Source organism: Mytilus californianus, unplaced genomic scaffold (assembly GCF_021869535.1).
Source record: "Mytilus californianus isolate M0D057914Y unplaced genomic scaffold, xbMytCali1.0.p SCAF_10, whole genome shotgun sequence".
Lineage (NCBI taxonomy): Eukaryota > Metazoa > Mollusca > Bivalvia > Mytilida > Mytilidae > Mytilus > Mytilus californianus.
This window is the reverse complement of record NW_026262582.1, coordinates 50,366,695-50,510,873: the sequence shown is the minus strand read 5'-3', so window position 1 is coordinate 50,510,873 and position 144,179 is coordinate 50,366,695. Positions and strand designations below refer to the sequence as shown.

Genomic DNA, 144,179 nt, shown 5'->3' with positions numbered 1-144,179 from the left:
AGCTATCCATATCAATTGCCCTTTTGTGGCATTTCTAACAGGGGCCACATTTTAGAAAATCCAAGTTATCAACTTGGGAACAGTCACATTCACGGGGATTATGGCATCTGGACATATCGTCCGCATTGCCATGTTTTATACCGGGACGATACTCTACCGAAAAATTAAATAGTGAAAGTATCTCTAACCATCTGGCAACTCTGCCTTTTGGTTCTTTTAAACTAAATAGCCAAATTAAGGCTTGGTGGTCTGTTCTGACACAGAATTTCCGTCCCTATAAATATTGTCGATAGTATTAAACAAAATGTCGGACAGCTTACAGCTCCTTGTCCGTTACGCAGTAATTTTTCTCTGCTTTATTGATGGTACGACTCCCATAAGAGATAAGTTTTAATTGACCGTCTTGCATTTGGCTTAAAACAGCACCGATTGCTATGTCAGATGCATCAGTGTCAAGATAAAATTCACCCTCATCTTTTGGAAATGCCATTATTTCTGTACTTGTAAATACACTTTTTAATTTGTCAAAGGCAACTTTGGAGTCTTGTGTCTAATTGAACCCTTTGATTTTCTTGGTTAGTTCTGTAAGTGGTTTTACTAGGGATGAGAAATCTTTTACAAATCTCCTATAATAACTTCCCATGCCTAAAACTTGCCTTACTTCAGTGACAGTTTTGGGAGTAGGCCAAGTTAAAATTTGATAGACATTGTCAGGATTTGGTTGAATTCCTTTATTTGAAATAACGTGGCCAAGAAAAGTAACTTCAGATTAACATTAGTCACATTTTTCTTGTTTTAACTTTAAACCAGCTTTAGAAATTCTATTTAAAATATTATCTAGCCTCTCCATATGTTCTTCAAAGTTTTTACCAAATACAATAATATCATCTAAGTATATGAGACATATTTGCCATTGGAGACCATTTAAAACTAGCTCCATGAGCCTTTGACATGTGGCAGGGCCATTACAAACACCAAATGGCATAGTTTTGAAGTCATAGAGTCCATACTTTGTTGTAAAAGCTGTTTTGGGTCTATCTTCAAGTTTAACAGGAATTTGATGGAATCCACTTATAAGGTTGAAAACGGAGAATAAGTTGGCGCCTGACACAGCATCAAGACAATCTTGTATCCGTGGTAAAGGGTAGGCATCACAAACAGTCTTAGAATCAATTTTTCGGTAATCAATCGCTGGTCGTATTTTATCGTTTTTCTTCCTTATAAGAAGTAAAGGGCTGGCCCATAGCGAACTGGAATTTTCTATAACCCCCTGGTCAAGCATTTGGGTAACAATTTTCCTTTCTTCCTCTGCAAAGGCCAGAGGTACTCGCCTGGGTGCTTGTTTTATAGGTCTGACATCTCCAGTATCAATGGAGTGCTCAGTTAAATAGGTCAGTCCTAAATCTGTCTCATGAGCAGAAAAAGCTGTTGCATATTTATGTAAAAGATTGGCAATGGCTTACTGTTCTTTTTCAGAGCGACCTTCAGAAGCCTCAGTAAATAAATTTATTAAATGTGGAGGAACAACTCCACTTTTCCCCCCGTCCGTAGTACCTTTTTTGTGATATTACGGATTATGCCTTCATTGGCTTGCCAAGTTACTGGATTTGACTCAAATTGGATACGTCTTACACTATCAATATTTATTGAGTCTTTAGTGTTTTCTGATGAAAACAAAAGAATGGGTTGTTCTTCAACCTTTTCGGCTAATCCAACTACAGTATCTTGATTAATTTGAACCTCTTGATCAAAAGGGTTGATTAATCGGACTTTGTTTATTACATCATGGCATAAATCAACGAGACTAGATGCCATCATCACAGGATTATTTTCAATAAATTGGGAACTGGGTTCTATCAAATAATCTTGGGGTGGGGATATTGGATCATTTTCTGTTTTATCTACAAAAACATCAATGAGTATTTCACTCTGAGGGGGAATAGTAAAATTGTCAGCAGCTCTGACTTTTCTAACAGGTTCAGGTTGTCCTATCCGAATACATGGAATAGTTACTCCATTTAGCAATATAACTCCTTCAGTTAATTTAAGATCTGCAGGTCCCATCGCATCCTTCATTAAAATATCTAATCCCAACAAAACCTCATCTTCTATTTCAGCTACTACTAATTCTTTTGCTAGGGACAAATTTCCCAATTCAAGATTAAAAACAGCTTTTCCCTTTTCAACTAAGGGTTGGCCATTGACACTAGCCAAGGTACTTGACTTTTCCAGTTAAGGTCTATCAGATTGAAGATTGAAGATTGTAACGAGTAGAAATTACAGTTCGAGCAGCACCTGTGTCTGCTGTAAAAGTCACTTTGACTCCTTGAATACTGCCTTCTATATATACACCGTCGCAACGTACGACTTGTCGACCAATGTCCAATTTGTTTGATTGAGGAGTTTCATCTTTAACTTTAGATGAAACTTCCATTTCCTAATCAATTTCAGGTACAAGAGACTTTTCATTAGTAACATCTAATGATTTTTCTTCCTCCTGACTACATTTTTTTTAACTAAGGACCTATCATCTGTCACATCAGATGAATCATTGCCCCTTTTAAATTTAACTTCATCATTAACTACTTTAGGAGTTCTATTGTCAATAGGAATACTTTCCTCTACCAAATTTTGACCTTTTAATTCAACCTTTGAGGTCTTCTCCCGGTCACCAGAGTCGACCCTACCTAGTTTAGTCTTGTGCTGGGGGACCATTATAAGAATAAGCCCCTCTCTGATCATAGTTGGGTCTGTTTTGAGCCCAAGAAGAATTAAATGGTGGTGGTTTCATTTCCATTTTGTCTTTTGTTTTGGGGTTACCAGTACAATTTCTGGCCATGTGGCCAGGCTGACCACAACGGAAACATATACGTGAACTCCTGGGGCCATTATTATGGTTATTATAACCAGGATGTGGAATTTGACTAGGGTTTGGCTTTGGAAGTTGTTTATTTGGTAATTCAGACTGTTTAGATTCAAACATTTTATCAAATAAGGATATCAGTTCATCTTCTTTTATAGTCAAAGTTTTTGACTTTTGTTCAGTAACTTCTGTATTACTTGAATTTGGAATAGGATTTTGTTTGCAATCATCAGTGGTCAGTTTACCATTTAGTTGTCCAAAATTTTTCTTAACTTGCCTAACTGTCTTTTTATTATTTTCATCTGGATTTGGGTTTTTCAATGTTTCGGAATAGATTATAACCTCATGAACAGCCTATTCTATTGTCTGGGGGTCTTTGTTCAATTCAATGTGTATACGGGCTTTGTAGTCTTGCAAGCCCAAAAAGAAACCTTTGAAGCAGGTCCTATTTTTGTAAGCCTTGTCATAGAGGTGCTTTAGTTCAGATGCAAACTTTTCAGGTGTCTCGCCTGAAAATTACCTGCGTCTACTGAATTGTAATTTGTAGGTTCTGCTGGATTCAATGACCCCAAATCTGTTTCTTAATTCCTTAATTAATTTTGTGTATTTGTCTAAAGTTTTACTAGGCAGTTGATCAAAGGCAAAATCACCTGCCTCGCCCTGTAATCTTGGAATAAGCTCACGAAGCTTTTCATTATCAGTCATTGAGTCTAGCAACAGCCTGAAACCTATTTAGCCAAACTTCCCATTTCTCTTTGCCTGTAAAGGCAGGAAGTTTAAAGTTTTGTCCTGACTTTGGCCTAGACCTTGACTTAAAAATTTGACTGGTGGCTATACTGCCAGTGTCTGAGAGTGAGGACTCACTGTCAGAGTTTTCAATAGATTGGTCAGTATCTGGGGTTATGTATCTTCTTATTTTGGACCGTCTAGATTTTATCTGACGATTTTGTATTTTAGGGGTCATATCTGTGGGAGTTTTGGCCTTATGACTTGCATTCCCCTTGAGAGCAGTCAGAACAGCTGAAACTATCTGTGTGGTCATGTCTACAAAAGCATGGTTGTTTAATTCACCCAATTCTATTGAATCACCTTGATTCATTTGCTGACCAGGCATGTCAGTTTCATGAGCTTTATTTAGTTGCCTTTTTTGGAGTAAGCGTAAGCTCTTTCTTTGAGTTTGTTGGACTGGTTTAGAGGTCTTTACAGCAGTACTTGTGGTAGGTTTTGGTCTTAAGATGACAGTTTCATCTTCATGTTCATAATCTGATTGACCTGATGTGACATCATATTCTGTGTCACATTGCTCAGTTATAAATTCTTCAAATTCATCAGAATATTCAGTGTCAGTGGCAGGAGCCTGAGTTTTTCTCCGTACCATATTTCCTTTTAGTCAAGAGTACGTATCACTGGATTCTCTAATTTAAATGAATCCCACCGTGGATGCCAAAATCTGTAGCGAGCCAGGGGTGACTAACCCAACAGAAAACAAAATTCAAATCTCTGTATTCCAACCACTTGGAAAAGTATAAACTCTAGACTTACTGACATGACTGAATATTCTACTAAATAAATGATAAGTTGTTCTCTTGCTTTAATAAAAAACCGGACAATCAGATTATGAATTCAGCTAATGTATATTCAGCTAATGTATATATCCTGGTGAAAAGAACACCAAACAAGTTATTGAAGTTTCCATTTTTTTTATTATGTATGTAGTTCACATACTAGTACATCAAATATGTATTTCACAGTTTGTACAGCAATAATATTATACCGAAAATTTTTAGCACCTCTCTTATCCTCTCTTAACCAGTTCCGGAGTTCCAAAAAAAAAAATGTAGGAACTCTATCCTTTGAAAATATGTCACAGTTTCAAAATTGGTACTCAAAATACATTATTAATTGTCTTAAAATTCATGGAAAATAGGAGGTTGTAATCTCAGTCCCATATAATACTCGATGTAGTACTATATAAGGAAATGTACTGATATATATACGAACTTTTACACGTTTGAGTCTTGCTATATGATTTACTAATTTAAACTAACATTTCTATATATATATATAAAGTTTTAATAATTTCTATAGAAGGTAATCAGAAACCTTTTCTGATTAAGATAATTTAAGTTTAGAAAACTGATTCCTTATCAGTTCAAAATATGTAGTTTTAATTACTGTCAGGCCCTTCCTGATACAGTTAAAAATGTTTTTTTAAAGAAATACTGTCAGGTCCTTCCTTACACAGTATTCCAAAAAAATATCAAGGCAACTGCCAGGTCCTTCCTGAAACAGTACCTATTTTAGATATCAGTAAGATCCTTTCTAACTGATATCGAGTTTAGATATGGTTTCCACACCTTATGGAAACCATAATACCTATTTTCAAATATTTCCTATTTATTCCTATTTAAATTTATGTGTGTTTAAAATACAAACATCAACTAAATAACTATTTAACAGATTTAACTTCAAGAAAACTAGAACTATTACAACTATCTATAAAAATTAACTGAATACGGTTTGAAAATTTTTGCTACAGTTTCCTCAATTTAACTTAACATGACTGATATGAACAAAAGATCAAAATCTTAAGAGCCCGGCTCCTAAAAGTCCGCTAAATAAAAGTTCTACTTTTAAAACTAAGAAAACATAGTTTTTACGTTTCTAATAATTTCTCGTACTAATAAAATTTAGTTTAAAGTAAAGAAAATTTCGTAATTTGCCTAAAAAATTTACGTAAGCCAAAATTTCTGCCCTAACTGGCCAAGGTTTTAAGCAAGACTAACGTTTCAGCGTTGTTTTTACGTCACTCGTTGGAATTTGTGGGATGTTGGGTTGTTGGATTGTTGGATGTTGGAACGTTAGAAATTCCCGTGGAAGTTTAAAGAAAAATAATTATTTATAAAAATAATTCGTTAATTCAAATAAAAGATATTTTTCATCTTATTTTTATATTAGAACTTCTACTATGTTATTTAATTCAATTCTCCATAGCAACAATAAATAAAGTTACAACTGCGCCACAGGAAATAGCGGCTAGTTTTGGGAGAACAAAACATGTGTGTGTTAGCGGCTGACAAAAATCACAAAATCGTCGCTAAAACAACTTGACAACTTATAAAAACTATATGAATACTTTATATTCAACTCATGGATCTACGAAATGCCTGTGAGTACGACTGTGAAAGCGTTATATTAAAAATCGAACTTATAATCATCAACGATTAGCTTGACATGTTATAACTACTGCGCATGAGCAGGAATTTACACATTTATTCATAAAGATCAACACTCAGAACAGGTGCTCGTAATTTACATTTCATAGTTTACAATTGAAAACTTCATATAACAACGATTCAATCAAGTGGACTGATATCAGGAATAATATTTCTTCATACAACAAACACAGTTTATTTACAACACGCAAAAAAATAGCGTATTTCTTACAGTTACACTATATGGATTGACACCAGCACATGTTTAAAAATGCAAACTGAGTTTGGAACGAGGCAGCAAACGACACTTTAGCCTTATGGAACAAGATGAAGATGGACAAAAGTTTCAACAATTTCAAATGAATTAACATAGAGCTATATGGTTACACAAGAGTTTGTGATATATAACAGATGTTCTGGGAAGTATGTCATCCCCATTTTATTTAAGCTATGAAAAGTTTAAAAGATTTAAACTGTGAAAAATGAAAACTTTATGTGCAATTAATATTTCAAAAATGATAATATTACAGTGATGAAATTTCTAGTCAATAATAAAATTGAATAAAATATGTTCTATTTCTGTTATGTCACTGTTTGTGTTTTAAAATGAACAATAAAAATATGACTGAAAATACTTAAAGATGCTTGTCAAAACAACACATTTCATATGGTGAACATTCAAAAAATAAATTACATCATAAATCTATGCACAATTCAAACACTGTACTTGTCATATAACACACACACAATAATTTCAACAACAAAATTCTTATACATGTATGAGTAGGGGCTTGTACCTTACAGTATATTGGATAGGGACAGAAATTTTGCTTTGTAACAGGAAACCAGGGCCTCCCATCATAATGGAGCTACATATGTGATAAATGCATATACTTTTTACAAACATCATTTCAAACGTTGGCTAATTAGGCCCCCTTTTTCAAAAATCCTGGATCCGCACCTGAAAAAATGTACCGTTATTTAAGCCCCTTGATGAAGTCAAATATACAGACATATACTATTAATAATCACAATTAAAGCAGTTATCACAGAGTCAACAAGTGATTTCAGCATATTGTCAATTTATTTAGAGAATTACAATGTGTCAAAATCAGGTCTTACTAATTAGTTTTTCGATTTAAAAAAACATATTTCTCAGTTTCACCCTATAGATCAAACAAGTTAGCCTCTTGTTTTATGTTATATTTAGTTTTTCACAACATATTGTTTTCGTTTTGTTTTGTTTGGTTGATTTCATTTCGTTTTGTTCCGTTTTTATTCCGTTTTGCACTTTTAACAGGTACCCACTTTTGAGTCTTTTTCCCTTTTCTATATTTTAATCAAAAATAAAAAAGTGATAAAAACTGCACGTCATGTTTAATATTTATCAAATTTGAATAAATATCTAAACAATTAAATTTTAAAGCGAATTTTAGAAATTTAGAATTTCAATTATTTGGTGAAAATTACCAAAAAATTCAAAAATTTAGAATAGTGATATTTTAAAACTTTGTCCAAAAATTAAAAAAAAAATGAAAACTTTTAAAAATTTTGAATTGGTTGGTGTAACATGGATCGAAATATGTATTATAATCAGCAATAGTCCAATATTTTGATTTTTGACAGTGTATTTAAGACGATTTGTAGACACCATAGTAGACAAAAAGATATCGTTCTTTTTTTTAACCTTCTTTTAAATTGTAAAAATGTTGTTAAAAGATGCTTTCATATATCGACTATCAAAGACACGTGTTTGGTTTTCGAACTTGTAATATGGGTAAATGGTTATCACAACATATTCAGCAATATTTTGCTTATATTTATCCATTTCTAAAATGATGAATATATCCATGACTATAAGTGTTTTTGTCAAATTCTATTGTCCATACTATACGTCAAAGTGTTTGTACAAATCGTATGTGGAAATTTAGCACTTGAACGTGATGACATATATTAACGGAATTTCCTTATCGTGAATACGGAAATGAAATATGATAGCATTACAATTGTTTGGAGTGTATTAAACAAAGCAAATTTGTACTTTGATTCCGGAAAATAGTGAAACGTACAGGGAAGTTGAAAATAATAATATTTTCTGTTTTTCAATGTTCATGAATGGTTAATTTGAGTAGTGAGTCTTTTTACATATTACACAGAAAAAAGACAATGAGTTCCGTGCTCTTGACAATAATATTATCAATGTCATTTTTACGTAAGTATTTAGATTTTTCAAGTTGGTCATATTCTTTCATTGATTTTTGTATCAAAGATTTATTTTTTGGTGTCGACTAAAGTAATAAAAATATCTCTTGTCAAATCAGTGTTTATGATGAATACGTGTGTATACTCATATCAACGTACAAATGAAAAAGAAATAAAGAAATTGTCATATCTAATACTTAGACGAATTAAAGATATTTCATATTTAGGATCAACAGTAGAAATAAACCTGCAATTATTTGGAGATAGATTTGCAAATCCAAATGGCAGTATTCATCTTAACTGCTCATCCGATACTGTGCCCGTTGGAATGGCTGCCAACCTGCAGGTAAACGAAGAGTCGTACAGTACTACTAGACTGATAGAGGGCGAATGTTTTTCAAGCGTCTTCGGTAGGGAATGCTCACTCGATATATGCAGGTGTTCAAAGAACGGATTATGGTATAGTCATATTTATAAAACTGCGCAAGAGGAGGGTAGTATCATCACAATTTCTTGTTCGATGACGTTCAAACAGCGGTCATTGTCAGACAGTATTCAAGTGAAAATAGTTGGTAAGCATATAATTGTTTATTCTGACACTTTAAGGTGGGAAGGATACACGTGTAGTTAATGTACACACTTACCCTTGTTCATAAATTAGCTCACCTCTCATTATGTGTCAATTACCCTTCTGGTAACGTATTTTTATATTCATAATGAAAGTGCCCAATGTTTGTGTATGCCCTATAATTAAAAATTTTGTCCTACACAATTCTGATAGTGTCAGGAATATGCCAGTTGGTATCCTTTCGTTTGATGTGTTTGAGCTTTTGATTTCGCCATTTGATTAGTGACTTTCCGTTTTGAATTTTCTTCGGAGTTCGGTATTTTTGTTATCTTAATATTTTCTCATAGCCTACTATAGTATTTGACTCCTGTTAGCAAAAAACAAGTTTAACGGGCATTGATGTAGTTAGTTAGTTTATATCTACAAAATCAGAAAGTATTTATGAGACAATTCGATGTATAATCAATAACAAAAAACTCATTACCAGACCGTACCGATACTTGAAACTTACTTGATTTTAAATTGAAATGATGTATTATACATTTATATTTTTGAATTTAAAATTGAACAGTCAAACATATCTGTATGTGTACAAAAAAAAATACTGTCACTGGAAATATATATGTATAAAAAAGAGTACTTTACGAGTTATGTACGTCCGAGGCAAAAAATTGAAACTTTAAGATAACAAGTATATGCAATAAGCCTTTATGCATGATAAGCTGGATGAAAAAAAAAACCCAACCACATCGACGTTTTGATAACAGACTACAATATGTATATACTTCAATCATCATTATCATTGACCTCCTGTTATTTTTGACAAAACATTGCATATGGTTCTGCCGTTGGTAATTGATCTCAATATTAACTTAAGCAGACTTCGAAATAGAAAAGCGTTTATACAATAAATTTTAAATTAAGACTAAAACAAAGGCGATTGTTTTTTTTATTTTCTACTCCTCAAGATTAACAGAAGACAAATTTACAGTTTTGATTAACACCAATATAACATTAATAGGAATTTTACGCATTTCTTGGTTTTTTGTAAGAAAAAAATAGTCACAAGAAGTTTCCGTATTTGGTAGCGAAAATATCAATTGAATTTCGCTTATTGGTGTTGACAAGTCAAAATGAACTCTTGAAAGTTCCTAGTAAAAAGCATACATTTTGACAACAGAAAACATTTATACGGTTTGGAATATACGTATCTAGACTTTTACAGTCACAAATATCAGTTATGTTTGTGTCAAGACAATACCAGACAGCTTTTAGACTGTAAAAAATGGTATTGAAACAAAAATTCAGACGGGTTTAAAACTGTTTTGTAACGAGTTCAGACTGTTGTTATACATGTTATTCATTGAGATACATTCAGACATACTTGTCCAAGACGATAAAAAAAAAACAACACCAAAAACAACATGATGTCGATAATGTCGACACAACATCGATGATGACTTAAGAGAATCAAATCAAAATAAGACATATCTAGGTGATCGAATGAAGACCGAATAGAAAGATTTGTATAGGGTAGCTAATGGCTGAAATTTAATTAATCAATATTTCCCATTGTATTTAAATTACCACATCTACAATTACATTTGGTTATATAAAGTTGGCATGTTAAGTAACAACTAGGTAAAATATGGTTACATACAAAGACCGTAAAAATACAGACATGGCAACTATCATGTGACTGACCCTTCTCATGACATCTTTCATTGAATGATTGTTGATTGTTGTTGTCTGTCATACTTTTTTGTGTATCATGTATACATAAATCAGAATATTTGTTTTCCCATTGGAATTATTTGACATTTTGTTATGCCGGTAGCAGTGTTGCTCCTTGTTGTTAACATCCCAATCTTTTTTTGTGTCGGATGGTTTGTTGTTTCATTGGAAAAATCTTCTTTTCATGACGTTTAAATAAGGAATATCAAATAAACTAAATGAAATGAAAAGAGAAAAAAATATGAAGACAATATTTAAATATTGATATGAAATTTAAATTGCCGATACCGTCGAAATCGACATTTTAAACAGACGAATCAGGAGAAACTACATGTAAATTGTTTATATGTAACTATAACAGATAGACATTTGGAAAATACTTTTGTCAATATCGATCTTTTGTCTTCCTTTGTCTTCTATATCGTCGATATCGACAACCAATTGTATCGGGTGTTTCTAGTGTGAACTCATCGAAAGAACGAACCAGTTGTAGAAAATTTAACTGGAAATCGAACAACATATCACTATTTTTATATGGCTAAATTGCAAAATTTAATGAGGAACATACATGTAAACGAAAACTAAATGAAAAGAATAAAGATTATTATAGAGAAGTCTTTTAAATGTCAATTTGGAATCGGTTTGGTATCAGTATCGTCAATATTGTCATTCAAAACAGATTACACTACCTGCCTGCCTATCGTCCCTGATGGATTATAATCATAACAAGTTGCTTCCACTTCTCCCTATCCTTTTTTTGCTTTTGCTTTTTTGGCACGTACCCAGCCATGTATATTGTCATTGTTTCATCTCTGTTGTTATTTTGTTTGTTTTCCTGATTTTGAGTAGTTTTTCGTTGTAGTCTTTTCATACCAACATGTTTCATGTAGTCTTCTCAGACAGCTGTTTATGAAAGCATTAACCTTTTTGTAGCTCAGAAACTACAATTTTCTAGCAATCAGATTTTTAAAAGAAAAAGAATCTTGAAAAATTTCTTTATGGGCAACTGTATCAGTAAAACATTTGTTACATGAAAGTCAGACGAACGAAAAGCTGGCGATAGGAAATCAATGTCGACATTTATATTTGTTTTTAATGCACACAGCGTTGTCCACCGACATCGACAGCATAACTAGGTGATTTAGGCGAAGAGAAGATTGTCGATATCGACAACTTAAACAATGTATCAGAAAGAACCTTGCAAGATATAAGATTTGGGTTGCAACATCTAATCGATATCGACAGCCAATGTTGTGTTTGCTGCGACACACATAGCTAAACTTGCATCATAATAATATCGGCTCCAATATCGTCTTTGTCGTCTACTGTTTCAATTCAGACAATGTTAACACGTTTTAGAATATGTGGAGACATACTAAGACAGTTTTAAGACATATAGAAGATGAATTCTACATAATATGTACAAAATGATATATTCGCTATTCTGGTTATGTTTCGTTCGTTTATAAAGATCTTCTGGTGTGTACCTTTTTATCGGGTTTGGAATAACTTTTAGAAAACAAATGGATATGCACCAGATACGTATTTCAACAATGACTGTATCTTCAGTTATGCTCGAGGCTGAAATTTCGAACATCGTCAAACCCAATTAAAACGTCCGAAGAGATGATCAAATCAAAAATGATCAACAGAATAAAAAATCTGGACAAGTAGTCAGAGCTTTGCAGGAGATAGATATGTTCTTTAATTTAAAATAACAATTTTATAACAACAAATTTCAATCGACAACATCAGTATTTTCATGTCAGTTCCGACATAATGGCTACTAAGCTGGTAATACCACATATGACTTATAGTTCAACAGCACAGGTATTCTCCCAGTAGTAGTAATATCATTAACGGTATCTTATGGTATTGACCGTTCATATAAAAGTTTAAAATACAATTGGGCTTCGGACTCACCAAAATTATGAAGTGTTATTTCCGTATTCTACATAGCACATACTATTATGAAATTGGAAAAAAACGTTTCTAGTATGTCTTCAGAATCAGTGTTGAGGTTTTGAATTTAGTTTCACGGTCTATGTAGTTTTTGTCTCTATAAATTTTTGTTTACAGCAAAAACAGAATGGAATGAATGGACAAATTGGACTCTCTGTTCCGTACTTTGTGGAGGAGGGTCACAAAATCGGTCAAGGTTTTGCAAAAATCCTGTAACAGACTACGTTTGGGGCAATTGTGTTGGAGATGATATAGAAATCAATAATTGCAATACTAACCAATGTCAAAGTAAGTAATTTCCAAAAAATCGTATTGATATTGATAAATTCGATACAGTTGTAGATCGGAAAGGTTGACATATTTCGATTTAAAAGATTGTAAGAAAGGTCACACAGTCATGTTACACATGCGACTTTTCTCTATCGATCGCACAAAGATGCGAACTTCCAAAAGAGGTATAATTGTCTCTTTGAAATCGAAAGGTAAGGGAAAATAATAAGGGTAAGAGTTTTAACATAATATTTATTTCATAGGTTGTAAATTGGGCTAAAACATTGAAAGTTTTGACATTTAAGTAAATGTATTTGTTTGGCGTTTTAAAGTAATGAAATGAAAACTAAAATACTATGTTGATAATGACATAATAATAAAAACATGAAATCAAATGAATAAATCTTTTTTGAAAAAAAAGGTTTAATGTTTTGTAACAACGAAGGTTTAAATATTTGTCCATTTATGATGAAAATTTTGTTATCTCAAAGATAAAAGTTAAAGCTTTTTAATCATTTAAAGATCATGCAAAATAATATACGATACAAACGCAAAGACTGTAAATAAATTAATAAAATTGGCATTGGAGAGCTTTTAAACATATGCATGTAACGCATTTAAAATATCAAATACTGTCGATCCGTTTAGATGAAATAAAAAACAAATTAAGATATTTCAACAGTCTGATTTTTTCTGTCAAACTCATCCACACATACACATACATAAAATTGAGAATGAAAACGGAGAATGTGTTAAAGAGACAACAATCCGATGAATGAATGAGTGAAAAGGCCACCAATTGGTATTTAAGGCAGCAAGAAAATACCGCAACTGAAAGCGTGCATCAACTGGCCCTTAAACAAAAAGGTGAACTAGTTCAGTGATAATGGAGGCCATACTAAACTCCAAAACATATAAATGAACTACAATTAAAAATCAAACAAGACTAACAAAGGCAAGAGCCTCCTTACTTGGGACAGAAGCAAAAATACGGCGCGGTTAAACATGTTTTGTGAGATCTCAAACCTCCCCCCTATACCTCTAGCCAGTGTAGAAAAAAAAACAAACTCACAGTAATATGTAAAGTCAAACACAGTTAAAAGAAGTCCGAGTCCGATGTCAGAATGGGTAACAAAACTAAAGAAAAGAAAAAAACAATGACAAAAAATCCATACATTAACAAAGGACTACTAACAGTTACTGACATGCCAGATTCAGACCTCAATTAAACTGATTAAACTATTATGTCTTCATCATATGAACATTAAACGCAATCCCCCTGATATGAGTATCATACCATCATAAAATATATGAAAAGAACATAACCTGTATCATGTATGTCAATAAATGTTCATAAACTTCATATACGTATATATTTAATTTACATTCACTTATGGAAAGAAAGTTTTCAAACTGGACTTATCGTTACATAAACTTATTTTTGATGAAAATATGTCCTCATTCTGATTGGCTGAGTTTCTACTGTATTCAACCTGTCTATCTGTCCTTCTGTCCGTCCATCCCAACATGAAGTTTACTCCGGAACTACAAATCAAGGATCTTTTATATCTTGTAGCAATTTCTCTGTTAGTATTCCATACCGTAGATTTATATCCATCGGTTTTCATCAACTGCCTCTGTACCGAAAGATTACTTATTCCTATACATGATGGTCACAACAAAATCAAACAAACACAAACGACATCAATTTTTTTTAATATTACCTTTCAAGTCATATTCAACTGCAACAAAAGAACTCCAATAACAATGATATAACATAAACAGGCAATCTATATAACTAGAATTATCTTTCATTTGATATAAAATATTGTTTTCGATGAAGACATTTCCTTATTTGTTCCTTCTTTTTTGTATGTTATACTGTTATTTAGACCATATAAATCGTTATATATAATTTCGTACGGAAAAAGTAATTTTATATAAAGAATTTCAAATTGTTTTTTTCAATATTAAAAAAAAGGAAATGCCGTTAACATCAATTTTAAAATAACCTACGATAGTCGTTTTACCACCTTGCTAAGAAACTTTAGCTTTGTATGTCTTTATGTGGTTGCATAAACGATAAGAATGTATCATAAAAAGTAAAAATAACAAAAATACCGAACTAAATACCGTAATCAAATAGCAAAATCAAAACTCAAACGAATTGATAACAACTGTCATATTCCTGACTAGGTAGAGGCATTTTTTTATGTAGAAAAAAATGGTGGATTAAACCTGGTTTAATAGCTAGTAAGACCTTTCACTTGTATGACAATCGTATGAAAAATCCAATATATTGACAACGATGTGTGAACAAAACAGACAGACATAATAGGTGAAAATGTTAAAAATAGGATAATTCATATAGATATCATTTTTAAAGACTTGTCGTTTATACTCTTAAAAACAAAGCCCGTGATCAATCCCTAATACTGTCTTCTAACTTAGTAAGAAAACAAGACAATTGAATTTGTAGAGTAAAAATAATGATACAATGTACATGTACATTCATATCTATTTATTTACAGCCTCTGAAAGTAGGTATTGTTTATTCAAAATATTTATTAGATAGCAGAATGTGATTTTGTTTTACACATAAATGATGTCAATTAATATATGCAATGATTGAATAATCCATTGCTTAATTCTTTTATTTATCGGAAGTAAACGTGTATGTGTGTATGCGTAATGTGTTTTGAGTGTTAAAATGAAGAGAACAACTACAGTAAATGTATCATTCTTTCTAAGAAACTTTTAACAATCTTTCCGTAAGTATTTGATACCATGTGACTCGGTTTACATCAAAACGTTTTAATCAATTCATTTGTACCGACAAATTATTTATTGTTACACATGATGGTCATGAAAAAAAATAAACGTGGTAAAATTTGTCATATAACCTTTTCAAACCACAAACAACTGCAACAGAAGACCTTCAATAACTTGATATTACATGAACAGGCAAATTATCTAACAAAAAATATATTTTATTTATAAAATCATTGCTATTGATGAAGACATTTCCTTAATTGTTCCATCTTTGTTGTATATTATACTGTTATTAAGAGTACGGAAATCGTAATTGTAAATAAAGTATAATAAAATGTTATATCAATATATAAAAAAGGAAATGATGTCAACATCTGTTTTATAATAACCTATGATAGTCGTTTATCCACCCTGATCAATGCTGATAATACACATCAGCTTTCTACTTTATTTGTGCATTAAGATATATTCGTTCTCTGGTTGTATAAATGATTAGAAATGTATTGTAGTATATATCACGTTTCTATGGAATTGTTGATACAAAAACAAGGCCTCTGATCCGTATCTAATATATACATTTATCTATCCAAATAAGATAACTACACAATATGAAATGTAAGAGTACAATTATAGTTATACATTCAAAATGATTTATGCCACTGCTGGTGGACGTTTCGTCCCCGAGGGTATCACCAGCCCAGTAGTCAGCACTTCAGTGTTGACATGAATATTAATTATATTTTATTTTATTAAATTTCCTGTCGACAAAACATTAAATTTTTCGTAAAACAAGGGATTTTCTAATCCCAGGAATAGATTACCTTAGCCGTATTTTACACAACTTTTTGGAATTTTGGGTCCTCAATGCTCTTCAACTTTGTACTGGTTTGGTTTTATAACTATTTAGATACGATCGTCACTGATGAGTCTTAGGAAGACGAAGCGCGCGTCTGGCGTATTAAATTATAATCCTGGTACCTTTGATAACTAATTATGTGCAGCATCTGAAAGCAAGTATTAAGTATTCAAATTATTTAAGTATAGCAGAATGTGATATCGTTTTAGACTTAAACAATTTCACTAAATATATGTAATAATTATATAATTCTTTTCTTATTTCTCTTATATGTATATAAAAAAAATGTTTGTTTTATGCGTGGTCGTTTTATTGTCTTAATGTAGAAAGCAATTACAAAAAATGTATCCTTTATATCTAAGAAACTTTAAAATGAAAAAAAAAAATTGCAATCCGACATGTATTTTTTAATGAAGTATAGTATTAAGGAAAACGAGTAGATATAAAAGAAAAATGAAAAAAAATATCAACATAGTACATGCAGTAGACACATGGTGTATTCAGAATTGGTATATACTGTTACAATGTTATACCTTCGATCAAAATCGAAAATTGCAATGCAAGCATTGAGAAAAATAAACCCTACCAAAAACAAAGTCATCGTGAAAGAAATGTAATTTGTTCCATAAGAGCAACGACCTTTTGATAATAAACACATCATCTACTATAGGTTTGGATAAACTAAATAAAACTTTCCTAACATGATATTGAATTTATTATAAACTTAGTAGTAAAATCATATAAATTGTATGTGTAATACGGTCAACGTCAATCGTGCTGTATCAGGTATCTGTGATGATATCGACATCAGTCTTGATTGCAAAGCCTTTATCACACCTTTATACTGTATGACGTCACGTCATCGATTTCATTCACTGTTGTAAAGGGTTAATGAAAATCTCTTATCTATTTGACGTCATGTCACATTAAAATATATCTGCGTGAGTATATAATAAAGTGTATATGATATGGCATTTTCTATATCACACACCGTATCAACCCGAGACACCAATATAATGCTCAAAGATCAAATCGAGGGATTATATTGGTTGATGTGATATTGAAAAATCTATCTGATATTCTCAATTTAAACATCTCTGAATGTTACATTTTTTTGTTATATCTACTATACGGAACAAAACAGACTGTCATTATCATAGAAATAATACACACTCCCAAAACGTCTACACACACTATATTTATTTGTAAAATTAAGATTTAGCAACACGAGCCTAACCAACTACTTTGGGTGTTAACAATTTAACAGAAAGGTAGGTCGATCATATTTCAATTGTTGTCCTTATAATGTTCATAGCGAGTACACACGTGTTGATAAGTCTCTTAGTTTATGGCAAAAGTACGCGAATTTGGTTACGAAAATTAAAAGAAAAATATCAGTTGTCAAATTTTGAAGGGGTGACTACAACTTTGCTAGTTCGAACACTCGGAACAATAACATCTCTGTAATGGGCAGTACTCTATGCAAGAAATTATGATAGGAAACATAAGTTCTGGACTATTGTATACACTTGGAGATATATATACTCTATAAGCAGTCGTTGCAGAATTGTAGCTACATAAACAAGGACAATTCTAATTGTAAAAGCTTAAAAGTTTAAAGCATATCTATTGGCGTAAAGTTTGAACGCGTTAATGTTTAAATTGCACTCGACAATCATTGTCAATGTCTAGATGTAAGCCAAGATATGAGACAGAAATATATACTTATATGAAAGTTTCATAAATGTTCAATAGTAGCAATTCATTTATAATTAATTGACTTTATATATCAATTGATTTCAATAAAGACCACTGTTACCAGATACGAATTTGTAATAAAAACCTGAACAATTGTAGTCGTCGGGCCATTTGAGCACCCGCTTTCCAGCATTTATGTCTTTAAACCAGTTTGAGCCTTTCGGGTAAACTGACCTGAGAATGTGCTTTTGTTCTATCCAAGGATGCAAATATGTGACCCGCAAACATTGATCAAATACATACAATAAGAAGGTTCTACTGAACGTGTTGTTCCTAAGAAAAGTAGATCAAACATGTACTTAGATATTTTCCTTCAAGCTTCGATTAACAACAGCGAGATAGGGAAATACATTTGTATACTTAACAAAAAAAGTTCTACAAAGCGATCTTTACGAAAATAGAACCAACAATAATAATGATATTTTTGCCAGTCAAACAGTCTTCTCTGTATAATTCTAAAGAACTAATCTTACTTGGTCCATAACAAAAAATCCAATTTTAAAGCTGATCGTGTGTAAAAATGCAGACAAAATACCAGTCTAGGCTATGTATTTATATTTGAATGTTTGTTTTCTTTATATGAAAGATACTGTAATTAATATATTAATAAATCAGCAATGACGTCGAGGTACTTTTCATAATCATTGATTACTAATGCATTGCCATTGCTTCGTATTTCCCCCGGGAGATGCCCTTAATAAAATTTGTCCAGTAAATGTTTTATATGCAAAAATATAAATACGTTATTTTTATTTAGATCCGACTACTTCATTCGATATTCGGTCTTTAATCATCGGAATCACAGCTTTGGGGATTTTTATTTTGACAGCAGCCTGCTCTACAATCCTATCTAGAGGCAGACATTGCACAAGTAAGTAATAAATGCACCTTGATAACAATTATTATAATTATGAAATGAAATTTATAGTGAAACAAATATCAATTGGTATAGGTATAAACAGATTTGTATGGAAGTTTGCATTTTATCATTCTTTAAAAATTTCAAAACACATTAGTTAGCATTAAACATTACTCATTTGCTAGTTTACAAAATGTATTATTAATGTATTTCAAATGTAATCGTTATGATTTAACAATTTTACCAATATATCTGGAAAACCAACACCGAAAACGCCTTTACTTTATTGGAGAAGTTTAGGTGTTATGAGTACATCCCGTGAATGAAGTTTACATATGTGATCATGAGTGAGCGAAATATACGAATTGAGATACATGTACATATAAATTTTTCGCAAAACGCCGTGACAGAGGGTATGCTTCTCTGATAAGAGGGAAATTTTCAATAGGAATAATGAAAATCAAAATATTAAGCAGATCCTCTAGTTGTGGTTATAACCTTTATCTTAAATTCAATTGACATATGATATGCAAGCACTCATTCAAATGTAGGTTATAAAGTGACAGGACATCATCAATATATCTGAAAATTAATTAAAGAACATTGTAAAATGCCTATAACTATTGTGTTTGAAATGAAGTCTGTTTTATATGAGTGCAACATCAAGATTGCAAATTTTGCTGAAAAATAGTTATCACTGTGCAGTCGGGTATAAAAAATAATATAGGTGTTACTGTTAAAATATTAAGACAATATTGAATAATAAGTATGATGATTTTGATACGCAAGACTTATCCATCGTTACATTCACGACAGATGAATCAATTTCCCCTATCATACGTTTAAAATCAATTTTTCAGCTTACAATAACGTAACTTTTCAAAGGTTACTAAAAGGTTTATTCAAAGTTATTTTTTTTTGCAATCTCGCTTATTACAAGCCATAAGCATTGACTTTGAAGGAAATATGAATGATGAGTGTATATACGCCAGAGATGACGGCAAGTATTATATTCATTCTCCAAAACGCATTACATATTAAAACAACAAAATCCTGAAGGTCTAGATAATCTTTAGACCTTGCAATTTGCTATAATATGCAGCTGCTTTAATGGTTTGAATAACTTTATTTTGGATCATTTCGAATGTAGGTGATTTTTCAACACATAAAGAAGTATTTATGTGTATATGTTAGGTCATCAGAGTTGAATAATTCTTACAATTGTGAATGATGAATCCTTATTTACTCACTCTGTATATGTATGCCGCAGTTTTGTTTATCCCAAAAGTACAATTATATTGATTATAACATGCGGCAAACGTAAACTAGAACGAAACAGCAACTGTCTGTTTTGAATTTTCATCGGAGTCCAGTGTTTTTGTTATTTTTCTTTTTTCTAATGTACGAGCGGAATATTGGACGAAAAAAAAAACAGAAGTCAAATTATCGAACGGTTATTTTTAGTGTTTAATTTGCATGTTCGCATTATTTCATTACAACATCAACATAAACATACTTATTATACGTATGTTGTACCATAGTAACGGAAACCAATGAATTCAAAAGATAATATGTATTGGACATCTTTTGTCGATGATCTTACAGATGTTTCGTAACAAATTAAAAGCACCAAAACAAATGCGATAAAGGTTCATTGACTGTATACTTGTATTGCAGATACTATTCACATAATTGGTCCACATGAGCGATCACAGCGAATTCCCGTGTAAGTAGACAATATATTAAGGTAACCTAGACTGGATTGCACAAACGTCAACTGACGTTCATCTTTGTTTCAATTTAAATGATTTTAAAGAATAAATAAACATAACGAATTTTATTAATACGAAGAACTGACACGTAACTTTATGCTTATTAACTTTGTGCAAACCAGTTGAAAATTTAGACCTAATGATACAAAATGCATTGTAAAAAACGAAACAGAGACGCCAACGTATGTGATGAAGTAATATAGTACAAAAGATTTCAACAATTAGCATTTTAGAACCATCTAACCTTTTGCACATCGTGGAAACCATCAAATATACAATTGTCGAAAATGACAACTGTAATAAAAGCGCTGTTCCGTTGATGCATTGCTCTATTCAAACATTATACCACGAAGTTGATTCGTATTAACTTTCTCCGTTCCAAATTAAGTAATCATTTTGCCTTACGTTAAATCGCTGAAGCCTATGTTCTGCAAAGGTCTGCCCAAAATCTCGATTCCTAAATTCAATGGTTGTTTGCTGTCTGATATATATGTAATTCGTGAATGTGTTAGCAGAAGTTAAGCCGCAGCTATTCTCCTTTAATTGGTTCACATTTTAACTTAACTGTGGATTTTACATCTTTATAAACGATATAAGTTTATTAATTTTCTATGGCCCTGTGGCGACTTTATAAATGTTTGCATTCTGTTATTTTGCCTCCTTGTTTGTCCAACCTCATCTCTAAATTTTGAACTAAAACAATTATACACTTATTGCGTCCACAAAAAGTATAATTCATTAAAATAAACAGATCAAATATTGTATTGGTGCTTGCTTAACGTCAAGTATAGAACACACATATGCAAACGAATGCGAAACTCGTCTGATAATGCCTCACCTCACACAGCCGCCGAAACTAAAGCATGAAGTATTTGAATTGACATTTGTTTTAAATATGATCGTTTCTATCAACAATTAAACATTATATATATTCAAGACGTATACTGAGTTTAAACTAATACAAGAGGTGATATTTGTATACCGGTTGACATAGCTTAATATAAAATATTGTTTTATTGAAATTTACTATCGTAAACTTAAGAAACCAGAAATTCTAAACCACATAACCCTAAATACATAAATATATAAATGATACCAAAGGAACAGATCAAATATATATAAAAGGTCAAATAATACAAATAGCAAACTGCAAAGGAAATTCAAAAAAATACCCTTAACAAATAGCAAAATAAAAAGCTCTATGTGATGGAAAACAACTGTCATATTCCTGACATGGTATAGGCAATTGCTTATGTAGAACATGATTGATTAAACCTGGTTTTATAGCACCTTTGCTTGAGACTTTCGTTTTTTTCGATACGTAGACATACTTGACATATTTAGCTCATTTTGCTATCATATATTTTCTTGGTACACACAGTTTATCATATTTTTACACTTATAATAGTATTATGTAGAAAGTAATTGGGGTGCCGTTGTTTTTGTCCTATTACACATTTATATATCTTAGATACCATTCTGCGCCTACGTCGGGTACCATATACCACATTTACGACGATACGAATGCAGGATATTTAGAAGTTGTAGACGATGATTTGCAATTCGATAACTCAGACAAAGATAAAGACTACGATGACAACATTCAACACGAATATGAAGAGATGGATTATTTATCTTTAACTTGACTGTCCAGTAAAAGAATTGAAGAACATTATCAAAGACACTGAAAAAAACAAGCATGAAAAGTCAAGTTTACCAAGTTAAAACGATTAAAAATGCTTTAAAATGATTAATAGAAAGCATAATAAGTCAAGTTTCAAAGTTAAAACGATGAAAAATTCGAAACAAATTTACTGAAGGCTGAATGTTGCGTTATCATGCAAACTATGTGCTTTAAAAGTAAAGAATTACCAAAGAGTGAATCAACTGAATAAAATATTATTCACTAATTGCTTTCTGATTAGATAAAGTTGTGTGTTATTCATACCAGATTGAGTTACATTTTAACGATTTTAGCATTTGTTATTCAGTTATATTTTACACAAATAAATCGTATACATATTAAAAAGGGTTTGAGTTGTTGCACAAATGTAGCCTACAAACATTAATCGTTTGGACCGAGAGAATCCAAGGATACATTTTGTCCGTAACAAAGGAACATTCTTTTAACTTATTTATTTTCTTCGATTATTAGTAAGGTGACCGAGTAAGGAGAAGTCGCTTATTTAAAGAGTTAAGTTGTCATTCGGACTATTCGGCTATAAAGCACAGTATTGGTAGTTCAAAGGTTAAACTTAACATTGTGACTTGTCGTCAAAAAATCGTACGGTGCAATTTTTGTAAAATGAGCTTTGAAGCACATTAGTTTACTTGAAAGAAAAATCAACTTTGAAAAGTTTTGAGGTCTACATTGTAAAAGAATATCCGTGATATGATTTCTGTTATTATATACATTGTTGTTACACCTTATTTTAACGATTTTAAATAAAGTTTAGCAAAATTAATCCGTTATTAAAGAGTTTTTGTAAAAGTTTAACACTACGAATATCTTGCATTTAATAGAGTACGTTTCAATTCATTTGTTTTTACGCAAAATGTTAAATAATCAACATGTATATGATATTTCATACCTTTATTAATCAATAATAACAAAGTCATTTATCTCAAAAGCATAGTTTTAACAATTCAAGCCAGTCACAAGTCCGAACGCTCATATGAAGGATCAATTCAAAGCTCATATACAGCCTCTTATTGATACATATAAGCAATGGGGATGTGCTGTATCACTTACATTCAAATACTGGGATATGTTCTTTGAAGCAGTACACATTTTGCTGTCAAATGTTAGAGCAGAACAAGACAGAGAGACTCCTAGACATTTTAACGGTATATGGACCGACATGGCAACAGAAAAGATCGTTATAAAAGCCTCAATTAATTAAGAGGATAAAGTGGCACTGTAGGCATTACAAATCGAAAGTCTGCGCTTGTAAGATGGCCCTTACCATACATTTTTCTAGAATCCCTAAGTCGTGTAATGCATGCTGGAAAGGGCTGGAATTGCTGCAAATAATGGAAATTCACACGAGGAAACAAACCCAACAGCAATGAAAGGAGATGAAGAACATGTAATTGCCATTGTGAACCATCTGAATGAACAATGACTGACCCTTTGATGTGGAATCCCACCCTTCATGTCTTATCAATATCTCTTCTGGAATGCATGCAACAAGAGATATTCAAGATTCTTTGCCCACAGCTGTCGATGAGTGATTGATCATGTCTAGACATTTCATCACTAGTGTTCTTTCTTTAGGTCAGTCAAGGAGTTTTTATAGTCCAATATCAAAGTCAAAACTAAAAATGTTTGAAAACATGACCACAAAAAAAACCTTAAATTTTGATCGGGGGAAAAATTTTAAGGTCACATAAATTCAGAACCTGTATTTAGACGTGCACTGATTTTAGCAAACTGTAGAGATGATGTTACAATAGAAAATGTGCTGTCGCACCCTGTAGGTTTCATTCCAATTTCCCTTTTTCACGATGACGGCACCATGAGAAAATCATGCAAGTCTGATTTGGTGAAGCAATTAGAATTTGAAGAATCTTGTGCACTTTCCCTACCTTCCTTTGTACCATCACTCACAACTTACATTAGAGATGGTATGACATTGGTTCAATTTATTGATGTTATGAAAAGTAAAACATTCGGTGACCTTGCAGCTGACTATTAAAAATATGCCCCACTGCTTTTCTATAGCGCACACAGTAGAAGATGTTTTTGACCGCTACGACATGATCAACTCTATAAAGTCTGCTGAAAGGGAACGCCGCACAAAGACTACAGTTTCAATCAAAGTGTATCAGATTATTAAAGGAAGAAGTATTCCTGAATGGAAGAAGTTTCTTTCTGTTAAAGAAAACAAACAGGCTCTCCTTAATTTCTTTGGTAATTTTATTTTTCACAACTTTGACAAGTCCCCTATGATTCCACCTGATTGTGAGCTTTACTTAGCCGGAACGTTTGTAAATCCAGAAATTTTTATACCAACACTGTTAATGACTGTCGTTACTTGTTTAGCACTCAAAAGGAGGCCGATACTCGTATGATACTCAATGCCTTAAACTTTGACACGAAGTTTAGAGAAATGGGAAAGAGCGGAAGAACAATCATACGGACCTCAATCACGAAAGTGATTGTTCTGTGTGTTCCCTTCTACAAACATATGACACATACAAGTTGTGGGTGCATACGGGGAACATAATCAGTGTAAAGGATCGGCGAAGATTTTTCCTCATTCACCAACTATGTACCTGTCTTTCCCCAACAATTTGAAACTGGGACAGCATGTTTTACGTGCTTCGTTTCAAACTAAAATTTGGACCGCATTACACATTACTAAACCCCCTAATCCGTCACCCTTAGAATACAGTTGGCAAGAGTTAAATGATCCGTTACACCCCATGAATTTTAAAGGGCATATGTCAGGAGAATTCCTGCAGGGTCTTATGTTTTCATGTAAGGGAAAATCTCCATGTAAAAATTCATGTGTTTATATCCAACAAAACCTTACATGTTCGGAGCTTTGATCCTGTAAAGGGTCAGAATTATGTAGAAATTTCCAATCATGTTCCTTGACAGATGAACCTGAAGATACTCCTGGTTTAATTCTGTTGTGTGGATCTCTTTGATTGGATTTTTTAATTGTAACTGTTACCGAGGTATTGAAGTGGTTTTTATTTTTAATGAATTACATGAATGAGTTTTTGTAAAATACGCCTTCATGATAGTAGGCTTCAGGTAAAAATAATATTTATCAATTATTGCTAAGGTTGAATGGCAAGGTAACTACTGTTAATTTTTCAGAATATGTGTTGATCTTGTATAATAGAACAAGTGTTTGAAAAATGCCAATAAATCGACTTTCTTATTCCTTTTTTTTTTTTTTTTTTTACATTTTCGAGATTATTCATTGTTAATTGATTTGAAAAAATGTCTGTATCTGAAATTTAACCTAAATTGTTGTAGATGTCTTAAAATTTTGAAAATATGGAAGAAAAAAATATTAACAGAATTTGATCTTTGACCTTATTTTATGCAAAACTGTTAGCACATTCCTTTATGACGACATCAATATTTCAAATGTACTAATTTTTCCGAATCCAATGATATATAATATAGCCATATAGTATGTTTGACGATTAAATCTTAAAAAAATATGTTGTGTTGTCACCGTACTTTATGATATGTTTCATAAAGAGTAAAATGGATATTGCGTTATTTGAACTCGAGTTTCTAATATAATATAGATAATGATAAATGGATATACAAGCTTTTGACGAGTTGAAAATTATTATTGAAATTCAATAACGAATGTCAAGCGATAATTAGTTTGTTCGAGTTGGTAAATGTAGATTCTTAAATTGTACACGTGGATCACCGGATTTTACAAATCGACATAGATAAATTATGTACTTATTTAGGTCCAGTCACGTTGACGACTAAATGCTATAATTTGACAATTGAGACAAAAGTGATGATTCTAGCTTTGCAATTGTGATTTCACATTTCGATATAAAACCATTCAAGCAGATTTGCATATGGCGTCTATGTATCCCAGTTGAAATAATAGTGTTTGGCTTGAACTTACTATACAAATTTCTTTGATAGAGGATTGCTGCTTACAAGGAAGGTACACAAATTAGAATTACAAATGTTGAAGTAAAGATTTTTCATGAATTTTCGCACCCCATCACGAGTTGGTTGATCGTTGCGGAATATCTGTTTCATAGATGACGACGAAAATGTTCCAATCGTCGTAACCTCAATTCCGCACTCCTTTTCTCAAAAAGTGATCTACTGAATTAGGCTTGTCACCGTTCAAATTTACATGAGAATCAAGACGGATGTCACAGCTGTATAATAATATGGTGACATCTTAGTCGTCCGAAGACATCTTGATTCCTGAAAAAAATTTAGTATAAGTATAAGTATATTGTTTTCGATTAAATTGTTCCACAAGGTTCCATACTACAAAAAGGAAATAAACAAAAAAAACCAAACTCCGAGTAAAATTCCAAACAGAAATTCTCTAAGCAAATTGCACATTCAAAAGCGCAAACAGATCAAACGAATTAATAATAACTGTCATATTCCTGACTTGGTACAGACATTTTCTTATGTAGACAATGGTGCGTTAAACCTTGTTTTATATCTGGCTCAAAGAAAGTTTGTTATTGATTTTTGGGGTTATTGTCTTGACTGTCAAAAAACAACCATTGTTCCTGTTTCAGAACAATCATTTGTAAACAAGTGTATAAATCTCTATGAAATTGTACCATAACTTAACATACCAGAAAAAGAAGTTTAGGAATAATTTTTGGTTTATGGCCTTACCCGTTTGCAGATTAGAGGCCACACATATTTTACTTTTGTGCTTTCGTAGCTTTTCAGTTTTTCTCTGACTTACATGTATGATAAAGTATACATTGTAAATTTCTTGACCAATTTCAATAGGGTTTAATTCAAATTCTTGAATTCTTGGGGTTCTTTAATATGCCTAATCTAACGGTGTAAAAAGAATTTTTGATTGTGAACCCCGTATTTGATTAAGTCCGAAATTGAGGTCCAAAGGATCCAAAATTAATTTGTGTTTGATTTTTATTTTAATTATTGCGGTTTTTTTTTATGATTATGTCAAATCTAACCATATGTTTTAAGATATTTCATTTTTCTCGTTTTTCAATTGGTCCAAAGGGTCAAAATTTAATTTCGTTTAATTCAAATAAAAATGAAATAATCGGGTTTCTTTATTATGCTGAATATAACCATATATCTAGGTTTTGGATATTGAAACATCTCATAGTTAAATGTCAAATTTCAATTTTTTAACATATTAAAGCACATATATTATCAGTTAAAAAAAAGCTATGCTGTGTCAAATATTAAATCATAATCCTAATTCACAGCTCAATCAAGCTTGAATGGTGTGTCCTTACACTCCAACAGTAAGGGATAAAAAGTTTAGATTCAAAAGACATAATTTTTTCTCGCTTCGCTCCGCTCGCCTCAATTGTCCAGACCTAAATCCTACAATTCAAAATGTTCGGAAGCAGAGTATTTTTCATCTGAAAATAAAATTGAATGAACTTAAGGTAAATATCAACGACTTCATTACCGGCATATTAGAATTTAGTTACCTGAAGTAGCAGACAGCTTCCACACTTAAGATTCTAAATCCACTACTGACGCAATTCATACTTATGAAAGCAATATAAATTTAAAGCCATTTTTTTTGTTATTATAAAAGTGTGTATGTTGGAGAGAGGGGTGGTGTGGGTAGATGGGACTGGAGATAATTGTTTATTTTTGTTGAAAGAAGGGACTTAATTTATTTCCCTCTTTCGAAATTAGAATTTCTTCTTCCGGATATGGGAGTTGACTCATAGGTAAGGATGTAAAACGTGTGTGCTATGTGCATTATGACTTAATTTAGATATTAAATATAAGAAAAGGACAATCACTCATATTTAAGTATGACGTCTAATTTCGCTGAAGTAGTGCACTTTATTGTTTAGAGACCAGCTAAGCTCTCATCGTGGTGCGAGATTTTCTCGCTGTTTCAAAGACCCATTTGGTGACCATGTGCTGTTTTCTGTTCTTTGGTAGGTTTTTGTCTCGTTGACATGTTCTCCGTTTTCATTCCGAATATTATTTTTGTACGTAGATCTTGTCTAGCTGAACATTTTTACATCTAAAATATAATATATTTTAAGATATAAGGTAAAAATTGATGAAAAAAAATAAAACATTTGTAATAAAAGGGCAATAACTCCTATACGAGGTCGTTGACAGTTGACAGTTTTGACGTCATGTAGAGCTCAAAATTCCAAACATTCGTGTCTGTCAGATTTTCTCTATTGATACATGTTAGTACGGTTTTAACAATAATAGACAAAACTTGCAGTGTACCCCTTTGTTTTACATGTAGCCAGATCGGTCATCTTGGTTGGCAACTGGGGTCATCAGACATAATTTAAAAACTATATACCCTAATGTTGATTGTGGCTAAGTTTTGTTGAATTTTGTCTAGTAATTTTGAAGAGAGAATTTATGTAATAGTTAACGGACGACAAACAACGACAAAAGACGACGAAAAACAACAAAGGAAAAGTGATGCGACAAGCTAACTAGGTCCTATGGGTAAGGTGAGCTAATGAAATGTACAAATACTGTAGGAACAATTTTAATATAAAAAAAGATTTAAACAACTTAAATTCTCAAGCTTTAATGATTAAGGATAAATGTTGGTCTTGAAATGTACAGCAGTGGACAATTATATCTACAGCTATTGCCTTTAAATCTTTAGCGCTTGATCTTACTTTTTTTTATCTTACTTTTGCAGTGCTTGACATAAATCTCTGTCTGTATGCGACCAGCAGTCCTCAGTAAACAATAATGTTTTTTCATGTTCATTTAGACACCAATCTGAATAAAATACAAATATTGTGTGCCAAAGCTTTGCAAACAGGAATACGAAAACGCTCCAATCTATTTTCTGTTTTTATGACCACTTGTGATTCTCTAGTTTTGTCTGATTGATACACACCTTCAAACAATTATAGGCTGACATTTCATAAGCTGATGTAATATTTACCAGAACAGAATGTAAAACTGAATGGCGTCAGATCCTGCTAACAACGCTTAGACACAAGATCGGCATCTTAAGCAAAACAATTAAGCACCGATTACTCATCTTTTGTTGGCGGAAGCATATGTATTTTTTTTTGCGTTTAGAACAAATTTTTAATTTAAGAAAAAAAAAAGAAAAAAAACAACAATATAATCATTATTTTTAATTTCATAATTTATTTTTCCCCTCATTTTCTGATCCACTTCCCTTCTGCAAAGAAATAAAGTCTGTTAAGAAAATTTGCGAAAAAAAACATGCCTCCCCTAAAAAAAGACTTCTTTAACATAGCTCTATATACAAATCGATTCCCGGAGTACGGAAGTGTATATATGAACGGCTTCCATCGAAACTTTTTAGATTGCAAGTTATCCTCTAGTACTGTTGCAACTATATATTAAATACATGCACGGGAAGATAATGAAATACTGCGTGCAAATGTAATGATTCTAGTTGAAGTGTATCCATTATCTACTTCTATTCATGGTTTATTAGCCTTTCAACACTAAGATTGTGAGGAGTTCAAATCCCGCACATGGCAGGTAAGCTCGACTCCTTGCGAAGATGAACTGTTCTCTGCTGGTAATTCCGCTTCCAATATAAAATGACCTCCAGGAAGTAACACGATTGTGTTTAAAGTGGCGTCAATACCAATCAATTTGCCAATTAATCAATCAATTAATTAATTATCCATACGGTATAAGTATGCATGCATGAATAACTCTAAAGCTATTGTTTAAAATGACTGTGACATCCGATTAAGACATTTTATTGGGTGTTTTTGCAGTACAAAAATATTATATCATATTGTCGCTGCAGCAAGGAAATTCTTCAACAAGCTTTTGAAAAGTTGATTTAAATCTGCCTATGAAATGTTTAAAACGTTGATCATTGTTAAATTGCACTGTGTTTTTTCCCCCTACATGTATACAATGCACTTCCGGAAGTTTATACAAGGCTGTCGCTGCTAGTTTAGAAAGAGAACTGGCATTAAAAAAACAGAAGTTCCTCTGGTTTATCACGTACTTGAAGTCAAGGTGCTCAGTACACAGTCGACCACTCATAACTTAAAAGCTTTAACTGTTTGTTCATTATTGTAGACCCATCGATTGAACCTAAACTTTGTAATTCATATTTTGACAATTTTTCAACAATATGAGATTTGATTTTTCGTTTTAATACCGAGGTACCAACGTGACAATAGTTATCTCCATTTAACATATCAACCATTCTCAAAACAACGTCTAAAGATTTGAGTCGGGTTTATAGTAATTCCAGAGAAGCAATTCAGAATCAGTTATGACTTATAAATAATAATGGAAGCGTATTAGGGACAAAACAAATTGACAATGACCGATATTTGGCAAACATAAATGTTCCGTAGGAATTTATTGTACCACTGAATGTATTTTTTTTTTACTTTTCTGGCGATAGCCACGTGGTTAAATATTCTGCATTGCCCCTATCAGAGCTTTGAAAAGATCTATTCATATCAATATTTAAGTTCAGGAAAAAATTCAAAACATAATGTCACATTCAACTTTATCACTTACTGAATTCTCGATCGATTTATTTACTTGGGTCGACATAAGCGATTTCTAGGTATCTTTTTATTAGTGAAATAAGACACGGAATTTCAACCCTTCCATTTTTTACATTCAAATAATTGTAATACGATTTCCCTTACCTGTAGTCTGGACAAATCAAACATACAAACTATTAGTCCCATGCATACAATTTCCTTGTTTCTTGGCAGGGGAGTAGCTGCCGTTAGACACGTTAGGCACGTGTCTACACATTATTTTTTCAAAAATATTTTTTTTTATAAAAGAAATAATAAACAACGTTGTCTGAAGATGCACGCCAGCGAAGTAGTCGAAACTCTTTAATTATCAAATGTCATGTGTACACAAGTCTATCATCCTTAGTGAATGGAGTATTGGTTATAATTGAATGGCATCGTATTCCCCCTTTATATAGAAAATAGACTAGAACAACAAATACTAGAATAAACCTCAATTTAGACACATAATTTTTGTTAATTAGTTGTTGCTGGCTTTCAACTAGCTTCCGACTTGGTCTTCATTCTACCTACATAAAAACGTGCCAAAGTTTGACGTCCGTTTGGCTGTTTTGACATCATGTAATGAAATAGATAGAACGAACTTATATAATGTTACAAGCACATAATATAATGACACAATCACCTCGTATGAAGATAATATAATGGAAAATACACATTATATAAGGAAAATATACATGCTATAAGGAAAAATGCACATCATAAAAAGGATCTTTTCACATCATATTAGAATATTTGCACATCATATAAATATGGATTCATATCATATAAGGATATTTGCATATAATATCAAGGTTTTTGTACATCATAAAAGGGTAGATGCACATTATATAATGAAAATGGGCATAACAAGACAGTTTTGGCGTTCATATTAAACATTAAAAAATCATTTTGCACTCCAAACATGGTTTATTCTACTACTTTCGACTGTTTTGCGACAAGAATTAATTACAAGATTGTTGATAGTAGGTAAAGAACTCGTTAAAAGCAACGAAAGATTAGAAGTAGAACACCTAATAGAGTTCAAAATTAACGATACATTACGGTTGTTTTTTGTGTAATTTAGGGAACCACAGCATAGTGGAACCTTCAAATGTTCAGAGGAGGCCTTTTTACTGCGCTATATTAATGAAATGATTATTTACTATATAACTCTCTGTGGAGAGGACGATCTTGATTGTACAATCTAATTCTTAAGGTATTCCGTGTAGTACATGTATTTACGTCATATCATCACCATATTAGTGACAGCTCTGTCAGCCGGTACGAACTCAAAACGCTTGGCGAGTACTTGATTTTTTGTGTAATCCTATAAATGAATGTATGCCTTACTTTTTTACATGTTTTATTAATTTCTGAATTATTTCGGATGTGATATTCGAATATACACAATAATCAGATATTTATTCAATTAGAATCAAGTGATATTTTACCAAATTTCTCTTGCTTTTGCAATATGATGAAAAAACATCTCTTATACCCGTACGACAGTCTTCTTAATTTCATTTCGATGATGGACGATATTTTAGTCTTTTTTCAGAAGGTTTATAACCTTTAAGATTTGAACGATGTTGAATTTTCCTGTAGTTGCATAGCATATGGATCATATTTAACCATATTTGTTTCACCTAAAACTTGACCTTATTAAACTAAACACCATCTCTTCTTTGCCTTAAAATGTATCATCCAAAGTTTCCCAAAAACATGTAATTTCACCCAGCTTCTTTATAGTTTCTACATAAAATAAAAAAGAACTTTAAAAAGTATACAAATGGTATATGAATAAAAGCTTGCAAGTATTTGTACGTATGATGTTGTTAATCATCATTTTTTTTGTAAGAAAGAAGTGTGTCGGTTTCTAGTTTAAAAGATTCGACATTTTATCGTGTCTTAGTCTTTTATATATTTCTAAAGTAACAGTTATATTAACTGTTGAAGGACGTATGTATACTGGCACTTTTATTTGTTTCCATCTATTGCATTTCAGCTCTCATGAATAATTGTCTCACTGGCATGCATACAATATAACTCTATTTTTTTTTATCAAATTATACTGCCAAATTCCTGTTTTCTTGTAAGGTTGTTGAGTTGGTCTCTAATTTATATAATCTGCCTACTACTTGTTTTCTTATACCATTGATGGAACACCAGCCTTTCTCTGAAATTGTTTCTTTCAAAACTTTTGATTTTTTAACCCTGTATACCACAATTTTCCATGTAAAAAAAAAATCGTTTAAAAGAAATAATTCATTATAACCATGGTAGCATACTCTATAGATTTATTACTGTCGGATACCATTCGGCATATTTTTTTATAAAAGTGAACAAAATGGTTAAACATGCTACACAGAGGGACAAATGATCAGTATGCTGAAGTTTCTAATTGACAGCATATTTGGTGAATTTGAAAGTTTTGTTTTTCGGCATTCCTAGGAACGAACTGTGGGCCTCTCCTTGCTGACCTCTTTATTTTAAAAAAATCGGAGTTCCTTCAGACACTTATCACAAACAATAAGATCCAAGAAACAAGATCATTTGATTTCTCATTCAGATACAATGATGGTGTCCTTTCCATGATCAGTCGAAACTTTTCTGATTAGGTTCATAAATATATCATGCAGAACAAAAGGAAAGGAAACAAAGGACATCTTCATCTGCCTCAATTTTAGATATATACCTCGAATTTAAAATACGCAGTCATCTAAATACCAGAATCGATCACAAACGAATCAATTTTAATTTTTAAATTATCAATTTCCCCCACCATAGTAGGAATATATACCATCTTCACCTGCATACGGGATACACATTTCCGAACTTATTCAGCATTCTAGAGCTTACAGATACTACTCAGACTTTGTGAACGTCACCAGTATCTGAGCCGAAAGTTGATGAACCAGGGGTATGTCAAAGAACGTCTTGTCGTTTCTATGAAAAAAGTTCATTGGAAGGTAACAAGACCTTGTTGATAAAAATTCCGTTTCAACACATCATGCATTCATTCTACGTACTAACGTTGTTTATCATCTTAAAGGGGCACTAGCTGTCAAATTCATTTTTACCAATTTAACTCAAATTATCATATTAGATTTATAACGATCATTCAAATTATAAAAAGTCTAAAATAAACGATTTACAGGGCATGGGATCGATAAACTTTTCGTGTGTATTTTAGTCTAGACGCCATCTAATTAACTATCGAGATGACACCGACGGACACATAACACGATTTAAACATAATCATAATTTTAAATAGATACACATACCTCGTGCAAAACCACTGGAATGTTTGTAAAGACGTAATTAACAGTCAGACAAAAATGACATGGTTGTGGCCAAAATTATAGATATCGAAAGAATGTTGAACCTTTGTTTATTCTATGTCCATGTCAATATTATTTAGCTGAGTTTTAATTTATTGATAAGACAATCAATATTTTTACTAAAAAAAAACATTATTAAAGACCAAACAGCCTATTGTTGATGCGCATCAACTAACGCAACTTGGTAGTGACATAAAAGCTCTATGACGTTGTTTCTAGCCATGAAAAAAACGTCAAATTATAACGTCCTATTTCGCGTTTTTCACGGATTCCAACATGGTGTACGCTTAAAACTACGTCTTCCAAGAAAAGAGGAATTAAGCGTCGCACTGATACTTAGTGGAAATTAAACACAAATGGACACAAAAGATACTACACTATATATCTGTAACCTCCGTTCAAAAAAAAATAATAGTAAAAATATAAATTTTGAACTCGGCTTTTTGCATTTGCGCCGATCTGCATTTCACTTTTTTTCTTTCACTTACGCCGATTTTGTCTTTCATTTGCGCCGATTGTGTACAGGTATATTATAGGTGAACGTTATTTTTTTATTTATCATATAAACCTCTTCCGTTAGCCAGTTGTACATATGTTATGAATTGTCAATTATAACATGTATATAACTGTTGTCCCCTGCTCACAAAGGGGAGGTGGGAGTAGAATTTCGAGCAGGATAAGTCAATTTAAAAGATATTTGTGCACTCTGTTTACATCCACTAAAATCACGGAGTAAAATTCTATTTACAGCATTTCAAAGCACCACAATAAAATCCATAAAAATGTAATACTAGTACAATGAATTATTATCTTGCCGAGAATTTATATGCCACACATCTGATATATAATTCTTTCTTGTCATTTTATCTTTTCTATACTTGCCAATAACGAAATCCATCTTTTCTTTCTCGTGTCAAAACGAAGTTCTCGAACAGTATGACCAAAATTATCTTAAACATAAGGGAACACTATTTATATCCATATATTACCATGCAATATACATTCTAGGTTTACTACATGTACATGTATTTACTCGTATAGCAAATAAAGTATCGGGCTAGTGATAAAAAAATAAAATAGGCGCTAATGAAAGAATCAAATCGGCGCAAATTAAAGATCGAAATTTTTTTTAAATCGGCGCAAATCTCGTACGCCCGTGTAACTTTACACTGGTAGATTTATATGACTTACGCTTAGAATTTTAACTTAATATGTGATTTTCAAAACTGAGTTTTCAGAAGGTTAGGCCGATAAACAATACTTTCTAGAAGTTTCGATATACTGGCAACGTATGCATGATGAGATTAACTTATTTCTTTAAGATTCTCGTAAATTAATGGTGATCTTGCAATAAAGTTAAATTTTATCTATACTGCTTAATTGACAAAATCTTATAGTAAAAATAAAATGATAAAGGTACATTGTATTTTGTCTTTTGTTTCATTTCAAATTGTCTTAAGGAGAAATGATAAAAATATAAGAATTAATATACTAAGTGAATGTGAATTAAAATAAAAATTTACGGTTTTTAAAACTTAACTTGTTGTAAATTTAACTTATGACAAAAACAATTGCTTCAAGAAGGAGATCCAACATAAAATTTCTCACTTTCAAAAAGCTACAATGACCGGAAGGATTGAAAAAAAATTTCGATTTTCAATGCCGGCAATCCGGCTATACATACAATCTTGTCTTTGTTTTAATTTCCAAAGTGAGCTATTTAGATTCATAATATTTCATCCTGTTTTGAGAAATACTTTATATTTTTCAACGGAAAATTATTTCTTAGATTCTAAATCAATTTTTGAATTAAAAACTTATTTGTATTTTATATTTACTGTCTCGTTTATTCAAAACACGTGAGGTAGTAATAACGGGGATCGTATTTTATGATAGGTTAAATGGATGTAAAACGTTTTAGAATCAAAAACTTTAATTCATATATTATACCTATAATTTTAATTTTCTTATATTTTAAATATTTGAAGAAATAATGAATCCACAAACTAGATGGAATAATTTGTATACGCTCGTCTTAGTCGGGACACATAATGGTATAAAGAAGTCCGTCCGTGCTAATGTCTGTCCGTCTGTCAATAGTAGCGAAAGTGTGCGCTAGGGCGAAGTTCTGAAATTGACGCGACAAAAAAACCCACACATCTAGTCTAATATAGTCAAATAGTCTGTAAGTAATCATCTTTCATTTCTCTTTTTATTTTCAATGATTTTGCTAATGAGATGGAGAGGACAAAAACAGACTTTCCATTCTAAAGCGTCGTAAAAGGTTATTTCGAACAATTTTTCATTCCGACGGATGGTGTTTCTGAAGGTTAATTTTGTACGGCAACAACATCATGAGATCTGATACTGATACATACATGTGATCGCTTGTATTACCGGATAATAAAGTAGGTGAATATAGTTGTCATTCTTGATTCTTGAAAATTTAAATGTGGGTTTCAAACGTCCAATTTGCAATTTTTTTTCAAACCGTGCGACAACAAGGAAAACTTGTACTATGACGTCAGATTCAATGTTCTGAAGAACGACAACTCTTTTCTTCAAAACGAACGAGAAAAAAACATGAAAATTAATCATAACTTTTTTGAAAGGTCGGTGACATATACATTTTTTTGCTTTATTTTGAAGAGTACACATGGCACTTTCTTTCTTGAAATTTTTATGAAAAAATCACTGGTAGATATTTTTTAATACTTGAAACGTTTTTCATTCTTGCGTTTTATTTTTGGTGCGAATGAAATAAATCATATTTTTTAAGATCAAAACAATAAGAGTCTTAAAGTCTTGAACCTGTATTTGATAGACACAAATCTACTGTTTAACATGAAACAAGAATTATGCTTGTAGGTTTGATATAATGGTATTTTTTGAGAGTTTAAATAACAAGCAAATATCATGTTAATATTCGGGAAAACACGAAACTGAGGTTGCTATAGTGACAAAACTAAGTCGGTGACCCCCAATTTTTTTTATCATATTTTGTTCCTCAAAACATGAAATTCCTTCACATAAAATTTTAAGGAAAAATCACTGGTAGAACTGAATAGGCTGTTTGGTCTTTAAAAGATATTATTTCAATTCGGTAATCTTTTTTCGAGTAAGTTTTTTGTAGGATCGAAAACTACATCAGATTAAGTTTAAATTGAAAGTCTAAATAAACAACATCATTGCAAGATAAGCTCGTGCTTTTACACCGTCCAATCCTCACTAAAATTCACACTATCATAATTTTATATTAGGTACATAGGTTTTCAAAAGAATATTTTTAGGGCACAATTATTTCATAACATGTGATCAAATTATAGATATAATTTTGTATATAATCGCTCATGTAAACGATGTCTGACTATGCTTACCATAACAAATTAAAAGCATGTTCAGTTCTTAATATTGTCTAAAATTTATATGTTCAAACGATTTTTTTGTTTATTTTTTTTGCACAATCTGTTCCTTGAACTCTATTAATGTTACAAAGTTATTTCGTGCATACGACATGTAGTATCTATTGTTCTAGTAATATCATTGATCTTCCTAAAAAAAACCTAGTTCCTTCTATTACAAATCTTGATGTCCGAATTTCTGCTAGTAGATACTGTTGTCATGGTTATACTGGATTTTTATGTTTTCTTAAGGTATTCTTTATTCTTCTGAATATCAATTTATATTAGCACGAGGGTCATTGCCACTGGTATTGGAGTTTTTATTCCCGGAGGGTATCACCAGCCCAGAAGTCAGCACTTTTGTGTTGACATGAATTATCATTGATATGGTCATGATTATAAATTAACTGTTTACAACACTTTACATGATATACTAAGGCTTTTCTACATCAGGAATAGATTACCTAAGCTGTATTTGGCAAAACGTTCAGGAAGTGCTAATCTCAATGCTCTTCAACTTCGTACTTTTTTGGGCCTTTTTAACTTTTTTGTATTCAAGCGTCACTGATGAGTCTTTTGTAGTCAAAACGCGCTTCTGGCGCAAATACAAAATTTCAATCCTGGTATCTATGATGAGTTTATTTATGCACATTGTACATAGAAGCAAGAAACAAAACACAAGGTAAAGTTTCATCGGTTTATAAAAATGTTTTACAAAGATCTTACATTTTTCAGAAAAAGAATAACCACAGAATAAAACACTTGATCTGATAACAAATGCAAAATGATTACAAAGTCCATTTTACGACATACTTCATTTATTTGCAAGTGGAATGTACTCATTGAACATATATCAAATATCACAGAAACAACATCTAATATAGTCAATCATATATTAATGCATTACTGTTCTTAACAATTAACAACTAGATAAATTCCCTAACCGACGACTTTAGTGGTACATTTTCCTGCACAATTGTATTCAGACAGTCTTTATGCAATATAAGAATCTAGTAAGAAAGGAGAAATTGTAAGCAACAATTATGAAGAATCAGACGGCTGCAAAGATTATATTAGGCTCAATAGTTATCGAAGGTATCAGGCTTATTCATTTTTAAGCATTCCTTTATGTATTGAAGACTTATAGTCGATTCGAGAAAAAGAACAATGCGGGTTTCAGTTCACCTGGATTTACCATATTACGTCTATCTTTAGCAATCTTTTAAACCACTTCTGCCTCGGAACATTATTTCGACTACAATGACTATCCAACTCGACAATCTCAGGATGCCTTCGTTGACAGTTTCTGTGAAAAGAAAATATGATAAATAATACATGATCACTTTTAAGATGACTTACAATTGGTGTATGTAGCCTAAAGGGTGTCACGATAAAATCTGATATAACATTGGGGATTTTCTATCTGATTTTGTAAAACATTTACCATGATTGCCTTAAAACTACTTTCATATATATGCATTTGATGATATGCTTGTCTATCATGTATATGTGTGCATTTTTTTCTAATGCTACAAGAATGTTATTATTACAGCAGAACATATCCATACCTTATGTTTGTACATTTATAGTTTTAACAATATTCGTTAATAACTACGTATCTGGGATTTGACAAATTCCGCAATTCATTTTAGTTTAAGCATTACTTAAAACAAACGAAAAATATCACCTCATAAGCATAACTGCCTAAAACAATCTTATAGCCAAACCTGTAAACTCAGTGATAAAACACTGTTTGAGAAAATTATTTGTAAATGAACAATCCGAATATGTTATCATTAAGTCTGAAATAACCTCTTCTTAAAGCCCTTTCTCTTTTGCCCTGTCAGATTCTCTCTTTTTATAAAGGTTTTTAAGATAATAGACAAAACATGCATTTTTCCATTTAAATCTATTTTTAGCCATGTCGGTCATCTTGGTTGGGAGGCAGATTCAATTGCTTAACAAGATAACCCTATAATGATTGTGACCAAGTTTTTTAAAATGGGGTAGAATAGTTTCAGAGGAGAAGATGTTTGAAAAAGTTAACGGATGACGGATGACGAACACAAAGTGATGAAAAAAGCTCACTTGACCCTATGGGCTAAGTGAGCTAAAAATAGGAAGATATTCCATTATTTTAAATTTAACAACAAACTTGCTCTTCTTTGTGCTATCGACAATAAACAAAATCCAGATTGCGCAGTAATGTATGAAATATTCCGGACATGTAAACAACATTGTTCAATTTAAAACTACTCTATTCAAAAACCGGTAGTCCGAGTTGTGCTAAAACAATAAACAGCAATAGATATAAAGTGCACTTACCAGCAGCAAACTCTATTACAACTATATAACATTAGCAAATAGGACTGTTTCAAATCGTAACAGAGAGCGACTTTCACTTATGTTATGTATAATCATTTTCCATATATAATTTTTATAATTTTACCAAAGAAATGACCATGACAGATTTTCCCTAAAAAAAATCTAAGATATAATTTGATCCGTTCTAGCGAAGAACCATTTCTATGATGAATATATATACAGTTCTGGATGGAACTTAGAACTGATTGCACTTTTCAATTTAAACAGAATATATCAAAAATTAAGACAATATTTACTGCAGAAAACCTTATATAGATTTAGAAAAAATAATGAATACATTATCCAAGGTAATTGGTAAAGTTATATCTAGTGTGCTTAATAAATACCCCTTTTTCGACATCTGACATTTTCATATCTTGTTGTCCACCTTAGGAACTGCGGAGGTAACGTTATCATCTGGAAAAAAATAATACGAAAAAAAAAAACTTTTCTTATCATACTACGTTTAGAAGCTTACCATTTAAAACATTGTTGTATAATTTCTGATTGAAAATGATTGTTTTTCAATTAAAATATTATGTTTTAAACTGAAGAAACAATGATTTGGATATAAGAAACCGATGTCAAATTATATGATATAGGACCATTCAACAATTTCTTTTGAGTTTTTGAAATATTTGTTATGTTCATATTTTAGAAGAGGGACGAAAGATACCAGAGGGACATTCAAACTCATCGATCGAAAATAAACTGTCTTAAAAAGAAAACGACAAACAGACAAATAATAGTACACACGACACAACATATCAAACTAAAGACTAAGCAACACGAACCCCACCACAAACTGGGTGTGATCCGTAGGTGCTCCGGAAATGTAAGCAGATCCTGTTCCACATGTTCTTATTTTACTGTTGTTCACTTAAATGAAATACAGTTCTGTCATAAAAAAAAGTTAATTTATCGCTCAGAAAAAAACTTTAATCACAAAGTAGAGTAGACTAGCCCTTGGTCTACAATAAAGAAAACCAACGATTTATTGAGATATCCTTGCCAAGGGCTTCAATAGCTGAGTAGTGTTAGTAATGCATCCTTAAAGATCAATAACCTGACCAAAGGGCAAAGAAAAAAAAACCGAAGGCCACCAATGGGTCTTCAACACAGCGAGAAAATCCCGCACCCGGAGGCTGAATTAAGCTGTCCCCAAAGCAAAAAAAACAAAAAAACTGTACTTGTTCAGTGAAAATGGACGTCATACAAAACTGCAAAACATATGAATGAACTAAAATTGAAAAGCATACACGACTAACAAAAGCCAGAGGCTCCTGGTGTTGGACATGCGCATGTTTTATGCCATCTTAACACTCCCTTATACCTCTAGCCAATGAAAATTAAACATACACTAAGCAATACGCACAGTAAACGCAGATATCAGAATATAGTAATAAAAGAATCTACGCAAAATGACAATTATACATAGATTAACAAAGGACTACCAGCAGTTACTGACATGCCATCTCCAGACCTAAATTTTACTGATTTTTTCTTCACCATATGAAAATAAAGCACAATCCCTTCCGTAAGGGGTTCAGTATTATACCATAATATACAATATGAGTGAAATATAACCCGTATCAATGCGTGTTCAATTGATCAATGTAACCTGACTCTCAAATTCAGTAAAAATAAGTTCATATTTGATTCCGCTGAGAATACGGTTAGTACCAAAAGCCGAAAGATACTGTGAAACATGAATCGATTAAATGCTCATAATCTTTACAGTGGTAACTCGAACTTTGTGTTGCGGTTTTGTCTGTAAACAAGAACGTACTAGGTTCTTGAAACATCTATAAAATACTACCATTGCTATGTTTAACTTAATTATAACTTGATAATCATACATACCACGAAAAGAATTCCATATTAATGAAATACAGACTCCAAAAAAACCTCCCACGAATGAAAAGAGGATGTAATATCCCCAATCTGAAAGAAAAAAAATCCAGTCACCTTTCTTTTGGAAAAACTGATGTTTGTCAGCACGAATAATCTACTACTCTAAGTTTTTGAAGAACGAAATGTACAATAAAAGCGATAAGCAAACGGTTGTATTTAAATAGGAATGATTAAGTTTACCATGCAGGTCCACTTATACAGTGGAAGTTAATTTCGTTTTGAAAAAGGTAAACATTCTTCTTTTTTATGTTTAAATAAAAACTTCAATATTTTAAACAAAAGCTAAATTTCAAACCTTTGTGTCCCTCTATCTTTGCAAGTGGGTTTCGTGTTGGAAAAGACTGTGATAAGATGCATAACAAAGCATGGGTTTAGTGTATTATACATAACATGAATGAGTTGAATTTTCAAATATGTTGGCCTCGAGCATCACTGAAGAGAAATTTACTGTCAAATGTGCATCTGGTGCTGTAAAATTAGTACCGTTTATTTCATTATTTCATTCCTACTACTGGGTGGATACCTTTGTTAGTGGACTGTTAGTCCAAAAAGTATCACTAGCCAAGTAGCCATTGGTTTGGTTCTGGCATGCAAGTACGGATATTGTTCTGAATGAAATTATCTGTTCAGAAATTAGAAATCATTCTAAATTAGGGAATGTATCTCCTTCATGCAAAACTCTGATTTCTTGCCCGTTTTTTTGTGCTAAAATTAAAACCCTTTTGATTTATCAGCTCTTCAACGTTAGTAATAAGTTGGAATTTCAAATATTTTATAATTGTAGATATGCGCATCTAGTGCAGTTAAATTAGAAAGTTGATTTACAAAATATTTGTCATTTATGTATATGCCACCAATTTGTAACAGTCTTTTGATATTTGAATAGAGCAGCGAACATCCTTCTTGGTAGAAATTGTCATAACAAATACTTATGTTTATAATATATCAGTGTTCATTTTTGCATTGATATATAGCAATTCAAAATTGACAATTACGTATGTTCTATCCACAAAGGATGACCTAAAAACAAGGTACGAGTTAGGGCAGTATCAATATATATTTCAAACTATTTCGTATTTTTATAATCATTTGTTGAATGGTATGTACTGTAATAAAACAATGATGCTTTAGTGTATATATACTGTAAATTTAAAATTATTGCTGGGTTTTCATAGAAGCGACAAAAATGACAGGAAAGGGGGATGTAACGTAATAATAATACCATTCTAAGATCTGATGTATACACGTATAAATGTATGCAGATTTCTTGAAATTGCAATAACCAATCACACATGTTGTGTCTATTCCTCAAAATTAGCAATAATAAATGCATGCAATACATGTAAGTACCTAATTTGGATTTTTATACTACTATCGTAGCAAAGTTTAGCTATTGTTGATTGCAACAAAATGGCTTGACATGGATCATAATTGACAGACGATATCACAGAAGCCATCATAAGTTTAATTGAAAGTGGTCGACGAGCTAGCTTTATTTTTTCAAATCCACAATTACAAAGCGTCGGCAAAAGCGCGGTTTAGAAAATCTTCCTCAAAGCAGAAGAAAATAAACTGTTATCAAACGAGCAGACACTTGTCAAGGATTGATTAAACGTCTCGTCGTTGTAAATACAATTTATCACTCGTACAACTGCTCAAGCGTCCAGACGAGTTGTACAACGAAAATGTCATGCATCAGGATACACCAGACGATCTGTACGATACAAAATTGACATTATGGGTGTAAATCAAAAAAATTTGCTTTGTGCAGGAGTAAACTTTATTGGTCAGTAAGAAATGAGTGGAAAAAAAATATATTAATCGATGAAACCTGACGGTACAATTATGAACAAAGTCAAATGTAATTTTGAGACTGGGATTTTAAGGTTGTGTTTCATAGCGATCATCCACAAATCTTAAAATAATGATAGGGGATGTCTTAAATACTATGAAGTTAGTACATTACCTGTGAGAAATGGTATTTAAACTTTGACACGCATACAGAATAATAAGTGGTTTTAATACATTTTGGCAATGAACCTTGTCTATTCCTAGATTGTGATGCATCCTGTCATCGATCAAGGGTTTTTGAAGAAAGGAAAAGACAAAATTAAAAATCCCAACCATACTGGCCTGCTTTATCCACAGAGTTAAGCGCAATCGAGACTAGCTTGCTTCTAATAAAGAAATTAATTAAAATAGACTTTATCTAATTCGTAACGTTGAAGACCTTTAGTCTGACTTATTCTGTGTCTGGTTATTTTATATTCAAAGAATATATTTAAGCATCCTTCGTCGCTGCAGAACAGTTCTAGTTCAGGTTTGTTTTTACTTGGCGTCAGTTTAGTAAGTTAACTTTTGTATGGCACCAAATGCTCATATCTACGAATATTGTCTTGTGTACCTTAATGGATGTACGTGCTTAGCCATAGCATAGAGCCTAACATAGCTCATAATGATATTTAAACAGTTATGGACTTGTTTATCTATTCACTGTAAAAAGATGTAGACAATGTGTTGATTCAACGAACATACGTCTTCCTTTTTTTAAATCTGGCACATATATTGTTTATGATGTTTTTGTGATGACTTTACAGTCAAATTAAACCATTGTTGTATTGGTAACTATCAACATGATTAAACATTAATTTGATTTTAATAACACCAGGCAATGTTTTGTTTTTATGAATTTATGAGGTCAAATAAGTGCAAAACTATAACTTGTTTGACGAAATTAAAACAATAAAAAAAAAAAAATATTACACTTTTGGGTTTCAATGCTTTTCAAGTTTTTGTTCGGTTAAACTATCAAATTGTCGTGGTTTTAGGATCATCGTTGATTGTGTAGACTATAGCTACACGTGCTTTTTGCCTATCAAAACACCTTGTTTCTTTGATGATATTTTTAATTCCTTTGTGGACACACTTTCTTCATTTTCAAGTTTCAATGACTTGGTTAGAGATAATCCTAGAAATAGTCAAAGTCAGGTATAGAATATAAAAACACAAAAGAACTGCAATTTGCTTATTCTGTAATTTGATACACAATTTCACATTGACTCTCATTTTGAACATGTTCTAAACAATTTGTTTAATGTTTATGTGTTTGATTTGATTTGCAAACAGAAATGTTTCTCATGAAATTGTCATGTACAGTTTAGCCTTTGTTTTAAATACTTATAGTCTGACCCTTAAATTATATAATAAAGTCAAGTGTACATATATTTAAAAAATAAACATACCTTTATCAATGTCTTTTACATAAACATGAATCAACACTAACGCAATCACAAATAAAACAAATAGTGAAGTGCATATCAATAATCCTGATCCTGAAATAAAACAGTCATTTACGTTTGTATTTCGTTTCAGTCATCATCATCTTTCTAATTGTTTCATTTTATTGGTTATTTTTTTTCTAATCGTAAATATATCATGTATATCAAACGAAGGCTTTTGTTATTGGTGAATATATGCAGATATTGCAGGAGTTAGTTATCATTAATGTTTGATGGGTCGTCAGTTGATCATTGATTAATAATAGTATAGTAGCATTCTGCATAAGAGTTACAACTCATTTTACATGGAGCAACACTTCAATACATGTGTCTTTGTCTTAAAATACTAGTTAAACATTTGTTTTATCAACAAAACAAATAATTCGTTGTTACCATGGATTCATTTAGGTCAATCATCCTTGCATAAAAAGTGCATATTAATGTTTAGTTTTTATATTGAGAATATACGTTATGTTGTAATTTAAATGATTTGCAATTTTCGTACTATAGAATAATGTGTTCTTGACAGCGGATGCGTATACATAAAAGGCCCCAGAATGTATGTTATGCATCATCACCAAATACAAAATATATCAAACACAAGTGCTTCCACTTTAATTGTAGACACAAATCGTTTCAAATTAGCAGAAATGATAAAATTATGAAGATTTCAGTACTTGAAGATGCATTTCTGATGCTGATATCTGATTCCTATACAGTGTAATGAATATGAAAAGAGCTCAAATTGATGTAACGAAAGTATTCATATTTCCAATAAAAAGCTAAAAGTTTACATTTTAAACAAATTTATGAAATGCTCTTTTTTCGGTCAAAAAAGGGATTTTACCGGGCTTACACATTTTAATCATTTTTTGGACGTCATGATGATATCACTTAAGATTTGTTTTTGATTTTGTTTTCAAGTATCAATAAAATTAAAACGATAATTATGAAAGGTTTTCATTTTTTTTAAGTTCCCGGGCTCACAATTATTACTCCACCAACGGAACAACTTGAAAACAACTTCCATATTTCCGACTGTGTCTGTTTGTTTTGTTCACGCATCGATGTCAATATAATGGAATATGATGCAACTGTCATACAAGCTAGCTATAAAACCAGGTTAAATCGACCATTTTCTACATAAGTAAATGCCTGTACCAAGTCAGGAATATGACAGTTGTTACCCATTTGTTTGATGTGTTTGAGCTTTTGATTTGGCCATTTGATTAGGGACTTTCCGTTTTGAATTTTCCTCGGAGTTCACTATTTTTGTGATTTAACTTTTTTCATATAATGATGAAAATGATGAGTTACAGGACAACAACAGTTTTACAAAGCTTTTAAGTACAACGTGTCTCAAAATTGTAATTGATATTGCATTACAAGAAGTTGGTTTTGATTTTTAAATGAACGCTTGATAACTTTCGTGAGTTCGAATTAGTTCAAGCGTTTGTTTCGAGATAACCCTTTATACAGAACAATGAAGTCTTAACATTTAAAAGCCAGGGTGTTTATATGCTCAACGTTTCCTGAGGTAGTGAACAAATACGATTCGTAATAGTTTTATAATTTATGAATGATTAATTTTTTTTAAGTATTACCGAGCACCTACTACTGACCTGACGATTCCAGAGGCTTTTTGTTAAATACCACAAAAAAGGAAATTTAGTATAATTTAAAAAGATAATACTCAATGTTTAAACACATGTTTATATTTCCAAGCAGTGGCTCGATGGGCAAGTCTCCGATTGAGCTATCAGGTCAAGCATCAGAACAATCATGATCCATCATTTACGATACATTTTTTTTTATTTCCTTTTAAACAATGTTTAACTTGCTTATTATATGTGTTATCATTAAATGTTAACACATGACATGGGTAAAATATATCTGTTCCTACTGTGCTTTAATTTGGATAATGCACAGCAAAGGTGTGCATTAACTGCCTCAGATATACTGCACAGTTCAAAAGTAATCTCACCTTTAGGAAGCGGACCCTGGATTTTGAGAGGGGTGTTTTTCCATAAAAATGTTGACGATTTTATGCTAAAACATAATATGTTTTCCATTCAAAGGGTGGGACATAAAATATTCTATAACATTTTGTGTACATTGTAAATCTAAAATCGGTGTTTCACAGTCAAACCAGATAATAATTAACAAACTAAGGACATCTTGAAGGCAACATATAGTATATTTTTCAACAATAGATATGTGTCTACACAATATGTCAATTTCTAATTCGTCACTGATTTATATAAAAATTGTAAATAAAATTAATAACAACGACTAAAAAAATGTATCATTAAATCGCAATTCTCCAAATAATGTAACATTTTTTTTACAATTTAGGAAGTAGCCGAAATAAGAAAAAAGTTAATGATTTAATACTTACCAAGTTAAACTAAATAAAAGCGTAATTTTCCCCTTTCTTTATCCTGCAAGAAACTTTCCTAGGATCCGTAGATTGCGGAATATCGTCCGCATATTTCCAAAACGTTCACATAAATTGATGGCGTCATGTGTTAAAAAAGTTAAAGGCCAATCAAATCGGTACATCATTTAATCTGCACGGTCATGATGACCCTTTAACCCAAACTCCTACGTCGTTCGGATAAATTTGGGTCAACCGAGCCGTGCAGATTAAATTATATATACCGACTTGCTTGGCCAATAACTATAACATAACATTTGAATTACATTGAACGATAACACGTGTTTATATCCCCGTTTTTTTGTAAATAAAAGTCTAAGCTATTCCATAATACAACTTATAAAAAGTATGTGGAGTGTTTTTCTTCACATACTGTTATTTACATGTAATATAATATCATATCCGACACTTACCGATTGTCGCAGCTATACGGTGACGACACCCTAAAATGTAATTATTTAGAAAATTAAATTATTTTCAGTAGGGACTATGGGATTTTTTTTACAATAAAAAAAAACCCATCAACATCATATTCTAATTAAATTATATCTTGTGTAAATAGAAGTTATTGCTTGCTGAAGCTCGCATAAGACCTTAGTTTTGTCGAAAAATTCAAAGTTTTGTAAACAGGAAATTTATAAAAATTTGAAAATGAAAGAATACTAGATAGGGACATTTTATAGAAAAATAGAAAAGGCCACGAAAACATACAGCGCCTGGCTTCGACAAACTAACATTATCATGTTAAATACTACCAAACAGTTTAACCCTCGACGATTAATTAAATCAACCCAAATGATAATATATTAAAAGCTATAAACTTAGTAAAATTGATTTTTTTTATGAAAGCATAACAGTTTTATAATCTGTCTGACCCCAGGCCCCATACTATCATTATCTTGCATATACATAATAATTGGCTTCTTAATTTTTCGTGGTTATCTGAAATTATCTGTTACTCTTAAATCATGTTGAAGTCAATTTATTGTTCCGCGCGCAATATTACACCTGTATCGCTTCTCAACGTAGAAAAGTTAATGTCAAGATGAGTCGTTGTTTTGATAAGTTTTAATGTTGTGTTAAATAGATTGAATATCTAGATTTGACAATCCATTGCAGGTATAGAACCACTTATGCAGGCCCGGTCGGAAAGAACATACAAGAAAGTAGTACATATTTTAAATAAAATAGTTCCTACTCAAAGCTGAATCTTTGTCAATAGGGGGAATATATGGGTAGTTTTGGTATCAAATGAAAGCTTGGGGACTTGGGACCACTGTAGAAACCGTGTTCAAAGGTTTGTTTGAATAATAAAGAAGAATATGAAATTTTAAAAGGAGGGCACATTTGGCCTGTTTTTCAGATCAGAAGTTCCTGTTTTTGTACTATCAAACTTCCGGGAATCAGTACGCTCTAATATGCAATTAAAGGTATGTTGATTTTTTCAGCACAAGTCAGCATAAGGTATAGTTTTGTCATGAAATACCTGCCACTTTATTTGAACTTATAAAGACAAAGTAGCCATTAATGCTTGAAATTGCAGAATTTAACATAGAAAGCAATGGGACTATGAATTAGTGGTTTTATACCTGCAGCAAAAATTAAAATAACAAAATATTTCATTCAAAACATTTTCGTCGCACTTTGAACTGCTCACAGTATTAATATCTCATGGCATTCCATGTTCACAAAAACACCGAGGTAAAGACCATGTTTTTAAAATCAAAAACATTACACTTGTATCGACCAATTATCTCGCATTAGAACAGTCATAAACCATTGTTTTCTTATATTATAGCATATATAAATGTAAAAATAAATGTCAATCTTCAACAATGATTACGCTTTAATTGTTTTTTTAAGATATTTGTCTATGTTAAAGCCCTCCTACTTTTATTCTTGCCAGCTAATTATTTTCTAAGTTCTGTAACACAACAATTAACGTTTATTACATATGTAGTCTTTTCTATTATCTCAGAAATTTTGAATATCAAAATGAATGAACAGATGCAGAAAATAAAATGCGAAAATAACCCCTAATAAAACTTAAAATATAACATGACGGTTACATGAAGAACTCTCTAGAGTAAATAGGTAAATAAAATGACAAATCTTCACTAGGGCCGGACAAATTTAGTTGTGAGAGTACATAAATTTCATTTATTCCAATATTTCTAAGTATATATTTAGCCACAGTAGATTATCATACTTCCTCTGTTATTTGGTCTCTTATGGAGAGGTGTCTCATTGGAAATCATTCCACATCTACGGGTTTATACCTTTAAAATTTCACATAAAGATAATTGTTCATCTAAAACACATAGGATAACAGTTACTCATAATTGATTTTTTTTGGAAGAAAAAAAAAATTCAATAGACATTGGAATCACCAGGCTGAAAGTAATTTACTCAAAGTATGATGGCTCGTAATACATAGTTTACCTGTATTGTTACATTACAGTACAAAGAACTCTATTCGGGAATATATGCTAAAATTTTGAAAGGGGGCGAAAGAGATAAACTTGGGATAAAGAGCTCTTGCTTTTGTACTCAAGCGTTCATGCAAGTTTCTAAATGAATGGCAATTTCCAAGAAATACACAATACATGTAAATGTACCTTTCAACAATTTCGTATTATACATGCAATTCGAATAGTTCATGTGAAAATACACTGAAACTGTCATATGTATTCTTATAATATCATGATATGTATTATAAAAATGTTTCGTTCTTTCATCAAGTTTTCTACACTATACAAAGAGAAATTTATAATGAATTGTTGCACTTACCTTGTGTCGTATCCTCCGAACGATGATTGTTATGATTATTTCCATTTGTGTTATTGTTGGTATTGTTCCGAATTCCTAAATTATAAAAAAATGTGGTTTCGAATAGCCGTACATTTTGTTGCCATGTGGACAGGATATGTTTACATGACATGATTTTTATTTGTATTAAATAATTTGATCTGCAGTGGCGTAGCTTGCATGTATGCTCAGATGCTCAAGCATCCACATCATTTTGACAAAAAAAAATAAAATAAACAAAAAAAATATATAATTGCATATAATCGCATATGTTCGCAGCAGATACACACGTAGGTCTCCGAATGTTACAGGGGTAAGGATATGAGAACAACGCCAAATCACTTCCGAAGCATGTGTTCTTCATTTAGTTTATGTAACCAAGATGGAAAAGCAGAAAAGTGTTCTCGACCTTTTTCATAAAAAAGTATACGTCATCGGCTACTGCAAGCGCAGAGGATGATGATATGCAGACCCGCGGACAAGTTTCGTCTGAAATTGAGCCAAGCGGAGCAATGGCTTCAACATCTGACGAAACAACATTGTTACCACCTAATAAACCACCATATCCTGATGTCGCTTCCTGTGACATGAAAGACGAAATGATCAAAACTCAATATGTCACAGAGTGCGATAATTCCTGGGCTTATAACTACCTGTTTCCATATAGGTACAAATATTAATTTTATTTTCACATGTTTTGGCAATATCACCACTATAAAGGCTAAGTGATCATAAATCAAAAACTCTATGGGGAGGCTCAAATTCCGGCAAAAGGGGGTCACTGGTTCTTATATTCCAAAGTTCCTTAAACAGTAGTGCCACTGTAATAGGTACGTTTCTGAGCTGTCAAATATAAAAAAAGGGGGGGGGGGGGGGTCGACAATAAAATTATATTGGAAATATATGAATTGTTGGTTATATTGAAATTCAAATCTATACAGCCTCAGGTATGCCAAATATATATAAGTGACCCCATGCTTACTTAGGGGTCAGGGCTTAGGGGGAATGTGAGTATCATGTATTGAGCTTTGCTTTAAATTTCCAGTCTTGTTTATGTTTGTATTTAAACAAATGGAATATATAATGGCACAATCCATGATTTAAAGTTTTGGTTAAATTGTAGGGTTATCTATGGTCGGGAGTGAAACTGAATGCATTTTGGTTTAAAGAGAATCCATGGCTAAGACATTCGATGTTTACTGACGTACTCTATTTCGGAAGTTGTACTGTCTTCGCAGATAAAGGTGCCAAAGACAAACTGTTCATTAATCTGGTTACTGATGGGTTAATCTTTTTGATATGTTACTCGTCACGAAAAAGATGGACTGTAATTACAAATATTTTACATCTGTTAAGGGAAGAAAGCAGAACTTTTTGTTGTAAATAATCTGAATTGTTAATTTTGTAAATAAATTATCATTGGAACCATATTCAATATTTTCAAGGTACTTATTTATGGAATTGAAACAAAAATCCAACTAATGTCGGATCTGGGGGTAGTACACATGCATTCAGGGAAAATGTGGGAAAAATATAATTTTCTGCATAAAATGGTCCAAAAAATAATTTGGGATTCGCTTCGCTCGGCGACAGTTTGGCATCCACATCCATTCAGCCCTGGCTACCCATTGATCTGAATCAGATATTACACTGCTATATTCCTAATATGAACAGGAATCTTAACATACATTAATTCTCTATGCTTGAACACGAATTGGTTGAGAAAAAGGCGATTGGGCAGATGTAAATAAGAGTGACCACACATATTTTTCATATCAATGGTAATACTTGATAACAATAACGAACAGATAACCAATTCATTGAATTTGGTAATTTAAACACACAAATCAGTTATTGCGGTAAATACAATAATGATGATGTAAACAATGTGCAAGTGATTTTATTTTCATTACCTCCGTTACCTTTCTTTGTTCTTCGTATATTATTACAGCGCCATATGCAACTCGTTAATAACTGAAGAACAGTGAAGGAAGCAACTGCTACATATCCAGCTTTAAAACCGTCTTCTGTTGAAGAAAATTTCAAGATATCAATTAATTTGAAAATTAAGAAATATTTATCATGTTCACTCTTAATCATTTACTAGGTAACAACATTTCCAACTCAAAAGGATGTATTTTACCTGTCATTACACTGCAGTTCATTTGTAATATTTATTTCTGTTCTTTGTTTCTTAGTCGTGTTTGTTTTTCTTTTCCCCATGAAATGTAAAGTAGTTCTTTGGATTTAAAAAAAATGAGTATCCCTTTGGTATCTTTCGTTTCTGTTTTAAATCAAGAGACACATCTCCCTCAATGCTATGATTCCTTGTATGCATTTTGTAATATATAAAGTCTATGTTGGTTTAATGAGATTGTTAATGCCAGTGAACTGTAAGGAATATGAGACTTGCTTTTCGCTCATTACGGTGGTTGATAATTACGTTTGATTTTTAAACTAGATATCATAATGACGAGTGTGGCCTAGTTTGGTTAAATTTGACTCAGTAGTTTCAGAAATAAAGATTTTTCAAAGAGATAACAAAAATTTACGAAAAATTGTTAAACATTGATTTTAGAGGGCAATATAAACTCCTTAAAGGGTCAATTATCAACTTTTGTCGTGGTGATTTATTTGTAGATATTGCTTTGCTTCACAGCATTGCTGCTTACAGTTTATCTCTATATATAATAATATTCAAGACAGTAACCAAAACTGCTAAATTTCGACAAATTACTAATTCAGATGCAGCAACCCAACAACGGGTTGTCTGATTCGTCTGAAAATTTCTTAACCTGATAAACAATTTTACCTCTAGTCAGAATTGCTCGAAATGCTTTAGTTTCGGACTTTTGATAAATAGATCTCGCGCATTATTCATTTGTTATTGATGACACATCGGTGCATATATTCCATGAAAAAATGGTACCGTTTATGTTGATGTATAAAAGAATTTTACATTTGTATATAAAACATGCCGTTTGGAATATTGTTTGCCTAACCAATCTATATTTGAAATGATATGGAATACAGGATGGAAGCAAGGAATGTGTCAAAGAGACAACAACCTAATCAAAAAGTAAAAAACCTCAATACTACCAATTGATCTTCAGCGCAGTGTACAAATCCCACAAAAGGCGGCCTACAGCTGGCTGTCTAAAAGTAATGTATACGCAATCAGCAAAATCTAACCCACACTACAATCCGAAACATATAAATGAACCAAAATTCAAGCACACAGGACTGACAAAGGCAAGAGGTTCCTGACTTAGGACAGTAGCAAAAATGTGACGGGATTGAACATGTTTTGTGAAATCATCAAACATCCCCATATATTTCTAGCCAATTCGGAATAAATCAAACACACCAATACGCACAGTAAAATTCAGTTTAAAAACGTCCAAGTCTGATGCTAAAATAGTTACAGAAACTAAAGGTTCCAAGGAGCATGTGTCGTTCAACGGATTTACATTTGAAGCTTGTAATAATGCCACCATCTTACTTTTGCTTGTCGAGAAAAAATCAGTACAGTCGAGTACAGATATAGGCTATTTCAGACTTTTACTGGTTTGAAGTGATTCTTGAACTACTAATAATATTCTTTTTTACTCACAAGTTCACTTGGTACAGTAAATAAAATGGTAATAAATTGTATAATAAGGCATTGAAAAACAATGATATTAATTGCTTTTGTGTATCAAAATGCAATGGAAGTACTTAAAAAATAGCATGGTCATACTGCATTTATTTGTGATTTCGATATCTTTTTTTTTTAAATTCTCTACCATATATACAACTTTGCCTCAAAATCTCAATAATAATAAAATCATATTCCAAATAAAATTGACATTTTAAAGTCATAATGCAAATATATCTGTTCTAACTCTTATGGGTTTTATTTAGTATCAACACACGAAAAAACTATGTCAATTGGACCTACTTCGAAACGATAACCATGATAACTGCAGTTGAATCTTACTAGATAATATTTGTGTTTGCTATGGTCATTCCTTATATCGTCAATTTATCGGATATTCAATTGTGCCAAAGTATTGCGGACTTGTATTTCTATTGTAACGAGTTATAATTTTAGCTTAACACCAGCAAGGATCCTTTAAAACAAGATCTAATACAAAAGAGTGTTTACATTTTAATATATTTGGAGGATATACAGGCTTTCATTAAAGAAGACTTAGTGATGTCATAGATTTTAACGAACGTAATCAATGCATCACTGGTAAATTATTAAATCAAGGATTTCGTTACCATAAATTACATAAAACTTTTGCTAAGTTCTTTCATAGATACAAAGATTTGATTAGTAAATTTGGCTGTAGTTGTAGAAAACTGATTAAAACGGTATTTCACATCTTAAATTTTACGGTAATATTGTACTTAAAGCGCGGAAATCACTATTTGATCCGTGTAAACTCATCGAACCTTTAAACAAACTTATTAGTAAAGGTTATCTTACCAATGTTGTAGTTAGATCTTTGAATATAGTTTACATTGGCACTAATATCGATTTTGTCATCAGCAAATTAAAACATAACTAAATTTGTATTTTTTTCAAGCGGGATGTATAAAGACGCACCCACGTTCGTTTAGATCTATAAAGAGGTTAAACTCCTAACTATCCTACTGTCTGTCGATACATTTATTTTTGGCATTGCACTAGTCATGTCTTCTTCGACTGTCCATGACGTTAAAATACTAAATCCCTGGGATGTGTTTTAGTTGATTTTAGTCTCTGATGCATGATTTTTTATTATTAATTGTTTTGGCTTTTAACTATCTGTCAGTAACTGCGAGTACTCTCAAATTGTACGTTCTTGTTTATTTGACCTGTTGATACTAATTGTATTGCTTTTTTGTTATTTAATGTTATTCAGGTTTATATCTGGTCTATATACCAGCTTTGATAAGTGTTTGGTAAAACTATAAATTTTCACTTCGTACTATGAACATCAAAATTATTTATTTTGTAAAAATATTTCCTTTCTCTATTGGTACTGTACACGTATACCTAACAACAAAATTATTTTCATTTACCTCTGTTTAAAGTTATTGCAAATGGCTGATATTTTTGTTCGAGCATATTGTTTTTCTTTAATTGTTTAACATTTCTTACCGATATAACATGTTACTTTTATTATTCTTCCCTTATTTATTTTGTATTTACATTGTGTCATAGGTCAAATTTATTCGTTCAGTGTATGTTCAATGGTGTTAATATGTCCTTTGATTTAGTTAAGCTATTTCAGTTGATATTTTATAGTGTGTCTTTCTATGTTGTGATGTTACACTTTTGTTTCAGAAAAAGGGTGAAGGTTTGGTACCATTAAAACGTTTAACCCCGCTGCATTTGTTTGCACCTGTCCTAAGTCAGGAATCTGATGTTCAGTAGTTGTCGTTTGTTGATGTGGTTCATAAGTGTTTCTCGTTTCTCGTTTTTTATATAGATTAGACCGTTGGTTTTCCCGTTTGAATGGTTTTACACTAGTAATTTTTTTGGGGCCCTTTATAGCTTACTGTTCGGTGTGAGCCAAGGCTCCGTGTTGAAGACCGTACTGTGACCTATAATTGTTTATTTTTATAAATTTTGACTTGGATGGAGAGTTGTCTCATTGGCACTCATACCACATCTTCTTATATCTATTTAGTATGTAAACTAAAGAAAACTATCATGCTGAACTGGCTTTAAATTAAGTTATCACTAATAATGAACACTGCCCTTTCCTGGATCTTGATATGTATATATTTAACGGGAATATAATATAAATATCAGTATATTTAACCAGAAGCTTGTTGCAAAAAAAAAAAAATACGATAAAAGATATGATTTTTCATTTTCTATTGTTTATTATACATTTTAAGAAGGTACCATTTTCTTGCGATTTCAAATGTTTTGGCAATTCAACCATTTCCAGGATCATTTGTATAACACATCTTTTGGGAATTTTCGGTCCTCAATGCTCTTCAACTTTGTACTTGTTTGGCTTTATCACTATTTGATCTGAGCGTCACTGATGATTGGATTAGTTTTGATTACCATTGATCAACTCACTGGATTGTGTCAAATGTCCGAACAGGTGGTAATTAAATTAGCAAATTTAGGTATGTGGAATGCCCTCAACGGCGATTTTCGATCATCGACGATGACAAATTATTTGATAAGTATTACATAATTATACTCTTACATGTACATAGATACTCGTGTATTGTCGGATTTATCAAATTTCGATAAATGTACTTAAGTTTAACTTAACAATTTCAAAGTCCGCCCTTAAGGCTCGAGCTTTAAAATTCGATACTTTAAATATGTCGATTGCATATATCCGATAATGCACTAATACGATGTAAGAATCTTTAATTAACGAATGAATTGTCCGTCAAAAAATATTACACAGGGGTTTTTGGTATCACGGACGTCGTGGTAATAAATATTATATTCAACGTTCCAAACATGTCGTTATTCTCCTAATATCCGTACAAACCTTTAAACAGAAAGGATATACTTATGCTACTATTGTCCGGTCATTGAGGATTTTAGTTTTCATGATAAATATTGATTTACTTATTGAGGTCTCACAAATCCATTTTAACCTCGTCGGATTTATGTGTCGCAAATCCTGAACGTTGGCCCATTGTCAGTCTTGAATTTCTTTTTCTATTTTGATTCGTTTTTCATGCTTACATGTCTTTGAGTTAAGCGTTGCACCCATTTTTATTATTAGCCAGCTGAAGCATGCCTCCGGGTGCGGAATTTTCCTTTCTGTAAACATTTACAAGAAGAAAATTTGCCTAAATACTAAACAGAGAGACAAAAAAATACCAGACGGATATTCAAAAATCATAAGTCGAAATAAACTGACTATGCACTTATTATGTTACTTACCTTTCATTTTTAATGTCTTTGATTTAGCTAAGGAAAAACAAAATAAAAACGTAAGTAACGATAAACTTATCAGTATATAATAGTATATTAGTATCAGGTTCTGTATTGCGTCATGAAATAAAAAACGTAAAACTAATATTGCAGCTAGCAACCAACGACAATTACCAGATTAAATGCTCTTTGGCCGAAACTGGTTAACAGTACATGAGGTAAGGCATTTTTGCTAACTTTGGATAATCTAGTACCGGCACAAAGTAAACGTAAACAGTGAATTTGCAAATATAAATTGATACGGAATTAACTAATATAGTTGTACTAAGAGTACGCGCAATTAATGGTAGTTAGTTCAAAAGCCAACTGACACATAAACTATGTTTCATAAAACGAAAAATATCAAGTTGGCTTTGCATAATATCAAAGACCATTGTTTTGATTTTTAGTGATAGATAAAAGTCCTTGTTCATGGAAAATAGTCAGTTGTAGATATGTGTCCATCATGTAAAGGTATACTTACAGACAATATGTTCAAGATTAAGAATTTGAAAACAAATATATATACTGTAATGCTTCAAATACAGGCAGATTTAAAGTACTAGTACCTGAACCAAGAAACACATTCATCTACAAAAATCTAATACGAAATATTTTTAGCGTCCTTATCACAGAACAAAATTGTTAGATATGACAAATGCTCTCCGAAACATCTGTTCGAGCTATAACCATCTGTTTTGTCAGCAATTAAACGAAACAAATTTCTGAAAGAGATGCTTTCAAACTATATACAATATACTTTATGGCAGATGCGTATTTAATCATATGACAACGACGGTTATTCTTAAGTTTTAAAATTAGACAGATTTGAAAAATTTTCCAAAATTTGTTGTAAAAAATGGACACAGAGATTAATAATACGTTATACAATCTGTGTGAATACAAAATATTTCACTTAAAATGTGGAACCGGTCTCTCTTACTTTTTCTGAACAGTTTTAGGTTTGGGTTTTGTCGCACAGTCACTTGTGTTTGGTTTTTTTTTTTCATCTTTTGACTCAGTTTGAAGTACTTGAATTATTTATATTGCTTATTTTAATTAGTGTTATATTTCTTACGTATTTCAACAGACACCGAAAATCTAGGATCTTTTTTGCCGCGTCCATTTGCACAGGTCCAATTTCTGTTAACATCCGTTTCTTCGACTTTTACTTCAAATACCGTTGTATTTGTACTGTTGTCGTAGTCAATATGACCATAACCAGCTACACTTTCACAAGAAATTGTAAAAACAACATGACAAAATGCTACAGTATCATCCTTTGAATTGTAAATAAAAATTCCATTTCCAGGTTTGTCAACCATGCATTTAAAAATAACCATGCCTTCGCTGAAATCCCATTCAAAATCTATTGACCTATTTGTAGCAGTGATACCTAAAAAAAGAAATAAAAATTTCAATTGGTTTAACATGTTTAATGTTTTATTTATTGTTAACCTTAGTTTAATACACATTTTTTTGGTAAAATTACTGAATAGCAACCACTCTAATTTAGTCATTCACTGTAAAGTATAAACTCATATTAGATATTAGATGACAAACGTATGCAATAAAATGCACCTTTCTGATCAGACAAACATCTATTTTAAAGGGGCACTAGCTACGAGATATGAACAAAATAGAAAATGATTTTGTTTTGTTCAATCATTTATATAAGTGAAATGATGAAATAATAATTCGTTTTTACCAACCAATTTAGTTTATTTGGTCAAAATCAGCAAAGAAACATTGCTGATGAATCATTCACATGCAAGTGAATAATTCGGCCACATTGAATCTGTATTCATGTGACCTTCAATTTAACCCAATAGCTTAGATTACAAGGAGAGGAATGTCAACATTGAAAGTGATACAAAGGTGAACCATTTCGTTGACTGATTCTATCCACAATACGTTAAAATCATTCTTATACAGGTACAACGATAATTAACTTTTTATCTAACCTATAACATAAAATCACTTGAAAAAACCTAATGCACGATGTTGCTATTTATTCATGTTTATGATTATGTTTATATCAGGTTATATGACAATCGGCAGTCTCCGGTGGTCATCTCAATAGTAGATGAGATGGCGTCTAGACTAAAATACACACGAAATTCAGATAAATATTATGAATACATGCTTTATTAACTGTTTATTTCAGACTTATTGTAATTTAAATATACGTTCCAGTACGTTATAAATCAAATATGTAACTTTATGCTATGGTACAAAAATCAGCCAAAAAAATCGATTTGTTTCGGTCCAGATGACTTCTAAAATGTTTATATCATTGAAAAATCTCCAAATTATCTCCCTTTGGTGCAAAAAATGCCATTAGTTTGCATTAAAACTGAAATATCTTTTTTAACTCATCGGTGACATTTTTTTTTAATTATTTTTTTTAAATAAGCTGTACTTAAACTATATAATTGTAAAATGTAAGCGATTTCTGTAATTTAGTTCTTTTTATATTTTGATATGACGTCTGTTTTGACTATTAGTGCAACAGAAAAAAAAGTACCTTACCAAAAATGCATGCTTCTTTCGAAGTCAGATTGTGAGCTTAAATGAACGGTAACCCCATTATTTTATTTTATTTTTCTATTAAGTATATGATCAAGTTCATTTATAGAAAAAAAATAGCGAAATCCTATATTAAAAAAAAAATGATTTATACCCTCGACCCACCTTAAATCAAATCGATGTACATGAATTTGACAGCTAGTGCCACTTTAAAGAATAAGAAGTGTTAGGATTAAATACAGTTTCCATATGATCAATGAGTTTGTTGCATAATCAATTAGGTCTTTCAATATTTCTAAACGATTCCTGAAACAACTTTTTTATTCAAGAAGTTATTCATTTTAAATGAAGTGTAATTCAGAATGAACAATTGTTTCCTAGATGATCAAACATTTTGTAGTATCAATTTTGATGTTAAAAGAATAGTTGGTACATTTTAAGGAAAAAAAAACAACATTAGATTTATAAAACAATGTTTATGAAATAATGAATAACGCATAAGAGTACAATATTACAGTTGAATAAGACCCGTTATTTTGGCCAATTTAATTGCAACCATTCTAATATTTTCAAACCTTTCAAAATGATGGGTAAACGAGGTTGATATAATCTTAACACTTGTGCAGAAAAGTCACTTTTGAGATTGAATAATTTGATCTGATATCTTACATTTTAAAACAGGTTTTGATCAAGACAAACAAACGCCAAGGTCGTATCCAAAACAATGTTATGCCTATTAGCATCTCGATACCATACATTTTCGACCAAAATATTTTTTTGAGTATATATTTAAAAGTTAATGACAAAGTCTAAAGCAAAAAAGCTTATTGTTATGTTGATGTTATTTTGCACTAAAAGCCATAACTTTGCAAATAAATAATTCGATATTCAAAAATGTATGTAATGATGTGTCATTGCTTAACATTTTGTGAACATTAGACATTATGATAAAGGTTAACGCGTTCTACTTATTCTTAATTACAAGGTATGCAAGTTTATGTTCCTTCCAATGTCTTTCTGTTTTTTTGCATTAGGCAATGTGTGTTGCCTCTACTGTAATTGTATTTCTACCTGTTCTCAATGTTCTATTCTTACATCTCGATGTTTAGTATCAATAAATTTATTGAATGTTATAATAACTAACACACTATTATTAAGGATTAATGTTCTTAAAAAACATTTGTAGCTGTGGGCGTCGCAAAATAATACACTGAAAGTTCTGATACTTTATTCATGTCGCAATTGTCAAATAAACATACAGTGCATCGCATACATTCACCCAGTTGTCTAACATTATACAAAGTTCATGGACTAGTATACGTTGTTTCGCAGGTTTACGTAAGAACTGAAAGTAAACAAAAAAGAACCATAAATAATTTTCAATGCAAAACCCTGTTGCACACCAAATATATAAACAAATCGCAGTATAACCTAACAAATATCATTATGACTATGCGAATATATCAATTATGCATATTAAAAGACATTTATTACATTAATAACGTTCAAATTACCTCTTTAGGCCATTAACATGTCAAAATTTGTGTAGCATCGTGATTCGTTTACAGGAATCTGATGTATCGGGGAAAGAAACGCCGATTTACTACTTAGCTTCTAATCGTAATATGTATCTTACTCTTAATCAATGTACGACGGTAACATGGCTCCCCAAAATTAATGTTTAATTTTTCAAAATATCAAAAAGTCTTATATCCACTATACTACCATTATGGACATCGCATCCTAAATGTCATCAAGCTCCTCGGTGGGGACTTCCTCGGTTTCCCCTACTTCTAATATTAACACTAATTTCTGAATCGGCCTATCTAATTCCTGAAGAGGTGACTTCCTCCTTCCATTATTGTCAATTTGAGCACCTATCGTAACCCGCACTTTTCTAACAAGCCCATCCTCATCTACGTGTGCTGTGTTGATCTTCCCAAGATGCCACTGATTTCGCGCGGCTTGTTCATCTTTGATTATTACTTTATCGCCGACTTTCAAATTTCGTCTCGGAGCAGTCCACTTCTTTCTAGATTGTAGATTAGACAAATACTCCTTTCTCCATCTATTCCAAAACTCGTTTGCTAAGAACTGAACTCGCCTCCAGCGTTTTCGAGAGTAAATATCACTTCTTTGAAATTGTCCAGGCGGAGGAAGAATAATCTTCGACTTCATCGTAAGTATATGATTTGGCGTTACGGGTTCCTCTGATAAGGGATCATTCAAATTGCCAAGAGTTAAAGGACGGCTGTTCACAATTGCTGCGGCTTCGCACATAAAAGTTCTCAAAGATTCATCGTCCAATTGTGTACCAGATTGATGCATTAGTGACGCAAGAACATTTCTAACTGACCGGATTTGGCGTTCCCAAACTCCACCCATATGACTAGCAGATGGGACATTCATTTTGAACTCTACAAAATCACACCCTTCATTCGAAAGAAATTGTCTTATACTTTTATCGTCCATTTCTGAATAAGCTTCCCGCAGTTCTCGTTCCGCACCTACAAAATTGCTTCCTCTATCTGATCTTAGATGTCTTACAGGGCCACGTATGGCTATAAATCTACGCAACGCGTTTATGAATGAACTGGTATCAAGAGAATTTGCTGTCTCTATATGTACTCCTCGGCATGATAGACACGTAAACAAGACACCATAGCGTTTAAGTTCTTTACGTCCTTCTTTAATGTACCACGGTCCAAACAAATCAACTCCACTATAAGTGAAAGGCGGTACCGGATGAAGTCTGTCAATCGGTAAGTCAGCCATTTTCTGTTCTTGAGTATTACTTCTATGTTTTCTACAAGTAACGCATGTTGATAGATATTTAGAAACGGCAGTACTACAACCAATTATCCAAAATCCGTTCGCACGTATTTCATTTATTGTCATGCCTCTTCCTTGGTGTTCGGCTTTCTCGTGGAAATGTCGTATGATTAGTTCTGTTACGTGTGAATGTCTTGGAATGATCACTGGATGTTTAACTGCTAAGTTATACTCGGCTCGTCGAATACGACCACCAACTCTAATAATTCCATCCGAATCTAGAAACGGGTCTAACTTGTATAATGATGACGTTTGTTTCAAATTAACATTTCGAATTCGGGTTGAATGTCTATCTTCATAGGTTTTACCTACACCAATCGATTGTAAAACAACTATTTCTTCGTTAAATGACGATGCTTGCAATTGTTTGATAATTTCAATCTCTGCACGTTGCATGTCGTTTACGCACAATTTACTCTCGGGTGAATTGTTTTTACTCTTATTCTGTGATCGAAGTGTGTCCTTTAGTTTTAAGCAAATGCTAACGGCTCGCTTTGCGTGATTCCAATTAGAAAAATATTCCAAGCGTTCAATCAGAGACGCAAATTCAATAACATCCATCTTAGTAGAAAATGCTTTCACCATCCGTATTTCGGGGTCATTAAGTGTCAAATCGGGTTTATTCGCATCTGCGTCGAATGATTGAAGTGTCCATAAAAATTTCGGTCCGGTAAACCAATTCGAGTTCGTCACCAAATCATTTGCACTTGCCCCTCGTGAGGCTACATCTGCAGGGTTTTCCTTCGTGTCTACATATTTCCACTGTGATGGACTAGAGTGTTCTCTAATCTGTTGCACTCGATTTGCTACAAATACATAAAATCTTCGGTTGTCGTTCGCAATATAACCGAGAACGATATTGCTATCAGTCCAAAACCACTCAGTAACGTTCTCGTATCGAAGTTCTTGTTTCAGTGGTTGACTTATTCTGACTGATACTAGAGCGGCTGACAATTCCAAACGAGGAATTGTTAATGAACGACGTGGAGTAACTCTGGCTTTTCCCATTAGAAGTGTACAATGAATAAGTCCATTTTCATCAATTAATCGGAGGTACGAGCATTGTCCATAACCTAAAGTGCTAGCATCAGAAAAATGATGAAGTTCGCATACTGTTATATTTCCAAAGTCTTTCGGTTTTACACATCTCTGAATGCCTAGCTGCGCTAGATTCTGAATGTCATTTCGCCACTGTTGCCATCTTTGTATCAAAGTTTCAGAAGGCGGTTCGTCCCAATCAATTTGATCGCTACAACATTCTTGTAGAATCTGTTTTCCAAGAAGTACGAAAGGAGAAAGAAATCCCAAGGGATCATACACGGAACTTAACGTTGAAAGTATTCCTCGTCTCGTGAGTGGTTTATTCGTAAGTTCAATGCGAAATTGAAAAGAATCGGATTCGATACACCACTGTATGCCTAGAGTCTTTGTAATCGGCAGTTTGTCATTTAATAAATCTAAGTTCTTTAGACCCTTTGCTCTATCTTCGATCGGTATTTGATTCAAAACGTCTTTTGAGTTTGACTAAAACTTGTGCAATCTTAAACCTCCTTTGTTACACATATCCTGACTTCGTTTGACTAAGCTTACAGCGTCATCGACGGAAGCAACAGACTTCAAACCGTCATCTACGTAAAAATCATTTCGCAAAAAGTCTGAAATATCTGATCCAAACTCATCTTCGTAATCGTCAGCAACTCTTTTCAGACCAAAGTTGGCACAACCCGGAGATGAAGCGGCTCCAAATAAGTGTACGTTCATACGATATTCTATAGGATCTCCATGAAGATTGTCGTCTTTCCACCACAAAAATCTTAAATAGTCTCTATGATCTTTATTAACGTTGAACTGAAGAAACATTTGTTCAATATCACAAATCACGGCGATTTGTTCTTTCCGAAATCTACACAGTACTCCAATAAGAGTGTTCGTTAGGTCAGGTCCTTGTAGCAAATGATCATTCAAAGAATGATCTTGATATCTAGCACTACAGTCAAATACAACACGCACCTTGTCAGGTTTTTGGGGATGGTATACCCCATGATGAGGTATATACCATACATGACCATCGATATCCTGTTCAGACGATTCAACCTTTTCTACATATCCCTTTTCGATAAAGTCATTCATGCTTGTAAAATAATGATTACGATATGTTTTATCCCTCTGAAGACGTCCTTTCAATTGATTTAAACGTGTTACTGCAATATTCTTGTTGTTCGGTAGAATAGGCGGGTTTTTATCTTTAAACGGCAGTGGCATAACATAATGTCCATTTTCAACACTTATTCCTTCATTAAGAATAGAAATGAATCTTTTATCATCAAAAGAAAATGAAATCTTGTCAATGTTTCTATCTGAAAAGTCAAGTTCCATCATGCGGGCGACTTCACTTGGAATTATTTCCTTAACGCTCGAACCAAACAAAAAGTAAACATGTTCTGGATCTCTACTTTTATTTCCTCTAATCGATAACTCATTCGGAACCTCGAGAGCTAGAGTTCGGTGACTGAATCCTATCAAGTCGCAGTTGTCTATTTGCAAGGGATCAACAATACCAACGATTCCCCATCCTAAATCTGTTTTTTGTCCATACGGTCCGTTATCAATTGAAGGTATGACCTCACGTGGAATAAGTGCACGAGGACAATTGTAACCAATCAATAGTCCAAACTCACAATCTCTGACGGGCATCAACTTTCCTGCAAGGTGTTCTAAATATGACCATCGACGTGCCATATCAGCTGTCGGAATATGAGATCGGTTTGCTGGCATGATGTCACGTGTAAATACGTTTGGAAGCGTTATTTTAACTTCACTGTCAAATCCCCTAACCATTAGACCTTTTATTTTACGACTGTCAACTATATGATTTTCTGCATGCATTGTAGAAAGTGAGAGTTTAACATCTGTTCCACTGAGTCCTAACGCACGGCGTGTTTCATCTAAAACAAAAGTAGTGTCCGACTGTGTGTCTAGTAAAGCATAAACGAGTCTTTCATTCTCGGGATCGTCTGAATGCGACACATAAACTGGCACAATCATAGAACTTTTGCAACTTGCTTTTGTATTGTTCATGAATACGGCTCCGGTCTGTGACTTACAATTTTCCACGGAGCCAGTTTCGAACGGTTTATCCTTGTTGACGGAAATGATCGGTTTTTGAAAGTCACCATGTAAAGACGTCGGATGAAACCTTGAACATACCTCACACTTTTTACGTTTTTGACATTTCTTCGATGTATGTCCGTACCCAAGACAACCAAAACAAAGTCCCTTTTCTTTTGCAAAGTTCTTTCGCAAAGTTCTTTCGCTCGTTCACTGATTTCCCAAGAAACTGATAACATGAATCGATGAAATGACCAGTTTTCTTACAGAATGTACATGTTTGATCCTTGTTGTAACTGTTATTGTTTTTATCAGGCACTCGCGAAGTTTCTGTTGCAAGAACGTTTCTACGCTGATTATCATATTTACCACGCTGAAATCGATTTGTCTTAAACTTGTCACTAGTGCTATTCGTAGTTTCTGATCTGACCGACTGTATCGACGTTACCGGGTCGTTTGCTATGATTGCTTCCTTTTCTACAAAATCTACAAACGTTTGAAATGAAGGAAATTCACGCTTATCTTCTTTGTGCTTCGCAACGATTCTGGACCATCGTGTTACAACCCAATCCGGTAGTTTTGACAAAAGTTTTCGATTTTCTCTATTGTCGTTTAGCGCGTTCAATGTTCCCATAGTTTTCATCGCAGACAAACACTGTTTAAGAAAGTCGGAAAATTTCCTTAGAGCAATATTGTCTCTATACAGTAATTTCGGCCAATTATCGAGTCTATCACGGAATGCATTACTGATAATAAACGGATCACCGTATCTCTTCTCAAGGAGTTCCTTTGCATCATCGTAAGCGTCTTTGAATAGACAATACTAGAAAGTTTTCAATAACCTCTCGCACTGAATCTCCGACATACTTTCGCAAGTAATGTATACGTTCAAACGTCGGAATTTTTCGTTGTTCAATAAGAGTTTGGAATGATGATTTCCACGCAGGATATTTTAAAGGATCACCAAAAAAGACCGATGGTTCGGGTGGCGGCAGCCTACTAAGACTCACTTGTTCGGCTAGTGATTTCGTAAGGTCTTCAATTTGAACGTATTGTCCTGTAACATTAGCATTGTTTACATTCTGAGGTACAAATGTTATAGCTGATGGATTAAGAGTTGCGGAACTTACGCTTGTCACAACTGGAGCCGATTTTACGTTGGTTACTATTGGTTCAGAACGCGTGTGTGTCACTACTGGCACGGAACTTACACTTTGTACGAATGACTGACTTACATTCAATGCAGACTGATCTAATATTAATTGACGGACTTTGGGTGTAGGCTTAGCTTGCCTAGATTGATCGACATTTGAGACGATTTGACCTTGACCTTGTAGACTTACAGTCGGGACAGAATGACCTTGAACTGGATACTTATAACTTATATGGTGTATTGGTTGAACTTGATCATGGTCAATATTCAACTTCTTCGGAACTGTTGACCTTGGCAGAGTAGTTACAAAATCATCATGCTCATCCTTAATATTTTCAATAATGTCAGTATCTACTTTAGCATCCGGATTAATGTGTTGAAGAAATTTATCGAGAATATTAGCTTCCGGAAGTGATCTCTTTAATTCATCTAAATCTGAGCCTTGACTAGCTTTATCGATTACATCTAGCTTGGCTTCTGTAGCCTCTAGTTCACGTATCGTTTGTATCCTTTCCAATTCTGTTTTCGCCTTCGCCTCGATTTCAATGTACTTTAATTTTGCCTTCAAGTCTGCGGCTCGCGAAGCAGTTTGTGACCGTTGTGATGCACTTGATCTATGTGAATGAGATGAATGACTAGACCTTGACTTACATGTATATGAACCTCTAGTTTCTACATTGTCTCTATCAATTTCCTGAACACGAGTCGTTATCCTTTTCATGAGATCTGCGTGATAGTTTTCACAAGTTTCGTATCGCTTAAATATCTCAGTTTCACTTTCACTAATTAATTCGGAATGACCATGTGACTCACTTTCATTTTCGATAAGATTCGATAATTGTTTATAAACACTTGTTAAATAATTCATATTTTCAACTAATATATTTCGATGTTCACGAATGATATTTGTGTCTTTTGTGTCACTTAATTGTACTTCTATTTTGTTTGACCATGACTTCCATGAGGAAACAGCCTTCCGAAAGTTTTTCTGTAAAGTATCAACTTGCCACAAAAAACCCTTATCGGTTAAACTTCGCTGTCGTGTGCTAGTACGAGTTACACCGCTAGCCTCACATATATCGCCCTCGACTTCGCCTCGGGACATCATGACTAATTATTTCAAAATTTCAAGTTATCAACAAAGGGATTTAAGCAACATAAAATCATTACCTATATATGATATCAATCAAATATGTAACCCTTTAAAATTCTAGCAAAATTTAAATGCATCATATTCAAAATAAGCATACGTTTTGTACCCATATGTTCATGCATTTCATCATGTTTAAACAGTTTTAAGAATCCTTATTATATACCCATATTCAATACTATCAAAAATCAAACATAATACAAAATATCAAAACATAGCAAATAAATCAATGCAATAAATCAATAATGAGTCAATATCTCTAGTAAAAGTTCTCTTCAACTATTCGGTCTTCTTTCTGTTGTTTCACGAATCACTCAAAATGTGTATTGTCAAAATCAATGTCTTGAATCTTTTCCATAACTTTACACCATACCACACTTTTACAGCATGCCTCATAAAAGTTCTGTCTACAATTATTACAGCATCAAAACGCATCGATCTGTAATTGTTCATCAAATGGATTCTTCCAATCTGTTTCGCAATAGTTTACACATCAGACAAGTCAATGATGCAGAGTTCTTACTGTAGCTCAACTTTTTAAGTGTGTGCATGAATTGATTAAATTTCTGATATTACTGCCATTATTAAAGTTTTATATAGTAAAGGTTTAAATAAGATGGCATAATATCGTTTGTAAGTTATATAACAAATGAGACGGATCCCTATCATAAAGACTAACATACACAGATTATAACAATAACACGGCGGTTCATTATGTTCTCCGAATCAAGTACTTATGTTTAGGGATGAAGTTTAATAACAATCTTTTCTAAAATACACATACATAAAAGGCAATGTCTAGGGTGTAGGGGGAAGATAAAACATGTAAATAAGGATATATTCAAATTTAAGACAGTTTTCAGGATTATGGATCAATTTAATGTTTCTTAATCAATATATTATATGTATTTTACACCTTTTTAATAAAGAAAAACACTTCCGCGAAAGTTCAAATCTGAGGCAAACATACAAATGTGACAAATGCATTTTAAATTTAAACAACTAAACAAAAGGTTTATCGAACTACATGTATTTATATTGAATCCTTATATTTGAAGAGTCATAGATTATGAAAAGCCATTTTTGTAGTCACGAAACTTAAAGCATCGATTGTTTTTTAATATAATAAAACAACTATTTTTTTATAAACAAATAATTAGTTTTTGTAAGAACCATTGTTTGGCTGTTTGGCCTACAATTTGTGAACATTTTTGAAACTGCCTTTTTAGGTTTTTTTTTTAATAACATTCCTTTTTTTGGATATTTCCATGTGAACTACCGACTCAATTTCTATTTCAATTGAACCGAATTTTCACGCACAATATGTCAGTTTCAAATTATAAAAGAGGTTAAAAATTGTTATCTGTGCAAATCCACATAATAGTTTTGATTTGAGATGAAAACTGATAAAACAAATCATTATCAGACACTAATAGATATCCACGGTTGTTTGCAGAAGACATTTCGTCATAGTCTTTGAAGCAATTCATTATTATATTTTAGACATATAAATACAAAGGAACACATTCGTCAGATTTGCGAAACATTCTTATAAAACAAATTTAGAAGTGTAAATAAATAAGTGTAGTTAGATGAGAAATATATTGAAAAGGGTTGTTTAAAACATAGTTACCTTTTATTAGTAGTGCACATGCAATTGCAGTATATATCATCGTAGCTTTTCTCCTGTTAGTTGGACTAATCTGAAATAAAATTGAGAATTGAAATGAGAAATGTGTCAAAGAGACAACAACCTAACCAAATAGCAGAAAACAGCCGAAGGCCATCAACACAGCGAGAAAATCCCGCACCGGAAGGCAAGCTTCAGCTGGCCCCTAATAAAAATATTTACTAGTTCTGTAATAATGGACGTCATACTAAACTCCAAATCGTACAAATGAACAAAAATTCAAAAGCATACAAGACTAATAAAGTCTCCTGACTTGGGACAGGCGCAAAAATGTGGCGGGGTAAAACATGTTTTGCGAGATCTCAACCCTCCCCTATATCTCTAGCCAATGTATAAAAAACAAACACACAGCAATACTCACTACAAACACTACTGAAAACATAGATGTATGTCATTTGTTACCTATTTTACCAGTTATACTGTATTTCTATGAATGTATGTACAAGCCTTTTTGTTGTATGTAGATATAAGAAGATGTGTATGGAATATTATAATTGCTGTTATCGACTTTCAAATCTGTTATTTTTAATTCATATACAGTTACGTATCACAAATTAACAAAAACAACAAAAAAATCGACATTTTTATACACGACGTTTAAATTGTAAAACAGATACAAAACTGGGTCTTGCTAAAAATGAAATTGATAAACCTTATGGATCGACAATAAATCCAAATATTTGAATATTGATTGGATTAATGTCCAGATATTTTTCATTCTATTTGGAATGTGAAATAAGAAAGAAGCAACAACCAAAAGAAACATGTGAACGACAAACCAACTGTTTGAAAAGAAGAAAAATCACATATAAACCAACGACTGACTGCCCTGGTAGATAACAAAATAGATGTTTTTTTTATTCCGGACGATAACGTTTGATTTTGTCAGTTTTTAGGGATTTTCCTTTCTTTAACTTTAAATACATTGGCCTTCGGTATTTTGTTATAAAATTAGTTTTTGTAACAACCATTGCTGGCCTGAAATTACCTAACAAAGATATTAATTAGTTTCCATTGTTTGATCTGATTTAATACTAATATATTTCACAGCATCCCCAAGTAAGGTATATATCTGCTTTGTTTCTGACTACTCAAAGCATTAGAATGCATTCGATAAGAGTAAAATGAATTAAGGAGTGGTGGTATAATTGAGATTCGAACATCTATAGGTTGCACTATGTAAATACAGCTATCTCATTAGCCACGCCTCTTTTGGTGAGATAAATAATATTCAAAGATATGTTTATTTGTTAACGTACTGGTTCCCAGATATAATCTCTGTGTTTCATCTCATAGAGACATCACTTGGGAATGCTGCCAGTATAGAAAAACATGGTAGCGCCTAAAATTTAATTCATAGGAGGTCCAATAGTGGAGGTAGGGGTAGTATAGAATTTAAGTATAAGTTTAGAAGTTCAGAGCATATAAATGTTGAAAATATGCCGCACAGCCTTATATTTCAACCTTTGAATAAAATAGTAGTGTCTATCAACTTTCCGTTGTAAGATATAATTTGTCACGGAACTTCAGAGTAAAAGTGGCACAGTTTAAGCCGCAAAAGGGAGTTCCTACGGAAATTGCATTGTCTATCTTTAAAGAATTGCAACTTATATAGGGTTGGAAAAAATGAACATATAGAATTTCACCAAATCTGGTTTATATCAGAGATTTAAATGAAATTAGCTCAAATACAATGTTTGAAGAATATTGCATGAAGATTGAAAAAATCCTGGGACTTAGCTATGATGACTCAGCATAAATTCACAGTTCACAGTATGCATAGGTTCCTTAAAGGCTTAAATTCAAGATAAATTCTTAATGTATGCATATTTGTAATTTGAATTGGTTAGAAGTGCTTATATTTACTCTTCGCAGTCATTGAAACTCATAGATCCTTCCTGAATATTGTTTTGGTGGTGTTTTTGTTCTGTCGATAACCAAAAAGTAAGCCGTTATACCTGAATGTGCTTATTTGTGACCACGGCATAAAAAAATACAAGCTAAAAATTCAAAAATACCTCAATAAAACTTACAATAGTGTGTTTTATCCTAAATATGTACTGAATATTCCATATTTACAGAAAAAGCAGAATAATTTGGCAAATGTGAGGGCCAAGTGGCAAAAAAAACTAAAGAAAAATGCCTCCCCTTTTGGTCACAAAACAGACAATGTAACCTGTAAATGTATGATTTTATTATTTTAAAGGTCTTTTCTATAGGAAACAATAACTGTGCTTTAAAATTGTGCAAAAACAGATGTGAGCAGTCAGTTCTTTAAAACTTATGTAAAGTAATACATTAGTCTGGTAAACTCATTAATACAACATTTGAAAATATGGCGCTGTTTGAACACTTCTAGTTCATATATTAGCTAAATTATGTTAGATATATTGTTAGAAATGGTATTGTTGTGACAACATTTCTACACTGACTATTTGAGGTAGAACTTGTTAATTTTAATTGACAAATAGGCATACAGAAATATGTGGACTTGGGACAAAGGCATAGTGGGAGATATAAGCAAGCAAAATCGAGAGAATTGTGCAAATGATGATACAAGCATGAAAATTAGCACAAAGCATCATTATTATACACTTTTTAAGAAATAAACTGCTGGTCATAACAAACAATCTTTTTTTCCAGATGACCACGGCCATGGATGTTTTTTCCAGTTCGAAAATACTTATTTTTCTTTGAAACTTTTTTCTTTGACCTTCTTTTAGTAAAAAATATTATCAGGTTTGGTGGCTAAATTCCTTACATTTGACGTAGATACTAGAAATACATATTTGACTCTTCAGGGTTTGCACATGCGCGAAAATGTAACAAACATTTGAACTTTTTACTATATACTTAGGGCTTTGGATTTTTAACAATATTATGAATTGGTTTGATAACATAAATTACATGTTTTGTATTCCCGTTTGAGTGGTTTTACACTAGTAATTTTATGGGGCCCTTTATTGCTTGCTGTTCGGTGTGAGCCAAGGCTCCGTGTTGAAGACCGTACTTTGAGCTATAATGAACGCACTTCCCTACATTTTGACCTTTGAATAAAATAGTAGTACTTGATAGTAAAAGTAGCAAAGTATAAGTCGCTATGGAAAATTGCATTGTCTACATTTACAAAATTGCAACCTATAAGAGTATACGATATGAACTTAAACAAACATCGGTAACCGAACGGTCTACAGCAATGAGTCAAACCGATACCTTATAAGCAGCTATACAAAGCTCAAACATTGACAATATGAAACACAACTTAAAAGATAACGAACACCAAATAATGATATAATTAAAAAAAGTGGATGGTTAGATATGCTTGCCAAAGCCTTATCCTTCCCTTAATCTGGGACAAATGTTATAACAGTACACTGTTAGAACCAATTGTAAAAATGTTTAAGAAATAACCTGACTCATTAAGTCAGCATGATTCAAGTTAATGTGAAAAACTATAGACATGGACACTCCTTTTACGACTAAAACTCGGCATCTTTTAAGATGAAGTTTCTTACAATATTATATGCTAGAATAAGGAGCTCATATGTACTTCTATTTTTTCCAAGGTCAACACATAGGGCATATTTTCAACATTTATATGCCCCAACTTCTAAGAGTTAACATGTTTATCAAAATTATGTACTACCCTTCACTGCACTTTAGGTCTTCCTCATAAGTCAATGTCGCTTCTATCAATGTGTTTGTATACTGGTAACATTTTTTTCAAGTTATCATTCATTGAGATAAATCAAAGAGATCATATTTAAGTACGTTAATAAAAACAAAATATCTATGAATATTATATATCAAAAGAGGCGTGGTTTGTTAAAAGCTTTATTGAAAAGTGCAACCTTATATCATAGCTAAACGTTCAAATCTCTCTGCACAACGGTTAAAATAATCTGTGCTTAGACTTATATAAACTGTTGAGGGACAGTTACTCAATTTTAGCGTTTGACTTGTTAGAATTTGTCCAATTGCAAACATGTAAAAATCTGTTCCAGGGTTGCATTGTCCAAAGTTTACTCTCGTGTAATAACGTAAAATGACGTAAATATAAAGAGCTCTATCTAAACCTCATCATGTTCTTGGAGAATGAAATTACATAATATGAAAATTACAGATTGAACTGTATTGCAACATATAAATGAGTAATTGTATACATATAGATTCTACCACTGCATCGAGTGTGATACGATATTTATCAACTCGAGACAGTTAAATTTTCATATTTAAAACGCGAGGCTTGTCGAGCGTTTTAAATATTTAAAATTTAACTGTCGCGAGTGGATAAATATCGTATTACACGAGATTTGGAGGTGGAATCTGTTTCTCTAATGATTTTCAAACAATACGCAGGCAAACTTATTCCTTCTTTTCGAATGATCTTCCAAAAAAAATGTCTTCTTTCTATGTGACGTCATCAGGCATGGTCGCCTCTTTTCCTGCCGTCACAATAGGAAATTCAGAGGAAAGCAAGAAAATTCGACGTCATTATAGGATTTTAGCCAATGAAGATATGAGATCAAACGAACCACACGTTGATTAATTTTTTTATACAATGGGTGCAGAAAGGGATAAATCGACGAAGAAATAGAGAAAATTTATATATATAACGCAAAGGCAAGGGCATATAAAACTGACAAACAATAGGAACAAAAATTCTTCAATCATAAAAAAATGTAATAATAGTTTTAGGTAACAAGGTTATTCTAGACCCTTTTGAATGAAATAATATAGTTGAGGAGAAAACAACAAATACATACATACATACATACATAAATACATACATACATACATACATACATACAAACATACATACATACATACATAAAATTGAGAATGGAAATGGGGAATGTGTCAAAGAGACAACAACCCGACCATAGAGCAGACAACAGCAGAAGGTCACCAACAGGTCTTCAATGCAGCGAGAAATTCCCGCACCCGGAGGCGTCCTTCAGCTGGCCCCTAGACAAATATATATACTAGTTCAGTGATAATGAACGCCATACTAAACTCCAAATTGTACACAAGAAACTAAAATTAAAAATAATACAAGACTGACAAAGGCTAGAGGCTCCTGACTTGGGACAGGTGCAAGAATGCGGCGGGGTTAAACATGTTTATGAGATCTCAACCCTCCCCCTATACCTCTAGCCAATGTAGAAAAGTAAACGCATAAAATACGCACATTAAAATTCAGTTCAAGAGAAGTCCGAGTCTGATGTCAGAAGATGTAACCAAAGAAAATAAACAAAATGACAATAATACATAAATAACAACAGACTACTAGCAATTAACTGACATGCCAGCTCCAGACTTCAATTAAACCTATTGAAAGATTATGTCTTCATCATATGAATATCAGGCACAATCCTTCCCGTTAGGGGTTTAGTATCATACCATCATAACATATATGAGAAGAACATAACCCGTGTCATGCCAACAACTGGTTTTTAAATAAATGTGTTTAGTGCCGATGCAAAGACCCTATAAGTGAATCAATAATAACGCCAAAATATGCAATCTTTAATGACCTGACAACAGTATCGTAACTATATCCCTTCTTAATAAGTCTATTTAAAGGTTTTGTTAGCTTCAGAGGTGAATACTGACATTTTTGTGCTTTATAAAGAATATTTCCATAAAAAATTGGATGTGAAATACCTGAACGTATAAGAAGTCTGCATGTTGAGCTATATTTACGAATGATGTCCTTATACCGATGATAAAATTTAGTAAATGTTTTGACTAGTTTGTGATATCGAAAACCCTGGTGTAATAATTTTTCAGTAATACATACATTTCTCTCGTTAAAATCTAAAACATTGTTACATACACGAGCGAATCGTACAAGTTGAGATATATAAACACCGTAAGATGGTGACAAGGGAACGTCACCATCTAAAAATGGATAATTAACGATAGGAAATGAAAAATCATCTCTTTTATCATATATTTTAGTATTAAGCTTTCCGTTAATGATATAGATATCAAGATCGAGGAAAGGGCAGTGGTCATTGTTAGTATTAGCTTTATTTAAAGTAAGTTCAACAGGATAAATTTCTTTAGTATACATACTGAAGTCGTCATTATTTAGAGCCAAAATATCATCCAAATATCTAAAAGTATTATTAGATTTGTGTATCAGATGTTGTTTCGATGGGTCTTTGCTGATTTTTGTCATAAATTGTAACTCATAGCAATACAAAAAAAAGGTCCGCAATAAGTGGTAAACAGTTAGTCCCCATTGGAATTCCGATAACCTGACGATATACGGAATCTCCAAAGCGAACAAAAATGTTATCTAGTAAAAATTCAAGGGCATATATAGTATCAAAGCATGTCCAATTGACATAGTTTTTTTGTTTATTGCTACTAAAAAATGACCTAAAAGAGTTTGAACATATATATTCACATTCTGACTTTTTAAATGCCCATTTAATTAGGTGTGTGAATTTTTTCTTAATGAGAATGTGAGGCAATGTGGTATATAGGGTAGAAAAATCAAAACTTTGAACAGATTCAAAATCACCAATATATGCATGCAATTTATCAAGTACTTCCAACGAGTTCTTGACACTCCAAAAGTAATTAATTCCACTATTTTCGAACAATTTATTATCAGGTTTTTGATTGTACCAAGTGTACTGGTAAGAAGAATAGACAATTTAGTAGTGGAACAATGGCTTGAAGACGAAATGAATCTATATTTGTAAGGTGTTTTGTGTAGCTTCGGAAGCCAATACAAAGTTGGGACTTTCATTGTATTAGGTTCTGCTTGTAAAGCGGTAGCTCAAAGTTTATGTTTGTTACAGATGTCGTTTTCTGAAAATGGAGTCAGTTGGAATGTTGGTGAATTGGTGATTTCTTTTTTCAGAACCTCAATGTAAAATTTACGTCAAACAATAATAATATTATTAGCAGCTTTATCGGCCGGGACAAAAAACAAATTCCTTGGCTAGTTCTTTTAGTTTATGTTTGATACGAGAAATAGGTTTATGTTGGTTATTGTTAAGAGTAAAATGTTCTTTAGAATGTTGAATACGTATATCAACTATGTTCATTACTGATTTAAAAAAAGAGTCCAAAGATTTTTTGTCAGCTTTTTCCCGTTTTATCCATTTCAAACAGTAAGTATGGAGTGAGTCGTGGATGATATTACGACACTCATTCCAATTAATAATTGACGGGGGACGATATTTAGGTCCTTTACTGAGGAATGATTTTAACTCTCGGTCTTGAACGATGTTAAGGTCTCCGGTTATAACATGGGAAATGGGTCCATAAATGTATTCGGAGTTACTGCAATTACATGAAGTAGGTGTATTTTCACTGATATTAACATCTTTACACAATTGGCTATAATTAAACACAAATATCCGGGTAGATTTCTTGTCAATATAACAAATAAGAGGGAGCTCAGTATTATCAAAATATCCCGGAATTTGTTCTTTAACAGAATGGTCGTTAAAAATACCGGCAATATTTACAAAATCAAAACCTTTATTGACATACTTTATTTAAACAAACTGTTTTTCATGATCTTCAGGGCGATCAATTTTGGGAAACACTTCAGAATAACAATATGCCATTATAATTTGAACGATTTCATACTTAGGACTGCTATATGAAATTGTGTTGAAATCCTCTAAAATTTTATTTAACTTATTAACCGGTAATGAACAGAGCTTTGTTAACAGATAATGTCTGCCGTTGTTTTTTAAAATAGAAATTAGGTCCGAAATATTGGTATGATTGGTCCGAAATTTTCTTTGATTGCGATTTTTTCTACGACCATGAGAACGGTTTTTACGAACAGTTTAAGAAACTATATCCAAAATGTTAACATAATCGGTTCTTGATATATTACCAATTCCCATGATATTATCATTAAGACCGAGAGGGTAGACTGTCTGTAATTTTTTAATCCAATTTAATTCAATTATTTTCCGCGATCGTACAAACTTTGAATGAGATTCACCAGGCTGCTTATTTACTATATACATACATACATACATACATACATACATACATACATACATACATACATACATACATACATACATACATACATACATACCATACATACATACATACATACATACATACATACATACATACATACATACATACATACATACATACATACATACATACATACATACATACATACATACATACATACATACATGCATATAAAAAAAATATCAGAAACCTATATTTCTCATTAAAACCTAGATACATCGATGGGACTTTTTTTAAGAACCAATCCGTATGATAACAAGCTTCATTTCGAGGCTTTTATAGCTGACTATGCGGTATGGGCTTTACTCATTATTAAAGGCCGTACGGTGTCCTATAGTTGTTAATTTCTGTGTCATTTGGTCACTTGTGAAGAGTTGTCTCATTGGCAATCATACCACATCTTCTTTTTTATATTCAATGAAATTATACTTCAGTGCATCACTTAAGTACTTGTGTCAGGTCATTATGTACTCCGATAAAAAAATGCAATCGACAGTGTATTCCTTTAATAGTAATCTTTTGTTGTTGCCATCTATTAAATTAAAGTCTTACAATTTTTTTCTGATTCTCAATTGTTCAGGAAAATAGAATTGGACATTAGAAAGTGAAAATAATTCTTGTGAATTATGTTCGTTTTAAATTATTAAAAAAACAATCTGCTTTTCTCCGAAAGAATATCAGGAAATGGACATGATACTAACATTTCTATACTAGAATAGAATTATTTTCCATGAAACCTGGTGTCAAATTTTCGCACCCCCCCCCCCCCCCCCCCCCTCCTCCCTGAAATAAAGTCAAATTGAATATTACATACCTATAGTCAGTCTTTCTTTAGACCACTCTTGACAACCCTCGTTCTGTATTACGCCAAGATAAACCTTAAAAAGTGTATATAATTTGAGCTGCGTCAGAAAGCAATCGACAATATGCAAATAAATATTTATACATCTGTAATCATATTGCTGGCTGAAAAAATCTCTATGTAAAAACAAAAACAAGAAGCTTTATGATTGCAAATGAGACAACTATCCACTTAAGTTCAAATAAAGTAGACGGAAGCAATTATTGACATCCGTGCGACCTTCAACACTATAAAACCATACCATTTAGTCGACTATAAAAGGCCCGATATGAAAAACATTTGAAACAATTCAATGTAATAAAACTTTAGGCCCAAATTTATAACAAAACAGTATGTAACAGTTTGAAATGGAAGTTTAAATAAGAACTCTACAAAACAGACCAGCATCACATTTTTAATTTCCAAAATTAATAAAAGTCTTATACATGAACATATAAACGTAGACTTACATAAGGTCGATTTCCATCCGACACAACTAATTTATAATATACATCCTTTTACTTTCGGGTATTTATTTGGGCGCTTCTAGTGAATGTAAGCCGTACAACAGTTTCGGGCGCATACAATTTTCATTATGTTTTTTTTTTCTACAGAAACCAACCATTTATTGCGATGACAATAAAACTTAAGCTTTGAATATTTTGGCTTTGCCGTATTTATTATTGATTAAGTTAATGTCGTTTCACTACAAACTGCTCTGAGTCTGAAAAGACCATATTTTGTGCTCGACCAGTAAAATCGAGCACAGATTTTACTCGACTAGTCTCGACATTGTTTCGACATTGTCTCGACAGTACTTAACTGTACTTAACTGTACTCGACTTTTGTTTCGACTTTTGTCTCGACTTTACTTAATAAGTCTGATTCAGTACTTGATGATCTTGGTGTAGTCTGAAATGGTCTCGACTCAGTCTCGACTCATTATCGACTAGTCTCGACCTGTCTTGACCTGACTACACTAGTCTTGACCTTCAAATTTAGTCCTGACTGGTCTGAATCAGCCCATCTTGCTAAATAAAATATAGATCTAATAAAATTCCAGTTAATGTGGTAGTTTGGTTCATTGCTGTGAAATTAAAGATTTAATTAATAGGTCAACAAAAATTTGATAAAATTAATCTTTAATTATTTCTATAACTTTTTCAAATCAACTTGGATTTTCATAAAACTCTACAGCTATCTCAATTATACTTTGATCTTACGGAATGCCAGGTTATTTGGTTGTTTGATTTATTGCTGTCAAATTTGAGGATTTAATTTATAGGTCAAAAAAGCTCAAATTTTCAGTCGTACTGAATTCAGATAGTCAACTTTAAAGTTGTTAATTTATTTTTCAAATTAACTTGGATGTTCAAATATCTATACAGCTATCTCAGTTATATACTGAACTTACTGAATCCCAGATCGTTATGTAGTTTGGCAAATCTAGGTACAAAAAGCTAGAATTTGCAGTTCGGACTAAATTCAGCTACTTATAAACCAGGTTTAATCCACTATTTTCTACATAAGAAAATGTTTGTACCATGTCAGCAATATGACAGTTGTTATCCATTCGTTTGATTTGTTTGAGTTTTTTATTTTGCCATTTGACTACGGACTTTCATGTTGTTTTTTTTAATATAGATTTATAATTATAAAAAAAAAATTAACAGCAGACTAACTTTATTCTCAAAGAGCAACAATAATAGCCAAACGCGATAACGATTTTACTTTTATAGAATACTTTAATATCAGTTATCGATACTTTAATAAAAAAATAAAATATCAAACTAATCGAGAGTTTATTTCTGATAGAAAATAACACTTGCTAAATAAGTGCATCAGAACCCTTTTTTTCTGAATTTACTTTTAGCCGAAACACTCAAACTTAAACATTGGAAGGTCAGGGGAGTATAACAACATATACACGTAAGACGCTATGTTACTAAAATGAGACACACACATGATAATAAGAATGAGGGTGTTAGAATTTTTGTTTCTTAGTAACTTATTAATTGATAGAAAAATATGTGAAGATGATCATAGTCCAAAATCTATCTCAAAATAACACTTTTTTTCAGTGAAAATATGTAGAGATGAAAGATGTGAATTTGCATGAATTTTTCAGTAATCAGCAACAGTGTACAGTACAAACTTTGTATTTAAACAGAACTATAAAACTACAAACAAATGAAAATAAACGTAAACTTATTGAACCATAAGGACCAATGTTAAAATATCTACAAATAAGATGAGATATCGTGAACGTTTATAAAAATAGATATATGGTCTAACAATATATACCTTTAAACCTTCAGTCTACAAGAAGTTAATAAAGTAGTTATAACAATATTACCTGGTGTTTACTTTTGGGGTACTCCGGGGGATTTTCATTAGATTATAATAAAATAATTTTTTTTTGCAAAATGCATCTCAATTGCATAATTTTACAAACTGTAAGATAATGTGATATGATGAAAAAAAAAAAAAAACACACCAAAACTAAAAAAACCAAAAACAACAACAACAACAAACAGAATAAGCATGATCATATTATTACAGGTGTGTTCTTGATATTGAACTTTTGAAGTAAAATATTTACAAAACAGTATAAAAAGTAGTTTGATACGTTTTGAAAAATTGCTGCCAAAATGTAAGTATCACTTTACTTATTTTCTTTTATTTGAATCATAACATTTTAATAACTTACTTAAACCAGTGCCAATGTTAATGATATCCACACACATATGATTTACCAATTCATTTATACTACACGATTGTCAAATTGGATGATTGACTATGCGCAATCTTTATCTTGTTTTAACAGGTGTAGATATTACACCATAACTTCACCAAGGTTTTCCTACAATCGTTTACATTTGTACTTACGACATTTTTGGAATTGATTATTTTTTTGACTAAGTAAGTATTATTTCTAAAGTATTGTTAATTCTATAGAATGAGTTTACGACGTAGAAGTGAAAATCATCTGGTCATGCGATTAAAAAGTTATTAAAGTAGTACTTTTGATAAACAGATTCAAACTCAGTTTTAAGTTTCGTCAGGATTTTGTTTGAGAAATTCTGCTTTTTATGTGTAGTACAACTTTGTCGTTTATCTTATTAGTTTATTTAACGTTATTGGTGTCCCCTTTATCACAATTGTATGACCATATTTTGTTTTAAATATAAGAGGTACCAAAAAGGTTATTTTTCTAATGTTTTATTGAAATACATGACGTTCAATTATTAAGCTTATCATTATATATATATATCTTTTTAATATTACATTGGAGTAGAAGAAATATGTTGTTTGTTTATAACATTACAACCAAGTAATATTGAAGGCAATTTTTATTTTTGAATTAATTAACCGTTGACGAAAATATAAACACTCTGTCTGATATTGTCTGGACACTTTCTTTAAGATGTTTGAATATGTCTGAATACATGCAATTTGAAAATTCAATGTAAATAAATACTTGATTTTCTAATGGGACTTTTTAAATCTCCTCATATGTATCTAGGGCTTTATGGATAAAGCCTCTAAAGTACAGCCCCATTATTTTCTATTGTTTAATTTTGCAATTGCAAGCATTCATACATATTTTGTCTAAAATTCAAGCACACAAGTTCCCGAAACTTTAGAAGAAGGAAAACAGGCAGTTCTGATCCAAACAACAGGGCAATTATACTATCCTATCTAAAAGTCAGTTTCCTTTTATATCTTATAAAAAATTTTCAAAAAGGGTTCTACAGTAAAAACAAGTCAAAACACTTTCATTTCGTACCAATATTACCGAAATGTTTAACTTAATGACCAAGTTATAGCTATGCGTAAGAACTATACTTTCGCCTAGTCGTTGTCATAGATGCATATCCCTTGTATATATTAGAGATTCCAAGAGAACATTGTAACAGACGGAGACTAACTACCATGATGTTGATATTTCTAACTCATTTTGTTTTCATTAAAATATAAGAAAAAGTGTCCAACAGTGAACACATCAGGCTCCGTGGCACCAGGAGGCCATGTTGAAGACCATACTCTGACCTTTAATTGTTAACTTTTAATACATTGTGACATCGATTAGAGTTGTTTCCTTTGCACTCATACCAACATCTTCCTATTCTTATATGAATTATATTACATATTTTCCTGTTGTTTTATCTATGTCTATTTTGATTTAAAAATGCATATATTTACAAAATCGTTCAACTGCAACAACTATAATATGTAAATCGATGTAATGAATGAGATGCAATCTTAACAACGAGGACCTAAAACTACACTAAACTATTTTTAAAATTTTTTTTTTAAATATAAAGATACATTTCTGCCAAGAATGGAATTATTCCGAATAAGTACAAAATAATTCAACTAAAACGGATGCATATCAAAAATTAAGACATACTAAACTTCAGTCACATATTAAATAGTCATAAAGGTTTCGTGAAGATTATTTCATTACTTTACAATGTTACCGGTTTTTTTTCAGTTGTAAAAGATACGCACAACATAGCACAAAGCATTCATGAAATTTATCGGAATGTTATTTTATTTAAAATTGATAGATTTTATTTTGATATATAGCGTATTAAATCTGTTTGTAATGCATTCGATTATGAATTTATTATTTGAACTTTTGTTATGCTTTATAAAACACGACAAAAATCTGTTTGTTTATATGGTCGGGTACATGCATTCTGAATTGAATATGTTGCTATCAAACAAGGTCCCTTACATGCTCGTTAAAATATACTGGTCAATAATTTGCTGTACATGATTTGGCTTAGAGTAACAACAAGCAGATACCAGTTTAAGAGTAAATTTCAGTAGCTTTCTACATGTATAAGACATTTTTGGTTGGTTCTTGTAATTGTTCATAGAAGTTTTGAATAAGAATATCCATGGTGTACAGTCACTTTTTTATAACTCATACAGTCCACATGGCTATATATAAAAGTATTCCAAATACACATTAAAATCTATATTTAATTATTGAAATACACTAATTAAGTAAAAACTATTGATAACTAAATCATTTTGATTTAAACTATACAAAACATGCATAATGATAAATTTTAAAGACAAGTTTTAATTTCATGTATGTGTCAGTTAGTTTATGTTTTTCCAATACAGTTATCTCTTAATGAAACTATATGAAATTTTTATGAACTATAATTTCAACATTATTTAAGGAAATAAGTGACTGTCGTTATGGTATCAAGAATATTGAAACGCACACAGATATGTTTTTGGTACTTAGCATTTGGTAAGTCAAATCGTAATGTACTCATGTGAATGTTTCTATTTGTTTACATAATGGGTTTCATTGTCAGTCTGTCAAACGTTTCTAACAATGTAGAGAGTATAAACTTTCCCTTAAAGATAAGATGGTCTACGATCTTCTACACACAATTTAGATGTGTTTTCTTTAAATTACCTCCACTTTAACATGTATATTCAGTAATGAGTTTATTTTCTATAAATTTACCGATGATTAAAGGTGGAATTTACGCGCGACTGGATTGACACATGATAAGCCTAGTATCTTTGACAACCACTGGGTCTATGCAAATGATGGTCGACATTTCACCAAGAAGGTATTACCAAGCCAAGTAATCCAACTTTAAAATTTAGTACTGTTCGTGATTAAATCACGAAAGGTATTAATTTTTTTCATATTTTTTGTATTAGGAAAGTAATAAACTGAAAATTAAGATATAGTTATGGTCAATGTAACTGCAAAACAAACGCATGAAAAGGTTGCTAAAAAATAATAATCGATTATAGTTACACTTTTGTCATGATTTACTTTTATTTTGGAGTATACACATTTACTGCAGCTTATGAAATATATAATTTCAAGGGAAAAGTTATTGAGAGCACCAATACACCAGCGATCGAATTTACTTGTAAAACTTCCCAACGTCCAATTGGAGATAGTATAGTGTTTCTCCTGAACGACAGAACTACAAATGTCATGCGCGTCCATGGTGGAAAATGTTACGATAACCATGGAGAATGCACAAACTGTACTTGTTTACTTGATCACAATAACATAACTTTCACATGGATGTATACTATGACTGTTCCCTGTCACAACTGTACATTTGGAGCTGACATGAGCTTTAGAAATGAAGGAAAAACCAGGAACGTTTACTTATACATGATATACAACTGCAAAGGTATTTCAAAATTACGTTGTCACTCATGGTTTAGGTTACGTTATGCCATTCGACCTTGCAATTCCATCAAAATCTTGATACAATTTGAATATTCGAGATCTGTAAATTTTAATTTTCTACATTATTAACTTGCAGCAAAAAAGGAAACAATAACAAAAACACAAAAAATAAAACTTTTACACAGATGAACGTTGATGATTATATAAAAACCCTGTGACTGATCAGAACAGGATGCATTCATACTTTGACACACACATAAACGCACATGAATATTCTTGTCATGTTCTATACAGTAACTTTTTTCCATCACAATTAGAATTGCCAAAGAAACTGATTCCATGATATATCAATAAATTCAAGCGAACATGCTTTTGTAAAAGAGTATTTTGCAATAAAGTTCAGAAAACAATAAATATATCCACGACCTTAAGGAAACATTTGATTTCTTTTATTGTATTTTATAATAAATTGTAAATTTAACATATGCTATAATTTGCTTTAGAGTTAGGGCCCTTTCAAACTGAAACACAAGTAGTTCATCATGATACAGCACAAGGGAAGGGTAAGTTAATGATTACAAAAATACTTCAATGAAGCTTGACACATCTGCAATAATTGAACATGCAAAACACCAACGTAAGTTTATAATTTTAGAAAATTCAAGATTTGTGTTACACAGATATTCTACTTTAGAAAAAAGTTATATATATTTTTTTTATTGGCCTACAACTAGCTTTCGGTAATTGTGAGTAGCTGGTTCATTGGCCTTGCTTTGTGTCAATCAGATGATGTACTGTTTAAAATGAGTTTTCACATTAAGTCCTTTTACTCTGTTGGTCAAGATAGGTTTTGCAAACATTTGTTGCACCAGGTCACTTTTATTAGTGCCAGTCTCAACACATATTTTGCTGGTATCTCATTTGTTGATTTTTTTTCTTTTGTGGATTGTTTTATACATACATCAGGTTGCACCATTGAATTGTTTTCGTTGTTTATGTCTGGAACCTTTTAAGCTTTTTATACGATATGGTTGAAGCCATTGGATGGCATACATATACTACAATCTATGTCGTTTGGCCTCAGTTGGAGAGGTGATTCGTTTGTAATTATTTAGCAAGATTGAATGTTCTTGATTTCGAGAAATTTTCTCTAAATTGAGAACTGCAATCGGTGATAGTGCGCTAGCGTGCCCGTATAGACTGATGGAGGTCTCTTGTTTTATTACCGGCAACAGATATATGTGTTTACTTTACTAAAAAGAATGAAGCATTTACTGAAAACACTGATGGGCCAAAGTTTTGAATAATGTGTAAACATGTATTGATTAGTATTATTTTGGTTGAGTTTGTTTCAATTGGTTGATTGGTAGATTGATAGATTGATATGGCGATGACAACTTTCAGAACTGTTGACTGTATTATGACGACAAATGTTTATTGCTTGACATGCTGTATTGTCTATTCAAGTCAAAAAGTCAACGCCTAGCCTGACAGAATTTGAAGTCGCATTCTCAGAGTTTACAAACTACTAAGATCAATTGGTCACTCGAAATCGAATGATTCCGTTCATCAAAAAAGAAACAACACTTGCAATTTTAAAAAGCTATATGATATTTGCAGTTTTAAATTTGAACATAAAATGGTTGAAGACAATGAAATGTTACTCCAATTATTGCAATGATTACCCATTATGTCTGTTTGTTTTGCTAACACATAGTTGTCATTATACTTGTGTTAATTACGACTGTCAAACAAGTGAGAGGTTTGTCTAGCTATAAAACCAGGTTTAATTCGCTATGTTCTACGTACAAAATGTCTGTGCAAAGTCAGAGAGTTGTTTTCCATTCGTTTGATGTGTTAGAGCTTTTAATTTTGCCATTTGATAAGGGACTTTCCGTTTTAAATTGTTCGTGGATGTTTTTATTTTACATTTTTTTTTAAATATGTTTAATGTCAATATATAGTCATAAGGTACCGATCATTTCAATTTAGCATATCAATATTTGTTTTCCATGATTTATATTGGTTGAAAACTACAAATTACATGATGTTATTAATTGAATGTTTTCTATTAATTTGTTTATTAAGCGTATTTGGTTTCTATAAAATGCGATTTTGTTTTGATTCTTCGTGCAAGTTTTTCTCTTCATTTTTGTCTCTTCTGAAAAAATAAAGAAACGTCATACTTTGAAACCAATAAAATAATAAATTTCAGAATCCTGATTTATCATGAAAACACACTGCTGTATCCGATGTGTCCGAGAATAATTGAACATTGTCAAAGTTATGTAAAACATTTCATAAACGGTTTTTGGAATAGAAATGGAAACAGTGTTGTGACTGGCCTTAACAAACTGCAACTTCATTTGAAAGTTGAAAAATCTAAAATAGTATTTCAAACTACTGAAATCTATCAGGCAATATGTCTAGACACACATAAATAATGAACGGTACGATGAATATTCCATAGAAAAACTACATTTTAATATTAAAATAATCAAAATGGAAAAGTTTCAACTAGATAAATCAACTAATATCTTGATATTTTATGAGAAGCATTTTTAGGAGTACACACAGTTTTACTAAAGGTTATGGATAAGTAAACCTGGCAAAAATGTTCATGCAATTCTTTCTGACCGTTATGATCATTTATCTATTTCATTCAGTTAGATTTTGACCAAGTAAAAACCCCAATAAATTCTAGACTATATCATCTTTCGCATATTTGTATTTTTAAAAACGAAACGTAAATACATAAACCTCCTTTTATATCTTATATTTAACTTTTCGACAGATATGAATGGTGGATTTTTAATTCCTCTCATAATTTGTATCATAGCAACAGTTGTATCCTTGATAATCACGATTGCGGTGTTGACAAGAAAAAAGATCAGATCGTGCACCGAACAGCCAGGTAAATTAAAACAGAATCACAACACTGCAATGAGGAAAAGAACAATTCAAAGATTATGTTGATTTAACCAGGGAGCTTTCAGCCTGATTTAATGTGCGTGTTTTAACTTAATTTTGTTCATGACAATGAAAATATGTGTCACCCGTAAATAAAAATAAAATCTACACAGCATGGAGATATATTCGTTAGTATAACAAAAAAAAAAACTTACAGAAAACACATATGTATGGCTATATGTATTTCGTAAAATGCAAAAGTTTGACAAATGCTACACACGTATTTAATTAAACCTTACATTAAAATAGGTCACACTAATGTCTTTTTGTTACACACTTTCAAACCTATGTAAAATTAAAATCAACTAAGGTGTAATTTTAAGGTTTTTCATCTTCGGAAATAGACATTTGATTACGTTTCATTTGAAATTTAAAATCTAAATTTTTACTTATTGCTTGAAATTAAAAATATAAATATATTTCTTTACGAAAATAGAGGATATAGCAGGTGCTGATCAAGAATTACTAGCAAATAGAGGTATGGTTAAATAAGATCATATGTCTTATCAAAGAATATTATCTATGTTACGGTAAACAAAAGACAATAAGTAAAATCAATTTCAAAGAATAAAAAAAATATATAACTATTTGTGAATCATTTGTACCAGTTTCGAGATCCATGGTACTAAAGAGAGACATAAAAGCGAGGCAAACGATACAAGAGGGACATTCAAACTTATCAATCGAAAACAAACTGACAACGCCATGGCTAAAAAAGAAAAAGACAAACAGACAAATAATAGTACACAAGATACAACATAGAAAACTAAAGACTAAGCAACACGAACCCCACCAAAAACTGGGGTAACCTCAGGTGCTCCGGTAGGGTAAGCAGATCCTGCTCCACATGTGGCACCCGTCGTGTCATATTATTACAAAGCCGGTAAATAGTCTAATTCGGTAGGTCCTACTCGTGAAAAGGGAACACGATTCTAGTTACGACACAAGGAACATATCCGATATCAACTGTGAAACGGATATTCCGTAACGGTCAACCAACTCGTGATGGCGTCCGTAAAATATACGAAGGGATTATTTCAACTTCACCAATTGGAACTATTGGTTAAATAGCTTCATTGTGAGTAGCCACACTCTATCAAGGAAATCATGATAAGAAATACAAGCCAGGGGATATGGTATCAATTTGGAGATATATACTCCGTATGCAGGCGCTGCTGGAATGTTGCTACATAGAAATTGAAAATTCACAATTTTGAAGGTGAAATCATCTCTTTTGTCATGAAGTTTTGTTTTAAACAGACCCTCATTGTCAATTTCAAGATGTATGTCGAGATATGAGGCAGACTCATAACAATGAAGGAACAAGTCGATAAGAAGAGGGGCAAAATTGGTTCCCATGGGAATGCCGATAGTTTGTTGAAAAACACGTCCTCCAAACGTAACAAATAGGTTGTCAATCAAGAATCAAGCATCTTGATAATGTCAGTTTCAGAAAACTTTTGTTTGAATAAGAGTGATTCTTTACAAAGTAGGATTTATCCCTCCATAAGACAAAATACGTGTATATACGTTGGCTATTTTTTTTTGTATGAAACAAAGCAATACCAACTCTTTCAATTTGTTTTTCAGTTTGGAATGGGGAATACTTGTGTAAAGTGTAGAAAAGTCAAATGTTTTAATACTATTGACATAATCTGTTAAAGTCAACAAAAAAAAAAAAACTCACCGCAAAAATGATTATCCAAAATTCATGTTCAACCTTTATTTGTATTATATGTTCGGGATTTTGTAAGGCAATAAGAAAACTAATTTAAAAATAAATACCAAATGATTACATTTTGTGTTTAAAGATGTACCTACATGTCAGATACACTGGTACCAGTGTTGAGTGATACATGACTGAACAGCAAACTGAATCACATTACAGTATACATGGTTTTATTTTGTCAGTTTGATGAATTGATATTTCTTACTAGCTTATGCATGTTATGTAATGGTGCCAATCAGGGTTTCCGCTGGCGATTAAAATTCATTATTGGCGAAAGACTTTGGCGAAAGAAATATAACAGTTCGACTTCGTCCATCTTGTTTATTTTTTTCGAGTTTCTCGGACTTTTTCACTGATCAGACAATACTGGGATTTCACCTTGAACTCGTCACACGTTACGATTTTGACAGAAAATCAATAATCAGCTGATTGCATTTTATAGCTATCGGCAACAATGTATACTTTTAACTCTGCATCAAAAACAACATAAAGCACATTATTTTAAAAAATCAAGTTCGTAAACAAAACAAAAGTATATATGTAACCTTTTCTTAACACGTGGCTACAGATCGAATTCGTTGAAATGATGTTGATGTTAATTCAAACAAGGAATCAATCCGAATTGAATAATTAAATAATTGTTGCCTTAACTAAATTCATATACACTTCTATAAGATTTTAAACGTCTGCTCAACTTTGTTTAAAAAGTAAATGGGAACTATATCGAAGCACGGAGTAAAACTTCAAAACGCTCACATGATGATATTAAAAATACAATAACAATAACCTACGATACGAATTATCAAGTCCGTTAGTCCAAGTTAATTATGTAAAAAATGTATTTTAATTTCATTTAATCAAAATTGTGTACATTTTTGTCATTATGAATACAGAAAGGTATGGAGCAGCAGGATATTTAGTTACATAGTGTGAAGTCACCAGCACACTTTTGTAACGAAAAAAGTAAAATCACGAAAATACTGAACTCGGAGTAAAATTCAAAACGAAAAGTCCCTAATCAAATGGCAAAATCAAAAGCTAAAACACATCAAACGAATTGATTTAGCTTACCGACAAGCTCAATATGTGGTATTTATACTATCGGCCAATCAAAGTGATTAAGTATTCGATATACTTAGTATTACTGTAAGAACATACTTCCATACATACACAAACAAATGCAGTTAATAACAACTTATTAGCTTTGAATGTGTTTATGAATTTATTTCAATTGTTCATCGTCAATTTCTTCGTCTGTTGATACCTTTCAGATTTTTTTCAACACCGTGTTGATTTTATAAAGGAACGTAGCACAACTACTAACCGTGTATTAAATAAGTCCCACTGTATAACCCCATATAGAATATACACGGTCTCAACCCGGTTTGTTTAACCAATTATATTCCTAGAAAAGGAAAAGAGGTAAGATGAGTGTCTATCATAATAACTGTACAAATTTAGGCCCAACAAAAAGTTCACGGAATAATTAAGGTACAATCCCAGAGTCCCGGGAAATATTCTCATGCATCTCATTATACATGTAGAACTTATTTATAGGATTTATTGTTAATATGTTGTCGTCCTGATAATGTATGAAATCATTGCCACTGGACGTAAAGTCTTTTGTTTGCGTGTCTTTGGGTGATGCTCGAAATCAAAGTTTATAATATAAAACCTGAATACCAGTTTATAATTTCAAGAGCTTTTAAAAAATTAGAACTGGTGAAAAAAATGAAAGACAACCCTCCAGGAAGCCGGCTTTGCAATATCCTCATACATGATTAATATACTAAGGCATCACCACAGTTTATGAGAACAAAACAAATTACTTAGTAAACGATTTAATTAATTGTACTTATCTATTTGTTTACTTTTACTCTAAATGTGCATGAAATACTTGCCATTAAACATTAAGCAAGCAACAATCAAGAGTTTTTTTTTTATTTGTTGCTAATCAATTTTGCAATTATGCTAAATATAAATAATTGGCGTTGAACAAACTAGTGCTAATAAACTTTAAACTCTGTTCCATTTTTTAGTTCGTGTAATAGTGCCTAAAATACTTCAGGATTTATAACTTTCCAATGCGGCTTTTATCTTATTTAAAATCCAAACGAAACCCGACATCTTCAATTGTGTCCCCTAAATGGAATTACCGTAAATGTTATTGACGTAACTGAGAACATAATAGCGCTTAAATTTATGGAGTTCAGGCGTTTTAAAGTGGAAACGTTTTTGCAAATACCAATTATGGGGCACATTTGAGGGGGTGGGGGGCTATGAAATCGGACACGTTTGGTTGTTTTAACGTTAGGGGGAAATACACACGTTTGGGGGAATCGGAAACGTTTGGGGGGGGGGGGGGGGGGACACGTTTGAGAGTCTTACATATATATCCTTTAAAATGAATATATGTATGTTATATCCAATTATTGTCTTTTGACATAAGGAGAAATAAACCCAACCGTCCTAGTATCTGATAATATATATTCGTAATAAGATGGTAAATATTACTCCAACATAGGCAAAATACGAAAAAGAAAATAAAATGAAAACAATATGCTATAAATTGCATACGTTAGAAGAGCTTTACAAGATATTCCTTCATCAGGAACGCTCAAAGCTGAATATACGAAAAACGAATGATGTTTAAGAACCGGAACAGTGAATAGCTATATGACCAAATATCCAACTGTATCTAAGGTAAATTTTACCCTAGGTAGTTGTATCCTTAGTTTCAGTTAATTCCTAATCATTCACGACTCAATTCACCCGATGAAACAAGTATTTGTTCGAAAAGAATTATTTTTATATTCGGTGTATATATTTAAAGACATTTATTTTATATTTTGTTATAATAATAAAAAAACGGAAAATTTTAGATTGTTTTTCTTAAATATTCATCTGATATATATCGAGATGTTTTTGGTCACTACTTGCTATTAGCGTCTATAATTGCTACACTATATTTTACGTATTTTATACTCTAATGATAAAGTAAAAACATAAAAAGAGACCAACGAAGTCTTAAATTTACCCAACTAAATAATAGATTGATTGGACTACTTGTATTTATATCGAATTCTTATATTTGAAGAGGTTATGAGAGCATTTTTTGTAGTTACATACTAAGAGGTCGGTATTTTTGTTATTTTACTTTTTGCAAAAATGCACGTTTAGGTTTTTATTTTACCTTAACATTCTTGCTGCCAGTAGTTTAACAAGGTTGCATTCCTTGTGCCAGAAAATACGACAGCTTTAAATCTGACGTTACATGACCAACAATGACATCATTCGATATGTGACGTTACGCTGTAATGACCGTTACATTTTGATCCCATTGAAGAAAAATAATACACTGTTTAATCTTCGGTCTTTTAATTGAAAGTGATACAGCAATGATGAGAAGCTTGAAACAATTAAACCATGGACAGATATGTTCCTCCGGCACAGACGGTGTAGAAACATGTATCCCTCCGGAGGGGTAATATCTCCCAATTTGGTATTGTTTTCAACGACAAGGGACGTGATTACTTACGTTACAATAGAATACGATTGTCTCAATGAGATACTAGTTATGTATTTTTTTTAATTGTATACAGAACTTCTGCTGATAAAATCGCAGATCAATGGACTATAATACTCCACTCCCAAACATAAACATGTATGTATAGTTCTAATGCAATTATTTTTATGGCTCTGATTGAAAGAAGGTAAGCGTAAAGTTATCTATCTCCTTGTCTGTAACTAAAGAACCGACATTTTGAATTGCGGAATATATTGACATGTAATGTCTACAATAATTAGCCAAAAAACTCACATGTGCACCCATAAATCTTCTTTTTATCAATTTTAATTACATTCTGAAGCGGCCAATAAGCCAGACAACGCCCGGTGTTTACGTTTGACGCCGGAAGCATATATATGACGTCACCTAGTTTGGGGCCATAGAAGATAACATCTTTTCGTGGAATTTTCTTTAATGAACATTTGACACTGACAAATGATTTAAATTGAATTATGTACTTGTTTTGGACGTCCATCGGTATTTTTACTGTCGCAAATACCCGTTTACCTGTCTCCGCTACGCATCGCCAGGTTAACTAAATTTGTGACTGTAAAAGTACCGATGGACGTCTGCATAGCTTCAAATACAAAACAGCATCTCTTAAATCAACTTACTTTTGACGAAGTGGTATTTCCGTGAATTACACTACAGAATACTCCAAAAATTGTGTCTGATTGAGCTGTATTCATAACTGATTCTTTAGAACATCAAACTCTATATTAACTAATGCATTAAAACAATTCAGAATTTGGGATGATTTAGAAAAGCTTAAATGGTCCGGTTTTTAACAAAAAATCTATCGTTATTGAAGTAGTATTGAACAATATCGGATGTTTAAATATAAGTATTTGATATAACTGAAAGAAATTTTAGCACAGTTAATCATATATATATTTATTTTATTCTAAGCCATTCTAAGTCAAAGTTTGCATAGGGTATGGGTAATGTTTTCCTTTTTTTTTTTATAAGAATGGATTTGACATACAACTTCTAGATTTTTAAGACACTAAAACATATTTGCACTGCAGAAATGTATATTAGTTATAATAATGCATGTATTTCATTTGGATGCTCGTTATTTAAACAAAACGTGGTCTAAAAATGTTATCTGTATCCTTCATTTGTCAAATTTGGGTGGAAAAGGGTAAGGATAGTATCTTTCATTGCCATAAATAAACTCATCATAGATACCGGGATTGAAATTTAGTATTTACGACAGACCCGCGTTTCGTCTACAAAAGACCAAATACAGCTAAGGTAATCTATTCTTGAAGTAGAAAAGCCTTAGTATTTCAAAGTATTGTAAACTGTCAATTTATTATTATGACCATATCAATGACAATTCAAGTCAACAGAGAAGTGCTGACTACTTAATGTATAGTACAAAACAAAAATGATCTCGATGTTTCAAAACTTGAGACGTTCTTGAAATCCATGTGATATGTCGGCTTATTAACTCACGCATACTGTTATAGATGATAGTGAAGGAAATGTGTATAACAACAACTGTTCAGTCATTACTTTCCATATACAAGTACCGTATTTCCACCAAAGGCGACGTCACTGACCATACGATGTCGACAATTGACAAGTACAATAGTATGGACGTTATATTCCCGCGACAATCTCAACAAATATGTCAGTTTCAAATGTTAAAAGAGGTGGAGATCCACAAAATAGCAGTTTGTATTTTAGATGAAAACTGATTAAACAAATAATTTTATGAATTCAGAGATATTAAAGATTGTTTACAGGAAACCTAGATGTTCGTCAGTATTTCAAACTATGCACAGTTAAATGTTAAGCATGTTAATACAAGGAACACTTTGGTAAGATTTGCGAATCATTTTATTGCTTTTGGAATCAATCAGACATTTATCGAAAAAGATGTTTAAACAAATAATTTACCTTTCACTAGTAGTACACATACAATTGCAGCATATATCATTGTAGCTTTTCCCCTGTTGGCTAGACTCATCTGAAAACATAGATGTTCGGTGCATATTACATGTTGTACAAGTTAAACTCTATTTCTATGAATGCAGGTACACGCGTTTTTTTGTTTTTTTTTTATGTATATAGAATATTGCAATTGTTGTTCACGATTTCAAATCTGTTACTTTTAATTCATCAAATCGGTAGTTTTTAAAGTTATTTATCATAAAATTGATAAAAGTACCAAACAAAAATCTCTTAATTTTCATTCAAGTCACTCGTATAGATCAAAGACAAAACTGAGTAAAACTAAAAACACAATCGATAAACCTCACAGATCGACAATAAATGAAAGTCGAAATATTTGAATAATTGATTGGAATATTGTACAGATACTTTTCGTTTAATTTGAACTGTGAAATAAGAAAGAAGTAATGATTAAAAAGAAGCATGTGAAAGCTAAAACAACTGTTTGAAAAGAAAAAAAAATATATAAATCAAAGACTGACTGTTTAGGTAGATAACAAGATAGTTGTGTTTCACTCCGGAGGATAAAGTTTGACGTTCTTGTCAGTTTTTATGGAATTTCCTTTTTTCAATTTTCATTACATTTCAGTATTTTGCTTTTCTTTTTAAATACCTTGAAATTACGTAAGAAAGTTATTAATTAAGTTTCGTTTTTTCATCTGATTCAATAAATATATATTTTACAGCATCCCAGAGTAAGGAAGATCTAAAAAAGAAAGAAAAAAAACGAAAAAAAAAGGAGGCGTGGTATAATTGCCAATGGGACATCTATCACAGTCTAAGATTTGAATTTAGGCAAACATCAGTCACTGTACAGTCTTCAACAATGAATCTAACTGATATGAGATAAGCAGCTACAAAAAAATACTCAAACTTGACAAAATGAGTCACAATTAAAAAAAAAAAGCAACAGCAAAATGATTGACACATTGATAAACAGTTAAAATACATGCAACTGACAGCAACCAAAGACAACCTCTGAATGACAGGCTCAAAACATTGGACAAGTATTCAAGAGTGGCAGGGCTAGATGTATTTGCTTTCACCTAAACCATTCCTTAACATGGGACAAGTGATAACATGTGAAATACAAGTTAAAACACGTAATCTTTATTTATTAAAACACATTAATAATATCCACTTTAATAGTATGAAGATTAAGTAGTAACAATACAATTACTGTAAATAATGAAAATAAAACTACCAATTATACAAACGATTGATAGTATGCGTACATGTACCTATCAAATTGGCTTTTTCATATTATTAATTTGCTATATCATCAGTGTAACTTGAAAAAGAAAACAAATATATAGATAGTGAAATATGCTAACTTATATGTAGGGAATTGAACATTATTTTTATAGAATATATTAGGTATACTTTCGTAAAACAGAGCAACCGTAAATAAAAATTAAGACATGTGGAATAATTGCAAATTAGACAACTTTCCACCAAAGCTCCAATGAAGTTGATGTTAGCAATAAATAGGCAACCGTAAGGCCTCAAACAATGAGAAACGTATTGTCAACTATAAAAGGGCCCGATATGAAAAATTTGAAACAATTTCAATTGAAAAACTAAGTCTATACACAGATTAGTCAATTAGGATAGAAACAAACTAAAGACAAAAAAGCAAAATGCCGTCTTAAACAAAAGACAAAAGTGTATATTGATATGCCAAGCTCTAAATCGTCTTGCACTATGTATAAAAAGTAAAATCACAAAAATTCAAAACGGAAAGTCCCTAATCAAATGGCAAAACCAAATGATAAAACACATCAAACGAATAGACAACAACTGTCATATTCCTGACTTGGTACAGGCATTTTTGAATGAAGAAATGGTGGATTGAACCTGGTTTTAAAGCGCTAAACCTCTCGCTTGTATGACAGTCGCATCCCCGAATTGATTTACTTATTAACATCAGCTAAAAAGTGTTTTCGTGTAATGAAAGGTTTCATTCCCATGAAAAGACAAAAAGGAACAAAATAATCATGATAATTCGAAGGTTAAGATTAAGTTAGAGCAACAAACGCGAAAGTTTCTCAAAATCAGAAAACTAAATAAACGAACAGATAAAACGTATCCGATAAGTTACACTTCTGTAAATATAGACAAATCAAATCCCTATAGGAAATCCTATTATGGCTAAAACTTTGCCACTTTTATCTTGAAGTTTCGTGAAACAATTATATTCTTAAATGGGAAATTTAAATGCACTATTCTTTTTTTCATGGGTCGAAGCATAGGGTTGTGTGGAATATGTTCGACATTTATACTACATATCCCTTTACTTTATGTCTTCTTCATAATACAATTTTACCGCTATGTGCATGTTATCAGATAACATACCCAAATTATCTCTCTGTGAGATAAAACATACAGACCATAATTGGGAACCAGTACGTAAACAAAACAAATTTTATGACTATAACATACCAAAAGAGGCGTTGTTGTGAAACAGCTGTATTTACAAAGTGCAATCTGTGTTGAGACTGTTAAGGGAGAGTTAATCTAGAACTGTACTGATTTTCATTTTCTGGCAGGATGGTTTCTGAAATATTCAGATTGAACTGTATTGTGACATAGACATACATACTTTGATTATAAAGTCGATCTCGATATATTACGCTAGAGCAACACAAAAAAGCTAAAAAAAAAATTAAAAACCTTTTGAAAATTAAATAAAAAAATTTTCAGAAAAAACAAAAAAATTTCGAGATTTACATTTATCGACAGATTGATGAATTGAATTTCATTAAAGAAAATTTACTTTTTTCTAGGACTATCAAAAGTAATCAGTGAAGTTATTTATTTGAGATATAATCCCAGTAGCACAGTCAGACTTGCGTCAACGTATTAAATGTACTTAAACTCGTACAGTTTTGTAAGTTTCGAAACCAGTGGAATTTTAGTGAAAACTATATGTGGTAAGTATAATTTCAGTATCTGCCCGTAGTGTTTAAATATGAGATTAATATCTAGAGCTATCTTTCATTGATCATCAACAGCTGTAGTTCAACTATTCTTCTTTCGAAAATTTAAAAAAGAATTAAAAAAAACATTTACATATGAAAATAATCGTTACATAAATCAACTTTGAGGACTAATACTGCACAATCTGCAAATTTATTTGGATATTACTAATGCCTTCGCGTCAACATACAACGGTTAATATATTATATAAGTATACCTTTAAAACTCTATTAGCTAATGCAGTTAATCCTGTAAGTGTAAACACCGTGATGCATTGCATGATGACTATATTATCTGTTGGAATCGTTTTACACTTATACTGGGGGTATTGTCATTTAGCTTATTATTGATTATTTCATGTAAGCATAAAACGTATCACCCATACTAAATCATTACACGATTAATAAAATATTGTATCAATCATAACAATGCGAACTAAAAATAGTAACGCAACTTCTATTTTTATTTTTAATATGCATTATATTTTTTAAAAGTTATAATCGATGCTTTGATGCTTTCTGCCAACATTATTAAGTCTACTTTTTTTTTTAACTTATTTTAAATGCCTGAACATTTAAATAACTTACATTTTTCAAGTATGTTCCCACGTTTAAGAAACAGTATGATACATATATTTACTCATTATACACAACTAATCGTTATGACTGATCATGCGCAGTGCTGGTATTTTAAACAGGTTAGATTATATCCAAATGGTTTTATCCTTGTTTTCCGATACAGTGTATATCGATTTACATTTTGGATTAGATTATTTTCTAATATAAGTATGTATAATTTTAATGTATTGTTTATTCTATAGAATGTCATTGAGTATTTGTCAGTGAGTGTCTGCTTTTGATATTTGGTACAACCTTTGTGTTTATTTCATTGGCGTTAATAATGTGAGAACAAATTTTGAGCGTATTGAATCCCTGTAATCAACGATTTTATGACAAACAGGTTGTGAAATTTATTCGTACAAGGTATCTGAAGTTTTAGTTTTATTGAATTTAATATATGTTCTGTCTTGTAAACATTAATGCTTTGTTGTCTTTATTATCGAACATTTAAATGAATTATAGATATTATGATCAATACTATGTTTAGAAAAACGTTGTATTAGATGCAGTACTGTAAATCTTAAAAGTAGTCATTACTTTCATTTTGTCAAAACAATGCCTTGAATATCTTAAATCAATCTAATTATTCTTAATCTTTTAACCTAAAACGTCTGATCATGACTAAATGGTTTTTTGTCTTCTTTTTAAATCTTTTGACCGGTCCAATCACTTTCTCAATGTGTCTTATCGCTTTATATTAAAATTTGTCTAAAACTATTCTGAACACTTTCCTTTGCCCCCATTTATTACTATACAATACCAAAAACTCGTCCGTGAACCACAATGGAATTTCAACACAGATAATTTGAACTTATTATAATTAATCGCTTCAATTAAGGGACATTATTTGAGTTGAATGTAATGATTCAGAACGATTCACGCTTTTCAAACAAGCCATATATAACAAATTCATATGTAAGATTTTGAATATCTTATTGACTCACATTGTATTGGAAATCATATTTTGAACTATGGATATTTGTTTTGCCTGTTTAATGTACATGTATCACGATTTTGTGATCTTTTAGTGCAAGTTCTTAACCTCTTTATCTTTACATATATTTTACTCTATCAAATGACCAAATGTTCTTATTTTCTATAGCATAAAAGACACGTACTTAATAAGGGGCAGGCGGAGGGGCGTGGTGGGGGATTTACAATATTTAACCCTGATTCCAATAGTTATCAAATGTTCAAGTCTTATAATTTAATACGCGAGACGCGCGTTTCGTCTACATAAGACTCATCAATGACACTTCAGATCAAAAAAGTTATAAAGTCAAACAAGTCCAAAGTTGAAGAGCATTGAGGACCTAAAATTCAAAAAAGTTATGCCAAATACGGCTAAGGTAGTCCATGACTGAGATAAGAAAATCCTTAGTATTTCGAAAAATGCATCATTTTGTAAACAGGAAATTTATAAATAATGATCATATAATTGATGTTCATGTCAACATCGAAGTGCTGACTACTGGGCTGGTGATACCCTCGGGGACGAAACATCCAACAGCAGTGGCATCGATCCAGTGGTGTAAATAGTTATCAAAGGTACAAAATGTACCAGGCTTATAATTTAATACGGCAGACGCGCGTTTCGTCTACATAAGACTCATCAGTGACGCTCAGATCAAAATAGTTATAAAGCCAAACAAGTACAAAGTTGAAGAGCATTGAGGACTCAAAATTCCAACAAGTTATGCCAAATACGGCTAAGGTAGTCCATGACTGGGATAAGAAAATCCTTAGTATTTCGAAAAATGCATCATTTTGTAAACAGGAAATTTATAAACAATGATCATATAATTGATATTCATGTCAACATCGAAGTGCTGACTACTGGGTTGGTGATACCCTCGGGGACGAAACATCCATCAGCAGTGGCATCGATCAAGTGGTGTAAATAGATATCAAAGGTACCAGGCGTATAATTTAATACGGCAGACGCGCGTTTCGTCTACATAAGACTCATCAGTGACGCTCAGATCAAAATAGTTAAAAAGCCAAACAAGTACAAAGTTGAAGAGCATTGAGGACTCAAAATTCCAAAAAGTTATGGCAAATACGGCTAAGGTAGTCCATGACTGAGATGAGAAAATCCTTAGTATTTCGAAAAATGCATCATTTTGTAAACAGGAAATTTATAAATAATGATCATATAATTGATATTCATGTCAACATCGAAGTTCTGACTACTGGGCTGGTGATACCCTCGGGGACGAAACATCCAACAGCAGCGGCATTGATCCAGTGGTGTAAATAGTTATCAAAGGTACCAGGCTTATTATTTGATACGCCAGATGCGCGTTTCGTCTACATAAGACTCATCAGTGACGCTCAGATCAAATCAGGGAAACAAAATGTATTGCCATTGAAAACAAGTATTCCGTACAGTTCGTTTAAAGTTGTCGAAGAAATATCTTTCGCGAAAAAATGTCATGAAAAAAAAACTAAAATAATTAATCAGTCCCCTTCATAAACTAAGTTGATACAACGAATTACTCAAAAAGATACTTTTATAGATATATATATATATAACGTAACTGCTGTCGATTACTTTATTCGGTAAGGATAACACATGTGGTTTAGTTTCAAAGATAGTCTGTTGCCCCGTACACTGTACTACCTTTAACATTATTTGAGTAATGGAGGTCTACAAAATATGTCAACCATAATGGCCCTATATGTTACTCAATATACGCCGTGTTGCTTAAGTAATACACTAGTATTAATAAAAACCTAGTCAAGGTAAAAAGGAAATCATGATTTCATTCTAGTGACATAATTGAGTAGCGTACGGGTAAAGTGTCTCATGAACGTTGTAAATGTATATGTATATAATAGTCTGTGGTAAAATATTTGTGTTTGTCAAATAATATGACCATGAATTTTATTAGTTGTTATTGGTTTTGAACTAGCTGTGAGTTACTGCGAGTACTCTTAGATCTGTGTCTGTTTGTTGTTTGTATGTACAACCACCTGGCCATGCCCCGTCTGTGTTTTTGTTACATGTATATTCTATATAAATTTTTGGATGTAAGACGCATTCTGATATGCAAAATTTAAACAAGGTATAGTCTTAGCTGTACGTAGACAAAATAACAAAATAAAACGCTGAAATAAAGGAATCATAACGAATATATCCAGGAATAATTCAAATATCTACAATTAAAATATAACTGAACTTCATTCCCAAATTTGATGGTCTTAAACGTTTTGTGATGATAATTGTATTCACATTACAGTACTAACGATTTTTAAAGTTTTAAAGGATTTCGTTATTAATAAAGTTGCATTTCAGCTGACTTCTACCTTAGTTTTTAGAAAGTCGATGAGATCCGATACATACAGAATACGATTTGTCAAGAGACTCTTTTCAATCAGCCTATCGACTTACCTGTATCATCCCGGAGTTCCATTAGTTAACAATGCGAAATTCAATATTATATTACAATCAAAGAAATGTTATCGAAAACTAACTGATTAAGACCAGCAACATTTCGTAACTAAAGGCAACAGTAGTATACCGCTGTTCGAAATTCATAAATCGATTGAGAAAAAAACAAATCCGGGTTACAAACTAAAACTGAGGGAAACACATCAAATATAAGAGGAGAACTACGACACAACAGAAACACAACACTAAAATGTAATTTGCTAAATTTCCCGTTAAATCCACAGCTGAAATATAGTACCCCCTGTCCATTTTTATTTTGTATGACGCCACATTGATCAATGACGTTGACGAGCAAAATCATTCATGAAGTTTATCGGATTGTTAATTCATTTAAAATTCATAGGTTTTAATTTGATATTTAACGTATCAAATCTATTTGTAATCCATTAGAATAGGAATTTATTCTTTGCATTATTGTTATGCTTTATAAAACCCAAACCATTTTTACTATTTGTTTACATGGTCGGGTACATGCATTACGGCAGATATGGAATACGTTGCTATGTTACACAGTCATGATAGTACCGTAAAATCTCGTTAAATTTTCCTGGCAATATTTTGCACGACATGATGTGGCCGTACCGTTTGTTTGAGCGTAGAGTTAATACAAGCGTATTCTAGTTTAAGTAAAGCGGGTCAGTTAGCTTCAAACACGTTTATACGGCACTTATTTGGTAAATAATTAGGTAATTCCTTATTTGAAAAAACGAATAGTTCAACCTCAAAATCATAAGAAACCAGTATTGTAATTAAGTAGATCGGAAGCACGTGTCGTCTTCATTAGATATTATATGGTGCTGCAATCATAACAAAGTCAAGGAGCATGATTATGAAAACCATTTTTGATTGATTTTTTTTTTATGACAAAAACAAAAATAGACGAGAAAAGTAAACACGTTTCAATCATTCTTTTTGGTAACAGTAAGTTGTTTGATCGATGAATATAGTAAAATATCTTTAAATGAATAATTCTTCAAACAAGCTTTACATTTTCAAAACAAAATCAGTAAACCATAAACACATATACCTTAAACGAGTCGAACAAAAGCGTAAAAAAATTAATTTACAGCTAACTTAATCAACTATATTTGATTATAACTTTACAAAACGTGTTAAATGAGAAATTGTATAGAAAAGTTCAAACTTTATGAACGTGTCAATTAGTTAATTTTATTCCAATACAATTACTCTTGTATGGAACTATTAAATTGTTTTATAACCTATATTTTAATCATTGTTTAGGAAAGAAGCGACTGCCGTTATGCTGCTAAAACACACACGGATATGTTTTTGGTACTTAGCATTTGGTAAGTTAAATTTTAATGAATTCATATGAATATGTCCCTTTGTTTATATAAAAATGAGAATGAAAATGAGGGAATATGTCATAGAGACAACAACTCGACCAAAGCAATAACAGAAGGGTTCCATGGTCAGTCTAGTCTTTCAAACCAAAATTACAATTTACAGGGTTAAGCCTAAATATGGATAATGTATTGCTATATTATGTGTAGCGCTGTTTAGTACATTTGGTTTTAAATAATACATCATGATAGTTTTAATTCGTATATCTTCTTATATAAGTTTAAGATTAACCATTTGTTTTTGAAAAACATGCTATATGACTTCTTTAAATGAAAAAAGGATTTTGAAAGCGAAACCGAATCAAAAGGCCAAATAAACATGGACATTCATGGGTAGATATATTACCACAAATAGATTGAAAACAAATGACTCGTACACTTATTGATTACAAGATCTGCAAATGATTTTGAAATGAAAGAGTTTCAAGGACTTGAAATAAATATGAACTAAATTATGTATGTTAAACACAAACAATATAAACATTGATATACGACAGAAGAATGCCTTTTAAGCGAATAATGAATGTTACATGATAAATCAGTAATACCTTTTGATTTTGTTTTAACATTTAGGAAGGCATTTTGTATACCGTTCTGTGTTTGTAATTCTTATTCTATGTTATAACATTTGGCCTTTTGTACATAAAATTTTCTCCTGTATAGCATGGCCAACCGTTGATAAGTTCATTATCTGTAATTTACTGTTTATAGAATGTTGAATTGATGAGCGTCTGGCTATACACATTAATTATAACATGTATAAGCAGAATTCAGAACTATATAACTATCGCCATGTAATAATATACTTTTTTGGTCTTTTGGAAAAAGTTGTTTATTCTGTATTTAGACCCCTATACGTAGAAATTTGTTTTGCATGCACACGTACGAAAATGCGGTTTTTATCCAACGCAATCATAGGTTTGAACGTTGTTTTCAATTAAGACTTGTTTATATTTTTTCGTTTGGGCTTGTATTATATTTGCCTTCGGGTTTATATGATCCGTTCATCCTATTTCGACTCTTTCAAAATTCAAGAGTCTATCCTAAATTGAGGTAAATTATATGGTCTTCCAAATACCGTTTCGAAAATCACTGAAGAGACATTAATTGTCGAAATCCGGATATGGTGTACAAACTTTTGCACCTCATGTTTGCGGTATACCATCTTTTCCGGAAGTTTATTGTTTTCTGTTTGGTAATAAATTATTTATAAGATCCATTTTATTACATCTTGTGATCCGTTTATTTGGTAATCGCCAATGGCAGTCAGCAGGGTTTAAGAACATCAGTTGTTCGACTTGCTAGTCAAATGCGTTTTGTTAAAATATACTTTTTCACTTTTTTGGTCTTTTGGAAAATGTTGTTTGTGCTGTATTTATACCCCTCTACTTAGAAATTTGTTGTGCATGCACACGTATAAAAATGCTGTTTTTATCCAACGCAATCATAGGTTTGAACGTTGTTTTCAATTTAGACTTGTTTATATTGTTTCGTTTGGGCTTGTATTATATTTGTCTTCGGGTTTATATGATCCGTTCAGCCTATTTCGACTCTTTCAAAATTGAAGAGTCTATCCTAAATTGAGGTAAATTATATGGCCTTCCAAATACCGTTTCGATTCCCAACATCACTGAAGATACATTAATTGTCGAAATCCGGATATGGTGTACAAACTTTTGCACCTCATGTTTGCAGTATACCATCTATTCCGCAAGTTTATTGTTTTCTGTTTGGTAATAAAATAATTATAAGATCCATTTTGTTACATCTTGTGATCCGTTTATTGGCAATCGCCAATGGCAGTCAGCAGGGTTTAAGAACATCAGTTGTTCGACTTGCTAGTCAAATGCGTTTTGTTAAAATATACTTTTTCACTTTTTTGGTCTTTTGGAAAATGTTGTTTGTGCTTTATTTAGACCCCTGTACTTAGAAATTTGTTTTGCATGCACACGTATAAAAATGCGGTTTTTATCCAACGCAATCATAGGTTTGAACGTTGTTTTCAATTTAGACTTGTTGACTATCACCATGTATACTCACTTTAAATTAGTGACTTTTTGGACGTGAAAGATTTACATAAGCGAAAACGGAATGCAAGGCATTTCTGAAAAAAACATTAACCCTTACTAATCAACTTAAAAATTTAGTACTTTTTGTCATGAAACATCAAAGTTGCAGTTTTTTAACTTTAAGGATGTATTTAGGTGAGGTTTAGAAATTTAAGTAGATGTTCGGACTCAATTGTTTTGTTCCTTAAATACACGGTAAAATATTTTGCCCCATAACATCCATTTTTCTTTTCGTATAAGACTCCAATAGCTTAAAAAGGTCCTTTACAAAAAATTAAGCAATTTCTTGATTTCTGTTCTTTCTATTTGAGACTCAAATAATACCAAGGCATATATAAGGTAAAAGTCCAAGATAGTCTTTTCCCGTCGTTTGCTAAAAATCAAATAACTGGAAAAGGAGTTCCATAACCTATCAACATGTAAAGTTATTATGTTCCTTTACTAATGGTCGTCTGACTTATAGTATCAATTTGAAATTCTTGATTTTTTAAATTCACCTAAGTACATCCTTAAGTATTAAGAATGTGCTAAAATGAAAATTAAGCCATAGTTTTTTTTCAATGTAGCTGCGAACATGAAGTTGATACTGACAATAGGGTTTTATTGTGTTTTTAGGTTTAATTGTAACTTGTGTAAAGAAATGATAATCTTTTTTTCACGTTTTGTTTTCATATTGCAGTTAGCACATATGATGCAGCTTTTGAAATATTCGAGGGAAAAGTTATAAAGAGCACCAATACATCAGCAATCAAATTTACTTGTAAAACTTACCAACGACCAGTTGGAGATAGTATAGTGTTTCTTCTTAACGACAGAACTACAAATGTCATGCGCGTCTACGAAGGAAAATGTTATGATAACCAAGGAGAATGTAAAAACTGTACTTGTTCTTCTTCGCGCAATGAGATAACTTTCACATGGATGTATATTATGACTGTTCCCTGTCACAACTGTACATTTGGAGCTGACATGAGCTATACTGATGAAAATAAAAGAAAAAGCAGGAACGTTAACTTATACAGGGTATACAACTGCAAAGGTATTTCTAAATAACGTTGAGATACAAAATTAACATATCTTTAAACGAAGTAATATTTGACCTTCCAATCCCATCAAAATGTTGATAAGATTTATTGATTCGAGACATGTAAATGATAATTGTTCTACACTATAAATAACCAACAAAAGAAAAGAAAAAATGTATTTACATATGCAGTTTAGCGGTTTCCTGGGATTTTGTATAGGATTCGTTTTAAAACGATACAAAAAAAGTTGGTAACAAAAAGACCTTGTAATGGGATATGAAATCATAAACAACGGTTCAAGAATGATAGCATGAGTATAATGAGAACTCAATCAATTTCGAATTAAAATAATTAATAAAAGTTCCAAACCATTTCTCTATTTCATTATATGAACACAATATTATATTGTAATCTACTTGAATTAACTCGCTTATTGATTTTACAAACTAATCAACTATGTAATAATGTCTTGAAAATATAATTACATGCAAAACTAGATTTTACACAAAACAAACTAAATAGCTAACGTTAAGCCAAGTAAAGCAATTAAAAATAAGCAAACAAATTATAAGCATTGATAGCAAAACACATATAAACAAACTCAACGATTGCCTCACACTTAGATGCGAAGGTTATCATGCTATTATCCCATCATTTGAAGGAATCAACACTGCCCATCAATACATAGAATTATCGAATACATAAATGATAATTTAATATACGTTAGAAATCATAACTACCTCAATGAAGAATATAGTGTCAAAGTTAAACAATACCTGATAATTAATCCTCAAATGGTAAGACTATGAATAATTGTGAATATATCAAACTATCTTATCTGTCTTCATGTCTTCATGCTGAATACAATCAAAGGATAACTTTCTAATTACAAAGAGATTGGAGACCACACATACACATGTGATTTAAATGACCAATGAGAATAGAGAAAGTGACCAATACTGACCATCAATACGATGAATAGACATTTAAAGGGTTCACATACCAGAACTCAGGTCATCTCTTTAATTAGCATATACAGATAAACAAAACAGCATGCTTCATTATTTTATTATTTTAATCAGATTCTATTCTGTAAGTAAGTAAAATCGATCCATTAAATATGTTCAAATAAATATTTTATTATCAAAACAGTTATTTTAAAGAACAACCCTGAAAGTGAAAAACATATATATACAAACTACTGAAAATGTACCCTTCCACACATAGATGGACATCGTTGATGAGTATAAAAAACAACGGAGCAATACCAAACTGAAAAGAAAGCACTCATATATATATAAACACACATGCATATTCATGGTATATAATATACACTTACTATTCCTATCACTATTTCAATCGCTTACGATACTTATTCTTTAAATTAGAATGTGTTGCAAAATAGTTCAGAAAATAATAAATGTATCTATGACATTGACCATGTTGATGTAACGATTTCATTTCTTTTATAGGATTTGATAATAGATTAAGACTTTAAATAATGATGCATTTGCTTTAGATTTAGGGCCTCTTCAAAGGAATACACAAGAAGTTCAGCATAATACAAAGCAAGTAGAAGGTAAGAACAAATATATATGACAACATAAACACTATCATGAAGCTAGATTCGTCTACGTTGATTTATCATGTAACACACTAAGGAACGTTTATGTTTCTAGTGATACAGGTACACGATTTGTATTACAAAAAAACATTTAATTTGAGAAGATAAACGATATACTTTTTAGTTGTTATTGACTTTGAACTAGCATTCAGTTACTACGAGTGTTTTTTTTTATCAGCAAAAGGTATTTTGTTTGTTTAGTCTTTTTGTTAGTTGATTGGTTTTGCTTTTAGTCGTACTGTTGAAGTTTTTATAGGCAGTTTTCAGTAAGTTTTGATGTTTTACTGTTACAACACTATCATAGATTAGAACAGGTTGTGTTCTCGCAAACACGTTTAATTTAAGTTCATTGTATATGTGCTTGATCATAGCTAGAAGCCTGCAATTTACACGTTTATTTTATCTGTTATCATATTGTTTTTCGTTGATTGTTTTGTATATTCATCAGGCCATTGGTTTGTCCCGATTGAGTTATTTTCGTTTTTCCTGTCAGACATTTTTAATGATATGTTACGGACATTGCTCATTGTTAAAGCCATACGGTGACAAATGGATGTTAACATATTAGAATTTGTTTGCAACGTTGGTAATACAACAAAGCGTATTCTGTCACCATATAGATCATTTGATATTTTTAAATTAGTATTTTTTTAAGGAATGGATTTAAGCTGAAAATAACTGACTTATATCTTACTGACTAGTGTTTAACTCCACCACATTCTCTATGCATGTGCCTGTCCGAAGTCAGGAGCCTGTAATTCAGTGGTTGTCGTTTGTTTATGTGTTACATATTTGTTTTTCGTTCATTTTTTTGGACATAAATTAGGTCTTTAGTTTTCTTGTTGTAATTGTTTTACATTGTCATTTCGGGGCCTTTTATAGCTGACTATGCGGTATGGGCGTTGTTCATTGTTGAAGGCTGTACGGTGACCTATAGTTGTTAATTTCTGTGTCATTTTGATCTCGTGTAGAGAGTTGTCTCATTGGCAATCATACCACATCTTCTTTTTTATATTTATCTCTGAATAACACACATTTAATTCAGTTAGTTATTTGACACAGTTGACACCACAATTACACGTAGAAAACTAGAATATTGCATATTTGTATTATATAAATGAGATTAAAAAAAAGGTAAGAAACTCCTTATGATTATGCAGGTATGAAAGAAGATGGCTTTGTAGTTCCAATAATATTCATCTGCGTCACAGCTATAGTCATATGCTTCATAACCACGATTTTAGTGTTGAAAAGAAAACAAATAAAGCAGCGTATTCGACCTCGAGGTAATTTAAAATGATAGATAACAACAAAACACTATCAAAGACGAACACTTCAAGTTATGTGTTGAATTTTCCACAAATATATTATTCCGTTGGACAAAGAGTACCTATACACGATGAAAAAAAACCACATGACAAAACGGTACTTAATAAAATACTCTCTCTCTCTCTCTCTCTCTCTCTCTCTCTCTCTTGATCGATCGATCCATCGTTCGATCGAATAAATGTAACCCTTTTATTAGATAAACAATCGATATATTCGTCTTCGTTTAACAAACACTCGCATACACAGAAAATGTATGTTTTCATATCTTATTTGATTCTTATATGCAATACTTGAAAGAGGCAAATACAAAGATACCCAATTGAATCTTACATTGGATAAAGTTGTACTCATTTCTTCAATATATTTAATACACTATATGTTAAGTTAGCAAAAACAAAGGTGTCATTATCGTGATTATGAATATCTCTTTTTTTCAGAAATTAAACAATTTTCTCTTGCACATGAATTAATGAAACATGAACTGAAATTTATTTCTTGAAATTGAAAACATAAATATGCTTTTCTTTCCGAATATAGTGAAGAAACAAGATACCGAGGAAGAGTTACTGGCCAATACAGGTATGCTGATATTAAATCCGAAGATATTATTATTTATTAAAGACGATTGTTTCAGTAACTGTATATAATGGATAACAATTGATAACATAATTTCACAGAGTAAAGAAATAAGTTCATATTAAGGAAGTTTTGTTAACTGTTTCGATATACATGATACCAGATAAAGACAGGGATACATTCATAGAATCTGTTAGATTTCTTTCACTTGTCTGTTCTACATTTTCTAATCTATGAACTATTGGCATTAAGTCAAGTCTGTGTCTGTCTTTTGAAATTTGTATTAAGGAATTTGTGAGACAATAAGTATAATAATATAAAAAGAAATACATTTTGTTTGTTCACACAAATAAAGAACATTAGTACCTTTATATAATTTGTATAAGGTTTTCTGTGTCCATACAAATGTGTAATATATTGATTTTTACTATTTTATTGTATCAGGTTTTCAACAAACATTTAAATGACTGTCCACATTATGTGTAAACCCATTCCCACATAAGGTATTTTTAAGGGTTTTGTGTTTTTGAAGTAAAAAATCATGTTGTTTTTATCCACAGTTTATCTGCTACACTACCTACATTTTTATTTTCCCCAAAAAACGAAAAAAATTTACTCATACATGTTTAAACATAACATTAACTCAAATTTATTTCTTGAAATTGAATACAAAATTTTGCTTTTCTTTCCAAAAAGTAAAGAAAACTGATGCCGAAGAAGAACAATACATTATTTGATTTATAAAGGGATATTGTCTCAGTAAAGGTCAATAAAATATAAGTAACAAAATATAAAAAAATCAGAACAATTGGTACCAGTTTTTAGTGATAAATACTTCAAATATACAGACACGTATATTCTGCTGCATTTGCCAAAACTTTTCTGATTTTTTGGTGTGCAATACTCTTCAACTTCGTCTTTAGTTTTAACTTTGTTGATTCGAGTGTCACTGATGAGTCTTTGTAGACGCAACACGCGTCTGGTGTACAAAATTAAAAATCTAGTATCTATATAGTTTGTTAAATTAAGTTCCAATTCTTCACACAATACAAATCATATATATATTCTGTGAGTAGATTTGTTTTAATCCTTTTATTGTTTGTCAAAAACAGATGTACAGGTAAAATGTAACTCTAATTTAGAAATCAAAAATGTAATACAAACAAACCTGTATTTTGGTTGATGTTTAAAACTCCAACAAAACGTATATTCTTCCCGTAAAATATTCGAAATCACAATTTGAAAACAATTTTACCCCAACCCATCCATATACGGGACTCGGAGTCATTTCAGGTAAGATCAATTAGAGTTTTGATGTTTCAAATATTTGATACTTTTGGATCAAACCAATCCGATGACATTGATTAGAAATATTGAGCCATGAATGTTAAAACATTTGAATAAGGTGATAAAACGGGTATGCTATAAAGTCATGGTGTACTTAGCATTAGGTTGGGAGACATATGGCTGTATAAAGTCAGAATTTTCAATCATTTTGTCCATTCAAAGGAAAGTACATAAAAACTATCTTAAGAAGTAAAAAGTAAATCATTGACATTGAAAGTTCTTTGAAACTAAACAGGAGTTGCAGATTTCTCTCGTATTATCGATATAAACATTGAACTTACATCTTTATTTGTTCAATCGAAGTAAGCTTTAGTTCGTTTTCAGACATTTCTAGGTTGTTTGAACTTTACGTAATGTTTATACCTGTTGCAGTGATCGATTTTTCTTGAAACTTAATAGAAATTTGGGAATGAGTTAAAGACACTTTACGATTTAGAAATGTATTGTACTGATCAACACACAGAATATAGGCAATTTTCACATGTCGAGTATGCTTGGCCCAATTTCTTTTAAATCGTGTATAGTTGCATATAAATATTCCTGTTAAATTTTTGTAAGAAGGAATATATTATATAAGCAGATATTTGACCTGTTGAATTCCAAACATAATTAAAAACCAATTGTTCAGAGAACAATTGAAGGTCTTTCCACCCATAAAGATCTATTTTGATATGAAAATATTAAAATTTGCTTCAAAAATGTCATTTCCAGCGTCAAATGATAGCTTATTGTACGCTGATTCCAAAAATATATGGTTTCTATACATTTTTTTTTAAATAAGGGAGATAATTTGTCACTTCCGGTTTGAAAAATGTTACTTCCGGTATAATTTGAATGTTACTGATTCCAAAAATATATGGTTCTATATACTTTTATATTAAATAAGTACAAAAAATAGCTACTTCCGGTTTACACAAGGTCACTTCCGGTTGGATTTTCCAAGGTCAAATGGCTAGCAACCTAATGCAAAAAGTCCTATGGCTTTATCATGTATACATATGAGGTAAAAGCAAAGGTCAAAATCTAGAACGTCAAATTTACCTTTGACCTTGAGCTCAATTTCAAGGTCATTAACCAAGGACCTCAAATCAAAAGACCCTAGGTCTTAACTATATATGGTTAATGAGTTATATCACCGAACGCGTATTTTTAAATACAAGAGGGGAGAAAACTCTAATTTAATGTTAGCGCACACTTTAAACCAACATGTATGTGTTATGACATGTTGCAACTAACAATTTAGTAATAATATGTTGTTGATATCTTATACGGTTTTTGAAAAGAAGTGAAAATAAGCTAAAATTAAAATTTAGAATATGACCTTGACCTTTGACCTTGACCAAATTTTCTTTTTTTTTTTGGAACAAGGACATCAAATCAAAAGACCCTAGGTCTCTATCACTTATGGTTTACCAGTTAGAAATGCATATCACTTATGTCAAATGCATAAGGGGAAATAACTCTCATATGGAGTCTCCGGAACGCTTCGGTGGAAACCAAACTCAACATCCTGAAGATATAGCGAGCAATTTGGTAAAATAAATTTGTCGTAATCTTTTACGGTTGCGAAGGAGAAGTGGCCACAAGAAAAACAGTGTTTGGGGAAATAACTCTTTCAACGTAAAGTATTCTGTTAAGCGGTTGTCAGTTTCAAAAGCGTATAAACTGTTCGATATCATATACCAAATATCTAAGCGACATCTTATGAAACAACAATACTACGCAAGAAAAAAATTAGGCGGAAGAAAAAAAAAATAATAATAATCAGAACAAAATCAATAGGTCTTTCCACGGAAAAGTGGAAAGACCTAATAACTTTATTCAGAATATTCAAAAACTGTTAATAATTTTGATAACTTAACTGATTTGTAAAACATTTGTATTGTAGATAGTTGAGAACAGAAAGGATACTGACTTATGTTGAAATGAACATATTTGACAAAAAATGTTTTAGACAAGATATATATGAATATCCTTATCAATTGCTTTCAGTAGAAACAATTGTATTTGGATAAATGTTAATGACAGATCACAAGTGTTTTCGCCAGTATTTTGCATTGCAGATGTTCACCAAATTCAAACTCTCAGTCAAAATTGTAACTTTCTCCGTTGGTATCATGGTAGAACGCCCCCTTGACCGGGTCAATCTATAGACTTTAGTTGGCAGGTGTTGTATAACCGTTAAGCACCCTACTTTAAGGGGGTAGCTATAGGCCTTGGTAACACCAAAATTTCCCTCTCGTTTAATTTTTCTTATATTTACATCATTGAAAAGGTAGGAGTCTACCAAAGTCTTGGTGAAATTCACCGTTTCAATTCATGTTTAGGGTATATTGAATATGACTAGTTTTGGGGTACCCTAAAAAACGGTCGAAAACACTAGTAGGTACATATCATTGTTTGTTTTTGCACATGTTGTCATTAAAAATACCCATGACTTATAGAAGAAAAATATTTTAAAGTAAATCTGAAATATAATGATTATACCAATAGCTTGAATGTAAAAAAACATGGTTTTTAATTATTGATTTGGTGGAAATTCTGGCCAGCTCAGATAGCACATTTTTTCAAACTTTGCCAGAAAAAAATTGTCGTTTAATTCTTGAAAAACAAAAATGCATAAACATTTATTGGTTATATATCTTCAAAATAGCAAACTTTTATCGAATGAGACCGTTTGAAATTTTCAAAATCTTTAAACAATTTGGCTTTCAAGGCACAAGAACAAGTAAAATGTTCCCCCTACAAAACTTTCTACAGACTGTCTTTTCATTCTTTTATGTGCATAAGTAAAATTGTACTTACCCAATAATAATTGTAATCAAGTTTTGACAGTCTGTCACTACCTAAGTACTATCTTTTTGCTTATGTAGATTATCTATTTGCATAAGCTTGTACTAGGATTAATGTTCATATCATATCTTCTAGAATAGAGCCTTTTATATTTGAAAAAAAACAAAGACCTGCAGCTAAAGTTCAAACTCTGTATCAATGACATAGCACTAAAACCATATAACTCCATTATATAATCCATTTGTGTAAATCGAATTTCCCAAACCTTCCAAACTTTTTTCTAAATTATGCCACAAGACACTATACTCAGTATAGTCGTTATTGAACTCCTCAGTACATTGGTGTTTTTTAAGGCATTTCATGTATGAATGGTAATGTTCTACCTTTTCATCTCTTGTTTATTGATCATATAAAAAGAAGTTCTTTAATTTAATGCTAGATGGTGTCTAACATGTACAGTTTTTGCTGGATCTGTTTGCATAATTCTCACAGCCAAATGTAAACAACATAAATGCTTAACCACTGTTTAAATTACTGCTCTGTTAAAACGTACAAATGACTTTCAATACATGTGTAAGTGTTGTCTTCCATACACCAGGTCTACCCCCTTAATGAGTGAGATATAAGACTGGTCGACTTGGAGTAAAATAATGTGTTTGAGGGGATGGGACTGACATGTACTATTGTTAACTTTAAATATCACCATCACCAAAAGACTACACTGTCAATATAAATATCTATCTCAAGGAAGTTGTTTGGTAGATATAGAATTCAATGTGGTTAAAATGATTTCATGCGTTCTACTTTTTATATGCGTTTGACAAATTTTCTTCCGTCATTAATCATGTAAATTTTTTGCAATTTTTATACGCCTTATGGTATCCTTTTGCAGGCTATTTTACTAAATTTTTATTCGAAGTGAACATTCACTTGTATTTTTGCAGCGATTTCAATATGTTAATAAAGCGCATGACATGTTCATGTACTTGTGTGTTTTATTTTATATTACATCTGATAACGATTGGGGAAATGGGAGGTTTGTTTGCACTTACATTTGGTCTGTTTTCTATACAGATATATTTAATGATATATAAAATCATAATCATGAATCTAAAACTGTCTCCCAAATATTTCCATAGAAAATTCAAAAAAATAACTTTGCTTGGAGATTCTTGACCAGAGCTTGCATAGAATGTTTGAAAATCTCAATAGTTTATAAGGAACTAGGGTATATTTTGAGAAAAATAAATTTTAATATGTGTAAATCTTTAAACTTAATTCGCAATTATAGTACCTGGCATGTTTGTAAATCGTTTATGTAAGATATGTCCAAATAGATAAGACAAAATGTAAAAGTAACAATTTAGTAAAACATATAGAAACAGTGTCAAGGTCTGGTAAGAAATACGATCCAATGTTAGTTCAACTGTTTAGTATTTTTTTGTTATTTTTCTTTGTCTTATTTTCAGATATGACACACTCGGCTTGTGCCTCGAAACTGTGCAAGCCTGTGCAGATTTCAGTACAATTATCAGGGCAAATAACGTTAGAAGGCGAATCTGATATTTTTGGAATAATTTCTATTTCGAAATCCAAATTGGTAGTTGCTGATAATTTTGGCAATATTTTAAAGATATATTCGGATGGCCAGTGCAAGCTTAAATGTCCTCTACTTTATAAAATAAATGGAGTAACCAGTGTTTCTGAAGATGTTATTGCAGTGACCCTTGTGAACAACAAAAACATTTATCTCTATACACTTGAAAACGACGGATGTAAATTATTGGATACAATTAAAGTCGGTTACAACATAGTTGATATAGCATCGGACAAAGATTATATAGTTTTCGAACAGAAGAATGAAAACACCAAACAGACATCTTTGAAAATATGGAATGTCAAATCAAAAATAATAGAGAATATCATAAATGTTCCTTATTCAAATTCTGGTTCCAATAAACTGGCAATTGACATGTCCTCAGAAACAATCTACGCATGCGCTGAAAATAGTGTGTTTGCTGTAAGCTTTAAAAAGGATAAAGATTGGAGCATGGTGGTTCCAGATCCAACAGCAATCGTTCTAGTTCAAGCTGGTGAAAATAATCGGATGGTTCTGGTATTGTACAAAAATCAAAACGAAATATATCGTGTGAGCAAAAATGAAGTTATTCGAGTAGAAAAAATAGAAGAAAAAGAAAAGAACGAGAAAAAACGAAAAGAAAATGGAGACGAAGAGGAAGAAGCAGGAAAAGTAGAAATACAAAAATCATCCACGTTTAATCGTATGACTTACAATGCCGAACTTAAGCAGCTTTTTGTGCAGACTGCCAAAAATGTTATAAGCGTATATGACATTACATATTGATCGATATGGTTTAGTCAGTAGTCTTGTTGATGATTATATGTGATGTTAACTATTTGTCATTACTAACATTTAGAATTGTTTTATTACATGTAATGACATATTTGTCCATAATCCTTGTGTAAATTCATGTTGATGATTTCAAAAGAAAATTAGTTGTTCCTTAACAAGAAAACGATTAAAAGATTAGCAATTGAGATTGTTTTAATTTAGTAATTGGAACCGATACAGTGTTTTCGTCAGAATTTTCATGGACACTATAATGACCCATGTATGAAACAAATTAGTTTTTAATAGGGAAAGACCGACTGTCATATTAGATAAATCATTATACTGCAGATAAAACAATATCAAAACATTTGTGACTTGATTTTAGTTTAAAAATGACAAAACACAGCCCTGTATTTCAATTTGTTTTAATATAAACATGACAATGTGTGATTGTATTTCTTTAGAAGTTATTTGACAAAATTCTTTTTTACAAAATATCAAATTACCTGTATCTCATTGTTCCTTGTGTTGAAAACCGAACAAATTTTCAAAATAATAATAAGAAAAGGTGGGATGACTTCCAATGAGACAAATTTCGACCATAAACCAATTGACGTAGACGTTATCAACAATGGGTCACCGTGCGGTCTTTGATCATGAGCAAAACACATAAAACTTAGAAAGCTATAAAAAGCTCTAAAATGACAAATGCAGAAGCAACTAAATCAAATGAGATATATCTATCTGTCAACATGCAATCTAAAAGTCTGAGTTAAAGATATCCTTGCGCATCAATATTGTGCGAACACAGACAAACTTTCTAAAAAGGTGATCTCTCTTAATTATTGAAAACAACTGTCCTGTCAGGTCGTCTTCTTGTTGTCCATCTAAATTAATACCAACACAGTTGGATCATCATTTCAAAATTGATCTCTTTGATAAGTTTTAATTGCAACCATTGAAGTCAGCAGCAGGGTTTATATATATTTCCAAATAATTAGTATGGTCCATATTGTGAAGGAATCTTTTATACTTTTTCAAAAACAATAGCTTCAAACACTGTTTTCTAAACCATTATGAACAATTAATATAGATAATACTAGATACAGGTAAGTCTGCCTTATATGTCCTTAACCTTAACAATTGTCAATGAGGTTTGGATGAAATCAAAACATTACGATAAAAGAGATGATTTCAGCTTCTCAATTATGAACTTTTAATTTTGTGTAGCAACATTCCAGCAGTGCCTGCGTACGGAGTATGTATCTTCCTGTTGATACAATGTTCATGGGCTCGTATTACCTATAATGATATCCTAGATAAGTGGTTGTTGCTCAAAGGGAAGCAACTAAACCAAACGTTCGAAGTTGTGAAGTTGAAATCATTCCTAAGACATTTTAATGACACCTGAATGAAAAGGTTGAAAAAGAAAGTATCATCTGGGAGATATATTATCTTAAGGTGGGTGTGGTTAGGCTAATAACTTTTTTGGGGAGGGATAAATCCTACTTTGTAAAGAATCACTCTGATTCAAACAAAACATTCTCTAAAACTGACATTATCAAGATGCTTGATTTCTTGATTGACAACATATTTGTTACGTTTGGAGGACGTGTTTTTCAACAGACTGTCGGAATTCCAATGGGAACCAATTGTGCCCCTCTTCTTGCCGACTTGTTTCTTTATTATTATGAGGCTGACTTCATACAAGAACTTCTTAGGAAGAAAGATAAGAAGTTAGCAATATCCTTTAACTCTACGTTCCGCTATATAGATGATGTTCTCTCACTAAATAATACAAAATTTGGTGACTATGTTGAACGAATCTATCCAATCGAACTAGAGATAAAGGATACTACAGATACAGTTAAGTCTGCCTCATATCTTGACTTACATCTAGAAATTGACAATGAGAGTCGGTTGAAAACAAAACTTTACAACAAAAGAGATGATTTAAGCTTCCCAATTGTGAACTTTTCATTTCTATGTAGCAACATTCCAGCAGCGCCTGCATACGGAGTATATATCTCCCAATTGATACGATATTCCCGGGCTTGTGTTTCCTATCATGATTTGCTTGATAGAGGATTGCTGCTCACAATGAAGCTATTAAACCAAGAGTTCCAAACGGTGAAGTTGAAGTCAGCCCTTCGTAAATTTTACGGACGCCATCACGAGTTGGTTGACCGTTAAGGAATAACCGTTTCACAGATGATATCAGATATGTTCCATATGTCGTTACTACAATACACTCCCTTTTCATGAATGTGACTTACCGAATTAGACTATTTACCGGATTTGTAATAACATAAGCAACACGACGGGTGCCACATGTGGAGCAGGATCTGCTTACCCTTCCGGAGCACCTGAGATCACCCCCAGTTTTTGGTGGGGTTCGTGTTGCTTAGTCTTTGGTTTTCTGTGTTGTGTCATCTGCGCTGTTGTTTGTCTGTTTGTCTTTTTGTTTTTGGCCATGGCGTTGTCAGTTTGTTTTCGATCTATGAGTTTGACTGTCCCTCTGGTATCTTTCGTCCCTCTTCTCTAATAAATAAATGAAAAGTTTATAACCTGGAAACTAGAAAAAAAAAAATTTATGAATATATACCCTTCTTTTCTACGCAACCGTTTCCACAAAAATGTTTTATTCAATTACATGTATATGGTCCCTTCAAAATTCTGGTTGCAAATTGATAGATATAAAAAATAAATAGAAATGATATACTTACTGCCTGGTAAATGAGATGATTACAGCTGTACATTTCGGAAACATTGACATCCATGTACGTTTCGGCAATACAATTAATTGACAGGTTGTAGGTTAACCTATGATGACTAAGAGATCACTTTGATAGAAGACTAGACGTGTTCCTGTGTTGAAACATAGCTAATTGCTAATTGAAAAATCCAATAACAATGACCTTGACAATCTTGCGTTAAATAATTAAGACATATACTGCGGAAATTTTCCCTAATGAATTAACATTCAATACATCTAAAGAAAACTGTATTCACTAGTATTCTTTTGATCAAATACTTACATACGGGACTTTCTTACGAATTTTCTCGGAATGTGTATGGTTCTCTGGTTCCATTTTAGAGAATGACCATTTAACTTAGAGGTGTTGGGTAGTTATAATGAATTATAAAATAGTACTTGAAAACAATAAGCCCTTCCCGTTTCAGAGTTAAGTAATAGTTGTATTACGGTGTTGGATATCCGAACCAGTTTGCTATATCCGACTATTTACATACTTATTTTAACGTTAAATATGTATCACTGGTAACTTATCAAGCCAGAGATCACGGAGATTTAGTTACCACAAATATTTTGCCAATTTTATTATATTCTTTCACAGCTACACAGATTCGTTTGGACACAACATTTTTAATTTTTGGAGGGTTCATGTTACGTAGTATTTGATTACTGTGTTTTGTTGTAGCATCCATTAAATGCAGATACCCCTAAATTGAAAAGTTGTGTCAATATTTTTTTATTTTTTTTATTTTCTCTTCTGCTTAATTTTTGACAGATGATCAAAAAGTAAACAATTTTTAAAGTGTTCTAGCAAATTTTTAAATGTCCCTGAAAGTTATTGAAAAGTAATTCATTATTTAATGGCAAAAAAGAATTGTAAGACATTAAAGTGTCAGCTCAGGGAAGCATACACTAGTAGCAATATTTGAGTCTGAAACGGTCATTTTGGTCTGATCAAGTCTTAATCGACTGGATTTACTGCTAGAGAAAAACGTCAAGACTTTTTCAGACTTTCAGACGCTGTCACGATATACCGTGTTAAGTCCGTTCAGTCATGTCAAGATAAACAAGACAGATTGTTCTTGCATCCGATTAAGACTTGATCAGACCATGTTCAGATCAAATCAGACTAAAGGTAAAAATGCTGTTTAGACTTTTTAAGATCGTGTTCAGTCGTGTTAAGATTTTAAATATTCGGATGCAAAACGGGCGACACTTTCTCTGTGTCTATTAGGGGTTGTTTCCCTTTCGTGAATAAAAATCGGAAAAGAATGGAGGGTATTCTTTTGTGGTCTTTTAATGTTATGTTGTATGTCTATTAATTAAATAACGTTTGCAAAGTTGCAATTCATTTTTTTCCGATGTTATTTCACGTAAACATTTAATTGATTATATAAGAAAAGAATAATTGGTGTAACCGGAAAAGTGTGCAAGTCATAAAAACTTTGCAGTCGTGCTTTCTTGCATTAAGTAATTAAGTATTTATTCGTTCCGTCTGTAAAGATATAATGATTAGTAATAAAAATCAGAAATGTTCTTAAACACTTTTTCGTCTGTGATTTAAAATAATTGTTCTTACCCATATAAAATTAGTCAAGGAAAATATATTCTGAGTACCTTATTTACTTTATATTTTTCTAATTTTTGACAGATGACAGATGTTTGGTGAAAGTTATTTACATTTTAATATACGGATTATCTGAGCATTCAACCGAAACGGACTGTCAAACACTATCTTAATAATTATAAATACCCGTGCAACGCTGTGACTGTTTTATCCATGGAAGTTATGTGAAATATGTTGCCATGTTTTATCATATATAAGGATACACCGGATAAAATTATTACATTTACAAATTATACAACATTATTTCAAAATAAATGCAACAAGAATGCAAGCATATTTCAAAAATCTAGGTAACAGTTTATATTTAGTATAGGTACCTATAAAACCCGATTTTGATACTTCTCTGACCTTTTTAAGCATCAAGTCTTTTTTAACAAGAACTAAAAAAAAAAAAAGAATAAACTATATTATAGAAAAATTTAACATAGAATAAGTTATGAAACAATTTTTAAAAAGAAAATGTACATAATTATACATCTAGTTTACGGTTTATATTTCTGTTTCGTAGCAGATTTGTTTTATATAGCACCCGTGTTACTTCTCATTTCAAAAACAAAATGTCAAAGTGGCTTGGTGTCTTAACGGCTTCATGGTGCTTCAAAAAATATATCCTTCTAATGATTAAAATTTAATAAATCTTCATTTATCAAGGCTAATGAACAATTTCCCAAACTGTAAAAAGAAAATATGTAATAAAAAGTAATTATTTCAAGATTTGTCTCTTATATAATCAATCAATTGTCAACAAATTATATGTGACTTTTGTCCTATCAAATTTGTAACTTTCTCTCCTGTGACTTTCTTTCCGCTGTCCGTTAGAAAGGACCTCCCGCACTCAGGGAGAGAAAACTGCCAAGACTACCCATGCTAATTGTTAGATAGAATAATAAGTACATCAGTCATTCTCAATTTTATATTTATATAATCAAAATATGCATGCTGGTGCTTAAAAAAATCTGTTTCAAATGTTTAATTTAAGGAATGCTCTGATTTCAAAACTTAAATCTTCCTCTGTTGCTTTCGATTGATATCATTTGCATATCATGTAATATTGTTCGCTGAAAATTACATAATAAGTTAGAGATTGATATTTTGATAATTTGATATAATTTGTCTCAAAAGTAGTACACTGCACTGTGAGCATCTTTTTTGAGATAGAGCACGCGCGATTTTATTATTTAAAAAAAGATGCTATACGAAATAACTAGGATCAGTTCATTTGTACTCGCTACACAAAAGGAGAAAAGATTGGTGCGCCTCTCTTTTTGTCCAGTTACCAAAGTTCGTAAAATAAAATTATATTTTCCGACAATGCACATATATATTGTATATGTTATTCCAACACTTACATTTTTCTTATTCTTTTAATTGTGTGGCTATTTAATGACCATTTTTATTTAAAGCCTGGATTTTTCATCCTTCATTCTTAAGTACGTTTGAATTTCTACATAGATCATACTTAATTAATAAAAGTTTTGTGTTAAACGTCAATGACAAAGCAACCAATCCACACAAAAAAAGACATCTAGAGGACACATAGAGATCTTTCGTCTGGCAGCACGTATAAACCACAGTTATCGTAAATTATATAAAAGTACAAAATCGAAATATAAAAAAAAAAACATTATTTTCTTTTAAGACAAAACAGAGAAAAGAACTGATAGGTCCGGGTGATCCATGCGTCTATATATAGCTAGCTCCCGTTATGTTTCGATTTATTCAAAATTCATGTTAATTAAATTTAAGTTACTTTTAAATATTATACCACATGAAACCTACACTGGTGGGTTCCATGTCATAAACCCACATTTCGTCCTGAACATGCATGAAATATTTGCCACTGGACTTTAAGCAACCAACAATCAATCACAATTCACAACTTATAGTATATATAGTTGTGAAATACAAAATGTATGTATAGTGATACAATCTTGCCAAATAAATATAATACAAATACACACCACTTTATATAACTGACACAAATTAAAGGAATACTCTCTAAACTATATAAGTAGAGAAGCGAAAAGTTTCTTTTGAATACTAAACAAACTTCCGAACTGTACATGTTTTTTTAATGGTTTGCCATGCAGCGCTCAAATATTTTGCATTATCTTTTGGTATAGTGTTTAGAAATATATAATATTGTAAGAACCTTAAACTACACATACTAAGCTATACTAGATTCAGATTCATTATTTTATTGAATATAAAACATAGCATATATTAAAACTGACGGTCAAACATCAACAGCTTAAATACTAATACGTATACATAAATTCATTAATTCTTTATTAACTTTTAGCCATACGGCACCTTTTTATTAAGAATCATGAGTGTAATTGTAAAATAGTCATGTACTTTCTTACGTTATGGATCATTGATTTTGTTACCTGTTGACCCGGTTGATTACTAGCACGTGCCATTGAACTCAATCATTTGAACTAAAACGGAAAATTTTAAATTTACGCCATACACTAAGTACTATAAATATATATATTATATGGGTCAGAAAATATATATAAGGATACATTGTTTGAATGAAAATCTTTATACGATGGTACTTTATTTATAGTTAACACCGTCTCGACACAGACTGAATGCAGTATCAAGATCAGCTTCATGTACTATGGTGACCTTGGTGGTGTTTAGACGCACCACTATGTAAAATAAATTATTGTTTAATAATATAAAATTATATTGTACAGTACAAAGCTATGGCAATAAAAGCTTTTCCAAGTTTAATAGAGTAACTCGCATGAAAATTAAAAAAAACAGCTCCAACGGTAATAGTAAACTAGGACATATCAACAGAAAACGAATTAAACCAACTGACATAAAACAAAAATACGCATGTGTTAATTTGCCTCCGCTTCATTTATGTGGATTGTCTCATTGGCAATTATACCACATCTTCTTATTTTTTTAGGTTACGTTTGAGATTTTCCGTTACTAATTTTCAAATACGAAAAACATTTTCACACAGGGTTCACAACATTTTTAGGTTAAATGTATGGCAATCGTTTTTGTAAGTATACAATTAACATACGTCCTTGCATTTAATAAGTATGTAAATAAATAAACTAACATTTATTAAAAAAAAAAGCAACATATATAGATGAATAATTTATTAGTTCCGCAACAAAACAACAACAGAAATAAAGAATCTACAGAGGATTTAATCTTTTATTACTTTTTATTTATTCGAGAGATATACTTTAAATTCTAATAAATATATATATATTAATCTAAAATGCATTATCAAGCAGAAGGGGCGTAACTCGTAGTATCATACTGGCATACTTAACGGATCTAAACATGGTCTGACAATTTTGAACTTTAATTTTGAGATTTGGTCTGTTTTGGTCTGACACCGTCGTAACGGATCTTAACAGCTTGCTAGAAGATTCAGTCTTGTTTATCTTAACATGCCTTAACGGACTGATTTACCTAATGAGACTACCGATCCGAACGGCGTCTTAAAGTTCTTAAAAGTCTTGACGTTTTTCTCTAGCGGTAAATCCAGTCGATTAAGATATGATCAGATCAAAATGACCGTTTCAGACTGAAATCGTGCTACTAGTGATATAAATCAAAGTATAAACTATCAAAATCAAACTATATTTTGAAGATGTTGAAGCAATTTATTTCCCTTGTTTGGAAATTGACCTTTTTTCTGACAATCGAGCTAAATGAAGAGTTAACGACTAGCTGGTTTTATATCCTGCTGATTAAAATTAATATTTGGTTTTAATATAAATATATATATATATATATATATATATATTATATATATAATTCTAAATTGAAAACATATATATATATATATATTCATAGGTGTTAGAAGAAGAGAAGAAGGATATCCTGCAGAGAGGACGCATTTAGGTAGTTGTTATAGAATATTGCAAAAGACAAAGCTATCTAGAAAACTTCATGCAATAATAATAATAATAATAATAATAAAAGTAAAAAAAAAAAAAAAAAAAAATATCAGATAGACGGATTTGTCCTCCATTTTTAATCTATATTAGGAATATTCAAGGGATTGTGTTCCCAATTCATATTTTCAAAGCCATTTCTTTGCCTTATCTATAAATAAAATGAATATTATAATTCTCACCAGATTTACATTTGATATAAGCAAACGATGGGTGCCAATGGTGGATCTACGTATTTATATGCATAACAATTGTAAGCGCCTTTCTCACAATTATAACGGCTCCCAAGGGTGACTTGGGAATAGAAATATGATCACTACAGGTCTTCTTCCAACCGGCAGAATGGTGACGTTAAATCCGATGCCTCGTGTTAAGAGAGTGCCACGCTTTTGCACGTTAAGAACCATTGCAACAACTCTTTGAGGAGTGCGTAGATAGCCTGTTGCAAGGCAAGATTTCTGTCCTATCCAATTTGCCTCTTTTCCAATGCCAGTGACCTTCATCCCGGACTGCCTCTATCACAGGACCTTACTTTGTATTTATTGTAAATTTGTTCTCGTCCTGAACATGCATGAAATATTTGCCACTTGACGATAATCAACCAATCAAACAATCACAATTATAACGTTACGTCACAATACCCCCTTGCATCGTTATTTAAATCCACTTCCTGAAAATATCAATGGACAATGCAAACGTTAGAACAATCAATATGGTATTTTTCAGTATGATTTTCTTTAGAAGAACGCTCTGGTAATCTTGGTATATCATACTAGCCTCGAGTTTGCTTAAAATAGAAGCAAAGACACATAAGGGATATTCAAACTCATAAATCGAACACGACTTGATAATGTCTTGACAAATAAGGAAAACGACCCAAAGCAAAAATGTAAAAGACAAAACAAAACATAGAAAAATAAAGACTAACTAGCACGAACCACAAACAAAACCGGGGTGATTTCAGGTGCTCCTGAAGGGTAAGCATATCTTGCTCGACATGTGACACCGTCATGTTGTTCCTGTTAGTACAAATCAGGAAATAAGCTAATTGGGTAGATCACATTAGAGAAAAAAAGAACGGGATTGTGGTTAGAACAGTTCACTGTCAAATATCACTTGCATGTTCAGAGCGATCAAGTTGAACTGTGTTCAATTTCTTTGTAGGTCAAAACCAAAGACTTTAAAATGGATGGTTTTTCGTCTTTATAATCAAACTGCCAATAAATTAGCATTTTGTCTATTTAAAAATTTTGAGAGTACTGTTGTTGCTCATATCTAATTTAAAAAAAAAAAGGTTTTTAAAATAAAAAAAAAACGTACTAATTTGGCATATTTGATAGAACAACTAGACATATTTGACGGAAATATGTCTAATATTTCTATCAGAAATGTCAAATTTATAGAAAATGTCACTTTGTTAATAGTAATTTTAGTAGTTTCTGCAGAATTTCCTTAAATGGAAAAAGTTTGAAACCTAGAGCAAATATGCAAGACAAATTTTTAAATTAAAAAGTTTAAATACTGATATAATATTACAATATTTTATTTGACACTTATTTTGTTCGAATTCATACTGCCATGTTTGCTGGTTTGCTTAAACTATCATATCCTGATCCATTAAGTTTGAAAGTTTCTCTTATATGACATGAAACTTACTATTTTCTTTTGATATTTTCCATTTTGTTTTGTAGATGTTCCTGCATAATTGATAAAATGGCTCGACGAATATACCGGAGGAAAATTAAATACTTGATTTTACATATCAAAATTGCAATTCTTTTGTTTTAGAACAAATATGACCAAGGTCATGGATAAATTCCCAAATAAGAATTTAAATCTTAATCATGTAATATTTTAATATAAGAAATACCTTTACCGTTTTGTATAGTATGTGACCAAAAAATGAAGATTTTATTTTAAAAGAGACAATGAAAATGCAAATTATATATAATTATTATCGAAGCTAAATTCATAAGATGAAAGTTGAAAAACAGTGATACAATGGAAGTATATACATTGCTACGACTTTTTTGATAGTTTTGAAATGCTTGTTAGTTACACCATGCGTGTTCCTTTTTCTCAAATCGTCATTGTTCCCTTAAATGATATAAAACATGTTCGAATATCTGTTCCTAAAAGTTATTGAGTATTTTCATTCTAGTGCAAAACGTGATTAGTTATAAAACTGTTTTTCATATTTTTTTAATGCGTTGTATTGTACGTAGGTATGTCAATCATATATTTCAATACAGTGCATTAACAAAAAATTTCTCGGTGACCATGCTAAATCTTAGAAATTATTTCCTTTCTGCTACATTGTACAGACCGTTAAACATAATTTATTTTTATACTACGCATAGAAAAATATAAAGAAATTCTTTTCCCACAGAATTCATTAGTTTTTTCCTTAAAATTCCTGCATCAAGCGCAAAACACAATGATATATGGATATTTTCCATTATTTGATGTGTTATGCATTCTTTTCATTGATGAATTGCGGTTATGCTAAAATCAAAGTGATATTTAATTATGATTAACGATGTTCTTTTCTTTAATATTCAATATAACCCTTGAATTAAAGCATTCGTTAAATGAATACCATTATTTGCACACCCTTTGTTTGTCAAATGAAATGCCCAATCTGTAGCATAAACGGAACCATTAAATAAAAACACATTGCTTAACTTATAAACACAGAAATCAGGTTAGACTTTTAACATGTTCAAAAATTGGCTACATTTTGAAGACTTCTGTTGGTAACATCATGTAATAACAAAGTATCATATTAAGTAGAGGTATTTGTCGTGATATATTGCTATCCCGGGAAGAAGTTTCAATTATTGCAAGTTTTAAGGGAAGTGTCCTTTTAAATAGAATCTCCATGGCTTGATATGTTTTTTTTTTTTCAAAAGAAATGCTTGAATATTGGTTTGTTTGGACAATTTAGTTGATTAGGAAATTGAAAACATCGAAATTTGAACAAAAAAATGGTATCGAAATTAAAAACGAATATTTAAACATTTTGTGGCAACTTAAGGGATGATTATACTAAACTGATCAATCAAACCAATTCCAGGTCTACTTTTCACTTGTTGTTGGTAACGAACGAAATATAAGCTGTTTTGTCAAAAATGATTAGACAGAAGCATCGATAAAAGCCAGATTGTGACAATAATCTATTAGAATCCTAAATTTCTATAATAAATAAAATATCACAAGAAAAAAATATACATGTCAAAAATGTTACGTAAATGAACATACCACATGGATTTCTGAGGATGAGTTTCAATTGGTCGATTTGAAGAAATTCCTTCTTAGTATTTGGTTTATATATTTTAACTAAGCTATTTTTTTCTTTTCTATAAATGAGCTTGGTGGACAGTCAAAATTTTGATAATTGTATCTGTATCAGAGATATATTTTTTTATTTCTCAATAAACAAATAATATAAGGTATAGCATGTTGTATTTCGAAAAACGAAACTCTAAATCATTCGACCCACTTTAATCGTCTATAATGATCTTATGTTAACTTATACAATAAATAAATGTGGTATGTACTCTTAAAAAGATTTAACCTGAAACAGCAACTTTGACCTGAGGCAAACTTTAAAAACTGGAGAAAGGATATGTAACTCATATTCAGTCGTTCAATCAATTTTCAAATTGCGGACAATGTAATACTTTTCGGACATATTATTTTACAGCTGTTAAATCTTTTTCATAATGCCAATTGTCCAATATTTGCCTGCTTAACACTTACAATTATAAGGATTGTAAACCCTAAGACATAAAATATTACAAAATACCCTACTCCAAGTTAAGGTAAATTCAAAACGGGGGAGGTCCAAAGAATTTGAGAAAATCAAACACTCGACTATATCAATCAACGGAACAAATTGGAAAACAACAGTCATATTCCTGACATCGTACAGGCAATTACAGGGGCGAATGGTGAACTAAACCTGGGATTATAGCTAGTTAAACCTCCAACTTGTTTGACAAACGATATAATTGGTGAATGCGACAATAATTGGGATATAGCAGCCAAAACTATGTAAATATACATTTCAGATATACAGCACAAGTAACTTAAGCATTAAATAACATTAAACGTAGTAGCAATACTTTAAAATTGTCCGTTTTAAATATTTTTATATTTGAATCGGCTTTTTGAGATTCTGATTCCAGCGGCGCCACTGATGAGTCTTATGTAGACGAAACACTGGCCTAATGAATCAAATTATAAGTCTGGTATCTTTGACGAGTTTTTCTTAAAAACTATAGATACTGATTCTAATGCAACAACGTTTGCAACGTTCATTTTGATTAGATAACGTCACAAATTTTCATGGCATCAATTCACAATTGATGCTACGAAAACGTACACGCAAACGCAGACGACGTATGACATGTTTTAAATGTACGATCTGACGTTATTTACTGTCAGTTACATTAAAATGTTGATAAAAATATTAAATTGTAAGCTCCGACGCTATCAATTGGAGATTTGATGGTCGCAAATACCCCGTGTACTGGCTCCGCTAACGCGTAGCCAGTAAACTTAATTTGCGACCATCAAATCACCAATTGATGCCGTCGGAATTTAAAATACAATACAGTTATATCCTAATTCGTCGGAAATTGACTGAAAATGACTTGATTTTTTAAAAAGATTAATGCTGCTTCAACATAATCAATTTGATTTTTTAAAAAGATTAATGCTGCTTCAACATAATCAATTTAAAGAATACAATTGATGTTTCAGACAATAAATTATTGACTCGTTATTATTGATAAAGCTTTTATTTCCGTAACTAACAACAAATGAATATGAATGAGTACTTCATTACATGCATATTGATATTGAAGATTTATGGAAATCAAGTACTACCTTTTTTCTTGTCGTAAATCAACACAGCCTAATGGTGTAGTAAAATGATATTTTTCATTGCATCTAAGAAATTTAATAAATGGAAGAACCAGTTTTTCTTCCGAACCAATCCTATTATTTTTCATATATTCGTATTCAAAAAGAGTAAAATATTAAAAAACACAATGCAAATAAACTGATCATAGATACCAGGATTGAAATTTTGTATTTGCGCCAATATACAATTCAATGTATAGAAATTACGTTATGTTTAAAAAACAAATTATTCGAGTTAAACTTTAAGATAAGATATATTTTACGAAACATCTAATTTGTTAAATTAAAGACTGATCTACCAATTACAACTTCTGAATAATTTAATTTTTAGCAGGGGTTACGGAGTATTTTACTATCATATTCCAGATATCATATATTAGCGTATTTTGTGTGCATTCTTTATTGTGTCCGTCCAATAAATTGTTTTTTTATTTGATTGTATTTCCTGATTGGTAATGACCATACGCTTTTTTAAAATTTAGGATTTATTCAAGTAAAAAGTCATTTATTGTGGGTTTTTCTCGACTCCAGCTTCCTCTACCATAAAAAGTGCGTTCTAGTAACTTCAACTTACTTATTTTGTTCAACTGATGATTATGATATCAAGAATTTTAAGATAATAAGTACTTTTACTTTGTTAATCCATCTCAAAAATCAGAACGGAGATTTTTGCCATGATTTTAACCACAATCGAAATATTAACAAGTTCTCCGAACGAATAATTTGTTTAAAGTGTTATCATAATATTCATTTTATCCTTACATGTGACTGATAACTAATTTGTCTGATTGATAAATAGTTTCACTTTCACTTTTTTGTTTATTGCTTTTTTCTTGGGTATGTGCGTCAACAATGCAAAAATAAAGAATCGAAAAATTTTCATAACATTGATAAGACCTTACTAACATTTTTCTTATATTTTTTGTGTGTTATAAACATTCTTAATGATAAAAGAATTTGGCGTTTTATTTTCTCCCGGCTGCTTATTCACAATAGTAAACAATATAGTAACGATGTCTTAACACGTGCAAAAGCATCCCTTTGATAAATTGAATACAGTTTTAAAAGTTTGTAGCTGATTATTTTTTTATTTAACAATTTCTTATAATAGAGAAATACGAAGCCAAATAATCACAAGAGACCACATAACCAAGATATAAGCAACTATAGGTCCCTGTATAGTTTTCAACAATAAACAAACCCTATACCGTATAGTCATCTATAACTGACTCTCAACGACTGATTAATATACGAAACAATAAAAGAAGAACAAATACGACCTCTGAATCACAATGCACATACATAATGTAACAGGTTGATATACAGTAAAGAACCGTATTATGATCTTTGTATGTCTCTTTTTTATAGTATTTAAAATTAAGCTAATGGCGTTTTATTTCTTTTATTGATATTTACATGTTCTCTCATCATGCAACACCATAATAACAATTAAAAATGCAGTGTTACGTATTAAAGAACCACATCAAGCTACCAAGCTCAATCGGAGGATACATAATTTGGTCGACTAACCAATAAGAATAAGAATAGGAGTTACATAAATACGCTCATAGAAATGTCCGTCAGAGATGCGATATCAAAAATTACGCTGAAGACCAATGGATGACCAACCTTGTTGATGCATACGTTTAAACCAGACTTAACCACTTCATCTACTTTATATATTTGGTGTCTGGCAAAAAAAAAACCGGTTCTTCCCTCAGAGGGATTCGAACCCTTGCTTCTGTGACATCGTGGCAACAGCGCCTGCACCGTGTACAGCGCCTTAGACATAGACCACTCGACCTCCTAGACTACATAAAAATATAGCTTTCGGTCGTCGGCTTTATCTAGGGTTGTAACACAGTACATAATGTATAGTGGCAAGTAGATAGTGTACTTTTCAGATCAGCTATTTTGTCTGTCGTATTACCATGCCGCCACATCAAATTTTAATTGTATCATACACGTGTAAACATGTGACAACTTTATGACAGACATTCTCCATCGGACATATGGACATATATATAACAAAAGAAATACGTCAGCAAAGTGTTTGCAATAATATCAATGGAATAAAGTTACATGACTTCCAATTATTCCCTAAGGAACAAAGTATGAGTATCAAACATTCAAGTAGGTATTGCTGTAACATAACATAGAACTATATTTAACCTTCAACGAAGACAAGTGTTTTTAACTAAAGATCGATCAACAAAAACAACCAAAACCATCTATCAATCGAAATCAGACTAACAAAAACGTAAGAACCATCCAAGTAAAACAGTATGTTAGAAGTTTCATTCAGATGTTCATTCGTTCGTTTAACCGGCATACCATTTCATAATACATGCAGAAAAAGAAAAAAAGGATTCATTACAAAATTAGTTCAAGATATCACAGGTTCATATAACCGACGGCGCGACCTAAATATTTATTATACCACCGTCTAAACATGTTATCCCGTACATATCACAAAACGTTTAACACACTAAAAATGTTAAGACCCCATAAACGAAGAATTAACTGTTTGTCAAATTCATGACTCATCTTTAACATTCAACAGCTTGATCGGCATTACCAGTTACACTTTGGTTTTGAATTTTGAAAGGGCATGATGGCTAACATCAATCGCTTATTTATCTTTAGAAGCTGTACAGGACTGGTGAATATATTTTACAAACGAATAATCATTTCCAAAGAATTGTCAGTTTTTGACATATCTGATCTTTCTTACCAAATGTACTCACAAAACGATGTCTGCTACATAATACATATATACAGAATAGCTTTACTCATCTAAGTTCAGGGATGAGAGACTGACAGAAGTGGCAAAAGAACATCTACTTATAAATGTTGCACAAATGAAAAAATTCAAAGTCAACCTGAGGTTATTGGCTAAGTGATGACTAATCAGCTATTAACAATGAGGTTGTGAGTTTCAAATGTTGCTTGTGAAGATGTGTTCGAATCGTATCTAAATTGACTAGATTTTTGGCAATTCTACATGTACTCCGATTGTATCAACCCAATGAATATGGGCGCCATGATATTTTAAGGAGTGTTGAAAGTGTCGTTTAAGAAAACTAACCGATCAATACAACGTCTACCTTATAATTCCATCTGATATTGAACATTTCTATCCTTTAGTGGCATCGTTAGATCAAATTAATCAAACGTTTGACATTGGCTTCCAGGTTAAATTCAATATTTGCACAAAGAGGAAAGAATAAGGTGTCTCAGAACTCTAGTGTATAAAAGTTCTTTAAGATGTTCTAATCAAATATGTAACACACTAAGTTCCATATAATTGTATGAATTTCAAGATGACCTTTGATAATATATACGTCACCAAAAAACGTCACTTTTTGGGGCGTTGATCCATTTATGTGACGCGCAGTTTGTGGTGTCCTGTACTGTCATTAATTCATGGGAGATATCCGTTGTTATTCTGCAGTTTACATGTTGTATTGTACTATTAAATTATTTATTTATGTATTTCTCTGTGCTGAGCGTTCTTGTTTGTTTAACTGTATTCCTGTCACGTAGTATTGTCATTTTAGCGTGGTTTTTTTTAACTTTACCATAGAAGCGAGAGGTTTGGCTAGCCATAAAACCAGGTTCAACCCACCATTTTTTCATAAAATGTCCTGTACCAAGTCTAGAATATGGCAGTTGTTATCAAATAGTCCGTTTCTATATATGTTGGCGTTTGTTTTTGTTGAACTTCAGCGTTTCTGTTGTTTCGTTGTTTTCCTCTTATAGTTGATGTGTTTCCCTCGGTTTTAGTTTGTAACCCTGATTCGTTTTCTCTCAATCGATTGATGACTTTTGAACAGCGGTATACTACTGCTGCCTTTAAGATAACTTTTAAATATGGAAATTCTGCAAGTTTTGAAGAAAATAATACAAACACCTGAATGTACACGCGATATGGATACTACTATTATAACTAAACATCGCAATCGTTTACACATAATTTCAATTGCTTCCTTTTTTTCTGCTTCCCTGCATATTGTGCTGTTACTGTAATGAAAGGTATATTGATTTTTATTCTCTATTTTATTTGTGCCTGTATCTAAATTTTTGTATTATGATTTATAAAATAGACTACAAAGTATGGTAAACGTTACGATTTAGTCTGCTTGTCTCTTGTAGCGAGTGTAATAAATTAGCAGTGACAATAATTAAAACACTTATAAAATTTTAATGAAATATACCATGCAAAATATACACAGCAGGAAATAATTATTTGTTGAAGTGTCTAATTATCATTTTGATAGACCAAAAATGTACAGGAAATTGTTTGTTTTTTAATTATACGAGGAAGTGTTTATTTTTCGGAATTTTATAATATGGAATGATTATAAACTATGCCAAACAAAATGCTAAATTGTAGGAATGTTTTTTTCACATGTTTGATTGTTGTCTTATTCCTACGTAAGTACTGATTTGAAGCTTATTGATGATAATGCATTCGCTGTATTTGTTCGTGTTTTCCCAATTTTCGTTTAAACAACCAGTGTGTAATCAGTAAATGGAATCGATCCTTCAACTGAGAATGAGTGACAACACTCCTAAAGGATATAAAATCAAAAGTTTTTATATAATTGAAATATTATTAAAGGATTGCAAAGTGTATTTGTAGTAGCTTCTAAATGCATGACCGCACTGCTTTTATTAATTCAGTAAAATTATCAAATTAAATGTTAATATGGAAATCATTTCAACCCTAAATGACACATCATACTTGAAGTAACTACGCTTTTATCATCTTTAGAAGAAGTTGTCACGGGTTAGTATAGCATGTTATTATCAACATCAATAATTATTGCCCCAAGTTTTTACTCATCAGAATTTTTACATATAATGATAAGTGATTTTTTAGCCTTTTAAATAGTGAACTTTGATATTCATATAAAACAAACAGTATGGTACGGAATAGGTGAATTCTTAAAGGTTTTTGGACAAAATAAAACAAACTGTCCAAATACACGTTATACATCTCAGTTGGTGTATATTTGCCATGGCCGTCACTCCAGCTCCTATTTCAATATACGTTACAAAGTAAAGAGCAGGCCTACAGTAAAAATGTGGTATACTTACTTTTAGTTTGATCATCACATTAACATTCCTAGTGTAGGATGTATACTTGACCGATGTAATGGTTATAAGAACTAGTGCTATGTTAATCCGTGCAAGACAACCTTATGACTCTTCAAAAAGTAAGCATATTTGTTTTACACTAATGGTATCTATTGCGTTGCTCACGGCGAGTAATGTTTTTGATTATTAACATTACATGCTTTTACAATTAAGGAATAGAGGTTGAGATTGTTGTTCGAAAATACATGTGTTGTAAAGAGCAATTCTCTGTAACCACCAACCCTTTTATATAGGGGGGTCGTCACACTTAGTCACAGATTTTCCTGAAACTTAGCCAAAACATGTAATCATGTAAAAAAGTAAGAAAAATGCCGACCAAATTGTTGCTAGGCCACAGTTGTCATGGCAACCAAATAAATGAGTTTTCCCGTACATTTTGAGGAATTTAGCATAAAAAAAAACAACTACTTTGCAGTCATTCAAAATCAACCCCAGGTATTATTTAATGATATTTGTAAATATTTTTTCAGAAACATGAAACTTGAGAAACAAAACAGCAATGGCATATGTAAAAAATATTTTTGCTGAATATTGTCACAACCACTGAGGCAGAGGTCATTTTTCATAGTATTTGAGTAGACAAATTATACACATTTTGCATGAACAAAATATACCATTTTGCATCTACCTCCATTTAAGCTGTGGTAATAAACAAAAATTATCAATGTTTATAGTCAAAAAATTATAACAAAACGTTTGGGATATTGGGCTCTAGGATGGTTGCTATGGAAACAAAAATGTGTCATGTTTGCCTTTTGACCATGTTATTAAGATAATCCACAAAAAGTAATAACTATTGAATGACTATGATGTGCAAACTATTGGCAATTAAATTATCATAATTTTGACCCAAGGTCAAAGGTCATTGATGACCTTGACCTTTGACCTTGTGTATATTAATTGAATTTTGAAAGGAAATATAAAAGAAAGTAGCATACCATACATGTGGAAAATGTTCAGGACGTTTAAAGCCACTATTTTTAAACATATAAACAATAAAAAGTCAACGACCCTTAAATGATAAAAAAACTACCTAGTAACCATACAGGATTTGATTCAGGACTATATAAACTATTACATAGACCTTACCTAAAATGTCTACGGGGGTTGTCATCACATAAGTTTTAAACAATCATTCATCTAAAGGGGAAAAGTGCCTAGCAACCATTTATTTATATTGGAAAAATGCCTAGCAACCATCTATTTATATTGGAAAAGTGCCTAGCAACCATTTATTTATATAGGAAGACTACCTAGCAACAATATATTTTCAGTTTCATTGAGACAGAATTGAAAAAAAAATTGATATTAACATGCAGTTTTCTTTAAGAACACATGTATAATCCAGAATAGTAAATCATATGGCAAATTCAATTTCAAGAGACTGATTACACATTCAAATACAAAAAGTAAAGATGTCGTACAATTGTCAATGAGACAACTCTCCACAAGACACCAAAGTTTATTTTTAAGATAGGTCCTTTGAATCTACAAGAACAAGGGAAAAGGAACAGAATTGCCAAGAGGACGACCAGTTTATTTCTTTGGTTGGGGTTGGGCTTTCGGACAAGAGGTTTTGCATAGACAGAATAATCATTTTCACTTGTAATAAGGCTGGATTACTTATTTCAAATTTTTTCATTGAAAAAAAAATATTTTTCATTGTGTACACACCTTTTTCGTATTTCAAAACGTATGCGGCTGATGTGCATCTGAATGTACAGAAAATTCCTTTTAATCATGTCTTGTGCAATATTATTGATCTTCAGTTCCAGACACCATCACATTCATTTCATTAAGCATCCATTATCCCAATCACAAAATAAAAAATGATCTTTCCTAACTAATAGAACTACCCTGAATCCGCTCAATTGCTATGTTTGTATTTCAACATTGGATGTTTTAAAAAAGAAATAACAAAAAACTCTTTCTTAAAAAAAAAATACGTTGTGTGTTCTGCAAAATTTATTTTAGCTCACATGGCCCACAGGGTCAAGTGAGATTTTCTCATAACATTGCGCTGGTCGTCGTTAACTTGTTAAAAAAATTCTTCTCCTCTGAAACTTATAAGCGAACAAATTAGGCCCAGCAAGACCACTGTTTGGCCCAAAAATATACCGTTTTTACAAAGTTTTTAAAAACGTAAACTTTAAGCTATTTATAAGAAAGTAGAATGCTTTTGTTAGATAAATATGGGTCGTGTTTGACAATACAATGGACACGCATCAGGTACTAAGAATCATTATGTCATGCAAAAATACTGAAATTTTAGCACTTGTGCTAATTGTAAGACGGTTTTTGAGGTCACCTGGCCCATAGGGCGAAATGAGCTTTTCTCATCACTTGGCGTCCGTCGTCGTGCGTCGTTAACTTTTACAAAAATCTTCTTCTCTGAAACTACTGAGAGTAATTTAACCAACCTTGGTCACAATCATCATTAGGGTGTCTAGATTTAAAAAAAATGTGTTCGATGACCCCGCCTACCAACCAACATGGCCGACATGGCTAACAAGAGGCTCTCAGGAGCCTGAATCGCTCACCTGTATTTTTTTGCTTAAATCTTTCATCAATGATTTGTTTTGCTTTTCAATATATATTAATGAGTGGCTTAAAAATTCCATTTATATGTTCTTTGTATCTGTCATATTTTCTTCAAAAGCAAGATATGCATTTTACCCCTATGTTCCATTTTAGCCATAGTGGCTACGTTTCTTGACGTACAAGAAAATGAAATACAAAATTTATACTAGATACTCTGAAACTCATTCAGTCCAAGTTTGGCTGAAATTGATTCAGCAGTTTCAAAGGAGAAGATTTTTTAAAATTAGCAAACTAGATGAACAAATTTTGAAAAATTGTCTTTAAAGGGCAATTACTCCTTAAGGTTTCAATTGACAATATTATTTCATATGAAACTTATTTGTAGATCTTAATTTACTGAACATTCTTGCTAATTACAGTTTATCTTTATCTATGATGATGATGATGATGGAAGTTTTTAACGACCTTGACTGGCTATTCAGTATTATTATTTATCTATAATCATTTTCAAGATAATAATCAAATACTGCGAAATAACTCATCTATTCAGGGGCAATAACCTAAAAATCAGATACCCGATTTGGCTGATAATTTCAGAGTAGGTAGACCTTGACCTAATGAATACTTTAAGTTCTTGTCTGATTTCCTCTAAATGCTTTAGTTTTTGAGAAGTAAGTCGAAAACTGCATTTTACCCTTTGTTCTATTTTTAGCCATGTCAACCATGTTTTTTGAGGAAACAGAAAATAAAACACAAACTTTATTTTAGATACCCTAAGGATCATTCAGCTTAAGTTTAGTTTGAATTGTTTCCTTAGTTCCAGAGGAGAAGATTTTTAAAAGTTAGAAAACATGATAAACAAATTGTGTAAAATTGACAATTTTGGTAATATTAAACTTATTTGTAGATCTTACTTTGCTGAACATTTTTGTTGTTTACAGTTTATCTTTATCTATTATAATATTCAAGATAATAACCAAAAACTGCAAAATGTCCTTAAAATTCATCTGAAAATTTTAGGGCTGATAGAACCTAATGAACACTTTTACCGCATGTCAGATTTGCTCTAAATGCTTTGGTTTTTGAGATATAAGCCAAAAACTGCATTTTACCCCTATGTTCTTTTTTTAGCCATGGCGGCAATATTTTTTGACAAAACAAAAAATAAAACACAAACTTTATTCTAGATACCCTAAGGATCATTCAGCTTAAGTTTGCTTTGAAATGGTTTCAGTTGTTTCAGAGTAGAAGATGTTTGAAATAGTTTACACCAGGAGGACGAAGACGACGACGACGGACGCCAAGTGATGGCCCTGAAATTTTCAGACAAATAAGACAACCCGTTGTTGGCTTGCTGAACCTGAATTGGTCTTTAAGAAAATTTTGAAGTTTTTGGTTTTTATCTGCAATATTATTATAGATAGAGATAAACTGTAAACAGCAATAATGTACAGCAAAGTAAGATATGAAAGTAAGTCAACATGACCAAAATGGTCAATTGACCCCTTAAGGAGTAATTGCCCATTATAACAATTTTTAACAATTTTTATGTAAATTTTTGTAATCTATTACAAAAATCTTCTCTGGAACTACTGAGACAAATTTAATCATACTTAGCCACACTCATCATTTGGGTATTTAGTTTAAAAAATGTGTCTGATGTCCCGGCCTTTCAACCAACATGGCCGACATGGCTAAAAATAGAAAATAGGGTTAAAATGCAGATTTTGGCTTATATCTCTGAAACTGATAGGAGTGATTGTCCTTAAATGAAGATTACTTTTACCCTCTTTTTTTGTTTTGAGCAAAAACTAAAGAAGATAGAGAGAGAAACTAAACAGACTTAAAGATCAGAAATACAAGATCAACAAAATTGAGATTTTTGTCATGAAATCTATTCTCGTCTACAATGTTGGAGAGTGTCCTTTGTTTGATATCCACATAGACCAAGGTGAACGACACAGGCTCTTTAGAGCCTCTAGATGTCTTAAATGAAAGTGACTAGTGTTCAGTCTTAATATTAAAAAAATATTGTATTTAATGAAAACGCATTACATATATAAATGTTGAGACTGAACATGAATTCGGCCACTTCCGTTTTAGACAAAAACCATCTTAACAGTGACGTTTGATGGCATATTTGATAGATTGTTCATAGTTAAACTTGAATTAGAGCAATTGTAATGACCAAAATCAGTTCAAATCTTTAACCCAAACTGATTGAATCGAGTGAAGTACACCTTTAAGCGTTTAAAAATGTAAAACATTTTTGGCCAAAATTAGCCCTTATCTGACTTCTCCTTAAACCAGACTTCGCAACAATCATCATAAGAGTATGTACTTTAAAAAAATGTGTCCCATGATGGCTAACATGTCTAAAATTGAATATAGGGGTAAAATGCAAGTTTAAATGTCTATCATCATGAAAAATGTTATAAATAGAGAAAAACCCGACAGGAGCTTTAATATTCCGAGTGATGGGATCTTCCTATTGTCTATTTACATCAAAACTGTTTGACAACTTCTTACGGGAGTTTCTGCCCTTAAATGATGAATTTTAACATTTGTTTTTCGTTTTTACCAATTATCTTGAAAACAATAATAGATAAAGAGAAACATTTTATATAAAAAATTATCAGCAACACCAGGTCTACAAATAATTCAACATAGTTTAATTCGTTTGACGACCCCTAATTAGAGTGATTTACCCTTTAATGTATTTGGGGTAACAATCGTCAATCAGTATTAACATATATATCAATAAAGAATTAGCTATGTATAGCTAAAACAGTAAATAAATGAGAAATATACAAGAAAACAAGATACAGTGCTGTTATTTGAATTTGTCTCCCTTAGTAGCCATTTAAGGGCTAAACGCCTATATGAAGTCAAAAGAAAATTTCGGATATGTTGATTTATTAGTCTTGTTAGTATTTTTTGCAATTAAATTGTCCATGTATCCATAATAGTGTTCAATAGAAATTACTTTGATTTGCTATATTACTGTCTATCCATTTATTGAAGTTTGATGATTCAAAACGAAAAAATAAAACATGAGGCCCCTACAGTTGCGGATCCAGAGGGAGGGGTTCCGGGGGTTGGATCCCCCTTTTCTTTGGACGATCAAGGCATGTGAATGGGGACATATAGTTGGAACCCCCTCTTTATCCTGGGTTTGGAACCCCCTCCTCCTCTTAAAAATGGCTGGATCCGATCCGCCCGTGCCCTAGGAAACTGTATTATGATTCAACTGGTATTTTGGTTTAAACATGATACAATGAAATCAAAATAATATTTCAAGCAAAAAAGCGAAATCAAATTATTATTTTGACGTGTTCCTTTTTTTCACATTACAGTGTATTTATGTTCCTTCAAATGTCCTGTATATATATTTCTAAACGAGTAAAATATGTGGTAGGTAAATTGTATAAGGATGAAAAAGTCAAAGTCAAATCCGGATATAAAGTAAAACTTATCTTTAAGACACCTTGTTCTTAAAAATATTAATATACGAGGGTACCATGTTTGTGAAAGCTGTAGCAATAAGGTAATTGCAACAGCTTTAGACCAATACATAGATTATTATAAAATCATTCTTTTGATATAATTCATTTTCAAGATAGAGAGAAGAGGAAAGAAAAGGACCGGAGAAAAAAGAATGGTATGTTTTGGTTGCAATTTGCCCAGTAATTTCAGACAGACGACAAGAGATGAATAACTCAATTTGGCCTTATGGCTAGGCTCGCAAAATAAAAATAAATGTGTTAAAATCGTCTTTTAAAATCTTTAAACTTTTATGTAACTTTTTTATCTAAAAAAAATTATGAAGTAAAATAACTGCGAAATTTGTAACTTGAATAATTCAATCCCTCCCCGTGTCCGATTTTCTTCCACGTGAAACAGCGTAGATCAGCGAAATATAACGACTGAATTATTCGGGTTACGAAATTTTCTTAAAGTTGACATTTAATGTTGTCCAATTGTCCTGCAAATTTTACGATTGATCAATACCAACTGACCATAACATTCCTGTCTTGTGCTTACTACTTTATATATACATGTTAATATGTCTGGAACAAACAGCATTAATTTTGTATTTCAAGTCAGAACAGGAGACAAAGTGGCTGGTGATTAACTGAAATTCACATGAATAAAATCATTTTTGTGAAGTATTTAAGAAACATAATTGCTGTTCTTAAAACGAATTCGAAAGTCTAATTGGAAGAAAGAATTACAAGTTTAGTTTTAAAATTTTGGAATTTGTACTTTAGACACCAATACAATGATGGTTGCTAGGCATTTTCTAACTATACGAGAATGGCTGCTAAAGTCTATGTTGACAATATTGACCCCTGATCTTTCAATTGTGACCTATATCATAGTTCATATTAATCTGAACCCAACTATGTATGGTTTCTAGGTAATTTTATATCAAGTAAGGGTCGTTGCTAAGAACTTATGACATGACCTTGACCTCCAGCATTTTTTTTTATTACCAAATAAAAGCAATGATAATTTTGAAGACTTTTTATATATGTAAGCCTCAGATCTGTGTACGGCCTCAAATATATGTCCATTCCTCAAATCTGTGTCTAATCGTGACGTCATTCGCAATCTATGTCCGTAAAAAAGATACGGCCTCAAATCTGTGTCCTGTTCTCAATTGTTTGTGTTTTTTTCGACATGCGCAAATTTATGTCCGTCTAATAAGTATGGCCTTACACTTGTGTACTATTAAGTCTTTTTTCATAACTTAATGTTATGTCTAGAAATGTTTTCAACTTGTTTAATTCTTTTAGATGTGTGCGTAATTATTATATTTTTTATGTTTTTAATGTGAAACTAAAGGGTAAATGTAGGGCCTCCAACAATGAATTGAACTTATTCTTGTGAAACTACAACTTTTTCTTGATCTTATGTTTGTGACTTATTTAAAAAAAAAAAACAATCTAAGACAAAATGACATGTGTATAAACAACTATAAAAGGTAAATATATGGCCTTAAACAATGAATTTAACCTATTCTCTATAGTAGGATAATGTAAAGATACGATGTCTTCAAATCTTTTGCTTTCCTTGATCCCATGTTTGTTCTAGCAAATATATAGACGTCTCCTTTAACAACAGGTTCTTTACATACGTTTTGTTTAATGTTGCAATGTATAGATACCACATAAAAATGTTATTACATGTTTGTTTTCTTTGTTATTTTATGCAAACGGTCAGATTTATTAAGTTCGACAACAATAATTTGAGCAACTTTTTTATTAATTACTTTGTAAATTAGAAAGTTTATACTACACATTATGTATCTTTTGTTTATTGCTACATCTTCATACGTCATTTTGTCCCTGCCCATACAGTTGTAAATGCATCATTCCCATTCTTATATTTTATTTATTTTGTACATTAAATACAAAAATCTGATTCTAAACCATATAAATTAAAATAAAATATTATTTATTCTTTTATAAGGAGAATCTGTAAACAATAGTGGGACATAAACTAACTTTTTGGTCTGAACTGATATTTATTTAGTTTAAATGTACAATTTGCAATAACGTCTTAATAGCAAACATTTTCCCCCGAGAAGTGTAATTCTTTATGTGTTGGCATATTCCTTCTCTCCAAAAACCAGACGTACTAGATACCGCAATCCCTTTGTTTATGGCTAGATTCGTCCTGAATTGTAAATTTTCCCCAATAGTTAGAGTGAAGATGTCCTGATAATTGTTAGAACACATTTCAAGAGGATAAATCTTTAGTTGTTGCTTTTGAAAATACTCCTTCATTCCTTGTATCGCTGTTACTTCATGCAGTGACTTCATATACACGATGACGTCTTGCTTTGTCTTGCGTCAACAGATTTCGAAAGAGGACATAGATTTGAGACAATAAAGGACATATATTTGGGACGTTTATGACGCAATACTATAAAGGACATAGATTTGCGGAAAGGACATAGATTTGAGGCCGGACATAGACTTGAGGCTTACATATATACTGTATGGGTTAATTTGTTACAATTTCTTAACAAAAATTAATAAATTTAATAAAAAAAAAGACTGAAGGTCAAAGGTCAAGGTCATCATTAACCTTTGACCTTTGGATCAACCTTAAGATCTTGGAATGTCTCAAGTGATTTTCATACTTCATCTGTCACTGTTTTTGAGCAATTCTAATAAGAATGTCAAAATTCTTTTACAAAATAACAAAAAACGACATTTTTACGTTCCCATAGCAACCACCCTAGCAACCATTTTCCCAAAGTTTTAGTTATAAATTATTCCTAGGCAACAGTGATAGTATGCAATTATTACCTCAGTATAATTGGTTATGGATGCAAAAGTGTGAAATTATGTCATTCAAAATTCATATAACTTGCCTTCTTGAATACATTGAAAACTCCATTATTTAAATCAGTGA

General features: G+C 31.7%; 2 protein-coding genes and 1 long non-coding RNA gene across 5 annotated transcripts; 1 reads left to right on the top strand and 2 right to left on the bottom strand.

Annotated features, from left to right (window-relative positions):
* Nucleotides 1-38,591: 38,591 nt before the first annotated feature.
* Nucleotides 38,592-42,753, bottom strand: LOC127718855 (uncharacterized). The gene is made up of 3 exons (XR_007989982.1): nucleotides 42,019-42,753; nucleotides 40,503-40,572; nucleotides 38,592-39,097 (listed from the first exon to the last, which is right to left on the bottom strand). It is a non-coding gene; the product is annotated as an uncharacterized LOC127718855 (long non-coding RNA).
* Nucleotides 42,754-44,551: 1,798 nt separating this feature from the next.
* LOC127718773 (protein FAM91 homolog) lies at nucleotides 44,552-81,607 on the bottom strand. Its single transcript, XM_052224822.1, has 10 exons — nucleotides 81,562-81,607; nucleotides 78,825-78,888; nucleotides 69,926-69,995; nucleotides 61,309-61,394; nucleotides 58,599-58,916; nucleotides 57,491-57,517; nucleotides 52,506-52,619; nucleotides 50,575-50,649; nucleotides 48,198-48,227; nucleotides 44,552-44,562 (listed from the first exon to the last, which is right to left on the bottom strand). The coding sequence occupies exons 4-10, from the start codon at nucleotides 61,322-61,324 to the stop codon at nucleotides 44,552-44,554; spliced, it is 591 nt and encodes a 196-aa protein (XP_052080782.1). The 5' UTR covers nucleotides 61,325-61,394; nucleotides 69,926-69,995; nucleotides 78,825-78,888; nucleotides 81,562-81,607.
* On the top strand, nucleotides 81,440-117,009 carry LOC127718803 (uncharacterized). 3 transcript variants are annotated; one of them, XM_052224871.1, is made up of 13 exons: nucleotides 81,440-81,504; nucleotides 84,053-84,126; nucleotides 84,724-85,042; nucleotides 85,545-85,604; nucleotides 87,836-87,955; nucleotides 88,448-88,489; nucleotides 98,057-98,203; nucleotides 103,566-103,630; nucleotides 106,436-106,795; nucleotides 108,301-108,360; nucleotides 109,566-109,691; nucleotides 110,272-110,313; nucleotides 115,920-117,009. In XM_052224871.1, the coding sequence occupies exons 7-13, from the start codon at nucleotides 98,199-98,201 to the stop codon at nucleotides 116,813-116,815; spliced, it is 1,554 nt and encodes a 517-aa protein (XP_052080831.1). In that variant the 5' UTR covers nucleotides 81,440-81,504; nucleotides 84,053-84,126; nucleotides 84,724-85,042; nucleotides 85,545-85,604; nucleotides 87,836-87,955; nucleotides 88,448-88,489; nucleotides 98,057-98,198; the 3' UTR covers nucleotides 116,816-117,009. The 3 variants fall into 3 exon arrangements, with proteins under 3 accessions (XP_052080831.1, XP_052080832.1, XP_052080830.1); XM_052224872.1 differs by lacking the exons at nucleotides 81,440-81,504; nucleotides 84,053-84,126; nucleotides 84,724-85,042; ... (1 more) ...; nucleotides 87,836-87,955; nucleotides 88,448-88,489 and adding an exon at nucleotides 98,947-99,034 and having other exon boundaries at nucleotides 94,275-98,203; XM_052224870.1 differs by lacking the exons at nucleotides 81,440-81,504; nucleotides 84,053-84,126; nucleotides 84,724-85,042; ... (1 more) ...; nucleotides 87,836-87,955; nucleotides 88,448-88,489 and having other exon boundaries at nucleotides 94,275-98,203.
* The last annotated feature ends 27,170 nt before the right edge of the window (nucleotides 117,010-144,179 follow it).

What these genes read in the sequence shown, in the direction of transcription:
- LOC127718803 (XM_052224871.1), top strand. An exon ending in CAGGGTATACAACTGCAAAG is followed by an intron (nt 106,796 to 108,300) that starts GTATTTCTAAAT and finishes CATTTGCTTTAG; the next exon opens with ATTTAGGGCCTCTTCAAAGG. An exon ending in TAATACAAAGCAAGTAGAAG is followed by an intron (nt 108,361 to 109,565) that starts GTAAGAACAAAT and finishes ATGATTATGCAG; the next exon opens with GTATGAAAGAAGATGGCTTT.
- LOC127718773 (XM_052224822.1), bottom strand. An exon ending in AAAGACATTAAAAATGAAAG is followed by an intron (nt 52,620 to 57,490) that starts GTAAGTAACATA and finishes TTTCTTCAACAG; the next exon opens with AAGACGGTTTTAAAGCTGGA. An exon ending in TTCGGAGGATACGACACAAG is followed by an intron (nt 48,228 to 50,574) that starts GTAAGTGCAACA and finishes ATTACATTTTAG; the next exon opens with GGTGTCGTCACCGTATAGCT.